Below are 144,179 nucleotides of genomic sequence, written 5' to 3'. Positions count from 1 at the left end.
AAGCTTTTAAATAACGCTAATAATAAAGTAATTAAACAAAACGCACTATCCGAACACATTAATTGAAAAATTATTTTATCCTTTTTAGCTAATAATAAAGGATTATTTAGCATATATTACTATACATTATGTGGTTTAAGCCAATATGAGTAGAATCACGTAATTTTTTTTTCGATATCTTTTATGGTTACGCCAAAAATTGAGTTTGAAAAAGGGGCCTTTTTGGCATATTTTCAATGATATCTCGGCCATAATGTGAGATACAAAGTTGAAGTTTGGTATATCGGATGTTTTTAAAATGACCTTCAATATGGCGTATAAATTATTCAAATACATTGGTATTAGTCAATTATGTATGGCAATGCGCCCACACCCTTGCGCGTAGTGACTTTTATGTACTCGTCTGGCAGACCCTTGCAACCGTCAGAATGGGCTGGCTTTTTACATATGCTTTCTGAACAGTTAAAAGAAGACACCCTCAAAATTTGAGCCTTGTGCAAGCAAGTTATAAAAAAATTTTTTTACATTTTCACAAATTGAAGGGATGATGACGCAACCGCGGAATGACTGCCAGAATTGTACTTTCTTAATGGGCCGATAATAAAATATCATTAAAAAAATTTCTGGCTCTGTAAAAACAGGTTAGTCAAATAGTTCACTGGCTCTTAGACTATTAGACAATATAATAGAAAAAATAAACCATTATGGCAGCAAAAAATTACCAAATATACTGACTAATCAGTGGCATATTCTAAATTCTAAAAGAAAAAGGGATTGTATTGTCTGTTCGGACAGAAAAGCACCAGGAGGAAGGCGGCGAACAACATTTTATTGAAAAACATGTCAAAATCAACCAGCTATGCATTTTGGAAATTGTTTTGTACGTCACTATTCTTTATAAAATGATCAAAAATAAATTAATATTAAAATGAATGTCTTTCAATGACCACCAATTTTTATCAAACAAATTGCATAACATACACAATGAAATCAAGTTTACAGCCGGTAAAGTAGATTGTTTTGAAAAAGTTTTTTTTTTTTTTTTTATTTTATTTTTATTCTGCAATCTATAAAAATAATTATATTTAGCAGAGAATGCTGACAAGTGTTACAATTGGTTGTTTACAAATTAGCACATACGCCCAGTGGTGTATCTACTATAGTTAATATATAAAAAGAAAAAACTAAAGACAAATATAGAGAAAAAAAATATATAAATATAAAAATAAACTATAATAAATCTCGAGGTATTTTCCTTTTGAGCCTGGTCGGCTGGCCTTCCTGGTATAAGTTGCATGCTAGTTGGTTTGGATGTGCGTCAATTCTATTCTTATAATTACAGGCAAACATTGATATATATTCTTGAATTGTAGGTATACCCGTGTCTTTGTGGAGAATCCATGTTGGCGTGTAGTGAGGAGCGTTTAATATTTGCCGCAGGAATTTGTTTTGTGCTCGTTGTATTATGTTTAAATTGCTCTTTTTAGCAGTACCCCAAAGTTTTGAAAAAGTGCCGTGCCGAAAGTATTAACCTTGACATTTTAGAATTGTCTGAAAATTTGTTTACAGATACTATTCATAAAATCATTTGACACGTATTTCAGGATTTTGCTGAAAAAAAATTTCTTACGTAAATATTTACGATTGAAATATGGATTTTAGGCTCAATTTCTATGAACATCATCTGCGGTAAATTAATTATCTCCAGATGTGCTGATCGGATCAGTATTTTTTTTATTACACTCATTTCGAAGTGAACTTTGTAATGATTAAATTTTTTTTTTGTTGTTGCAATTTTTTTAACAATAACAACCCTTAAATATTTACAAAGGATTTACTCAGCCTTACCCCAACTTGAATCGATCCAAAAAAACATATTTTTTCTTTTTTTCTCTGCAACAAAATTCTTTTTACAATTTGTTGGAGACTTTGTTACATCGAAAGGTATTAAATATTTTCAAGCGCGAGCCGCGCTTTTCACGACGGGGACCTCAAAGACTTGTACTCATTTGTCACTTTCAACTGACAATCTTATTGTTTTTCGATTGAAACATATTTTATAATTTCGCTTCTGGCGAAAAATGAATATATAGTCGAAAAAAAAACAATAGGGGAGAGCGGAGCTTAAAAGTTCGTGGGTAAAAAGATCCACTGCCAATATCTCAAAAACAAGTAAAATTAGAAATTTTGAAAACGGCTTGAATTCTCGACGTTTCAAGCCATTCTGAATCAAATGAGACCAAATTTGGAAAAAGTATGTGTGTGTGTGTGTGAACAGATTTTTTGCCGTAAATCGACGTTTTCTCGAAAACGGCTGGACTGATTTCAAAAATTTAAAATCCACTCGATGTATCTCGATGAGGACTATTGTTTGTCAGTTTTGTGTGACGATTGGCCAAGCAGTTTTTTTTATAAATCGCAGAAAAGTCAGTTGGGAATGATACTGATCAGTTTTAGGTAAAAATCTACCGAGCCGTTTTCTTGTAATTAACTGTCGAAAAAAAAAAAATCAAGCCGATTTTCATGGAACTTTTTTTTGCGATATATATCATGGTCTTATAGAACTTACTGAAATATTACAGCCTTACGACAAGTAGTTTAATTTTAAAAATTCATCAAAATTTGAGATAATGAGTAGTTTTTTTGACGTGTGTTAAAAATAAAATTAGATGATTTAGTTGGTATAACGATAGTGTACTTGATCTTAATGAACATACTAAACCATTAAAGTCCTACGGAAACTGGTTCAATTATAAAAATTATTGATTTTTGAAAATTTGCTTTTAGAAAATACTCCGTGTCCGTTCGTTCGTTTGCCATGATGTGTAGTAAATCCACTGGGAATACTTATAATCACTCATAAATTAATTTATTTTTATTGAATAATTCGATTATTTATACATGTCGGGAAGTTCATGTGACTTGCCTCAAGGCAAAGTACCAATACCAACTAGTTTTTTTTTTCAAATTACTGCAATGTTGACGATCCTATTTTATTTTCTAAAAGCTCATATGAATAATAATCAAATCGGCGACTACAATTTACATAACATTTTTTCGGTTGGATACAAATCATACAATATTTCGTTATGTCTGTTTGGTGATTTAAAATAATTGATGTTAAATCAGGGTAATAGCTAATTAGCTGGCCTGCTGTTTTCGACTAGACCTTCATACTATGCGAATGGTTGCATTATTATGCCAGTTATGCATGGAATTACTATGTAATTAACTTACATTAATTTTGTGATACCCATATGGTAAATCAAATTTAATTGTGCATAGTTCGTTCAGTAGGAGTACTTGATACACTAAATATTATTTGTATTTAAAATAAAATATTTGCACGAGCACTGGGCTAATATATATTTATTAATATTATAATATATATATATATATATATATATATATATATATAAAATTTTCACGGGAATACATCAAATTATTTTTTTTATATTTATTTAAATCTTCACTTTTACTTCAGGCGATGCTATATATTGATTTAGAAGGTCTTCAAGTGCTTTTTTTACTAAGGTAAAAATAGAAACAGAATAAGGGTCAAGATCAAGAGCTAGATAACTTAATGGCAATAACAATTAAAAAAGATGTCGAAAAGACTTGCATGGTTGTTTCAAATAATCCAAAAACAGTTTTTCATAAACTTTGCACATCACAAAAATATTACAAATTTCTATCTTGTCATTCAAATTGATATACATTCAAAAATATTTTGGTATTTAGTGTAAAAGATCAGAAACTAATAACGTTTTGATTGGAAATAATATTTTAACTTGTTTAATGGTTAATATGACTTGCTGATATTAAGGCGGCTTGATAAGTTCACAGAGTGAAGATGTATCAAGCCGCCTATTTATAGTCTTTTTGTACAACTAGAATAGGCAAGATTCTGCGAAACGTCTTTAAGGCGCATTCAAAAATTCTAAATTGAAATTGTGATTATAGTTTTTTATATGATCAGTAATCATAGATTGAATCTGATTCTTATTTAGAAGTTGGTTTAGTGTTGTTTCAGGCGTTTTTTTCAAATACTGTTTTGTTTCACCCATATAAATTTTATTGCAATCTTTGCAATCAATTTTGTATACTATGGTACGGTTGAATGTCATCCATGATATTTTGTCCACTTTTCTTTATAACATATTAACATGTTCTATGATTAGGTACATATGAATGGTTTTATTGGTCAAATATCAATGGACATTTGCTCGTAGCTTTTAAAACCATATACCTTCACAATTAACAGATAGATCTGATTTTCGGTGAGGATCGATATTTAAATTCAAATAGTTATTGTGTTTCTTTTTAATTTGAATGGCAAATTGTTACTGAAATGTATTCTGGTAATACATATTTCTATATTATTTCTATCCGTGAGTGAATGTTTTTAATTCACTAGAAAATTTTTAACATTTCAGAATATGCTTTGCGTCATTATGATACAAATATTTTTATATAGAAAGTAATAATAAGTAGTGATTTTTTACCTCCAACTGTTTCGCAGACCAATTCTAGTTGCGCTCCTTCATCATAAGACGGAAGGCCAATCCGTCCTCTGGCATGAGGGTCATATATTATGGGTCGCTCAGAGGGCACTAAAACAATAAAATATCATAATGTAAATTTTGTTTTTAGCCACGATATTATTTCTATAAATGATCTTAATAAATTTATTATCAATAAGTAACGTTGATATTACAACTATAACTACGATTATATAATACATAGTTTTTTTTTTTTTTATTTATTTATGGCTTTTAATCTTTCGATCATTTCGCCAGTTACATAGATATATACATTTACAATTCCAAATTTATAAATCCATCTTAATACTAGTTATATACTTATACATAATTTTGTGTATGTTAACAATATTGTGGAATATCAACACTTGTGAAATTATTGGGAACACGATTCCTTTGTCCTGTAACATTTTATACATGGATTTCTTTTATTTCATATATTTTTAACATTTACAAAAAAAATATGATCAGTATTATATGAATCTTATAATTTAAAGATTTTGAAAACTCTCCTTGCCAAGTTTTTAAACTCTGCTCTTTAACCAGATAATTTAATTCTATTGCCGGCAGCCTCGTGTATTCTTCTCCATTTTGACAAGCTTCTCTCGCCAGAAAATCAGCAGTTTCATTTCCCATGATATCCGCATGTGCTTTAATCCATATTAATGTCATAGAGTTTTCACTATAATTTATTGTTTTCATTGTATTTATTATTCCAAAAATTAATTTGCTTGATCTTCTATTTTGCTTTTGTAAAATGCTCGCCTTGCTGTCACTTAAGATTATACATTTTGGTATTTTCCTTTTTTTTTTTTTTTTTTTTTTTTTTTTTAACTTCAATATTACTAATACAATTATACAACTAACTCATATTCAATAACATACAAAATGTTATTTTATAACAGTATTTTCTTTACCCTTATCTGTTTCAGTAATTTCTGAATGTGTTGTTTTTCCAATACATAAAGAATCAATTTCCTCTTCTAAAGCTGTCCATAATTTTTCTGTTTTTTCATTTGTTTTATGTCTTAGTCTTGTTTGTACCTTATTAAATATTTCTCTGAAGTATCGGTTCATCATCTTTTTATTCTCTTCATTATCGCTATCGTTATCCTCCTGATTATTCTGAGTTTTCGCTTCAGTATCGTCTTTGTTTATTTCCCTCCTTCTATCGTAGTATTCTTTTACATTTCTTCTTCTGTGTCTTTCTTCAATTTTTAATATCGTTTGCTTATCACGTGGTATTTCGTTTTTCTCACTCCTGTCGTGTATTATGGGTTTTTGTGTTGTGTTATGATAATTATTTTTGTATCTATTTCGCTCCTGTGCGCTGGGTGGGTCTCCCGTTATTTTGTTGACATTACTATGATTTGTACTGCTTATGTTATTGTTGTTTTTATATGTCGATTTAGGTACCGTTGTTGTTGGTCTTATGATTTCTGGCTGTTGATATAGTTTTGTATATTTTTCTATCTGTACGTCAGGCAGATCGGGAAAATTGATTTTGTTTTTAATTTCTACATCTGGTCTCATGACATCAGCATATGTTTTATTGTTTAATATCGCCTTGGCTTCCCTAAAACTTATATTATAGTCGGTCATTATATTTTTTACTTTGATGTGATATAAGTATTTACCACATTTTTTGTCTTTTGCCTGATGCTCTTCCTTGCATAATGCGCATGTCGGAGAAGTTTCTTTGTTTTCACAATCCTTATACTTGTGTTCGCCTGAACAATGACTACACCTGGTTTTACCCTTACACTGATTAGTCACGTGGCCGTAATTTTGGCAATTAAAACATTGTGTAATGTTATTGTATTGTTCGACCCTGAATTTGACTGCATATATCGACACACGATCAGGTAATTGCTGTCCCCTGAAGGTTATTACACAAGTTTTTGTAGGCACTAATTTATTATTTTCTTTTTTATTTATTCTTTTTAAATCTAAAATTTCAACATCTGATTTTATATCTTCTCTTATCTCTTGATCTGTCATATCAGTGTCTATGCCGTGTATGACACCCTTCCTAATTAGTAAGAACGTGGGTATATATGCTCGCAATTTGTTTTTAACGAACACCTCGTCCTTAATAATATTATTTGCTATATTATAGTTATTAAATATAATTTTGATTCTGTTTTTTCCTATAGATTTTATTTCAATTATATCATGTTTGTATTGTGGAAAATTTTTAAACATAAGCTTGCCTATTGCCATTTGGTGTACCACTCCATTGTTTATATTTTCGGATTCCACGTAGATAATGAATGGTGCTATATCACTGTTTGAGTAGGTCAAATTTTTATATTTATTATTATATGAATTTTTGTTTATATCATTATTTTGGCTAATTTCTTTTATGGGTTCATTAATTTCTAAATTATCCTGATCTTCTAATTCTAAATCCATATTTTTGTTGCTATCTGTTTCTGTACTAATATTTTCTTCTTCCATACTTTCATCCCAATTTGTTTGCGACTCTTCCGAGATATCTTCACTAGTCTTGATAGAAGTTTTAACATTTTCTAGTTTTTTAGAAGTATTTTTTAATCTTTCCGTCACTTTTTTAATTTTATCAGTTTTAACACTTTTAATTGATTTATTTAATAAATTAATACTAACACTTTTTTTTCCACTATGTAATTTATTGCCTAAATCACTTAATTTTTTAGAATATTCACTTTTCTTGTTAATTAAACTATTATAGCATTGTTGTGTTGAATTTAAATCTTCATTATAATATGTTTTCATTGCATCAGCAATGCTTGTTCCTAAATTACTGATTCTATTGACATTGTACTGAGACGGTGATGACTCACCGTTCTCGCCGTACTCACCACTCTCCATATCTTATCGATGTGCACGCTTCGAATGCTCGAATTGAACTGAATACATAGTTAATAAAGCAAAACTCATACTGTTCACATTATTGTAAATATGGCAATATGTACTAAAGTATTATTGAAAACATCAATTATTTCCGAAAACATTCCATTCAGTTTGATAAGGAGACGTGCTGATTAGTTTTTGGCTATGGCAGGTCTAGCCGTTCCAAAGTGATGGGGCAAAAAGTACCAAAAACGGTAACTCAGTTTTTAAGAGAACGGAGCGTCCGATTCTGATCATTCAAAAAACATTTTACTTGTATTGACGAAATGACGAAACTGGTGAAATTTTTGGGAAGGCATGTCTGGCGGTTTTGGGCTCTCAATGAAAATAAGTTAAAAAAGTGTTAATTGGCGGGCAAAAACGTTTATTGGACATATGGACATCAAATTATGAGATATTTTATAGAGATTTTAATATTGTGTTCACATTTTGTGTAATTTTGTTTATTTATATGGTTCAAACAAATGTCCACGACATTTTCGACAGTATGGAATAACCGACTTATAAAATTGAAAAATAATTCACTTCGTACTCGATCGCTAGACGTTTCTGCAAAAGACGTACAAGAAGTTCTAGCAATTTGCCTTAAGGCACGATGCCATGCGTCCCACTAGTTTTCAATGATATTTAATTAGATTTTTATATCTATGTTTGAACAGAATTTTCTTTTGTTGAAACATCTCTATTTTAGTTTATTAGAAACATAGTTATAACGCACGAATGAACGATTATATTAATGGAAGTGCTACAGATTGCTTTAAACACATCAGATTTAATAAGAACGTCTGAAAAAAAGAATTAAAATTTCATCTTTAAAATATCGAATCATTTGGAGAACTATCACTCTATTTAAATTATTATATTCTAATAAAAAAACAAAACTGCATATGCTACATGTAGATTGAAGGAACTCACTTTTTTCTCATATATGCGTGCAATTTAAAAATATGAAATTATAAAATATATGATATTATCTTTTGCAGTAGCCTTCTAGAAAAGTGTCAACAATGGATCGATTAACAAAAAACTAATCAGCCTAGACTTGTTTCTCATAATCTTAAAATTTAACTACTATTAAATTCAGTGATATTTCAATTAAATACTTATCAGACAATATTCTTTATATTTATTTTCTAGTTTTATTCATTTCTCTTGTATAATTATTCACTGTTACATCTCTTCGAACAATTACGCTTCTATTTAAAGTTTTTAAAAACCGTAATGAGTTCTTTAAGTTCTTTGCAGTTATAACTATAAAATTATAATTGTGAAGAAATATGCGAATATTATTTCGCAATTAAAAAACTTTAAATAGTCTATGTTATATCATATTTTGTGATAGAGGCTCGTGTTGGTTATTTTTACATTATTGATTAATATTCACAGTTTTATAATAACTGTGTTATAAATAATTTAAACTTCAGTTTGAGTATTTTTTGCGCATTGATTACAGCAATCTATATAAATTATAATAAGCTAAAAAATTACACAAATATTAGCGAGAAGAATAATTGGGTTTTATCCTCCAGTTTTTTATGATTGAGTTTATATGCATATATGAATGTTAGGAAGTCACATGATTTAAAAAAGCATTTTGTCATATTCACTAGCGTTAAGTCACCTAAACTTCTATTAATCAGAATCTATGCCTTATTCATACGATATATTTTACTTTTTTATATTAATTTAAAGTAAGGTATTATTATTGAAGTCAAAACCTTAGTTTTCTGTTTTGCCACATAATTATTTTTTATAGAATTTTGTATGATTTTTAGAGATATTTTTTCAAATTTTATAAATTTTATGAATTTATTTTTTAAATTATAGAGTATAGTATAGTATAGAGTATATATAGTAATAGAGTACATTTATTAAAGCATCAAAAATTTAAAACAGTGTCAATTTTCTGATTTTTACATTTCAAGATGTCCTAATTGTTAATTAAATGCATATGTTCAAGGCATGCAATGTGTTTCCATCTGCAAAATCATTAGTTTTATATTATTCACTAATACACAAATTGTTGAGCCATATAAATTTATATAAAGACCCAGTTTTTGACTCATGTTTTTTTGCTCTGTTTCATACATAACACATATAAAAACGTAATATGGTTTCTAAAAATAATCATAAACTCCTTATTGTGTTATAGATAATTCCAGACTCGTTCAGCTCCTCAACTCCTCAGGGCACTTTGAATAAAACAATTACGTCACAGGAAATAACACATATCAAACGAACAACTATATGACTATGTTTAGTGAAACTTTCAGATAATTCGTCATTGTAGATATATGTTCTTCTTTTTATTAATCAAAAATTTGTCACTTTGTTCTTTTTACCCCATGAGCGGGATTAAAATGAGGCAATCAGGTGGCAAACAGATTCAAAATCTTATTTCTAATTCTAGAGAGATCGTACAAAATAATAGCTAATTATTCAACTAATGCAAAATATAAATTTTATGGGCGTATTTCTTACAAAGATAACACTGTACATTACCCTATCTGGTATTTCATCAGAAATATTCATCAGCAGAGTAAGAATCAACAGTTGTAAAATGGCTTTTTTGGCTTAATTTTCATTTCTATGTACTATATTTTATTGTTTACACATTTGCTAGTGCATATATTCAGTTAGTCCTATTTACTTCACATACATTAGCTCTTATTAAAAACATTTGTTGAATCTAACTTGAAAATTATTATTAATTAAACTTAAATTAACAATACATTCTCTAAATTAATTATATAACGTACACTTAAAAATTATATCAAGGTCTCGTAAACTAAACAACAGTACTCACAACCAAAATAACTAACAACGAAAGAAAATAATTTTGTTATGGAATTTCAAACATTGTGGTTTAGTGACGTCGTAAGAATCAAGGTGATGGCTGGATACACATATTTTTCCTCTACTTTGAAATAATGTTGTAGAAAAATTACTAACTTCATCTGTTTCCAAGATATTGGTGATTGGTGATCTTCACCCGAAGATTTTTAAACCTCCGGCAACTCTATATATACCCTTGAAAATTCTGTTATATTATATTTAATGAAAAGCTAAAAAAAGCTTTTTCATATGCATTCGATATTATACACTTGTATTCTTGACGCCCAGTTTGTGATACTCGTTTATGAACGTGTAGAGTAGATGATGTTTTATTTGAGTTTAATACGCTTTAAATTCCTAATATAAAAATCTTAGATTCTAAAACTTCACAGTTTTATAGAGTTTTCATCCCGGCCTTGTTACCTTACAGGAATACCTTGAACATTATACTGTAAAATCTCATATAACATTAAGTTTAAGATGCGCATAAATGTTTTCTGATTTCTTCAACGGCGGCGTAGCTCTGCGGCGCAAATGCGCCTCTTGTCAGGGTGCGCTCGAGACCGCATGCACGTACGCCTGGGGTTGTAAATGCAAACATTTTTGACGGTAAAGAAAACTGAGATTAGTTTAAAACATGATATTTAATGCAGATAATTTTTGCGAGATTTAGCCGTGTGGGTAGGTAAAACGAATAATCTATATATATACATATATATATATATATATATATATATATATATATATATTAGGGCGGGTCGAAATAAAGGTCACTTAGGCACATATGATTTTCGTATTCTAGGGATTTTAGAAACTTATGCTTCCTACGTTTTTCAAATTTGCAACAATAGCATTTGTTACATGCATTATAAGTCAAAAGTTTTGTGCAGGTTTGCAACACCTGTTAATCTCTCTACATATACCGAACCTATTAATGCACCAATTCTTTACTCCGCCGTTGAAGTTTTAAAGTAGTTGTGTTGTGGCACGGAGTTAGCGTGCATGTTTAAGCATACAAACGTCTGCGGTGGAAACGGGATCAAAAAATAAAAAATACACTCGTTTGAGTTTGTAAATCTGAGTCCGTTGGCATTTTAATTAACTCTGACATCTTTAAAATCGCTTAAGAAGAAGGATTTTACGTAAAACGTGACCAAAAGTTTACTTGGAGATTGATTTTTGTGCCGATATCAACAGCAGTATTTTTCATGCAACATATAATATTTTGTCACTGAAAATATGCTTGATTTTTTGTAATGTATTATGATGCAAGTAAATCACTCATATCGTAATAGTACATCTCATTATTTTTTTTTGCTCTGTTTCACAGGGGAGACTGGGTATGGTTGTGGCAGGGTACGGTAGTGACAGTCGTCATTAGCTAAACTGTACTGATTTTGAGATAGAGTTGATCATTGTCCGAACAAGTTCCCATTATTGCTTTTAGTCAATGCCTCACATTAACAGGATTTGTAGATTGCATTGCATTTAAAAAGTCACAGTTACTCCTACGAGATGAAACATAATGTATATCCACTGCTCTCGAAGTAACAATTTAAATTATTCTACAGTTTCTCTTTGATATTAAACGTACATTAGGAAAATAGAGAAAAATTAAGTTTTTTTTTAAAGGCAAATGTCGAGTTAGTCGAGTCATAATGCAAAAAACTAACTGATAAATTTATACTTAATATTTTCATTTATGAAAATACATAAACAGAAATTTTATTAATTAGTGATGGTATGAACTTATCTACCATTTAGCTGTTTACGATAGGGAAATATTATAATAGGCGTACTTATTTTAAACTTTAAATATTTTTTTACAGTCTAATAAGTTTTAAATATTATTATAAATGTCATTTTCGATGCTCTATTATAATTCTTGTTAAAATTGTAATGTGAAGATATTTGGATCATAACGAGTAAAACAACTACTAATTTAATTTGAAACACATGTGTTTATAGAAATAAAGTAATAAAATAAAATTCACGAATTTAACAAATAAAATTTCGACTTCTGACAGGTTACGATAAACGTAACTTTTTAATTTATAATTTAATTTAGCAATAGTAATAATGTTGTTTTATATAATTTAATAATTATAATTTTGTCTTTTATGTTATGAATATTATTATGGATTGTTTTTTTGATGCTACGTTTAGAAGATTTTATTTAAATATGAAATTATCAAAAATTTTTTATTAAACCCAATTTTTACAATTATTTTTATGTGAACTTACATCAAATTAGCGTTGGTTGCTGAGATAAGTTGAGAAATAATTAATTTGGCTCAAAGAAAAATGAAAAAACATTTAGTTTTTTTTTTTTAAAGTCGAATGTAAATTCTTTGGGTCATACGAAGTAAATTTAAAACAAGACAGTATAAAACAATATGCCCCTAGTATTTTTGTTGTACGTTTTAATATTACGAATACTATTAGAAAAAAGAATAATAAATCAGAAAAATACTTGCATTTTTATTATTATGCTTGCATACGTATCTTTCTTAATTATCGAGATATTATGAAAAATAAAGCTGACAATGAGAAACTTCGAAAAGACATCAAACCCGTTATATAAAAGTTAATTCTAGACAAAAACGATTAATTTAATGTAATTGATTTATTTTAATTAAATTATTTAACATTAATAAAATCTATAACATTTAACTAGCACTTAATATCATAACTAACAAATTTTAGCAATTGGATAAACATTATACTATAATTTGTAAAAAATTTTGTTACTAAATCTCTAATTTATCAAAACTAATCAAGTCAATTTACAAATATACATTTGTATATGGAAAATTTGCCATCGGATTTATAATGCTTCTATATATCTCATATACTTACAAATGTATTTATAACATATAAAGGTTATTTTGAATAGACTTTTATTAGTTTTTAGCTGTTCAATAATAATTTTTTCTTTACCGTGAATAGTTTGGAATGTAACATTAACATTTATTCGAAAATTATACACAAAAACAACTATGTATAAAATTATGGCTGATTGAAACTAAAATAAAGTCAATATATTTTTAATTTTATGGATATTTTTATTTCGATTAAATTAAGTTTATTACCTAATAAATTAATTATTTATTACAAGTTTATTTAATTCGATTGAATTGTATCTTTGTGGAATTTTTATGATGCTTTCAGATTATATAAGGATATGCAGCATTTTTTTGTTATAGTTTTATTAATTGATTGTTGAATTATTTATTGATTGTTGGTCTTGCATTTTCAAACTACTACTTGTGATGGTTTTATTTTGAAATATCTATTCCCGATTTATAGTAATACAGAAAACTTTTTCATTTACAAAACATGATATTATATTATACTTAATTTTTTTTAAAAAAGCGTTCTACTTTTTAACATAAAATGAATTGAAGATTATAGCAATATATCATATTATTATATGAATTGAAGATTAACATAATATATATTATTGAATTATTAAACTTACATATATACAAGATAATATGAGCATTCAAGTTATAATGCAATTTGAAAATACGATTACGATCATATTTATGTGCGCTTTTCATATTTGCACATTAAACGTATATTTATTATTTTATATGCATCTGGCAAGTTGAAAACCTTTCTCAATAAAATCATTGCAGATAGATTTTTTACTTTTATTACAAACAAAATTATTATCACTCCATCTCGAATACATTTGTTAGTTTATCCATTTTCACAAATCCGCGATTCGACAATAATTCGTTGTTTGCATAAATGCGCATTATTTATGCGCAAATATGAAATAAATATTGCATCGTTACCATCGGATGACATAAAAATATCATACGCAAAGAATTAACACAACAATACACAACAAAGTACAATGATTTATACACGGTATATCACTAACGGATATTTTCTACTATCCAAATGCATCCCGTTTGAAGTGCATAAGATGTTGTGCACGTACTCGTATATCTGCATTTAGATGGCGAGGACAAGGAGTACATGCATTTGATCCGCAGAATGTGAAATTTTGATATATATATATATATATATATATATATATACTAGCATATCCGGCCACGCGTTCCTGCGCTTTTATTAAAATCCACCTGATTAAAATTTGAATCCGTTTGACTGCCAACATCTCAAACCTTATGTTATAAAAATTTATATAGATTCAAAAATAAATAAAACCGGATTGAAAAATTTAATCTGATAGTCCAATACTTTTGATAGAAATGTTTTTTAAAACATAATCAGTGAATAAAAATGAAATTTTTAAATATTTGAATAAAGTAGCACCTTACAAAATTTATAATAGATTAAAAAAAGACTTTTAAATGTGTTATATCCTTTTTGGCATAACGTCCTATTACTTTTATACTATTGTTTTTCAAAGTTGTGATTGTAAAATTAAATAAAATTACTTTGAATCCCTTATAATATAAATTCCCGACTATAAATTGATATTCATACTATCGCTGGGACTAACACGGGTATAATCCGAGTCCAAGTCATTCAAGTGTGAGATTTTTGGCACTTTTTTCATTTTTTGTACTGTAGTATTATTGACTAAATCTCCTTGAATTTTTGAATGTATATTCTAATATGTATATCCAATTTATATTATAGGAAACGTTACGCACACGTCTTCCAACTACATATATATGCAAATAGCATTATTATAAAAACTAATAACGTATTGTATATATCAAGAACATTAACAAAATTGCAAGAAAACAGCATAAGCTTTTGCTGCAGTATAATAATTTGCAGTCAGCAATATGATATTACAACCTCAAGTTTTTTTTATTGTATCAAAGAAATAATCGTATGCGATTCTGAACCTTTTGAGCTAAAGTGATGCTCATTTAAGTATTTTTAAAATCGTTACATTCTTCACAAGTTCCACTTTAATTAGAGAATGGTATAAAAATTTATAACAAAAGAGTATCAAATTCATTAAATTATAGTGGAAGAAATTTTTATCTTCAGCTTTAACTAATTTTTTGAATTTTTTTACGAAGAAAACTGTTTGTATTTTGATGCTCTATTTTACTTAATTTTATCGGTATCAATATTAAAGTTTTGCATACGCAATCTCGCTCTTTACATAGATATTATTATCCTATTCACAAGTACGAGACATTTCTGACAGCAAAATATAACCAAAGTTATGACGTAAAGGAAAAAAATATGTTAACACAAAATTAATGAAGATGTAGTTACTGTATATAAATAAGGCAGTTAAATCTTAACTTGAAGGAGTACGAATGAAAATGATTCAAAAATTTCCTAAGTATTAATTACAGTCTAAAACATTATTAGTCTTAATCGAGGTTTATGTTTGTAATTTAGAATAGATTTGTAATAAGAAACTAAGTTAACAGCAAATCTATGTAATTTTTTTTCTTGTATTAAATTTTCCTTTCTCCTCTCTTTTGAATTTTGTCTGAGTTAAGTTAGATTTTTTTGTCTGTTCAATCCTCACCCTCAATCACCACAGTTCAGCTGTTATGGCGACTGTGACTACCGTACCCTGGCACAACCGTACCCAGCATTCTCTATGTTTTATGTTATCATAAACTTTATTGTAGGGTATTTTGATATGAATTGATTTTTTATAAAAGCGACCGGGTAAAGTATTTATTGTGAATTTTTCACAATCCCCGGTCTGATGCCTTCTCTAACCAGTTCGTGCAGTTTATTCTGCATTGACGTGAGACCGGTAGACGCATTTCAGGTTCTACGTCATTATATCCCCAATACAACACCGGGTATTATGCGCTATAGGAAACGAGAATCGTCCGGTTTGCTAGGGAAAATATTCAATGGCTGTTTACCGAAGCTCTCGAGAGAATTACGTATGTACGAGCACTTCCCATCGCGTTCCGTTTTTCAAATGAAGCTTCTAGACCCTCCTTTCGACTTGTTCATTATTCTCTACAGTACAAACACATTCATAACAACTATTGATTTATTTTATTTTCCTCATATACACCCATTTGTATTCATAAACTCATTGACCTTACGCTCCTCTGTGCCTTTTCCCTGAATGCCTTAATCGGCATTCCACGAAAGAAACAACTGGCACAATCAGATATTCACGCCTCTTTGGTAAATAGCACGAAAATATATGTTTTTCTTTATTCTAGATACCATTAACTAATACACGAAGGATTTACATGAAAATTTACGTTTATATATATATATATATATATATATATATATATATATATATTATATGCCAATATTCTTTCCACCTTTTATGAACTATTTTCTTCTTGAATATTTTTTAATTTGCAAAAACTGTAAATATTTCAAACTTAGCCATAATTTTTAATATCTAACAAAATAATATTTTTTGATTGCAATATATTTTTGTCTATTTTAGTTAATTCCAATTTTTTTTAAAATATGTATAAGTATTGTTTCTTAAATTTATAAGTGTTTTCACATTATAAGTGTTTATTAAAATAAAATTTATTTTTATAATTTTTTACCATATTATATTATATGAACATTTTGGCAAACCTTAGAAAAAAAATATGTGTGCGTGTATGAATGTGTATTTGATAGTTCTATTGTTGGTGTAACGTTAATAAAACTCTATGAATTTTAATAATCGTTTATTCTTATCACACAAATATCACAAAAATTAATATGTTTTTGAACTGAACTTTTTCGACTAAGTTTTGTTTTCCTGTTGGATGTGTACAATTGATATATACAATTTCTATGTAATCGAAAATTTATTATATACTAAATTTTAAATTAATAATTTATTTATATTTTGTCATGTGCAACATTTTACACATATGTTCGTATAAGTACATATTTATATATCTATTTTACGTTTCAAGAGCTGAATATTTTGGCACACTATAGAAAATAAATAATAATTTAATTTACTACAATTTTTCTTCCACAAATTTAATGATTCAAAAAACATTCGTTACGTATTATCGGGGAAGACATGCTAAAGAAAGTTATTGGCAAAGAAATGAAATTTGTTTAATTCGAAATTCGGAAAAAGTGCAAGAAATGACAGTTTTTGAAAAAACAAAGCATCTGAGTATTACCCACTAGTCCAAAGTTTTTTAAGCATTCCTAAATTTAAATAAATATTATTCTTCCAACATTTTCAAAAAACTATTTTTTTTTAAATTTTAAAAATCAATTAAATATTTTAGTTCAAAGTATTGAAAAATATTCAAAGTTTAGTATACAAAGTTTTACTAGAGTCCGAGAATGATAGAAATTTGATCATTTAAATTAATTTTCAAGATTTTGTAGACCGTAGTGTATCATAGGTATAGTAATTGCAAAATCATGTTTTATATATCTTAAACTTGAATATTTTTGCATACCTTAGAAAAAAAATTGTTTGTGGTGTACGTATATTTGGTATGTATGTGTGTATATTTGGATTAAATTTATCGTCCACGATTATAATTATTCAAGAACATTCTATTCATACTGACGAGTAAATCCGATCCGAATGTTACAAATATCTAGCCGATTCAAAATATCTAAAACATTATAAAATATTCAATAAAGTATATTACATAAGTATCTTAAAATATACTTATATAATTCTTAGAAATATGAGATAAGGTTTTCTAATGCTTGAATAAATATAAGTTTTTTTGCAAGCAAACATAAACGTCGTCGTTTAATTCATAACATTTCATATTTTGTCTATAAAAATATGGAAATATTTAAAAGAGTTATTATTAACTGTTCTTAAATTGTTGTTAAATTTTGTTTTTTTAGCTGAAGCTAAATTATATACATACAACATTCGACAAAAAACGTACCTATTTAGTATGTTATTTATCCCAAGAATCTATTAAAACTAATATTTATTAATTAAAATCGGGTTATGACGCTAATAAAACGACTTAAATTAGAAAGTAAATTACACATTTTTTCATTTAACTTAATTTATATTTTATAGAGATGTCGGTGCAGTTTATGCATTTTTTTGCCTTACTCTTACACTCCCTTGTGTTATGATCATTCAATATATACAAACTTAGTATAGTTTTGTAATATTAGTATTATAATTGTTGGCCTGATATTATAATTTTCGTTAGTATTTTTTGATACGTGTTCTTCTATTGTTAACCGCACTTTCAAACTTCAAAAAAGAGCTTTGAGAATAATTTTTTCTATTAGTTCTTTATCTTCTTGTAAAAACATTTTTCGTGAACATAGTATCCTTACCGTTCCCAGTATATTTTTGCTCATTACTTTATCGTTTATAAAAAATAATCCCGAATGTTTCAATTTGTCTTCAATGTCAAACTCTCATTACAAGACAAGAAAGTTAACTATTAAAGCATCAGTATTTAAACTTGCAACGTCTTTTAACGGATTAGGAATTCAACTTTTTAACTTACTACCACTTCACATACGAAAAATAAATAATAATAAATTCCACAATAATATAGTAAAATTCTTAGAAGCTCAATATTTCTATGATATTTCAGAATTTGTTAATTTTGATATTAAACAATACTTTGCTAACCAATGATAATTTAGTAATCATCTGCCTCTCATTCATGTCATCTTTTTCCTTAATTTTATTATTCAATAAATTTTACTAACCCTTTCTATATAAAATATTCTTTATTCAAATTCATGTATTAGTATATTTCTTTTTTGATACTGCGCTTCTTCCTTTTTGCAGATCCACATTAGAATTTGACGCACATTGACGGACAGGATTGATTCAAGTCTATTTTCTATCAGCAACTGTCGACATTGTATTTATTATTCTTGATCTTCTAACGGTGCCCAAAACGAAGATATTAAATTGTGCATCATATTCTGAAAGCATGCATTGATTATCTAAAATGTTTCAGTTGGTCTCAAATGACATATCTAACTTTTCTTTTCATTCCAGACCTGGGATGAACTCGGATCGCATCACTAGCGGTTTCATGATCTCCGATATATATATTTAATTTTTTGTTTTGTTTGTTCATATTTTAGCTTAAATACGCGTTACCCATATTCAAAGTCACTCAGAAGTTGAGTGGTAATGTTCATGATTATGTAACGTACAATAAAGCGTTTAGAGGTAAAATTTCTTTATGTCTGAGACTTTTCACCAAACTATAAACTATAAACTATAAGCTATTTATATTCACATGTTTTACTTGGCGTAAACATAGTATCAAGTTTCCTATCTCTCTGTGATCAATTTTGTGATGGTGATTTATTATTATTATATAGCAATGCCGGTTAAGAGCTGTTTTTACTTGAAAACATATTGCTATCTATATTTTCAAGTAAAAATCGATTTCACTACTGCTTGACATCATGTTGCTCGAAACATGATATTAGGACTACAGTTATCAATTTTTTATTGAATTTTATTGAGTACTGAATAATATAAAACAGACTATTGTCAGTTGGATAGATCCATGCAAGTATTTTAACTTTCATTAAGTCATAAAAATATCTATACCAAGTTTTTTCATTCGAATGAAAAAATTACTGCAATATTTATTTCCTTAGTTCTTTTCACTCACTTTGGAAAGAATATAGTAACTTTAGATCTAGACCCTAGATATTTAAAATCTGTTGCATTGTAAACAAATATTGGCGGTAGTCTTTGTTTTTTTTTTTAAGAGTTGTTGAGATATTAGTTGTTGATTTTAATATATCGAATATTTTTATCACTTTAGTCGCATTTTTACAAGAATTCATTAAAGATGTACGCCTTGAAAATTTTTCTGATTTTACAGCCTACCCTAAAACAGTTGATATAGATACGACTTTAATTCTATTTTCATCACTATTAATTGTAAGATATTTTCTTGCATTTGTTGATTATTGATGGGTTTTGCTTTCATTGAATGATATGGCTGTTTCTACTATTTTTATTGGCAGTTATTGTTTTCTCAGCCCTGGAGACACGCAAAATTTTGTTTAAATTGTCACTGTCAATTTTTTTACCACTGAATACCAATTCTATTCAATACTTTATACCTAGAAATGTAATTGAATTTGGTTATATGTCCATCTCAACGGGGTCCTGGGTTTGAACTTCGCTCTGGAAAACCTGACATCATACAGCAGCGATGTTTATTTTCACATTAAAGTTTTGATCAAAAATATGTATTCAATTAAAAATTTAAGCACTGTGAAATGACAATAAAAAATTTCTTACAATATTCTTCCCTTAATTGAGTTGTAGTTTGTCATCTCACGGACCTGCCCTAGGGCAGTTTTACCCATTATTTTATATGTTAAACAATTAAAATCAGACAAGTTAATAATATATTTTCAATTATAATAATAATAAGATAATATTTTTTTAATTCTTAGATGGCTATATAATATATATCAACTTAATATTATTAAGAATTATAATAACATAAACGTTTCTTATCTATTCATAATATGATACTCCCTTCGTATACTTAATCTAAATACCTGTACTTGAAAAAATACATATTTTGCATAAATCGAATATTTTATATGCTCAAAGTGAACGACGCTCTTATTTCAAAGGTAAAATAAAAATAGTTCAGTAATATGTTGTTTATAGATTCTTGACTATGTTTATGCGTTTATCTGCAATTTGAATAAAGAACAATTATTTAAAAAAAATGTAATCTTTTTTTTAATAACAATCTGACATTGCTTATATTTTATGAGCTATATTGATTGACATTATTGAAATATAATTAGAGATAGTAGTTACCCTAGTGGATAATTACTATTAAATGCAATTTTACTGGTTCAAGTTAATTGTCTAAATAAATTAATGAACTCGATTTTTTTTCCTTGATAATTTTTTACTTAATTAAAAAAATATCATTACAAGAGTTTAATCAATACATAAGTGAATATTTCAAATTTATAAACAATTGCAATGATAAATTATTAGTATAACGATTCTTCGTCATTTACGAAGTATTTATTTTGAAAATAGTTTGAGATTATCATAATAACCAGCTCTATAAATTGTCGAGAAGTTCATAGTTTTTGTTCACTAAATATATTTATTTTAACTTATAATTAAAACACACTAGTGTGCACATAAAACATTTTGCTACAAGATAACTAGTTATATTTTATGAATAAAATATTACTACTTTATATAGATAATTTCACGTTGTATTTATTTTTCAGTAATTATTCTATTTGCTTTTTATACTTGGTATTTAATGTCATTTTATTTCCGCACAAATTTTAAATATTCAATTTACTTCATTAATTTCAATATGATATATTTATGTCAAGTATTCTAAAAACTATATCCACATTTGAGTACTAAATGACGTCCGTATTTAATTTATAATTTATTATAGATTCTCGAACGCTGCTTTTTCAATCTATATGGATATGTTTGGAAATACCATCGCATTTGGGTTGATTTTGCGTACAATGCACATTAATTTTATATATGATTTATTCACTTTTTTGCGAAACGTGTCACATCAGACACATTTGTGTCCAATCAATTACAAAATTCCGCGCGTGAAAAATGTTCAACGCGTCCGAATATAAATCTCGCAATGATTGAGTTCGCGCGTCGTGCGTCGCGCTTTTACCGACACTTTTCATTGTCGGTGAAAAACGCCATAGGGCACAACGGGGGAATAAATGATAAATTATATTATGTCAAAAAATTATGTGTGTTTGCAAGTGTGTGTGTATGTGTGTGAGTGAATGACATAAGCCAAATAGCTCATAGAATAGTCATGTATTCTGATTGCTATTGAAAATAAAAAATTAAAAAAAAAAAAAAAAAAAAAAACACATTTATAAAAACTCGCGTTAATTGGGAGCAAGTTTTATTCTAAAACTTTTCTATTTAGCAAAACTTATTTTTAGAGTATAATTATACCTTCTGTATTACCTGTAGTAAAACAGGTGTTAACGCGTTGTTAAATTGTCTCAATTATGTCTCTTCCGTTTGATCTTCTTTAACTTTACTATATTTTAAAGACAAACTGGAAGTGCAATACTGATAAAATATTTCAATACCCGTATTTCGGTATTTTCTTTTTTAAAAACCGGTAATACCCGTAAAATACCGGTATTTTCATCATCTTAAACAAATGTAAACAATATTGATAGTTACTTCTACAAATATAAAAAATAAAACAACTAAATACAACTAAATAATAACAAAAAACATAACTTTATTTTTTTATTAATAATTTAACAAAATTATATCCAATTTAATTAACTCATCATCAGTATCGAATATATAATGAGTATTTTTCACTAAAATGAAGATCATATTAAATTTTTATAATAAATTGTATGCGATGTGTTAAATCAGCATAATTTCCAAGATTTTAAAACAGTAATTTTTCTGTACTGATTTAAGATTCGATACTATATCAAGACAAATAATAACATACTCTAATTGTTTAGTATTTTTGAATAATATATTTTGACACAGATGTCACTTTAAAAAAACCGTTAAACTTTTACTTGAGATGAAATAAACATCATTATCCATCAGTCCGGTTTTTTAGGAAAGCAATAAATATTCAGCATAATGACGAGTTGAGATAATATTTTGACATTTGTTTATACTATAGAACCACGTAAAGATTTATCGGTTATAAAATTTAAAGATAAATTTGTTTCGGGAAATTTGAACTCGGGTGTAATAGGTGTCACCCGAGCACTTATGTAAAAATACCGAAAATAACGGTATTTTTTAGGTAAATACCAGTATTAATACCACCCAAAATTTGGAAGGTATATCGGTATTTCAGTATTTATTTATAATATCCTAAAAATTATCAAATCTAGTTACCTAGTTATCCAGTTTACAAAGATATAAATGTAGTAGTCTGCTCTACTATATAAGAGTACTTTAAGATTATATTTCTTGTTCCACCGATGCGTTAAATAATTATTTAATATTGCTTGGGGCTTTATAAACCACCAATTCAAAATTCCATAATGAACATACAAAAAGGAGATTTTGTAAACAATTATACCGCCTAATGCAATGGATAATAATTTTTCTTTTTTTATAAATAATTAATAATTACATAATTAGTGATATTTCAAATATTATAATATTTAACAATTTTACCTAAACTAAGTGTTTGAATAATTGATATAGCCTTCGAATTATGTCCTCAAATTGTAATTTGTTAGAAATTATTAGCAACTATTAAAGTAATAGATGGACATTTTTTTAATATAATAGTATAATTGCACAGTAAATAAATAGCAAAACTTCTTGGATAATCATATTATACCATCTTTACCATCTATAGTAAATCTGGCCTGTACATGGTTAAAGAAATCAGCGCCACTTTTTGTTCATAATATCTGATAATTTATATAAATATATTAGTAATAATTGCAAAAATCAACATTTTAGTATTTATAGCTCAAAAGTCTAAAGCCTCAGTTTTTCTATATAACTGTAGTTTAAGATTGAATTCGCTTTTTCTTAAACTGTTTTATACCCAATATTTATAACTACAATTGTAACAATCCATTTTTAGAATAATAATTATTGATATTCCAAATATTATAAAAGTTAATCATTTTATTTTATTCAAACGTTGTCGGTAAAAATCATAGTGGGGGCACATCAGGGGAATTTACCATATATTTTATTATGTCAAAAACTATTTAAATATTATATTTATAAAAAAATCACAATAATTGAGAATAGTTTTCATTTTAAAGCTTTGCTATTTAGAAAAACTTTTCATAGTAATAATTATGCAATCTCTATTATCTGTAGTGAAGCTGGCCTGTAGTTTTCGCCAAACATATCACCGTCAGTTTTTATTTATATATAATATTTTGAAATCATCAAAATTCTTGTAATTAAAGCTCAAAATGCATCAGCCTTTTCTGAACTAAATGACAGTATCTCAAGGACAAAAACGTTGGACAATTCGTTGAACGAAATATTTTTCTGTGAACAAAATTTCTTTCACCAATTTCCTTAAATAATAAATATAACAAGTGATTTTCCAAATATTATAATATTTAATAGCTTTAATTTATTTGAACTTATGTTTATGTAGCCTTTGAATTATAGATTTCTTAGAACAAAAATATTTTGTACGACACATTTACTTTTTAAATCTGTACGTTAATTACAAGTACAGAATAAAGTTTTTTTATCTCAACCAACAAAGAGTATGTACATTATGCGCATCGTTCTCAAATTGCAATAATAAAATATTATAGTGAATAATTAGCAAATCTTTTTGGAGAGTATAATTATACCATTTGTACAATCTTCATTAGAGCTGGCCTGTAAATTTCTGTTGAATAAATTACCGACAATGTTCATTTATAACATCTGTTAATTTATATAAATATATGAATCGTGTTTGTAATTATCAAAATTTAGTATTGAAAGCTTAAAAACCTGAAGTCTTAATTCTACTGTTTAACAAAAGTTTAAGATAGAACACCTTTTTTCCTATATTTTTAAACGCAATGTTTATATCTATTTTGAAGGTAATAATCCAAATAGTTTAAAATTTAATAATTTTATTTTATTTAAACGGTGTCGGTGAAAAACTTCATAAGGGTACCCCATATAAAGAGATATAAATCAATATATTAAATTTTGTTAAAAAATGTTTAAATATCACATTTATTAAAACTCAAGTTTAATGTAAATTAATTTTTATCTTGAAACTTTAGCAAAGCATTTTGCAGAGTATAATTATATATCTATAATAAGTCTGACCTGCAAATATAATATTTTAAAATTATCAAAATTCAAGAATTTAAAGCTCATAATGTAGAAGTATCTGCTTTACTATAAAACAATAGTATAAGATTGAATTTATTGTGTAATTGTCTCCGAATGTTACGTGTTAAATGATAATGTGATTTTCATTGAATTACAGATTTTTTAGAACAAAAATCTTATATAAGATATAATTAATTTTTAAATATATTATTTATGCATTACGCTTATGCATCTCAAAATTAATCCCAAGCACCAAATAAAGTAATTTTCATAGCAATCAATAAAATATTTGCATTGTGCATATTATCCTCAAATTGTAATTTGTTAGAAAATATTTGCTTCTATTCAAGTAATGGATAGAGAGAATTTATATTAAATATCATAATAAATTAGCATAGTAGTCCAGAAGCTGATTTTCGTATATTGATTATTTTAAATATACAAATAGACAAATAGAGCATTGCAATTTATCATTTTCACGATCGTACTCTAACAAAATCGTCTTCTTCAGAACTTTTCACCTTAAATCAGTCATATAAAACCTATGTCAAAAAACACAATATTACAAGTATTTTTACTATTTGCAAATAGAATAATTTTGAATAATTAATTTTTCAAATTAATTTCAAATAATTTTTCTCTGATTTTTTTTTTTAGATTTTCACTTCATTTTTAATTTTCTAATGAAGTTTGTTATATATTAAAACTATACTATATACCTTAAAAAAATTATTTTTTTAAACTGATTTGCTTAAATTAGTCTAAAGATAAATCAATGTTCAGTATTGTAATTCTCGAAGTTATTTTTTATAACTTTTAATTTTGAATGTATCAGTGTTTTTCAATGCATATGGTTGAAATTTTAGACAAAATTTTAAATATTTTAGTACGCTTTCGGTTGGACTTTATAGTTTTAAATTTGAGAAATAATTTCTTCTTTGAGTTTGTTCGGAAAATAATCGAATATTTGAATGTATAGAAAAGAACTAACATCACTAACAAGTTGTAAGTATTTTATCCTAATCTGAAATTTTAACTCCTCTTTTTATTCTTTTCCCTGTAAAAAAATAAATTAATATCATATTATACAAATAATTTATTTGCAGGTTTTTGTGATATAAGTGCAATCTGCATAATAGAAGTGACAGCAAAAATACAACTTTGAGAAACGCATGAACTGCTGAGTTTAATATTTGTGTCCATAAACAATATTTTTCTTTCAAAATATGCGAATGATAAATAGGAACTGCATTGAATAAAACTGGCAGAATATCGATTCCAAATTATGCATCGTTGTTTTAAATTTGATCTCTTCAATTCGTGTGGCATTATATAATATACATCTATATTATTTATTAGTAATGTTCTATAACAATAATGAAACCTAATATAGCAAATTTTTAATAACAAACATGATATCTGTAGTTAAGCTTCATTTAAAGGCTCTATGTTACATTTTTACTGAACGTCTCGTGTTGTTCTAGCTAGTTAATTTTCGAAATAAATGGTACAATTAGTTACATATTTATCATTATATAATTATCATAATTTTTACCAAAACCGTGCGTTTTGTGATTAATTAAATGTTAAAACTTACATACAAGGTTTATCAAGTTGAAAAAAATATGCCGAAAGGTTTTTGGATGAATACTCCTTAATCATTTTATAAACTCTCAAATATACAATAACTAGCAATCAATCACTTTTTCTACAGCCTTTATTTTTTAATATAACTTTTATCACAATTTAAATAAAAGAATGTGATACTATTGCTATATTTTGATATAAAACGTTTATGATTTTTTACAGCTTATTTGCTGTAAAATGATAGCAAATCAATCCAACCAACCAATATGCTATTCAATGTAAAATAACTAGCACTCAACCACCTCTTCCTTGTTGCAACTTTTTTACTAATAATTTCTACTAATCATATTTATAAGATGATTTATTATTTTAATATAAAATTATTTCACTGCATACAATTAACTGCAACATTATAGCAAATCAATCCATGAGCTATTCGATGTAACACCTAGCTATCAACCACTACTGAATCCCTGTCTCAACTTCCTTAAAAGAAGATTCTTTAACTATCCTGTTTCTGAATGAAGAATGTGATATTATTATTTATCATTTTAATATGAAACTTTTATGAACATATATAAGTCTCTGCAAAATGATAGCAAATTCATCCGTATCATTCGATTTATATATTTTATTTTTAACAGTAATCAGAATACAGCTATTTGGCTTATATCATTCACTAACACTCATACAAACACACTTTCAAACACACCTATAAGTTATTGTGATAAATTTTACTATAATAATAGTTGGAGAATCGCTCCAGTGAGAGATTCGCCAATTGTGTTCATTTCTGTGACGTGGTAGTGCTAAAGGTTTCAATATTATCTTTGAGTCACATTATGTTGTTTTAATTATTGCGTCAAGAGGTGAAACCCCATAAATGTTTCGTAAAATCATTCAATATTAAAACACCTTACCTTTCTCAAAGAAAAGTCAGTCATTGAGAAATCATTACCCAGTAACCGCTTCTTCCAATCCGTTTCACATGGGATTACCCTAGCCTACGCACCGATACATTCACGCCGAGTTTCGCAAATGTAAGCGAAATGTGTCGGCGCGGATCGCTGGGGTGTCGTTATTTATTTCCGAACTATAAAACGGGCGAAATTTAAATGGAGTAACGACTCTTTCTCCAATCTCACCTGCCTCACCTGCTCGAATCGTGTGGAATGTGTAATACCGTGACGCCGACGTGCAGCGCTGCGCCGCTCTGTTCGGAAGGCTCAGAGCGCAGTTTGTTGCAAAAATTGGTTACAATCTCTCTTCGATGTTTTATGTAGATAAATTAGAAATATAGTTTAGTTTTCAACTATTTTGTATTAGATGCATTCCTAATGCTCATAAATTACTAAACAAAATTTGATAAAAACTGGACAAAACTCCATTGCAGTTATCATACTATATTTTAAGAGGGTATTCTGGCCTAGAGGTATAAATTTTGTTATTTTTCAAAGGTTGTAACAAAGACCAATAATACTTACAAAGAAGCCTCGCACAAATACGACGACCAGTCAGAATCGCTCCGATTAGAAATGATATCATCGAGACCGAATGAAAAGTCATTGGCACTCGACCTTGCCGTAACGCACTTCTGTTGCATTTGTGAAGATTTACATCCTAGGCGCGCCTAAAGAAGTTTTACTTCAAAATATATTTTTATGTTATTTCTTGACATTTCTTGATTGACATGCTTGATACGCATGCGCAAACACTTAATAAACATAAACTTGTGCCGTCTGTGGGCACTGTCAAAATGCGCTTGGTTGCGCATTCATTCAGTTGCACATGTATATAGTTACGTCTGTGGCCGGCTTAAGTTTTTAAAAATTACATTAAAAATTTTATTTAAGAACATGAGAAATATTTATACAAACTATTGAAAAATTTTAAGCAACTTGTTTCCAATAATGTCAATGAGTATATGATTTATGGTTTTTAAAACATTTTAATATTAAATATATGTACTAAGAGAAACTTTTGAACCGTAGACCAACTCTGAGTGACAGAACTTGTGAAAATAAGATTTTTGTAAGTAACCTAGTTTCAAAACCCATTAAAAATTTTTTTTGCATTAGATGAAATTTGTTTTTTCTATTTTATTCATCATTGAATTATAAAAAGATGCCGACGTACATTGCTATTAAAGATGGTAAAAATGTTTTTTCATACTAAACTGAATTTTTAATGAATTGTATTCACCAGTGATTTATTTACTAATAAAATTTTAAGATGAGGTGAAAATATAGACTTATTTTGCGTATTTTTTCAACATACATAGTAATTATGCATCTTCATATTTTTTTATGAATCGGGTTCAACAAAAGTTGTAGTGATAGTAGCTTGTAATTTCTTTAGTATCATATGCAGTTGAAATTTTATTGAAAGATTTTTTAGAACAAAATGATGAAAGAAAAATTGCAATAAATTCCTCGCATACATAGCGAATAAATATTATTGTTATATTCGACAGAAAAATTGTTTCTTACTTGGGTATTCTTCTGAAAATGGTAATCCATTGAACTTTTTCAAATGTAATTTTATTTGAAAAATTTATATTCACTTTTTATATAACTTCAAATTTTTTACAAACACTTTTATTCGATTTTTAAAGTATTTTTCTAGTCCTTTGGCTAAATCGCCAATAGTGTCGGAAGCTATAAGTTTGTTCTTGACTAGGGTTTGTCGGTTTTTAAAAACCGTTTTTTTGCCAAAAATTATGGAATTCGGAAACCGGTTTTTAGTAGAAAAAGTCGGTTTTTACTGTAGAAATCGAAAATGACAAATGTAGCCAAATATAAAGGCTAGAAATAAGCGTTTTGTGTCTTGGAATCAAATCGGTTCAATAGCTTATCACACTGCTATGGTTCCCAGAAAGGTTTTGTGTTATCTTTTTGTCTAATGTTTATATTAATTTAGATTTTAATACCAGTGTATATACTAATTTAAGAAGTAACTTTCTCTACTCAACCTTAAAAAAAAAAGGTTTTGGCTCTAGAAGGCACAAATAAAAGTACAAAAAACTTAGATCAGGCTTTAAAAATAATTCAGCCTAGTTCGGTAGCAAGTGTAAGAGTATTTTTTATTTTAGGAAATTTGGTGAGTAAACAAAGGACACTTATAAACAACAAATCTATAGCCGTTCTGAGTTTCTTGAAATCACATTTTACTGCACAAAATTAATCAGAATTTTCAAAATCAATTAACTAAAATTGCTCGAAATAGAAAAAACTCGGGATTCAGATTAATTGTTTTTAAAACTAAAATTGATATTGTATGTATCAACATATGTACTTTTCTAGGTTTCAAGCCATTCTGAATCGAGACCAAATTTGGAAAAAGTATGTGTGTGTGTATATGTTAACAGATTTTTGCCGTAAATCAACATTTTCTCCAAAACGGCTGGACCGATTTCAAAAATTTAAAAGCCAATCGATGTATTTCGATGTGGATTATCTGTTCTCAGTTTTATCAGCGATCGTCTAATCCGTTTCTTTGAAATTTGGAAAAAAGTGTTAAACTTTTCGTCCACATTCAAGCTCATATTACCGAATCTATATTAGTTGAGAACGATACTGATTAGTTTTAGGTTAGAATCTAACGAGCCGTTTTCTTGTATTTAACTGTTGAAAAAAATATTAAACCGATTTTTATGGAACTTGTTTTTGCGATATATATCATGGTTCTTATAGAACTTACTAAAATATTACAGGCTCACGACAAGTAGTTTAATTTTAAAAATTCATCAAAGTTTGTAAAAATGAGTAGTTTTTTTGACGTTTGTTGGATTTTTTTTAATTTTATTTTCAATAGAAATCAGAATACATGACAATTCTATAAGCTATTTGGATTATGCCATTTACTCGCACACATACACACACACTTCTAAACACACATATAAATTTAACGGATAAATATTACAATCATATTTAGAGAATCACTTCAATAGGGGATTCTACAATTCTGTTCAGATAAGGTTGTGGTAGTTCTAAGGTTCCTCCATATTATCTTCGGGCAGCTTTTTCTTTAATCTTCTTGAAGTTGGTGTCTCAAGAAGCTGAGTGACTATATAGTTTGTATTATGTTCTAGTTTTTGAAAATGTTTGACACTGTTGATTTGTATAATTCTGTTTATAAATTTAATATAAAGATCGTTGTGTAAGGTTTTATTGCTAACGGAGAATCTGTGATCTGCCTCAATATTTCCGATGGGGACGTTGCATTAGCAATATGTTGGATTTACTTGGTATAACGATAGAGTACTTGGTCTTGATAAACATACTAAATCATTAAAGTCCATCGGAAACCGGTTCAATTATAAAAATTATTAATTTTTGAAAATTTGTGTTCGTTCGTTTTAAATGATTTGTAATAAATCCACTCGGAATACTTTCAATAACTCGTAACTTAATTTATATTTTATTGATTACACATACTAGGAAGTTCATGTAACTTGCCTCAAGGCAAAATACCAATACCAACTAGTTTATATTTGTAATATAGATGTCTACTCATATTTTTGGTTTTACTCGATCATTTTGTCACACACGTTATTATACTTACTTGTATTATAGGTACATTGAAGTGAATTTTAAAATATTAACTATTCAACTTTCAATTCTTTTTTGACTTGTTCATTATTGTTTATGATATTCCTCTAATAACTTTTTTTGCTATTGGCAAGCAAATAGAAAAACATACTCTGATAGCCTCTCGTAGTTCATGTTTAGTCTGGCGCTGCAGTAACACCCGGAGAGAATATATATCATAGTAATTGTTTATGCTTTCAAATATTACTATATAAATATTAAACTTAACTATATTAGACATTAAACATATTCCACTGAATAATCATAATGTTTTATGTTGTTTTCAAGGAAGAAGTTGTGAACTACATAGAAATTGATACATTTTTCATCTAAACTTTTTATGCCCAATATTTGCTAACAGACTTATTTCAACATATCAGTTTGACTATCGGTACTTCAAACAAACTATACTGAATCCCATACATAAACTGTACAATACAAAAAATTTCGACTTCGATAAAGTGTACTGAAATGAAATTGACTATTTTCAATCTTTGCACAACAAATTTTGTTTACTCACCAATGATGGTCAGATTGACTTTATAGTTCCTGGTAGGCGAATCTCTGAAATCTACGCGGCACCTGTACATGCCCTCGTCCTGGGCTTGTACATTGTCGATCAACAGTTGAGCCGGATTACTGGCCGTGCGGAAGTAGGCGCGTGACCCGAATGCGGTGTCCGCTGACCAAAGCTTTGCGTCGCTGAAGACGCGACCTCTGGCATCCAAACTGGAAAGGAAAACAGTGATAAATATCTTGTTTTGTCTAAACTATAAATACAACTATAACGGTAATTTCCAATGGTTTTATAAAAAGGTTTTGGGTGATTGCCACCTGATGTTATGAGATGTAGTAAAAATAAAATACAGGGGAGACTGGGTACGGTTGTGCCACTTTTTTCGATCAACCATAATTTTGGTACTTTACAAGTCAACTCAGAGAATAGTAAATCAAATGGTGAGTTTTTTTTTATTTATTTTACATGGCTGTGGGTCTTGCGATCATTACGTCAGTTATTATCTATAAAAAGATATATAAAATTTTATATAAATCCACATTATTACTAGATATTAAGATTTGTATTTTTACTGGAAATATAATTTTTTTTTGCAGTGCCTGATACATAATTCTTCTTGGATTCTTATACATTCTGCATTCCCAGAATATATGACCTATTGTCTCCGGTTCGTCACCACATTGGCATATATAATCTTGAATTATTCCCAACCTCCAGAGATGAATCTTGCACATTGTATGCCCCAACCTTAATCTTGTTGATACGAAATTCCTACTGCTTGTATCATTTTTGTACCAGGTTGTTTGAGATACCTTTTCTATTGTCAGAGCTTAAATTATACCCTTGCTCTTTGTTGACATTAAGAAGTCTTTTTGTCACACATCTATGCTCCGCTCTTTGATTAAGTTTTTCAGCTGCAAAGCAGGTATTTTTTTACGTTCTACTCCAATTTGACCAGCTTCTTTTGCAAGGATATCAGCAATCTCATTTTCTGTGATACCTGAATGTCCCCTAATCCAAGTCAATATTAAGTAATTTATGCCATTACTTATTGCATTCATTTTATTCATGATTTCTATCATCATGTCATTTGGTCTTCTATTTGGATTCGCTATCGCTGATAGACATACTTTGCAGTCACTAAATATAATTGTTTTCGTAATGTTTTTTTCCCCACGCATTATTTACAGCACAGTATATAGCCACCATTTCTGCTGTGAAATTAGACGCATAATTTGGTAGCTTAATTCTCTTGCTTAAATTGTGATATGGCACAAATATAGCGCAACCACAACTGTATCCTACTTTAGATCCGTCTGTGTAAATGTGTATACTCGTATATCATGACCATCTTCTAGCCACATTATTTTGAAATTCTTTATTTTTTGCGGTATCATTTAGATGTATCATCAATTTTATTGATGTGTATTCATTAGCAAGATGATAAATTGGCATCTTTTTATTCAAAATTACCTACTATTCGTATGGTTTCAGCTCATAAAAACTATTTATCAAAGGCGGTATTGGTCTATTTCTCCAATATATATTGGTAAAATGTAGCCTCGCTAATGCTTCTAATTGTTTGGGTATATCATCACATGCTCCATTATATTTTTAACTTCTCGAAGGAGAAGTTTATGTTTTCATCAAAAAGTCCGATTCTCTAATTTTATGTTTTCTCGACGTTTCAAGCCATTCTGAATCAAATGAGACCAAATTTGGAAAAAGTATGTGTGTGTGTGTATGTGTGTGTGTGCGAGTATGTGAACAGATTTTTTGCCGTAAATCGACGTTTTCTCGAAAACGGCTGGGCCGATTTCAAAAATTTAAAAAGCCATTAGATGTATCTCGACGAGAACTATTGTTTGTCAGTTTTGTGCGACGATCGGCCAAGCCGTTTCTTTATAAATCGCAGAAAAGTGAAAAATTTTTCGTCTACGTTTTAGCCCGCAATTCTGAATCGATTTTGAAAATTCAAAAACCGTTCGAAAGATATTGGTTGGGAATCGTGCTGATTAGTTTTTGGTAGAGATCGGCCGGGCCGTTTTCTTGTAATGAAGTTTTTTAAAAAAAAATCGACGATTTTTATGATTATTTTTTTGACGGTAGATACCATAGTCTTCTAGATCATACTAAAATATTACGGCCCTACGACAACTGGTTCAGCTTTAAAAATTCGTCAAAGTTTGCAAAAATTGGTATCATTTTTTTAGCATTTGTCAAAATTAGACTTTTGATCGACGTTTTCTCAAAAACGCCTGAACCGATTTCAGAAATTTAAAAGCCATTTGATGTATTTCGGTGAAGACTATCGTTTGTCAGTTTTGTGCGACGATCTGCCAAGCCGTTTCTTTGCAATTTGAAAAAAAGTGTTAAACTTTTCGTCCACATTTAAGCTCATCCTACCGAACCGATTTTAAAAGATCAAAAACTGTTTAAAAGATATTAGTTGGAAATGGTACTGATTAATTTTAGGTGAAAAACTACCGAGCCATTTTCTTGTAATTAACTGTTGAAAAAAAGTGTTAAATTTTTCGTGCACATTTAAATGCTCATCCTACCGAACCGATTTTAAAAAATCAAAAACTGTTCAAAAGATATTAGTTGGGAATGGTACTGATTAATTTTAGGTGAAAATTTTATATAATACTACTTAGATGGTCATCCGTCAATTTTGATGATTGTTTGACACAATTTTGAAAATAATAATCACAATTATAATACTGGAAAAAACTTTTGGTAATTTCAGTAGTGCTTATCACAAAAATTTTGGCATTAATAATTTTGTTTGCTCATTTTGCAACTTAAATAACACTTATGCGGTGCAGTTTAGTTATTCATATAGTTATTTATCATAATGTACTAATAATTACTGTGAAATAATTAGTTCAAAAAATGATCTTTATATGGTGTTTCAAAATTGATTATTTAGTAGGTCTTTGTATAAAGAGTGAATCACCCATCACTCTATTTTTATACAATAGTAGAGTAATAAATTAATAAAGTAATTGTTATAGAAAAAAGTTTGAAAATTTACTGGTAAATTCATTTATTATTCGTTCTGTAATCGCTAAGTGCATAACGAATAGATTGTTAAATCAAATTATATATAAGCTATTGTTTTTTTTTCTCGATATTATTTTTCTATTTTCTGAACAAAAAATGATCTCTTTAAAAGGAGACTTTATTTCAATAATACCCTAGTGACATACATCGAAATCAAGGCTGATATAATTTTCCATGTTCATTTGTGAAGTAGTATTCTCCTCATAATCTGGACTGCTGCTACGATTTTCAGCTTTTTTTTTAAATCACCATCAGTACTTAGCATGTACTACAAACCAATATTTTAAGTAGATGGCGTCGGTAGATACATTGTTTGACAGCTACTTTGATTAGTTACTCTTACCAACGACTTTTGCCGATTTGTAGGCTCGCAATTAGCTCTTATTGAAAATGTTGTTCCAAACATTCGTGGGAATTATCAGAATTATGCTTGGTTAAGTCAGCGAGCAATTCTTGCCGCAAAGAATAATGATGTGCACGCACTAAATTTCACCATTCAATCAAAAATTGCTGGCAATTTGGTGACATACAATTCCATTGATTTCATAACAAATCGCGATGATGTAGTAGTACATTATCCTACGAAGTTTTTGAACTCTCTGGAGTTACCAGGATTTGCACCACATAACTTGCAACTCAGAGATGGTACAGTTATTATGATATTGTTCGTTGTTAGTTTTTGTAGTCGCAAGCACTATTGCTTAGTTTACAAGAACTTAATATACTTTTTAAATATACGTTATTTATTAGTTTTCTAAAATGTATTGTTGATTTAAAGTTACGTTGCACCTGGGTGCGGTAAAAAGAACCAACTGAACCTTTATCATAGGTGTAAAAAATAAATAAATATCTCAATAAAATGAGCAAATAAAAAATTGGCTTAAGTTAAAAAAGCAATTTTACAAGAGATGAGTTAAATATATAGTTATTCCAACTTTTTTGTTAATATTAACTAACTGCTAGATCAAGGTTATTTACAGTGTTATCTCTGTAAAAACTGATTCCATGTAATTTATATTTTGTATTGGTTAAATATTGTAGAAAATATTTTGCAAAATTCTTTTAAAATTGAAATAAGACATTGAATCTGATAGTACTTCCTGGCCGTTCCAATTTATCCAGATAAAAAAACATTTAAAAACCAGATAAAACACATTTCTACAATGATAAATTAGCTGGCAGTTATACGACAATATAATATAATATCTACGATCTGCACATTGGTTTAATAATAAATATTTATTATTATTTTATAGATATATATTTTGCAATTGAAACCGTTTCAGCAAATACAAACTTAATCTAATTTATGTTCAAGTCGTTACAATTTCTCATATAGCTTCGACTTACTACTGTTGCAATCTACTTTAGCCGTCGCGGAGATTGTATTACCCACTAGCGCATCGAACAGAAGGTTTTCTCATGAAAATGTTAAAAATTCAATCATTTTTAAGCTTGCTCTTGTTCCGCAAAATCCATTAATAGAAAGAGAGCTTAAAATGTTGTTTGGAATATTTTGGTTTATTGTTGAAGAGCAGGTGACAGAACTTTTCTCTTGCTTTGATGTAAATGTGCTTTTTTGTTTATATTTGAACTTTCCTAAGTGAAATTTTTTATTTATATTTGTGAAAATGTGTTACTATTAGATGATTCTTCCCAAATGATATAAACATATTATACAAAATATCTATTTGACGTGACATAATGTACTGTTATCCCTGGATGTCAAGGCTGACTCAATCGCCACATCACTCCGCGCGCAGTATTGACGTCAATCTTGTTTTTAAAGTGACCGGAAACACGTTGTATTTGATTGTGTAAAGACCGAATGTAAGAGAGTTGTATATATACCGTTATTCTCTTTGTTTCGCACTATTGCTGACTAGCTCGCTATGATTCGAGGTCTTGAAATACTGCATAGATAAGCCGGTGAAATTTGAAATTTTATTGGCGTTAATGATCCAACAGTTGTATCACCGTTTATCTTCTGCAATTCTTGATCCGCGCTTATTTGCAATCTTTAATTATTATGTGTGGTCACCAATGTGGATAAATAATTACTCATAAAATTTTGATATAAAAATGATATAAAAATATATCACAAAAATATTTTCAAAAACATTTTGTTATTCCCAGATGTCACTGACTTGGTCGCTACATATTCGTCTGAAAACAGAATTGCTAGTTATATTTTATTCCGTGTTTGTCATTCTGAAACGTTTGACAACAAAATTGGAAAGAAGTTTGAATGTATATGCGAGACCATACTTAGATTAGTTTTTGGTAAAAATCGGAGAAGCAATTTCAGCTTGAAAGTTCTATTTTTGTTTGGTACAATGTTTCAATTCACATTTATATAATAATCTAATTCAATTCTTCACAATATTTAGACAATCTTACAATTTGTCTTCACTATTTTAAAGATATCAGTTGGCTAATCCACCCTGATCAGTCTTAGATAAAGATCGGAAGAGCAGTTTTAATTTAGAAGTTTTAATCCTGTTTCGTACGATTGTTACATTTATCCTAAACTAGAATTCGGATTTTCATGAATCTTCCTGAAGTTTGTTCGGGAAATTTTCTAGAATGTTTTGATTCATAGAAATATACTTAGATTGTAGAAATAAATGGAAAAAATTACAAAAAACCGCTTATCTTTGTTTGACCTTTGAAATATTTAAGGCATGATTTGACATTAAAAACAAATGACAACTGTCATTTGCCAAACATTTCTATTCACTTATAGGCTAAGGCAATATTAAAATATAATAAATTCATGATTAAAAATAAAGAAAATGTAATGTCTACATTATTATTGTCGAAAAGCAGCTGAGATGTGCCATAATTAAAATAATATAAGATGCAAATAATACAACATGCGTCTGACAGTCTGCGCATGCGACTGACGCGCACGGCGAATCGTGTTCTCAACGTACGCGTGGTTTGCTTTTGCTTGCAATAATTTTGTTTGCGCACTTTGCGAACAGATTCGCCGTACGAATTCGTGCAAAGGAGACGAGCCATAAGTGATTGCGCTCAAAAATATTCAATTTGCGGTCGTTTTGCCAAGAAGTTTTATTGTGTCAAAAATTCATATGTTTGTCATTGGGTACGGAATATTTACTCAATGGAGCGCTTTCGGTCTGAACTTTTTTTATTGTTTTCCATTTTGTTTGGAATTTTGGAACTAGGTTCATCTTACTCTTCAGAAGTGAAAACAATTTAGACTCCTTTACCACTTCTCGGGTGGGTGACATTTCTTTTCAGTGGTATAATTTTACTTTTTTCAAAATAACGTTGGGTATCGATAAAAGAACTAATTATAAGAGAAAAATGTTTAATAATGTTTTTCAAAAAAGCAAATACTTTTCAAGTTACTGGCTACTGAAAATTTGTTTCTTTTTGCGTTTTTCATCATTTTTTGCTAATATCTTCAAAAATATACATTTCAACGAAAATCATGTAATGAACAAAATTATATCAATAAAAATCCTAATAAAATAATAAATTTTACAGTGTTCTAGGAACAATATTAAGTTTATTATAAAAATGGGTTTTTATAGTTCTCAAAATAAGCTTTAAAAGAAGTACTTCTGCGTGTAAATTGAGTGAGCTATCATGCAATTAAAAGACGCATACAATGTTTTTTTTTTCATTTAAATCAAATAGTTTATGAGTGCCATTTCCACCAAACTTAAAAATAATCGTTTTTCATCTAGAATTAACTAGGTTTGAGAGATCTTGATGAATTCTAGAAAATACCATAAAATTAGTACAAACGATTTTCAAAAAACTCATGATTTCATAAAAAAATCCATTTAAAAAAACAACGAATTTCTCATTATAATATCTCTGAAAGAATACGTATAAAAGCATATATATGAAAATTCAAGATATTTTTCAGACTAATTATTGCTTTTTATTTTTTGTTTTGTTACACAAATATTGATAGAGTTCTAATTGTTTAAAGAGTGCGCGGCTGTCCAACGGTAGTGTCTTTCGAGCCCTTTAACCCTTCGCCGTTTCAAAATTAGAGAAGTTACGGTAAAATTTATGATAGAGAAAGTTGTAGCTCATTTAATCACCTATAAAATAGTATATTACAAGTTATGATAAAATCAGAATTAAAAGTGTTATAATCCAATTAATGCGGAGGGTGGTGACGAAATGCAAATTGTTTTCACTTCTGAACTTTAGATTAAGATTAGCCCAGCTTTACGCTTTTTTCCTCTCCATTTACTGCAATAATTTTGTTGATAGTAGGTTGAATAGAGCACATGTGAACAAAATTTGACAAATTAATTCTTTTAAAATATGAACTTAAGTAATAATGTATATTGAATTATTAGTGTGAAAAATGCAATTTAGATATTAAAATACTAAAAACCAGTTAAAATATGGTACGAAATTATAAAAATTGTAAGCAACATTATTAAAGCAATTATTTTGGGTAGAAAAATCCAAGGTGATATTGTACCTTGACCGCATGCTATATATTAATGCTTTCTGAATTTGTTATACTTTTTAAAAGATTTCAACTTTCAACACGTGTATCTATGCTATGACAATAAATACATGGTGATAAATGTGAAAAATCAATGTTTTAGCCGTGACTAAACAAAAAATCATTCATTTAAACATCCACATCTACAGGTATGTCTAAAAATATTGTATAACCCTTAAATTCAATAAAATAAATTGAGCTATTGGAAATAAATTTGTTCTATAAATCGCAGTGTATAATTTTTAATATATAATTTTATTGAATATATTTTAATATTTGTTAAAGGGATAATTAGTGTTAACTGTGGGAATTGAGATTAATCATTTTATTTGAAACAGTACTACATTTAACATCACTCATATTTTGGTGTAAATAGTAACTCGAAAAACAATAATGATTATTTTTAACTGAACGGTATAAATATTAGTATAGGATATTGAAAAACGTAGAGGTGAGTACAGGACAACGTCTGTCGGGTCATCTAGTACCTATATAAAAATCTAACTAAAATCTGTACAATCCTTAGACAATATTGCAATTTCTTTATATTATTCGAGAGATACAGTTAGATAATCTACTCGAATTAGTCTTTGGTAAAGATCGGAGTAGCAGCTTAAGCTTAGAACATCTATTTCTGTTTGGTACTGATCAATATATATCTTTACTTTCATATCATCGTATGTAGTTTTGGCTCACTACTAATATTATCAAACTTTTGTTTTCAAAATAATAAATATAACAATTGATTTTCTCACCAGTATGAAACATTGAGTTTATTAAATAGTAGTATGTATGCATATCAATTTCAAAATAAATTATCTATAATAATTTACATTAAATTACAATAAGTTACCAAACAAATTGGAAAAAAGTTTATTTGAAGGAATGCGAAATATAACTATTGAAGACTATAACTATTGATGGTGGTTACTAAAATGCTACTAAAATAAGTATTATTTGTTTCGTTATTTTTGAATGACCCACCTATTTTAAATTTGGTTGTCGTTGATGATACAACCGTTGCATTATTGTTTATATATTGTTGTTTTTGTTTGCTAATTCTTATCAATGTAGAATAAATTAAATTTATAGAAAACTCTTTCCAACTAATAAATATTTTAAAAATTACATTTTGTTCAAAAATATAAGAATGACATTGTTTTATTATCCTCTGACGCCAGAGCCTACTTGATCGCGACACTGTGAATCAAGAGCTACGGTTTTAAAATATTAAAGCGCCTCTTTGTGAATTATAATTAATACAATTACGAATATCATAGATTTATTTGGAGATAGTGAAAGCAAAACCTTACTTTCCGAAATAAACTGTTTAAATAGATAAATTTCAATTATTATTGATTAAGTTCATACACACGTATTGAGAAGTTCAAGCAATAACTTGCTAATAATACGTTCACACCTAATTACAATGTTGTTTAGAAAAAAAACAGATCATTTCCAACATTACAGTTTAGAATGAACAGATTACTTTTCAGCTGTTACATTATTCCGGTGGAGACGTCATGTATGTTTGTCATACATTTCAGATAATAACTATAGTGATTTTTGCGAATTTTGAAGTTTTTGAAAACATATATATATATATCTTTACTTACGTATCATCATAGGTAGTTTTGGCTCACTACTAATATTTTCAAACTTTTTTTTTTAAAAAAATAATAAATATAACAATTGATTTTCTCACCAGTATGAAACATTGAGTTTATTAAAAAGTAATATGAGTGCATATCAGACTCAAAATAAATTATCTATAATAATATAGTTCATTATTACAATAATTTACAAAATAAATTGGAAAAAAGTCTATTCGAAGGAATGCGAAATATAACTATTGGAGACTATAACTATTGATGGTGGTTACTGAAATGCTACTAAAATAAGTATTAATTGTTTCTTTATTTTTGAATGATTCAACTAGAAATGATAAAATAAAATCTTTTTTTACTGATTTTTGATAGACTTTACCTACTAAGTATTATATATCATACAGCATACTTTGAACTTCTGTTAGTAAAATTTAAATACAATTTGAAGCCAAAGTAACAAAGTACTGTCTCATTCGGCGAGGGAAAATAAACGGTTGTGATAAAGTGAGCAAAACGACGAAGTGCCATTTTGCTCACTTTTAAACATAAAACAAGTGACTAAAATAATTGTTTGTACTTTCACATAGTGCAAAGATAAAAATTCTGAAAAATACTGTTTAAGACACCTTTTAATTTGTACATTGTTCAGTCTTATGTAGCTACTGTCTATATAATTATTTAAAGTCTTTTAGGAGTAAATTTGACGACCTTCCTAGTAATTTTTTTATAAAAAAAACTGTAAAATATAAATCCAATAATTTGCTACGAATACTCGAGTACAATTAATGAAAATCTTTTTGTGTTAACACACCACTTTGTGTTACTTTCGTATATTTATTTTTATTACCATTTTTGGTGTATATAAAATTTATATCACAAGCATTAATAGATTTGTATATATTGTCATGACATGCTTTATTAATGTTGAATCTTTTTATTTATTTGTACTAAAAATAGAAGATGCTATTATATATATATATATATATATATATATATATATATATACCCATACAGCATGAGACAATCCTGGGAGTATCCCGCTTGTCCGCTACACCGTTGCGATATCGCGCATATCCCACGGAACTTCCTAGCGTTGTTCGCATCGGGACTCCCAAATCGGGATAAGCAAGATGGTCCCATGGACCAACTTGCTTATCCGCAAGACGGGACAGTGCCTAAAGATGAATGTCCCCTCTCACTTTAGCGCGTTCTCTTTTTATCACACGTAGTTACCAACGCCATGTTGAATGCATAGCATATTCGGTTGTGATTTTTGTGATGAAGTTGTTAATCTTTTATTTGTTATAATATTTCAGTAATATATATATATATATATATATACACAATATTATTATAATACTATACAATATTATAATATATAATCTGTTATTTTGAATTCTTAAAATAATAAGTTTTCATATTGACTGGAGTAAATAACCTAAAAAAAACTTATTATGGCTCCAAGAAAAGTTCTTAAAAGTGTTTTACTTATTTCAAAGAGACAATTGCGAAGGCGAGTGAATAAAGAAGTAATGGCTATTACCGCTGCGTTTAGTACGTCGCCGAAAAAATCTGTGATGTTTAATATATGTCCACCAGAACAATCAATTATAAACAATAGTGATGATAATAACTTGGCACCATTAACTGCTTCTCCAGAAAAAAAGGAAGAACAAAAATCAGATTGTCTTGCGGATTTTCTTAAAAAATGGGCTGTGTTGTACCACGTTAAACATAATGCTCTATTAGCTCTCTTAAAGCAATTGAGAGAGCATGAATGCTATTCTGATTTACCTCAGGATAGTAGAACATTATTGAAGACTGTAAAATTAGCAGAAACTAGTATTGTATCACCTGGTGAATATATTCATTTTGGTTTGTTCAATGGAATCAAAGAAAGTTTGAATAAAAAATTGCCAGGAGATAATAACATAAACTTAGCAGTCGCAGTTGATGGTTTGCCTATATCGAGGTCATCTAGAACAGTGTTATGGCCGATATTAGGTTCTGTAATACCATCTACGCAGGTATTTGTTATTGGTATATATTGTGGTTTAGAAAAACCTAAGAATGCGGATAATTATTTAAAAGACTTTATTGAAGAAGCAGTGGTTTTGTGCAGAGAAGGACTCACATATAAGGAAAATCATTATAATTGCTTCATCAAATACTTTGTGTGTGATGCACCAGCAAAGTCTTTTATTTTTCAAATAAAAGGTCATACCGGATATAATAGCTGTACGAAATGCACGACTGACGGTGATTACATTCAAAATAGAGTTTGTTTTCCAAGACTTGATGCTCCTCAAAGAACTGATGAACTTTTTAGAGATGGAAGATATGAAGATTTTCAAGTCAATTCTTCAAGATTGATGGAAATTCCCAATATAGGTTTTGTTTCTAATGTTCCTTTAGATTATATGCATCTCGTATGCATAGGTGTTATGGGCAAGTTGCTTGATATATGGATCAGTGGTGATTTAATGTGTAGACTAGGTACTTCACAAATTAAAAAAATATCTGATAAATTAAGAGGAATGAGGAATAATATTCCTGTTGAATTTTGTAGGCGCCCACGATCTCTGAGATTCCTCAATTCGTGGAAAGCTACAGAATATAGACAGTTTCTTCTATATACAGGCCCAATTGTTCTTAAATCCATAATATCAAAAGATTTTTATAATAATTTTCTAACTCTGCATGTTGCTATAAGAATTTTAAGTTCTCGTGACTTTTCTGATGAATCTTTATTGAATTATAGTAAATCTTTATTAACATATTTTGTTAATGGATTTAAACTTCTTTATGGAGAGCATCTTGTTTCACACAATGTGCATAGTTTAATCCACTTAACAGATGATGTTCGAAGATTTGGTTCATTAGAGAGTTTCAGTGCCTTCAAATTTGAAAATTATATGCAGACGTTAAAGAAATACTTACGAAAACCAGAAAGGCCTCTGCAACAAATTGCTCGTAGATATCACGAGTTTCAAGAATACCATACGCAAAAAGTGTATGAAGATAATTGTGATAATTTTGATAATGATATCGAGTTCTCTCCATGCTTATCAACTGTACATTTTGATGGACCACTTTTCACTTCCTGCGGAAATCCACAATTTGAAAAACTAAAATGTGGAAGTGCCATAATCAACATCAGGAAGAGAAGCTGATCGATACTGCTCTCTAATTGATGGCTCCATAATTTATATCTGCAATATTGCATCTTTAAATGGAGAAGCAGTTATCATTGGTCAACGATTTAAAATTATGGAAGATGTTTATACAATACCCTGCCGGTCATCATTTATTGGGATATATAGGGTGTATGATCTAGCAAGTGTACAAGTTTGGCCTGTGAAAAATATAAAAAGTAAAATATTCATTATATCTGACACTTCAAGTGATACAAAGATCGCACTTCCTTTGCTTCATTTATGCTAATAGTGATTTTAAACTTGCTGTTTTTTATATTCATTAGTTTTAAGTATTTTTGTTTTTAATATTTAAATTTGTATATACCAAATATTGTAAATAATTGTTATTGTTTCAATAGTTTTGATAACTTTTTGTGAAGTTCGGTGTTGTTGCTGTTTTTAAACAGTGCGCCAACATTTGTTTTCATCGTATTGCTTAGTGTTCATCGGAGCCGCTTAGTGAACGTCAGCGCTAGTGATTCAAAACAGTGGCACATGTTTTTTTTCCAAATAGATTTGTTGGTTAAGATCATTATTGTTTTTTCTTCGAACTAGTCAAGAAGTAATTTTTATACGGGAAAAATGGCATGTAAGTATAAATTTAACTATAAAAACCTGAATCGTTAAGCGTGAAGTTTTATACATTCTACTAATTTCTATATTTTGTTTTAGCAAATAAGATGAGTAGAAATTATCATGTGGTGGAATTTTCCGATAGCGGCATCCGTGTTTTTCCACGGAATTGGATTTTATTTGATGAAAAGATAGCTCTCTGGCCCCATTTTCGGTCGGATAAAGCATTTGACAAGGCTGCAGAGAAAATGGACCCGCCTGAGAGCTCTTCTCGTAAATATCCTTTCAAGAAAATTTTGGCTTCTTGTGGTGAGTTTGTATCATATCAAATAATCATATTCAAAAATGTTTATGTGTATGTGAGTATGTATATAAATTTATCTGTGAAACTCATACATTTTCTTTTGTGAGAATTTTGGCTTCTTGTGGTGAGTTTGTAAACATATCAGTTAATCATATCCATAAAATTGTATGTGTAGCGAGTATGTGTATATTATTTATATGTGAAACTCATAAATTTTCTTTTGTGAGAATTCTGGCTTCTTGTGGTGTGAGTTTGTATACATATCAATTAATCATATCCAAAAAATTGTATGTGTATGTGAGTATGTATATATTATTTATATGTGAAACTGTATGAATATGTGAGTATGTATATAATGTAATATGAGGAGGTATGTATATATTATTTATATGTATATAATGAAAATGTATTCCATATTTAGATGATTATAGCACAGCCAGAGAAAGGCTGAGAGAAGCAGAAATGTACTCCGATGTAGCATCTGAGTCAGAAAGATATAGAAATAATAAAAGAAAAAAGTCAAGAATTATGAATTCATCAGATGATGAGAGCAGTGATCAAGGGCTAAGCTTGCCTCCTCCACCAACTGTGCCTGCTATATTGTCTGAAAATTCCTTGCAGAGACAAAGAACTGAGAAAGAGAGAGTAGAAAGTGGAGCAGAAAATTCAACTGGTATTTATTAAAACTTTTGTCTAATAAATTGTATGTATGATACCAATTATTTTTTTTAAATGCTCGTTTAAATGTAGTAATCAAGGAACTCGCCAAAATGAGAATATTCATGGAAGGGTTCCAAGAAAAAATTACGGAATTGATTTTGGCAAAGCAGACAATGCCACATGTGGAAGATGCCGATCAATTTGGGTCAATAAGAGATGTGCTTAAATATTTTCCGATGAAGACCATGGAGGAAGTGGAAATGGTGCAACAATATATAATTAATAATAATTTGAAAAGTCAAATGGTATGAGAATGATACAAACTTCAGATAATATTTTGATATTTTATTTTTTAATCGCTGATTAACTATTTTTAGGTACTGTTTTTAGGCAGAACAGGCGGCAAAAGTGCGAAAGCTGTTACAGTTCATTTGATGAGAACTATGTTCAGAGATTGTCTAGCTAAAGAAATTAGCTGGGCAGGAGGAAGAGGCAAGCATAAATTTTGCGAGATGGTGTTATGTGAAATTATCACTGGTATTTCATAAATACTTTTTTATTGCTATTAATAAGATCTATTTTATTAATTTACTAATTTTATTCATTACAGAAACAGTTCTCAAGAACATACCAACTGAGACAAAATTTGCAGTCTCAGAAGCTGCGAACAGTTGGCTAAGACATGCCAATGAGCGATACACGAGAAATTATTTGTAAGATTATATTATATACATATATATATATATATATATATATATATATATATATTTGTGTGTGTCTGTTTACATTCATTATTTTTAATTATTTGTTCAATGTTTCAGAAGAGAAATGCGAGCAGAAGACGTTCCACAAATGTTTTAACTCATTTTCAATATTAGAGAAATATATATTTTGAACTAATTGGCTTTTTTCTTTCTCAATATATTACCAACATGAATATTATTTTCAGCTAGAAAATACAATTTAAATATACCATAATTAATTACAATTACAATTACAATTATTTTGAACTAAATGGCTTTTTTCTTTCTCAATATATTATCAACATGAATATTATTTTCAGCTAGAAAATACAATTTAAATATACCATAATTAATTACAATGCATGTCCGATCCCTATCCTATTCCTATCCTACTTACGGACGAAGTATCCCGCGCGGGATAGCCTACGGCTATCGCCTAGGAGCGGACATAGTTACAGTTCAGGGATAAGGCTTGGACAAGCGGGACGTACCGTTGGATGGTCCTGCGGACGAAGAATGTCCGCATGCGGATAGTCTAGGGATGATCCATAGATCATCTCGTGCTGTCTGGATATATATATATATATATATATATATATATATATATATATATATTAATATAGAAATATGAACAAACAACACTATTTTTTGCACTTATTTATTAAATAATAATTTCACAAACGTTTCGAGACTAGGTTTGTCTCATCATCAGTGTAGCATAATTTAAAATTTTTAAAATATGGAAACTTAAATTAGCCTTATATGTGTTATCCTTTACAAGTCATTCAATATACTATCTTCTGTCCCACCAATGATAGTCGGAGTCCGAATTTTCTATTCGTTCTCAAGTACCTCGCTCCAGTGGTAAAAGTCACGCGATATCAAATAGGACAGGAAGGATTGGGATAAAATAGTAAATTGATTAACAAATTGATAGATAATTTCGTAGACAAATTGTTGAGCAGATAGTAGTAACGTTAAACTAAATGTAACAAATACACATCTTTGTTCAACTTTTTAATTTAAACCAAATCACGGCAAAGCGTAAACGTGTGCAGCTAGTATATATATATATATATATATATATATATATATATATATATATTATTATTACAGTAGATAGATCAAGGACATTATTTTGTCTAAATTCTGCGAGTATATTTGAAGTCTGACAATTCAGACATATATTTTCAATAATTTACGTTGTTTACACCTCGCAACAAAAATGTTTTTAGTGTGATATATAGTGCATTGACAATGACAAGAATCATTGTGAATTTAACAAGTCGTTTGATCCCTGTTTTTGTTAGACTTATCGTCTTATGTCTCATTTTCTCGTATTTTTTAATATTGGCATTATTTCTGTATAGATGCCCCGCAGGATAAATATATCATGAATAATAATATTAATTGAATGTAATTTTCAATATTACTGTTTAACAATAATTCCAATATAAATTTTCAATAGCTATCGTATGCTGTCTTCAATGATGTGACTTTCTTGACATTTCCTTATGTATAAGGATGGCCAATATTTGATGCTATGGTCAATAATGAAATAGTTGACGAGTAATGAAACATAAGACCAGTCTAATATTATGTCAGATACTTGTCATCTGACAATACACGTGCTAACTATACAGAATATTGCTTCTTGCAATTCCTTTTGATGCTTCTACATGAAATTCGACCCGGCGCATTAGATTCTTTAATCTCGATTTCTATCTATCTCATATTGTTGCTGCGGACTACTTCCAGGTAATAGTAAAAATTCTTTTATTTTCTTGTCTTGGATTAAATTGCTTTGAACTGCTTTTCTACGTTATATCAGATTACTTTAAACTTGATCGGATGTCTTAAGAATATAGCTGACCTGCGCTTCTGCACCAGTTATATAAATTCTATCTATCGTCAATCATTTCATATGAATGTGCTTTTATATGAAGGTGCTTGACCATAACGAAATGATTTGAAATTTAGAATTAATGTCAGTGTATGCCATGTTATATATAAAAGGATTACACAAAAAACATCAAAGAAAGTTAATTAATTTTGCACAAAGTACTCAATGAAATCAGTTTGAATCAAGACCCACTTATATAGATTATTAAAGCGCCTTTTTGTGAATTATAATTAATACTATTACAAATATCATCGATTTATTTGGAGATAGTCAAAGCAAAACCTAACATTTCGAAATAAACTGTTTAAATAGATAAATTTCAATTATTATTGATTAAGTTTATATACACGTATTGAGAAAATAAAGCAATAACTTGCTAATATTTCGCTCACACCTAATTACAATGTTCTTTAGAAAAAAAAAACAGATCTCTCTAACATCACAGTTTCGAATGAACAGATTACTTTGCAGCTGTCACATTATTCCGGTGGAGACGCCATGTATGTTTGTCATACATTTCAGATATTAACTATAGTGATTTTTGCGAATTTTGAAGTTTTTGAAAACTTAGATTTTTTTTTATATTTCAAACAATTTTTTATACTTAATTTTTTTCATATATTGTTTTTTTTATTCTTTGAATTTTTCTGAAAATTTTTAATTTTTTTTTTAAATCAATCGTGCTGCGTTGCTTCTTTAGAGAAGTAATATCGAGATGCGTGAGCGCCGCATTACAGTCTAATAAATTAACATTAGTTCGAAACTCATACACAAGTAAACAAAATTCATAATTATTAAATTATCTTAATAATTCGACGTGCATATGTCTAATGATCATATTTGACTGCTAAAGGGCGTTTTTTTTACTTTATTCACTCGATCTCTGAAACCGCTAGACGACCTACTTTCGCAAAAATTTAAACGGTACTTTATTTTGTCAATACAAACTAGTAGAGCGCATGGCATCGTGCCTTAAGGCAAATTGTTGGAACTTCCCGTACCAAAAATTATTTTTTTTTAAAAATTAACATTTTTGAATAAATTTTACTTTGAAAAAAATTTGATTTTTAAGAATTATTATTTTTTTTTGAAATATTTTAGAATATATGAACTTTTTTGAACTATTCGAATCGGACGCTTCATTCTAAAAATTGAATCACCATTTTTGTTTTTTTTGTCCCGTTTCTTTCAGCAGGTTTCTTCATTAATATGAATTAAATGTTTTTTGAATTATTCAAATAGGTTGATCCATGTTCCCGAAATCGTCGACACACACATACATCCATTATTTCTAAGGTATCCCAAATGTTTAGAAATTTCTAAAACGTAAAGGTATATGAAAATTTTCATTCTCGTTTTTTATTACTATAATTTACCCAATATATGACAATTAAATATTTAGCATAGTTGTCTGACTATACATTTAATTCTAAATTTCAACATCCAAGTATCATGTGTTTTGGCAATATCAAGCGCCTAATTTCAATGCGCGACCAACCAATTAATAATTCAAATTTCGACTATGTGTTTTTAAGCCTTTAGATCTCAGTTATTACAGATAGAATTATAAACACAATTACAAGACATACATAACACTCGTCGTAGTTTCCATGGCGTTATGCTATTCCTCTACAATGGTTATGAATTACGTTTGGAGATATTAGTTGGATTCTAGTCCACCCGCGCGTCGTAATTTTCCTGTGTGTTACAAAACTTTATACCATGTCGTTACATCTGTTATAACAATTACATAACGTCCATCCGAATATGCCGAGAAGTTTTACTGGCAACCGAGCTGTGAACGTCACAATGTTGCTATCATTAAAATATCACGAGCGTAATCCAACAAAATCACCTGGAGTACAAAATAGGATTTACCATGCTTTTATTATGCGCATTGATGTTCTTTTGTGCATGGTACACTGTTCTTTGTAAGGCGAACAATTTGCGCATTTCTGAATTGTGAACATTGCAGCATGTGTCACGGTCATATAAGTGTTTTATAATAAAACAAATTGTAGATATATTGAGGACAAAATTGATTTGAATTATATATTGCGCAGCATATTTTGCATAAAATGTAAAAACGGGCTCCGTTGTAATACATAATGTTATATGCCATATATTTTATTTACCAAGAAGAAAATGAACTTAAGCGTTTGTAGAGTTTATTTTTCTATATATATATATATATATATATATATATATATATATATATATATATATATAATTGGATTTTTTGAATAAGAATATATATTTTTTTTGATATGATATATTGATATTTATAGTTCCAAATGATTTTTATTATAATATTAATTTATAATAACAGAAACGAGTTAAATTAAAAATAATAAATAGATAACGGATAATTATAACATTCTTAAAAATTACAAACTTCAATTTTTTTTATTTATTGTTTTTTTATTCATATTAAGGCCAGATGCCATTCATACAATTGTTTACTACAAATTGTTATTGAATAATTAACTTATAAATTAATTTTAGTATTAATAAACTTAAATATATATTTATAAATTTTTAAATTATTACTAGCTACGTTTGATTTCTTTTTTTTTTACTACAAGTACAAAATTTTTATTTTTATATTATATTTATTTTCCATTTGAAAACTTGATTCAATTTGCCTTAAGTCACAAGGCGATGCAATACTAGATAAGATTTGAATAAGCAGAATTGCAAGATATGGTGGAAAATTATTAAGTAAAAGTAACATATATGTATCAATTGTGATTAAAAACAATGAATACACTAGGCGTAAGGGGCATTTTTCTTAAGAAACGTGCTAGAACTTTTCGATAAGTACATAACCAATGAATAATTTGATTTGCATATGCGGAATTAATTTGTTTAATCTTCAAGAGCTTTTTTGGAATCTTTTTTGCCGTATCTCCGGAACCGCTTGATCTGTCTTATGAAAAAACTAGTCTACTCTTCATATTGTCAACAAAATTAATCGTTGTTTGATAACAATGCTGATTTCCAAATCTCAAATGCTCAAATGATTGAATGTTTAGGGAAGACTGGGGTAGACGTAGGGAATGCTATGTACGGTTGTGCCAGGGTACAGTAGCAGCAGTCATCGTAACTGCTTAACTATACTTATTTTGAGATAGGGTTCAAAAAGGAAGAAAGATAAAATATGTCTGTCTGAAATAGATTCCATTATTGTTCTAACTGTTAGAATCTAACACGATATCTGCAGACTTCATTTATTTTACATAGTTGGTTTTTTCTTGTTCGATTTTTTTAAATAATAACAGTTGCTTGTACACATGTAGATCACTTTATTTGTAATTTTGGTGTAAGTACAATACTACTAGTTAATTATTTGCAATTAGTTTTGAAGATGAAGAAACATTTAACAAAATAAACTAAAATAAGACAAAATGCGAAAGAGAAAAAGATAGAAAAATACAATACAAAAAAAACTTTACAAAGATTTCTTGTTTAATAAATTATATGTTCTTATATATTATTAAATTATATTCATAAGCTTTGGTTAAATGACTATGATTCGTTGTGTTATGTATTTCTGGCAATATAAGACATTCACAACAACATAAGACTGTCACGACCGTTCTGGGAGTGTGAACGGATGTCCCACTCGCCCTTATATGATTTGATTTTATTACTAATCTGTTATAATTAAGGGCAGTAATTCTGTATTTAGTAAACTAACAAATATTTGCTGATAAAAAAAGTGGCACAACCGTACCCAATCTCTCCTGCAGAATTTTCATTTTCATATAGCTATCATGTGTTTGGCTTGTTTCTGCAATTTGTTATAGACATAAAGCTTACACAACTTGATTTGTATGCAAAAATAAAATTAGAATAGAGCATACGAATAGAATAACAAAGTAACCAGAAAATTACATATAATATATCTGTCAAATTTATGCAAAAATGACTCGTATATGCATCTAATCGTAAAAGCGGAAAAACGGAGCGTTTTACGCAGATCGTACGCGTTGTATTCTTTTTTTTTAAATTTGACTTGATCACATAGAGATATGTATCGTTTATATTCTATGGTCACGCTATGCAGATTCGTACTGGTGAGGTCTACATATTTTTGCGCAGGATGCTCTGTACACAGGCACAGTTATTGTTAGCTCTCGGGCGTTCGTAGCAATATTATACGTTATATATACATTGCGTCCTTGTCGCATGCGATGCGCAGTGGAAGCCAAAATAAGGGAATTTTGTGAAGGAGGATACGAAGCGGCGGCGGCGGCATTCATTGTGCTATTGGTTTTAAACGGAATAAATTTAATAAATACAGAGTACCCGGAAAAGTAATGATGCACGACCAAAAATATATTAGATTGTTATTTTCGGTGAAGCAAAACATTATATATGAATTCAAAGTAGAATTGCTTTATTATTTTCACTTTAATATATTGTTAAAGTACCTACTGTTATCAGATTCGATAAAGAATACTTTATGTAAAATATTATTTTTAAAAACACCTTTTTAAAGTAAAACTTCTTTAGGCGCGACTAGGGTGTAAAACCGTACAAATGATACAACGGAAGTGCGGTACGGTAGATAAGATAAAAGTCGAGTGCCAATGATTCGTCATTCGCTCTCGATGATATCATTTCTATACGGGTCGATTGTGAATGGTCGTCGCGTATGTGAATATATATCTGTCGTTGTATGCGTACCGGCATCAACGTTGTACGTGTACCGATATCGAAAATGAAATCAGGATAGATAAGTAAACATTTCAAAGTTACATCGTAGTACAAATTTTGATTTAATGAAAAATGCCTGAATCAAAAGAATATTTTACCCTGTTCCTTGATAATAATAAAATAAATCAGACATTTGTGTTTTTAACGTATGTTTATTGATTAGATTAAACACAATTATTACATAATGAGTGAAGTTGCGTAAACAATTTTTGTTTAAGCGTTGTTTAACATAGCCCATTGTGTGAACAAATATTATAAAAGTTATTAATCAGCAATTACTTTATTTCTCTAATAAAGGTTCTTTTCTAAATGCTAATTACAATGACAAACCGATCATGCCATATTTGAAGTATGACTTTAAATACATTATTGTTTTTAAATATTATACTTTTTAATGCTATTATAAATATATAATTTATAATTTATCATTACATAAATGTATATAATCATAAATGTATATTATAAATCACATAAAGTGTAGTATCATAAATGACACTAATAAAGATGTATTATATGATGTATTTATTTTCATTTAAATTCTATATTATACAGTAGCAAATAAGTTTTACTTCAATCGTATGTGAACCTTACGCGCCCTCTTTTTTTTAAATTCAGGTCTAATGTTAACAACTATTTTTGAAAACTACTTTTATATATTTTTATATAACTGATTACATTTTTGAAGTGAATCTTTTTAAGCACGACTAAACGTTTACTTGGCCAAAATTTATCGAAAATGCGTTACGCCAGAAACACTGATTCGTCAAAGTCCATCGTTGTGATCGGTCTAATCTTCAGAACTATTTTTGAAGACAACTTTTATTTATCTTTATACAACTGTTTATATAATCAATTACAAAGTAAAACATATAGGGAATAACCCGTTATGCCACAAATACTGATTTGACATTGACAATCGATGTGATCATTCGAAACGAGTTGATGTGGTTGGTCGAGATCATCTTGTCACTTGTATGTAGATGTCTACAGTCGGGATTAACTGCCAATACCACAACCATGCGAATTATTAAATGTCACGTGTCAACCTAACTTATTATTTTCGGCGAAGCAAAACATTATGTATATGATTTCAACGTAAAATTTCATTATTATTTTAGCTTTAATATATTGTTAAGACCTACTGTTATTATTTTCGATGCAAAATACTTACGTCAACATAATTTTAGAAAAAAATAGTTTTTTCATATACATTTATGTGTAATCTGCAGGAACATTTTTGAAACATACTTTAATATATTTTTGTTTAAGTAATATTTACATTTTTCTAAGTAAATCTTTTTGACCGCATCCAGAAAGTATTTCAACAAATATGCAACGGAAATGCGTTACGCCACAAATACTTACTCGACATTGTCCTTCGTTGTGATTGGTTGAAATCTTCTTGTCATGTGTATATTAATATCTATATTTACAGTCAACTATTAACATGACAACCATGTGGATTACGAAACGTCAAGTGTCAATATTAGAGGTTATGTCGTCGAAATCTAGATTCTATAAAAATCAGAAGCATAATACATCCTTACTCTCAAACAATTATAATAAAAAACAATCATCTAAACATGATTTGCAGTTTGTGAAATGTAACTTTCCATTTTATTTTTCATGGTTGCTATATTTTAATTGGCAAAAGAGATTTCACTGAGTTATTGATTAATATAGATACATACATCGGTCGCCATTCAGATGATCAAGAAGAACGTGGTCAGGCCTATCTGTTTGAAATGATAAAATCGACACACATATAATAATGAAAATTGTCAAACAACAGAATAAAAATCAATAAAATGTAAGTAAACAGAAGTATTTAACTCGACTAAATGAGGCCTTGTGGCAATTTGCTTTTCTCCCTGATGTGATGGATTTCCAGTTATACTCTACTTCAAGGATGAGCAACCCGCGGCCCGCGGGCCGCATGCGGCCCGCCGGAGGTTTTTCTGCGGCTTGCCAAGCATTTCTCAATTACAGATTATTTTTCTAGATATTTTATCAAATACCGCTGTAAAGGTTAATTTTGTTGTCAGTTAAACACTGGTAAAAACTATTGTTCGCTTAAATAGCATTTCCTGATAAAATAAATATTAATTTAAATATTAGTTTAACAATATTGCAAGAAAAATCGAGAACTTGTCGCTAGGTTTAAATCATTGTGAATTTAAAGACTTCCTGACAATTATGGCCTGCCGTGAATATGGCAATGTGCTTTTCAATACCAAAGTACGTTGGCTCAATAGTGATGCAATGCTTAAAGGAGTATATGACCCAAATGGCGAACTACAATTTATTTTGGATATGACAGAACAATTGTAGTACTTTCGTCATTTTGGTAATAAAAAATAATATCTTTTGCAGTATCTTGTATTTCACATTTCATTGTCAGAAAAAGAAAAAGAAAAAAAATTTAATTGCGATTCCAAATGTTCAAAGCTAACAAAACAGCTGTTTTCATGTAAATGTTTTCTTCGTCATTTACCATGCAAAATTTAGAAAATGTATTTTTTAAGTAAACATCCTAATTTTTTATAAATCTCATATCAAATTATGTCAAATTATTTTTTTGGAAGTACGTATGTGTGCGAACAATTACACAGGATCACAAAAGAAAAGTCGCTGGATAATAATTCATTCATTCAAAAAAATGCTAGATTGAAGATTGCCCAATTTTTACTATTGAATTATCTTCAGCGGTAAAAGTACATTGGAAATATATCGGAAAACATATGTCACACACACAATCAGGACAACTTTTTTTTGTAGACCTGTGTTAATTTCAACCATGAAATTCACAAAAAATTACCACCTATCAAAACTGAGTAAAACATATCAAAGCTGCATACGTGTTGCTACTTTCCGCATTAAAAAAATAATAATAACGATCAAAATTAAAAAAATGGCTCATATTAATCAGCTTATATAAAAAAGCAGTGCCAAATTTCTTATTAAAGTTTTCAAGTAAATTTGTTTTTCTGTTTAACTATTATTTGTTTTCATTTTGTATTAATATTTAACACTTATCCACTCCTAAATATATAAAATATATACTTTTTTCAATTTTGTAATTTTGTTGCAATTACATTATTTCCGCGCTCAGTCAACAAATCTTTTGCCTTAATTTTAGTTTAGACTTTTAGAGTCTATGAAAAAGCTTCAGTTTTATCTTAAAAAAAAACAATTTATTTTTATCATGGATTGCACGGACGTAACATTTTTTTTAAATTTTGTTCTTTATTTTATTTTTTTAATACAGAATGGAAAACTACATACAACTTCAAATTTTCATTATTTTATAATAATCATTTTAGTAGTCCAATCATTTTTTATTTAGAGTGGTCATCGATCAATTAACTATTATCGCTTTTTTTGTGAACGTTTTTAATTAAAATTCGATCAAAAAAGCTTAAATCTATCCGCTCTATTCGCTGCAACATTTTAAAAACAATTTTTAGATATTGGCAACGAAATGGTTACCTCCGATAAAACTAACTGATTTGCAGGCTTATCCTACTGTACAAATATTTTCCAATGTGCATTATAAATACATAGTTTTTGAATGTCTTGCAGAAGGAGCAATTCTAGCAAAAAAAATTAGAAATTTAAAATTAAAATCTGAAGATAAAACTGTTTTTGAGAAAAAACTCAACTTTCGCTAAGCATAGCTTAACCTAATTCAAATAAGTATTTTAGCGTTATGGTGGGTAAATTATCAATGTAATTTGTGTTAGCTGCCTCTTTCATTTATATACATCATATTTATGCATTCAGAATTAGTTAGTCATTTCTTATACTAATGATTTTCTAAAAATATTTCCTGTGGCTAAACGTTTACCGGGTCAGCTAGTGTATATATATAAATAACGTGCGGCCCGCCATGAAATTTTGAAAACCAAATTGGCCCGTGGGTTAAAAAGGTTGCTCGCCCTTGATCTACTTACTGGCCAAAATAATGATGCACGTAAATTTTATCTTTGTATTAACCTATCCCTGGATATTTTCTTAATCACATTGTCATTATATTTAGAGAAGGAGACCACAAGATGTTTTTTCAACATATTGATAGAATATGAGCTAATAATAATACGTAAAGCTAATAATAATAGCAATTTTATTGTTGTTTATGAAATACTTTCATTTCCTGCGTTTTATACGAGAAATGTATGAAAATAGAGTTATGTATAAAAATTAACTTGCTCTGAATATTTTAATAATTTAATTGCCATCACGTCACGAGAAAAGATGACATCTTTTTGGGCTAGATTTTCTAATTAACATTTATAAAGCATAATTCCATGAAACACTTTTATCAAGACCTACGTTTTATACGGGCAGTGTATAAAAATAATTTCATATATGAAAATTAACCTGTTCCTGAATATTTTCATAATCTCATTGTCATCATATTACGAGAAGACGACATCATGTTTTTATTACGCATTTTTTCCGAGGGTTTTCTTTTGGAGCGTGTAAGATTCGAGCGGGGAAACGGATGAACAAATATTCCGGTTTAAATTCATTACGCTTCAGTTGATATAGAATGTAAAAGTGGAATGCTAAACTGAATATTTTTTCAACCTTTTCCGGTTGCTTTGCATTATAATATTACTCCGTATAAGTAAAGAACAGCTTTTATTAGAGTTTATTGCGTGCAGCATATCAAGTTATGTGCGTAAGCATTTCAGCAATTTACCAACTCCGGCTTCAAATAATAACTGCATCTCTCATCACCAAAATATTGTCGGGTGTAAACGTTTTATGATACCGCAGTTTTAATTTATGATTTCGAGTAAATTTTTTCATAACGCTGGTTCAGAAGTGGGCCGAATAATCATGGTCTCTGGTTATTTGAAACAAAAGCCATTACAGGACGTTTTATGGTTGACGGTGTCGTAATAAAAATATTAACATCAAATGGGTTCTTGCATGACTATCTGTTCACATTACATACAGTAGATCAAAAACAATATAATTTAATTTATCTGTTTTTTTTTTAAGATCTAGAAAGAAAAATTACATTTTGTTACTTTTCTACAAGATTTGGAAATTATTAATATAAATGACAATTCATATAAATAAATAAATAAAAATAATTCATAAAAATAATAAATGATTATTTAGTAGGAAATGAAACAGCATGCGTATTAGCCAACGATGCTGCTTTAAACAATATAATGAAGTTTTAGTTTGAAGATATAATAAAAATCATAAACTAGTGGTGTATGGCATCATGCCTTAAAACAAATTGCTGAAACATACCGTACTGCTATTTAAATGTTTTTAAAACTTGAAAAAAAAATTGATAACTGAAATAAATTGATTTTTGAGAACTGTGCAATTTTTGAAAAAAAATTAACTAAATTAATGATTATTTTAGTCATATTTTCATTTTTTTGAAAATTTTGAATTTATTAGCAGCGCTGTGTAGCTATTTTGCAGTCAAACGGTTAAACATTATTTATCTTGGTCATTTTTGACTGCCAAATAGCATATTTTATTATTACCTCTTTATTGAATCTCCAAAACCATCCCAAATTAAATCAACTCTCTACTTCGATAACATAAGTAAATTTATTTTTAATTTTTAAAAATGGACGATTCATTCTCTTCAAAACTGAATTACCATTTTTGGCACTTTTTGTTTCGTATCTATGAAACGGCTGGACCGGCCCCTGCCAAAAACTAATCAGCATGTCTGCCCATCAATACGAATTAAACTTTTTATTTGTGTTCAAGAAAAAATCGAACACACTCATAAACACATGCCACATACACACTGTGTCAATATGTTCAGAATACTTTGAAACGTAAAAATGTAAGAAAATCATTGAATTAAATTATTCGAATTTTTTGTATTGGATTTTTTTGCGAAAATTTTAATTTCTTTCAACACATACACCAATATTTTCTAATGTATGCCTGTGATGTTCAGAAGGCTTTAAAACGCAAAAATGTATAAAATATTTTATGATCGATTTTTTTCGATTACTACAACTTACCCTACGGGCAGTTAATAATACTTTTAAAAATCTCGTTTGTCTTGAACTGAATTTACCACAAATTATAAGAATTGTTTCTCAATTTATTAATATATCGAACTCATATAGTCTTCGGGACTTATATGTAATAAAAGTCGGGATACGGTTGCAAAGGTAATTGACTGAAATAATACGCGGCAAAAAGCCTCCCGGCTGGATCGCTTCGTTGGTTGTCATTGTACATTGACGAAAAAAGGCATTTTAAAAAAGTTCAATCTAATCTCATTTGAATATAAAATGTATAGCACTTAAATGGGTATATATGACTTAAATTGTAACTATTGAATTTTAATAAAGTTCTATAATATGAATAGACTTTAGGATCTCGCTATACAAATTTAATGTTTTATAATTCTAATAACATGAGTACTTAAACTTTCTCGCTTCTCGCCCAGAATTTTGCGGCATGTTACATATTATATACCCATGTAAGTATATATAAATATATATATATATATATATATATATATATATATATATATATATGATACAGGAAAAAAATTTAAACAACTATATTTGAAAGATCATCACCTTGATTCTTGCAATCTTGCTATCGGGAGAAATACGGCAATGTGTAAAATTCCGCAGTAAAAGTTTTTTTTTTGGTTGTTAGTTTCTTTGGTTGTGGGCACTGTCATTTAGTTTACGAGACATTAATATAGTTTTTAAGTATTTGTTAATTTTAAGTTAGATTCATCAGTTCTTTCATATAACCTTTAAAAAGGCTTACACCTGCTTAGAGCTAACTGAATTTTTACTCCAAAGTTAAATTTTGCTTCGACGACTTCTACTGTTTGTTTTTTCTTTTAACCGGTCAAATGCATTTTTATAACTTAGCAAATTTATTTATTTAATAATTACTCAACTACTTTTTTATTACCTAATAGGGAGTTTCTCAAAGAAAAATCACTAATTTATTATTTTGAAAAAAAAAATGTCGGTGTACTTTTGTACAGCAATGATCAATCTTTTGTCGATTAAAATGAAGAACAAACCTCATGTGTTGAATTTTATAAAAATATTAATTTTACATTTTTATCGCTATTTATCATATTACTATGATAACTGTGCGTTTTAGAAAGGAAATTAAAAAGTTATCATTTTTATTTCCTAAATCCTGATCGATACACAAAAACCAATTTGAATAAAGATTGATTAAGTTATTACCTGAATTTATATTTCGCAATAAAAAAATATTCCAGAAAGTATGGAATTTGGAAACTAACTAAAATGCAAATGGATGAATATTGTTAGATTGATTTTTTTAATTTAAATTCGATGTATGGAATATGGAAACTAACTTGAAATGCAAATGAATGGATATTGTTAGATTGATTTTTTAAATTTAGATTCAAAGTCAACAGTAGTTGAGATAAACAGTTTTACAAAAAAATTGATATTTTCTACTGGTAGTTTACATGAACTTTCCGAATGAGAAGTTTGATTTCGCACAAAAATCCTATTTGCTAAATCTGTATTCTTAAATATTTTTAATTATTTGTAAATATATATATATATATATATATATATATATATATATATGTTTTCTCGATGTCATTCTGCATTGGATGAAACCAAATTTGTGTATCCGTGTACAAATATGTGAGTATGTGGGCTGACTATTCACTTTTCTCAAAACTGATGTACTGATTTCAAAAATGTAAAAACATCTTTACGGACAATTGTTGGTCAGTTTGCACTACTATCGGTCAAGCCGTTTATTTTGTAATTAACAACAAAGTTCAAAATTTTCAGTCCACGTTTAAGCCCACAATCTTGAATTTATTTTGAAAATTCTAAAACCATTAGAAAAATGTTGATTCCCAGCAATCGCGTTGATTAGTTTCAGTAAAAAAAAATTGTCTTTTGTTTTAGTAAATCATAAAAAACTAGTGGGGCGCATGGCATCGTGCCTTAAGACAAATTGCTAGAACTTCCCGTACCAAAAATTATTATTTTTTTAAAAACGATTAACATTTTTGAAAAAAATTTACTTCGAAAAAATTAGATTTTTGAGAAACTATAAATTTGACAAAAAAATACTTTTTTTTGAAAAAAAAACTTGAATAAACAAAACCGCTGCCTTCATGAAAATTTGATCGATTTATCATCTTGTCAATACAAGTAAAATGTTTTTTAAATTATTAAAATCGAACGGTCAGTTCTCTTAAAAACTGAGCTACCAATTTTGGCACTTTTTGCCCGGTATCTTCGGAACGGCTAGACCTGCCTTCGCCAAAAACTAATCAGCACGTCTCCTTATCAATAAAATCGCTTCATCCGTGTTCCCGAAATCGACCACGAAAAATTGTATCCGCACACACACACGCACACACACGCACACACACATACACACACATACATCCATCTTTTCTAAGGTATGCCAAAATATTCAGAAACCTTTGAAACGTAAAGATATATAAAAAATTTCACTTTGGATTTTTTTGCGATTAATATAACTTGCCCTACGGGAAGTTAAAAATTGTTTGACAAGTTTGATAACACTTTGTACATAGATAGATTTTGATTGTAGCCTGATATAATATACTAAAAAATTATAGGCCTGCGATAGGCCGTTGAATTATGAAAATTCATCAAAATTATATTTGATATTCGCCGAGCAATTCTAATTAGAAACTATGCGGAAGCAACTCTACGTTCTGCAGTGCATTGTAAATAGCTGAGAACAGCTATAGTTTACATCAAAAAATATATTTTTAGAACACAAAATATAAACAAAATGTTTAGATAATTTGATCAGTTACATCAATTTTGTGGCACAATTAGACTGAAGATTAATTTTCTACGGCAATGTTTTTTTTAGTACTTCCATATAAAAATTGAAGTATTTCATACTTACCTTCATTGCCACCTTTGAATTAAGCATAACAATAATATTTTATCACAAATGTGCCGGATAAAAAATCTCCTATCTAACTTTCCATATTATTGAAAAGCAGAATCCAACTTCAACAATTACAATAATAAATTTACACAAAAAAAATGTTATTTTCCCAATCAATGTACAAACACTAGTAGCTAGTAATAACTTAAAAATTTATAAATATATATTTAAGTTTATTATTAGTACTAAAATTATTTTATAAGTTAATTATTTAATAAGAATTTGTAGTAAACAATTGTATGAATGGCATCTGGCCTTATGATGTATGTCAAAATCCAATAAATAAAAAAATAAAAAAATCTTCAACAATTAACTTTCAAGTTTTATTAATTATTTCATGTTTCAATATTTTACCATTTATTTGCAGTTAATAGAATTATTTTGGTTACTTCGTGCATTCTAAGATCAAAAGTATTCTTTACTTTAGTGCAATTTTTATAATCTTGAAATATGTTCTATATATTAACTTTAATTTTTCTGTTTGATTTTGCCGCCTTGATAGTTTAATTGAATGTATCTAACTTTAGTATGATGTAGAAGACAAAGCCATTATTTGTCATCTGACAACACTGTAAACAAATTAGATAGACGTATCGATATTTTTAGCTTAGTTCATATGTCGGTAGCGTCTAAGTGTGAATGGCAGCACGTTTCTTTGCTGTCTGTCATGTTTTGTGCCTATAGATTGTGAATTTCGTGTTAAAGTGCGAGTGATATTATTAACACCTTATAAAGTATTTCAGTTTTATTTTACAATAATATTTATTTTTGTTTAGTCTTTCAAATAACTTTGTGTTAAGTGACTTAGTGATTTTCTTACAATTTAATGAGTGGTCTGCCGATTGCAGGTCCGCGAGTTCTTGTAATCCAAGGTAAGCCTTAGCAGCGACCATTTATAAAATACTTTTGTGAATATGCGTTTTGTTTGAGCTTTAGGTGATGATTTTCTAAATTAGCAAAATAAGACAAATTACAGCAATCTGCAATTTATGTGATTGATCATAATGAGTTATTGAACCAAAATATTTTATGTGCATGATGTGTTGATAGTTTGCATCCTTTTCTCACGATATTATTAATTACAAGATAGAATTATGGCTTGGTTATTAGTTAAATACAAAACATTATTCTGTTTCAACTGACTCCTTTTTGATAATGCAATTAATACTGCTGTCTGTAGATAAGTTACTGCAATAATGTAGTATTAAAGATAATAACACAATAAAATTTTCTGTATTTATATTAATTTTATCTCATAAGCACAGATACGTGCCTATGTATCCTAAAATCGTAGCTTATTATTCCAAATTTTAATGAATTGACAATGTTTGATTTCTCACATCAGAAAAGCAAATTTTGACACAATTTTTGACTATAATATTTTTTCAAACTTTGATATTTTTTTAAAATTAAACTACTTGCCAAAGGGCCGTAAAATAGTAGTATGTTCTTCAGAACCGTGATATGTATCTATCATAATGAAGTTTCATCGATTTTTTAACTCCCCGTAGGGTAGTTATAGTAATGGGTCAAAAATCAAAAATGAAAATGTTTGCATTGCTCGACGAAGGTTTGGCATACCTCAGAAGAAAATGGATGTTTGTGTGTGTGTTTGTGTTTTTCAACTGATTTGAATGGTTCAAAAAACATTCGATTCCTATTGATAAGGAGAAATAGCTATTAGTTTTTGGCAAAGGCAGGCCCAGCAATTTGAAGATACAGAGCTAAATATACAAAAAATTGCAGTGTTTGAGTGAAATACGCATCCTAACTGAATGATTCAAAAAACGTTTTGTTTGTGTTTACAAAACATTTGCTTTTGGGAAAAAAAACATTTAATTTTTTTTTGTATATCGAAAATAATGATTTCAATTTTAATTCTGGCTAAAGTTTGAAAACTCACTTATGTACTTTAAATAAATATTTTTGACTTTGTGATGCGGGTTATATAATTCAAATAAATATTATACAATGTTACAGTATTTATAATACAGTATCTATATGAAAACATTTAATATTCCTCGAACATTTCGTTACGGCACGGGAGAAGTTCCAGCTATTTGCCCGATGCCATACACCGCTAGTTTTTTTATAGTTAATTACGAAGAAACGAAAATTTGTCGAAAATTAAGGACAAAAGGTTTTTTACTTTCTTGCTATTTTCAAAGAAACAGCTTGGCTGATCGTCGCGCAAAACTACAAACACAAATTGTTAAAGAGTTACATCGAACGGCTTTTAAATTTTTTAAATCGGCCCTGCAGTTTTTGAGGAAACGTCGACAATTGGTCAAAAATCTGTTCACATACTTACACACATACATACATTTTTTCAAATTTAGTCTCCAGTCATATCAGAATGACTTGAATCGCCGAGAAAACAAAATTAGCAAATCGGATTTTTTTGATGAAAACTTCCCCCGAGAACCTACGTGACCTTAATATAATTTTTAAGTATACGGTATTGAATTATAATATGTATTGTTAATTTTTAGTAAGATTCAACGATTATTTATTATATAACCTCTATAGAAGCTTACACGTGGGAGGGGTAAAAAGAACCAATTAAAGGCAAAAGATGTAGATAATAAGAAATAGCAAACAGAAAAGTAAATTAATTAAAAAAAAAACAATTATATAATAAATTCCAACTCTGCTGCTGAATATGTCTATCAAATTATCAGATCATGCTTATACACAGTTTTATCACTGTAAATAAATGTATTCATGAAATTTATATTTTGCATTGGTTGAATGATACAGCTATTATTTTGTAAAATTCCTTTAAAATTAAAATAAGACATTGGACCTGTTCGCCCATTGGCCGTCTCAATATACCCCGCCTATTGGATAAAAAGAACTAGCTTACATTTAAAAAAAAAAACGTAAAAACACATTTATACATTTGGAGTTTTTTATCATTGCTCGAAGCCAAATTGTACGTTTGTGCCCCGCCCTTACCCTATAATTGCAATATGCTAATTAATAAAATGTGTAATATATCAAAATTTCTCTGTAGCTATCAAGAACATTCCAGTAGAATAAACATGATATTAACATTTCCATTTTTACATGTTACGATCCGAACGTACAATACAAAGCTTTGTGCTTTGCATAGGGTTTGTTTTGCGATCATAATAAGCTCTCAACGGTTCATGCGCATATTACTTAAAATTACTTAACATGTTCTAGGGCATATTGCGCTTTAATTACATAATAAGTTCGTTTTAATACGAACTCTGCTGCGGGTCGCGTGAGTATTTGTATACGATGTTGACGTACATATATTTGACTAATTAGCGTCAGGCTTCACAGTTTGTTCACAAGTTGCAAGTTGGTAGTAAAGAAACTTGGCCTAGATTGACATGTCGTTATTTTCTACCAGGAAATCTAGTCCCTTATCTATTCTGCCGGAAATAATACATACGACACACCTGAAGATTCAGCATGATCAATCTCAATTCGTACAAGGAATAATGTGATTATTTGATGTTTTTTTCAACTTGTTTGTTGTTCTGTCTAGCTCGAATGAAATTTTTCATAGTCTAACTTGCGACAATAATTATTTATTTAAAATATTTAAGTGAGTTTTAGAACTTTAGCAAAAATTAATATTAAAATCTGATTTATTTTCAATATACAAAAAACGTAAGTTTGAAAAAAAATCCAAAAGCAATTGTTTCGTCAACACCAGCAGAAAGTTTTTTGAATCATTCAAATAGGATGCTTTCTCACAAACTGCCATTTTTGTACATTCAGCTCCGTATCTTCAAAACGGCTGCACCTACCTTTGCCAAAAATTAATCACCACTTCTTTCTATCATAAGTAATTGAATGTTTTTTAGATCATTCAAATCGGGTGCTCCGTTCTCTCAAAATCTCGATTTATATTTTTTTCACTTTTTGCTCTGTATCTCCGTAACGGCTTGACCTGCCTTTGCCAAAAACTAATCAGCACTTCTTTCTATCAATCGAAATCGAATGTTTATTGAACCATTCAAATCGGATGATCCGTGCGCCCGAAAACGTGAACGAAAAAATGCGGACATACAAAACAAACACACACACACTCACCCATTTTTTCTGAGGTATGCCAAAATGTTTAGAAACCCTCAAAACGTGAAGATATTCAAAAAATTTCATTTTCTATTTTTGGCTCATTGCTATAACTACCCTACGGAAAGTTAAAAAATAATGCCACTTGGCGGTCAAACATAATCATTAGGCATATGCACATCATATTTTCTTTTATAGAAATTATAACAATAAATACACATTTTATGTACATTTATATGGGTTCCGTACCAATGTTCACACGTTAATTACGACGCGGCGATTACGCGCTTCGATATTTCGACTCTAAAACAGCTATGCAGCCGGATTGCTTAAAAAAATGTTCAAAATTTATAAAAAATTCAAAATATAAAATATATATATATATATATTTTTTTTTAAAAGTATTTTTTCGGAAGTTTCAATATTAACAAAAATCTATTTTTTTGAAAAAAAATAGTTTTTGTACGGAAAGTTCCAGCCTTAAGACGCGATGCCATGCACCACAAGTTTCATTTTCATTAAGTATTGAAGTTTAATGTAAGGCCCTGCAAACATTTGTATACTTAGACATGTCTTTATGACGGCAAATATGAACTTATACGTATAATCTGCAGTATGTGCGCCTCGGAGCTCGATCAACATCCATACGTGTTCGAGCGAAACTTGGCACATTGCTTGTGCAAACATTACCTGAGCTTTGCTCCGGTAAATCTCTAATATAGCAATATTGCGTAATAGTGTGTAGTAATTTTGGCGAATTTACGCCATCTTCCTCGTCTCCTAGCTCGAGGCGCCACGTCGCCTATAACGAATGTGTGATTTGGCCCGCGCCTAGGAGCGTGTGACGTCGCAGAACTACCCCATGAGTTATGATGGGGTTATAATTCACCCTCGTAGGTGAACATAGAGATCAGATCTTGATTCACGATCCGTAACGAGGGTTGCCGCATTTCGGAAAATCACTTGAATGTTTTAGATAACGCTCGTGTATGAGTTTTGACCTTATATTATACCTATATAAGATATTACGCCCGCCATGCCTACGCAATCTTGATATATTTATTTTTTGTTTATCTTCAGCAGACTTTACCAGAGATTTTTTTTCATGAAACAAAAATCGTTTGCGATCAAAATGAATTATGTAATGCTATGAAAAGTGGATATAATCATTTACGGGGTTTACGGGGTTTGTCTACTAAGTATCATTGTAATTTGTGTATATATGTATATATATATATATATATATATATATATAGTGAAATCTCATTAAATACATTAAATTTTTTTTTAAGTTTATATATCAAATCGTTATTTCTTTACTCCATACGTACCGATATAGTTATATATCATCTTCAGGTGGTTTTTATTGATTGTTTGCAATAAATACTAAGAACAATTAATCACAAATCTTGTACATTATAAAAAATATTATAATTTCCGATTTTGTCAATTGATTGTAATACACTTTCAAAAATATTTTGAATAGACATTCATTGCTGAATTGTAGACATTGCTGATGATAACAAAATTGCTGATAACAATATTAATTTGTTTCTATGGCAAAGCTGTACAATTTTCTACAATCTCATTTTCAATCTTTCATAACAATATAATTCGAAAATGAATAATTTTGATTCCAAATTGTAAATTACTGAATTCAAAAAAGTACGATAAATATATATAAAAATCTTTAAATATCTAATGTGCCAATTCAATTTAAATAGAATCAGTTTCAGATTTGGTTGGCTCTTACAAAGGTGCATTATACATAATTTAATATATATCTTCTTAAGAATTTGTAGTAAACAATTGCAAGAACGACATCTGGCCTTATGATGTATATCAAAAGCCAATGAATAAAAAAAAATACAAATTTTATTTATACAATGTGTTATTCCTACATAATTACTATATTTCTTGATTCATTCAGCAGTAGTAGACCACCCGGTTATCAAAGTTTTTGTGTTCGTGATATTAATAGAAACATCTACTAAAATTGCTAAAGTAATTTTTTGTATATTTCACATATCATAATACCCAAATAATCCATATCTTTTAATTTTGTCAATATATGCCCACGATTCTCTTCATTCCGCTTCATTAGATATGCAAGCACTGTATGATTGTATTAAATAATAAAAATGTATATAAATATATATATATATATATATATATATATAATTTTTTTTCTCTGACTTCATACTCATTTTTTCTTTAACCTAAGTCTGTACTTCATTTGCTGTTTTGTTCAAGAAATGATTTTTAACATGCGACAATGGAACAAGGTTGCCTTTCTGTCGTGCATGTCTGGGGACAATTATGTTTAACATTTACCATAAGTGTTAGGAAGACGCCATTTATTATTTGAACACATAGAAATGCATGCTGTTTTTCATTTCCTAGCAAGATGTTGAAGTATTCGCTATTATTTTAATCTTAATTATAATAATGATTTGAACAGCGTATTCATGTTTTTTTTTTATAATAATATACTCACTAATGGGTGCTTTAATTTATTATTATAAACCGGATCTTTTGAATATGGTAAATTAATAATAAATTGGACATAAATAAAATTTGGTAATAAATTGTAATTTGGTAATTCGGGATGTATCGAGGAAAGTAGTAGAATGTTATTATAAATGAATTTTCTAGATAAACAATTATGTCAAGGTTTCACACAAATTCCACATTTACCTGATTCGAATATTTGATCATATTAAATTACTAGTTAAATATTTATATTAATTTTTGTATAAATTGATGTTTTGATATTTATATTTTTTTTTGATTGGTTGAAATAACTGCAATATATTACATTAAACTATATATATATATATATATATATATATATATATATATATATATATATATAATATCTAAGAATTATAATAATTTTATTAAAAAAACGTGCTTTGTTATTCGCATTTCTTCTCTACTCCACACTTGTTTTTTCAGATTGCTTTATTGTCTCTAGCAATTTATTGCAATTGTTAAATATACGTGCACTATAGCTTGTTTCTGAATAGCTATTTGTATACTAGAATTTCTGGGCGTCTTGATCACTTTCTGGGTTATTTTGCGCGTATGCAAGCAATAAAAAAGTATAATGAAATGATAGGTTCAATGTTGATTAGTGATGAAATAAAATATGTTTTTAATAACCAGTTCTATATTTATAGTCTTTATTGACAGAGAAAACAAAACTTATAGTAATTATCTTTGAATAATTAACCAAAAGTAGAATCAACAAAACAATATCGTATCTTAGGAATTATTTAACCATATTCAGTATTTTTGTTCAAAATCATTATTTCTTCATAATATTACTCATAGAGTTGTCTTAAATCTTAAAAATAAAATTTAATTTCTGGAAGTTAATGGTAATTGTCTTAGTAACAGAACAAGTTTAGCAACTACGCTCAACTAACCCCAACTCGGAATTTCAAACCAAAAGTGAGTTTATAAAAAAAGCGTGAGAATTATACCCAGTATCTCTGTGCACATTTAAAGTACTATAATCATATGGAAGAATAAAATTTACCTGATTAAAAATAAATAACATTTGACTAAACCAGACGATAACTCGTGATGAATTATTTTTATACTTTTTGGTCTCAAAATAAACAAAACGCCCGTGAGCCTCACTCATTTGTCCAGCGGCCACTAGCGATCGGGGGATGTTTATTTCTCCCAAACCTCTATCTTTCCGCCATATAATGCCTAAACGAACGGCGAATAGTTTTCGAGATATTTCGATTGATCAACTTGCCCCTATGCTCAACTATCCCTGCCCTACTCTAATAATGTTTTAGTAAATAATATTTATATAGTTCTTTTGGTGTAAAATCAATATTTTTTCTTGCTTTTTTCATAATTTTGATATTAGTTCCATTTGCATTAAATTTGTAATCTTTTTTTTCTAAGAATTTTGAAAGACATAAGATTTTTTTTCAGTTTCATTTCTACTATGATTTTTTTCTATACGTCTCGTGCTTCATTTGTCCTGTATTTGTAATTCATAATTATGAATAGTTCTGATTTCGAGATAAACTTTTATTTCGCATTGTTTTTTGGTTATTTTAGTTAATTTTGTACTTACAGCACCTAATAAATTTCATTCAAAATTTTATTTCTTTTTCGTTTTCGTAATAGGTTTTATTCGATATATTTCATCATCACTATTAGGTGCAGTTAGAAATTGATAGCTCTCTTCATTTTTTCTTATTCAGGGTCAATGCATTCTTAATTCGGCCGTTTTGTTTATTACACTTACAATCAGTAAATCAGTATAAATAAAATGACAATACATCATCAGTTATTTATTCCATTTTTGACTGCAACGTTCGCGTTATTTTGCAATTAAATGATGATATGATATGTTTTAAATTTTACAATTTTTCGTCATCATAATATATCATACTGTTCATATTTATTTTAAATAACAATCACTGTTGACTATCTTCCATTCTAGATAGATTAGGTACTGTGCAATTTATCTTTTGTGTGCTTTTCATATAATGATGCTAAATTGCAAACAGCGTGAAATTTGGAATACATTAAAATCAGTTGGAATAAATATTCATAGCATGATACAATAATAATTGAATATATTTTAAATTTTAAAAATAAATTACATTATTTGGTTTGGTAAGCTAGTGGAGCTTGCTCAAAAGATAGTTTCGGTGCAAAAACTTGTATACTAATTTTTAATTTATAGAAGTAGACAAAACTGGTTACGGGAGTGACAGCCTTCATGAAAGCTAAACTTTACTGACTAGAGATAAGAACCAAAAGGAGAAAGATGGAGTATGTTTGATCAAACAAGTTTCCATTGTGGTATTTAACATGATCTGTATACCGATTCCAAAGAGTCAAAATGGAGTTTGTTTGCTCAATTTCCTTCAATAAGAACTATTTTGTTCACACCCTCAGGACGGTTGTGACACTTACTCTTTTTATATGATTAGATTTTATGACTTTTATATGATTAGATTTTTTTATTAGCAATGTTATTGCTAATTAAAGAAGAATGGCACAACCGTACCCAGTCTTCCCTATTATGAACTTGAATTAATTTTTCAAAACCACGCAGTTTTCCGACAAAACTGTTTTGTTTTGTGCATTTTAAATGTGAGTTGCATAAATGTTGGTATTTGTAAATAAGTTTTACACCAATTTTTGTTTTATCGATTTTAATATTTTTTAAATTTTGAACAAATCAGTATTTAGTGTTCAATGTTTTTCCTGTGATACCTTATATTTACTCTCAGGTGAAATAATCAAAAGGCAACTTATTCGTTGTTCTTTCTAGTTTTCGATTATATTTTACATATATTCATTAGCATTTTGTATCACGGTATCATATAACTTTTTTTTAGCAAGATGAGATCAAATGATTTGAATATTCTTGATAATCGTGTATTTTTTAAAATATTTATTAACTAGACATTTTTAGTTAATAATTATAATTATGTGATGAAATCCATATACAATTCGAAATTTTGAAATTTTCAAAATTTAATAAAACAAATTATATTTTATTCTAATTCTATCGAACATATATTTTATTTTTTCCTATTCTAATAAAATTACTATATTTTAATACGCTCAGTTTTCATAATATTCATAAACGATTGTAGTTTTTAGTACCTCACTTTCTAAACGTGGCTGAAATTTTGCGATTGCTTATAAATTATCAAAATATTAAGAGCGCAACATAAAATATTATTATTCAAAAAATCTAGATCCCAAAACAAATATTATCATTTCCTGATACATAATAAATTACTAAAATGTTTTTTTTTTCTACAATATTTTACATTTACAGTTCCTAGTATCAAACTATTTAAAAATTAAGAAGTTAAAATTTAACTATTGTCTACAAATTTTTCGAAATACCTATATAGTTCAATTTTGAATACTATTGTAATATTACCTGTGTGCATCTTGACAAATCTATAACGTTAATAGTTACAATCTGGTACGACATTGATTCGATTTTTCAATAATGTGTACTAATTAAATAATTTGTCGAAAATAGCTAACGTGGTTTGAAAATTTATACAAAATTTAATAATCTGCAATATGACACTGCAGAAGAGACTCGGTACCGTACATGTCACTTTTTTTGATCAGCAATAATTTTGTTAATTTTCCAATTAGATGAAGAAAAGAATATTAAATTGTAATCTGAATGTTCACGTTTGTGGAAATCTTGAAATACTGTCTTTGAATACGATGAGATAGTCATAAAATCAACTTACATAAGAAATAGTTAAAAAAAAAAATAGTTGGAAACACCAAAATAGTTCACAACAACTTTTTTTGTCTATAAAAACAATAGTTTGTAACATAACATAATAGCATCATTTAAAGTATGCTTATGAATTATAATATAAAAATCTATAACAAAACATCATTTTTTAAACAAAGAGTCATCAAAAACTTTGTAAAATCGTTGTGATCTTTGTGAATTTTTTTGAAATCCATGCAACTTGTCTTAATTTGCCTCTTACATCTAGTTTTTGTTCTAATTAGTGATATCAAAATGCTAAGTTTTCACTCATATTAAACATGCGTGATTTTTCAATGTCCAAATTTACATATTCACTTCAACGAGCTTCCAAAAACTAAATCTGTTCTAGAGCCAAATCAGGCTAATCGGTGTTTGACTACCATATCTATCTATCAATCACACAAGATTTCTTCAGAGATATTTCCTTATAGCCAGAGGCCCTCAAGTTTTGCCGCCGAGCATATGGCACATCGAATAATAGATCTTATATTCTATTCCGGATGCAAAACTTTTCCGAACAAGCTGCTAATAAAATCCTCACATTCATGAGATATAGAGTCTTTGTGCGGAATTTTTGTTGCTCGACTTATCTAAACTAAGCCGGGATTCTTTGTAGGGTATTGAGAATAAAAAATATTTCGTAAATTATTGCCTATAATAATTGATTATACTTTTTGATGCTGTGAAAACAAATCATTGACAATATTCTAATGTGATCAAGTTTATGTAGTAATTAGTGGTGCATTAAGGCAAATTGCTGAATCTTTCCGTATCTTAACTAAACATTATAGTAATAGAAGTAATCAACAATTTAATAAAAAAAAGACCAACGCATATTAACAATTGTTTTAAATATGTTCATATAGATTATAACAATTTGTGATAAGAGAATGCAATACCGGTATATAGGTATACTGGTGTATAGGTATACCGGTGTGATTAGGTAAAGCAATGCCGGTGTATATACAGATATACCGTCTAATTTTTTGGCATTATTAATACCGCTATTTACAAATATCGGTATTTTTAACTTCCCGAAGGAGAAGTTTATGTTTTAGTCAAAAAATTCGAATTGCTAATTTTATGTTCTCTCGACGTTTCAAGCCATTCTGAATCGAATGAGACCAAATTTGGAAAAAGTATGTGTGTGTGTGTGTGCGAACAGATTTTTTGCCGTAAATCGACGTTTTCTCAAAAACGGCAGGACCGATTTCAAAAATTTAGAAGCCATTAGATGCATCTCGATGAGGACTAGTGTTTCTAAATTTTGTGCGACGATCGGCCGAGCCGTTTCTTTGTAAATCGCAGAAAAGTGAAAAATTTTTCATCCACGTTTTAGCCCGCAATTCTGAATCGATTATGAAAATTCAAAAACTATTCGAAAAATATTGGTTGGGAATCGACCTGATTAGTTTTTGGTAAAGATCGGCCGGGCCGTTTTCTTGTAATAAGGTGTTAAAAAAATTTTTTTTGACGATTTTCACAAAATTTTTTTTTGACGGTAGATACCATAGTCTTTTTGATTATACTAAAATATTACGGTCCTACGACAAGTCGCTTAATTTTAAAAAATCGTCAAAGTTTGCAAAAATTAGTGTAGTTTTTTTGTCGTTTGTCAAAATTATAACTTTCATCGACGATTGCTCAAAAACGCCTGAATCGATTTCAAAAATTTAAAAGCCAATCGATGTATTTTGATGTGGATTATTTTTTGACAGTTTTGTGCAGCGATCGGCTGAGCCATTTCTTTGTAATTTGGAAAAAAGTGTCAAACTTTTCGTCCACGTTTGTAAGCTCATACTACCATATCGATTTTAAAAAATCAAAAACTGTTCGAAAGATATTAGTTGGGAATACTTATTGGTTTTAGGAGAAAATCCATCGAGCCGTTTTTTTGTAATTAAAAGTTGAAAAAAAAATTAAGTCCATTTTTATGGAACTTTTTTAGCGATATATATTCTGGTCTTATAAAACTTGCTGAAATATTACGGGCTTACGACAAGTAGTTTAATTCTAAAAATTCATCAAAGTTTGGGAAAATGAGTAGTTTTTTGACGTTTGTTAAAATTAAAATTAGACGATTTACTTGGTGTAACGATAGAGTGTTCGTTCGTTTTCAATTATGTGTAATGAATCCACTCGGAATACACTCATAAAGTAATTTATTTTTTAGTTATTGAGTCGATTATTTGCACATATCGGGAAGTTCATGTAACTTGCCTCAAGGCAAAATAGCCATACTAACTAGTTTGGTATTGAAACATAAGCGCTAGTTGCTACATGTCATACTTAAATTTGAGTTACTCGGAACTATCTAAACTCCAAATCTTATAGCTTAAAACAGAATTCTAGATAGTTCTATTGTATAAACAAGTGTCAAAATATTATCTGGACTCGTCTCTAAACTGATTACTTTTTCTTTCCAAACAGTTTTATGTGAGAGTCTTAATGATTAAAATTGGACTAATAGATAAACGTATTTAATATGAGATGATTTATTATTTGATAAAAAAAATATATATTAATGAACTTAAACTAATTATGTTGACCAGAAATTTGGCTTAAAGCTGATGCAATCATCACTAGGTGTCAATTTTCTTGGAACGTCACAAAATATTGACATTGCTTCTTGACTTTTTTTGTTGTCGCAAATATTATATTTGCATTTGAGAAAATTCTTTCTATATGCTATACAAGTTCTAATTAGTTCTTCTCATTTGTTATCAAAAACAGTTATACTTGTATATTCTATATATATATATATATATATATATATATATATATATATATATATATATATATATATATATATATATAATAACTAATATAGCTAATATATATATATATATATATATATATATATATATATATATATAGCTATATTAGTAACGTTTGTAGTACAAACGCCTGAGAGCTTTCGAACTGTTCCGGTTATTATTCATGGCGTTCGATACTGGAAGCTCCGTTGGCGGTTTCAATTTGTTTGCGATGCCATGATCGATATTATAGGTCTGTGCTATATTTATGAAAACTCAGAATTTGAAATAGTTCTAAAATATTAAAATGGTTCATAAGCGGATCGCAATAGTGCAATGTCTATCAGAATAATTAATAACATGAAACATTTCACTAAATACTTAAAATATATTAGGTTGGGAAAAATCTATTATTTTTGGTTTAAAATCTTGGTTTATTGATTTAAAACTGTTTTATGTTCGATATAGGCTCCTAGGCATGTTACGACTTCCGACATGTCAGTCAAATTCGATCATTTTATTTCTGATTTTTTCGACATTTTCAACGACCGGCCTACCTGTGCGAGGTGCATTTTTAACATAAAAAAATTCCTGAACGGAATCTACCAACCAAAATTGCACATAAGTGGCTGTGACAGTAACTAAACCATAAACACCATTCACAATTTTAGCCGCCTGGCTTGCATATTCACTTTTGTCAAAGAAAAAGCATAAAATGTACCAAATGTAAGTTAGATTCTTCTTTCTGTTCAAATTTCACCCAAAAAGGAAAAGAACTATATATCACATAAAACAAAACTAATTTCTGGTAATTATCTATTAATGTTCAACTCACGCCATAATAACAAAGTGATCAATCTGTATACAAGTAATTAAAAAAAATCGAACAAAAAAACTTACTTTTGGCTTTTTAAAAGTAATTCGATCCGTAAATCATGTTAATGTAGGACGCTGAATGAAAGCAATAATGGAAACTTGTTCAAACAAGCATACTTCATCTTTCTCCCTTTGGACCCTATTACAAAATCAGTATAGTTCAGCTGTAAAGACGACTGTCAGTACCGTAAACTGGCACCATCAAACCCAGTCTCCGAGATTTGTAAAACTTTTTGGATGTAAAAGTAATGAAACTAAAATCAGTATTTTTAACTTCCCGTAGGGTAAGTTATAGTAATCGCAAAAAAATCGAAAACGAAAATTTTTATATATGGTTACGTTTCAAAGGTTTCTGAACATTTTGGCACACCTTAGAAAAAATGGAAGTATGTGTGTGTGTGCGGATACAAATTTTCGTCGACGATTTCGGGAACACCGATCAACCGATTTGAATAATTTAAAAAACATTCGATTCGTATTGATAAGGAGACGTGCTGGTTAGTTCTTGGCGGAGGCGGGCCTAGCTGTTCCGAAGATACGGGGCAAAAAGTGCCAAAAAAGGTAACTCAGTTTTTAAGAGAACGGGATGTTCCAGCAATTTGCCTTAAGGCACGATGCCATGCGTCCCACTAGTTCTTCACAAATTTGTCTCTTCTTCGCTCGACATAGAACGAACTGCAAAATCTAAGTTGTGGTTTGGAGTAGATCAAACGTCCTTGCACACCTTTACCGCTTACCACCTTTTACACGATTCCAAAGTGTACATCATTATTAACAGCTTCATCGCACGATTCCTAACACGCCATCCTTGTAGTAAAAGCAGGCAGAGGCACTAGTATGATGTGTTTATGTGTAATGAGTTCTTTGATAAACTCACAGCTGACATGGAGGTCGCGCGTTTGTACGGTGATAAGTTTTGAACACGCCCGAGAACTTTGAGCGGTGGAGCCGCCGGTACATTCGTAAAATATCTGTTGCTGATACCTGGTTTGAGTTTCGAGAACGGAGAAATCTGGTGACGAGTTTATCCACTTCGAATAGTGTTTTAGGAAATAAATGTATTTCAAAATATACTATATAATAGCAAAATCGTATTCCAAATCCGAATATGTGTGGTAAGGTGATTCTAACACAAGTAAGATATTCTATAATAAATCCAAAATACAACTTTCACTGTTTTTGTTTTCTATAACTAACTAGTTGGTATTGGTATTTTGCCTTGAGGCAAATTACATGAACTTCCCGATTTGTATAAATAATCGACTTAATCCATGATAGATAAAACAATTTGAGTAGTTAAAATTATTCGAAGTGGATTTATTACACATTATTGAAAATCGAACACGTCAACCCGGTCGAAGTATTTTTTAGAAGCAAATTTTTAAAAATCAATAAATTTGTTTAGTATGTTCATTAAGACCAAGTACTTCATCGTTATACCAAGTAAATCGTCTAATTTTAGTTTTATCAAATGTCAAAAGAACTACTCATTTTCTCAAACTTTGATGAATTTTTAAAATTAAAATGTGGCCGAAAAGTTTAACTCTTTTTTCCAAATTACAAAGAAACGGCTCGGCCGATCGTCGCATAAAACTGTGGAACGATAATCCTCATTGAGATACTTCAAATGGTTTTTAAATTTCTGAAATCGGTTCAGGCGTTTTTGAGCAAACATCGATGAAAGTTCTAATTTTGACAAATGCCAAAAAGACCATACTAATTTTTGAAATCTTTGACAAATTTTTAAAGTTAAACGAGTTGTCGTAGGGCCGTAATAATTTAGTATGATCTAGAAGACGACCGACAAAAAAAATAATAATGATGGACAAAAAAAAAATTAACACCTTATTACAAAAAAACGGCCCGGCCGATCTCTACCAAAAACTAATCAGTACGATTTCCAACCAATATCTATCGAACAGTTTTTGAATTTTCAAAATCGATTCAGAATTGCGGGCTAAAACGTAGACGAAACATTTTTCACTTTTCTGCAATTCACAAAGTAAATTCTGCGTATTGGACGATCGTCGCACAAATACATCGAATGGCTTTTAAATTTTTGAAATCGGTCGAACCGTTTTTGAAAAAATGTCGATTTACGGCAAAAAATCTGTTCACATACACGCACACACACACATACTTTTACCAAATTTCGGCTTAGGGACGTTAAGTATTACGTAAGCAGATTTATTACAATTATTTACCCCCCCCCATCCCCTTTGTCAGCAAAAGTAAGTAAAGTTTTTACCCAAAATAAGCAATATAAGCAAATCAATAACCCCGCCGCCCCCCTACAGTGCCTACGTAATACTTGAATGCCCCCTTATTCGATTCAGAATGGCTTGAAACGTTGAGAAAACATAAAATTAGCAAATCGGATTTTTTTATGTAATATTTAACTTCCCGAAGGTGAGGTTTATGTTTTCATCTTCCATCAATAATTTGTTTTCAACTTCTCGTAGGATTAGTTATAGTAATAGTCCAAAAATCGAAAATGAATTTTTTGCACATATTCACATTTCAGGAGTTTCTGAACATTTTGGCATACCTTATGAAAATGGATGTATGTATGCACTTCGTGAGGATATAATTTTTCTTCCCCGCACGGTTCAACCGATTTGAAATATTCAAAAAACATTAAATGGGGAAATATGCTCATTAGTTTTTGGCATGACGTGCCCAGCCGTTTTACAGATACGGAGCAAAGAGTGCAGAAAATAAAAGGAAAAATTTTGGTAGAAACAGCCCATCCGATTTACATTATTCTAAAATCATTCAATTCGTAATGATGTGAAGAGGTGGTGATTATATATGGGCAAAGACAGGTCCAAGACGTGTCGTAGATTAAATGAGTTAAATGTACTAAAAATGACAGTTTTTTTGAGAACGAAGCAACCGATTGAAATGATTCAAAAAATATTTTGCTTGTGTTGACAGTGTGAAGAAACGATTAGTTTTTGCGTAAGACATTTTTTTATTTCAAAATTTCGAAAAAAATAATTAATTTTTTTTAATATAAAAAAAAATATTCGGATTTTAATTTTTCTTTTAAACAAAATTTCAAAGTTCACTTGTATTCTCGAGATAAATAATTCAAACTTGGCAATTTAATTTATATAATCCTCAAAAAGATGAGACAAGGTCCTTCATTCCAACTCAACTTTTTGTTAATATTTAGTTTTGTTTATTTACTTTTCATGTAGAAAATATAAAAACGTCGTCGAATTCATAAAATTTCATATAAAGTTGTATATAAAATTACAGTATTTATAATAATCTATTTCAAAACCTCAAATATTTCATTACGGTACGGGATGTTTTACAGATGGCAATCCAAATAGTGGTCTCATATCATCGTAATAAATTTTATTATTACAATTTCGGTAATAGAACGAATATTTTATTGATGCAGCAATGCCGGATAAGAATTCTTTTTACCTGAAAACATATTGGTATCTACAATTCTAAATAAAAACCTATGTCACTTCTGCTTGAGACTTCTCGAAGAGGGACCGTATGCAGGTCCAGTCGCTCTAGCCACGAATATTAATTTTGAAGCACAAATATTAATTTATATTTTTGAAGCGAGCACAAATATTAATTTTGAAGTTCTAAAATATGAATAAGATCTATATTTGCACATATTTCTAAAGTACAAACTTTCATAGAGCTTTTTGACTAGTAGTTTTTAGTTTTTTGTTATTAATATATATTTTAATGTATTTTTATAATATTCAAATTTAAAACGATTGTTTAATTGAGAACACTATTTTTTCATAGAGAATTTAGTTAGTTTTTTTTTATTTTGTTCCAAATGTCATTCTTACAATTCTTAATGACCTTTTTATGTAATCTGTTTATGTAATTTGTAGAATAGTAGTGTCTAGTTACTAGGTCTCTCGGTTTGTTTAGTACTAGTCTCATTGCCTTTTTCTGTATAGTCTGTAAAATCTGAAAGTTTTTTTTTAGATATCGCATGCAACAAGGAAACAGTGTACAACGGGCGAATAAGTGTGGAGTATATCGTCCGTTTGATTTTCACGATCAGCAGGCTTTTGTGGTTCAAAAGTGATCATAATATTTTTATTATCTATTATCACTCACTGATCTTGATAAATATTGATGCCTTAGTCAACACACAGAATGTTGTCTATAAGCGGCACCCGTAAAATAATAAAAATATTAAAAAATTAACATTATTCAATTTATATTTTTGCATCGATCGACAGTTATGGCTATTATTGAAGATATAAGTTACAGCTGAATAGGAGGATGGGGTCATGCCAATTTTTAACGAGCATCGAACTGTTCGCTAACTAAATTATCAATAACGATATGAATGAGAGAAAAACAATGTTAAAAGTTCAAGCAACAAGAAAATAAATAAAAGAGCTTTTAAAGAGCTTTAAAAGAGTACTCAAAAACAGTATAATGAACTCTCAATTAAATATACATTGAATCTCTAGAATTGTCTTCAATTTCTTGATAGGGGTGAGTTACAGTGCGGGATGTTTGCCTCGCAAAGATTGATTCCATTATAATAAGTGCTTCATTAGTAGAAATGAAGTATAACAATGCATTATTAAATAGTACAATCGATTAAATATTCGTGTATGCAGTTGTATAGGAATTGTAACTCTTGCTATGAAAAATCTTGTGAATAAATATTAGTGTTCTAGTTGCGGTTTATTTGCATAAGTATCATAAATTCTCAAACGCGTTGTATTCCCTATATTGGAATGCAAAAGATTTCATATAGAATAAAGTATGAAGGGGTAAATGCAAGCCATGATATGCAATATGTTATTTTTAATATCAGAACTTTTTATCATAAATAATTTTCGTGATATGAAAATAAATATTTATGTAAATTTGAAGTAGGAAGTTAAATCTATGATTTAAAACTATTGTTTTTGCTAATATACCTATTGATTTATCAAGTTGCACCATAATGTCTGACCATCAAGTATCATATTTTATCTATTTATTTCAATGTATTTAAAATTATTTATCTTTCTGAATGAGAAGTTTGTTTCAGTTAAATGTTAAAAGTTAAATTTTGTAATTAAATGTAGAAAAAAAATGTACCAAAATTTTGTTGGTTTCTTATGATGATAGTGAATCATGGTTATACTAAATATACTAAAATTTTACGGTCCGACGACAAATGAATTAATTTTAAGAATTTATCAAAATTTAAAAAAATATGTCATTTTTCTGATGTTACAAGTCAAAATTTGAGGTTCGTCAACGTTTTCATAAAAACGTCCAGATATAATATTAAGTTTTTTTTTTAAATGTTCTGGTGTGTTTTACGAAATTTTACGTGTACAATTAAATTAAGTTCATGCACTACGAGAATTGATTGAATTGAAAGAAATTTTACAAATCAATTAAAATTTTAAATGTTAGGATGCTCTTTTGGGATATACAATCACGTGTTTGTTCACTATAAATTAATATAATTACATTATTTGTAAACGTGTTCGAGAGATATCTAATGGAAATAGCTATTTTTAGCTTTAAGTGGATGTGAACACTTTATTTTCAAAATAAACAGTTGAAACTTTTATCTAAACATCTCAATCTCTATTTCGGTAACAACTACGTCAATTATTATACCTATCGGAAAGTTTTTGCAATTTGCAAAATACCACCTCCAAATTGTTTTAATATATAATTCTAGTTTTGATTCACAGTATCGTTCGAATAATTGCACTGTCGCTTTTATGAAAACATTATGATTCCCATAATTTTTTTGGTTGACTATTTTTTATTATTGTTTACTAGAGAGAAACCAATAATTCTTTAAATAAATATTCTTAATTTTTCAACGATATCTATTCATAGAAGCTGAGAAGATTCTACATTATTTTGTTTCATTACAAAGTTTACTAATTGCATAACTCATGACAAAACGATATTGACTATGAGTAATACCAGTCATTGTTATTACATTTTGATAAAACCATATTATGCATTAAAATATGTTTATATTTATTATATTATATTTTATATATTTCATGTTCATATTTATTAATTGATAATGGTTTGAGTTTTTAGTTTGTACAATTGTGCTGAACGAGTCGATATAATTATTAGTGAAAGTAAATTTAGTAAAGATGCCTCTGAACATTTTTTTACTACCACGGTGTCATAGAATATACAATTTATTTATTATTCTTCATATTTAAATGTATAGTTTAGATAGATAAATACTAAATTTTCATAAAAATTTGATAGACAATTTAAATTAAATACTATACTATATTTTTAAAATAAGATTCTTTGACACATTTTTTAAGAAAACCATGACGTTACTGTATAGTATTAATTTATTTATAATATTTATTACGATTATCGCTTAGATAATATAAAATTATTAATCAGTAATAAATTAAATATTAATTATTAATGCATAAATATTCATATTAAAAGTTGTTATTAAATTATACAAACAATTTTGCTTTTTAGTTTCCAAATTTTGGCATGACAGCATTCTTATTATTATATGTTTCGGCAAATTGAGTTCAGCTTAATTAAAGTGTTATTAGTTACATTGCTAAATTAAAGTATTACCAATGAAGTGAAACATTAATATTTAAACAAACAAAAATAATTGACTCTATTGACTAACTGATTAAATAGGCAATATTATTTTTCATCAAACGCATTGTTGAAACTTCAACTTTTCAACTTTTACTACATTTTTCTATGAATAATTGTCTGTTTTACTCTAATTAAACTGCTGATGTGAAATTCATCACATAAAATGTATATATTCTAGATACTGGCATAAATCCTTCATAATGTTTGTTCGTCAGACCGACTTTAATTAATTTCCAATAAGTTGCATAACTTCGTTAACATTTATGTTTATTTTCACACTGTTTACGTTAATGTGAGTACATGTTGATCAATAACTAACAAACAACTATTGAAGTGCGTAAGTTTAATAAACTATTTTAATTTAGCTTGCATATTATGCTTTCCTTGTAAAATGTAATTAAACCGTTTATTTTAAAAGCTTCTTAAGATGCCCGAGCTATTGCCTAAGACGCAACTAGTCTGTATGTAATGAAAAATATCATTTTCTCGATTGTGCTAGAAAAATTCTAAAAATGATTTTCTGAGTTGAAATTTATTTGCAAATGCATCATGATTATGTAAAATAGATAATGAAAGTTTTTGCAAACGGTGAAATAAAACAAGGCTTGCTAACGAAATTGATATCAATGCAATCAGAATAATTTTTATAATTTACTTTGTTGTTAGTCACAATATTTATTACGTCAGATATGAAAAATATACTTATTATTAAAATTCAGGTTACTTGCAAATTATTATAAGGTAGAGCAAAGATTCGCTCGTAAAAATCCACCACAGATATCTCATAAACAAGTAAATCTAAGAATTTTTTAACAACAATATTTGAAAGAATGGGTAAAGAATGTATTATCTCTTTGATTCTTACGGCGTCGTCATCGGGTGATAAACGGAAATTTTTGAAAATCCAAAACAAAAGTATTTTTTTTTGTTGTTCGTTTTTTTTTGGGTAATGAGCTCTGTTGTTTAGTGTACGAGACCGTAATATAGTTCTTAAGTCTGTGTTATCTAAAAGTTTTATAAAATGTAATGTCATTTTTAAGGTCAGATTCATCAGTGCTTTTTATTTAAACTCTAGGAAACCTTCTATGCGCATGATGTGAAAGAGACCATATGAGCCTTTACCCTGGCAAAGGTGCAAACAATAAAATATAGTTAATAAAGATATACAGCAAGTTAAAAAAATTACAAAAGACGAGTTAAATATATATTGATTCCAACTCTGCTAATGGATGTTTCCGACTTAATACCACAGAGTCAGAGTTATAAGGTACATGTTATGTCTGTAAAAAATGTACCCATGAAATTCATATTTTGCATTGGTTAAATGATATAGCTTGTTAACGCGTCATTCCCAACCCTGGTATAATTATTATATTTTATTATCTCCATGCAGGATAGCGACAATAAACCGTCATCCCTTTCATTGTTACGCATCCTGTCCCAAAATCGGTAATCATATCAGTAATCCATTTTTCCTAGAATTTTTATCACCTGTCCCTAACTATATCATCCTATCATCCTTATATTTCCAAGAAATTCGCACTACCTGTATTCAGTTTAAATTCTCCGTATCATGCAATTTTTCAACCAATACCTGATCGGTTGATAAATGTAATAACCACTGATTGGTTCCAAAATTGTAATGGGGTGTCCTTAATTCCACAAAATGGGCCAATCAGAAAAATATATAAAATTATAAAATCTATATAATTTAGTATCAACTTAAATTTCACATAGCTAAGATCAGTCGTAAATGAACATTCAATAACATATCATCTATAAGTCTTAATATTACAAATACACAATAATTAAACAGATATTCATCATATTTTATTTTTATTATTCAAACGGTCTGATATAGCCAACAACTAAATATATCTGGTCCTTCGACAAAGTGCAAGTGTTCAATAGAGTTCGGCAGCATCCAGATAGATCACGAACTTCTAAAACACTTTAAACCTATCTTAACAAATACTTTTTTTTGGCCATTCAAACCAAATGGTCATTTTATTAAACATTTTTTGGTCCCCATCGAACCGGACCAACCAGTGAAAGTGAAGGAAATAATCTAAATCTAAAACCTAAAACTTATAGTGCACAGTGTAATTATTTAAATCATCATCTTTTAACATAATACATTGCATCCCATAAACATTAATCTAAAATCAAATTTAATCAACTATTATATCAACAACAATTCAAACAATTAAATCACACTAACATCAACATTAACAATAAATCTCAGTGTAAGTGCGTTGTGTTATTATCGTGAAACAACAAGAAGCATAATTATAGCACAATAAAGCTGCTGCACATTATCAAGAAAACAACAGCTGAATCCAAATCAGCTCATGAGGAACTATTGCGGACACGGGACGCCGACAACATAAAGGTCAGACTAATTTTAAGCACTCCTTTGCATTATAGCCTTATATCCATTATCAATACCTAACTTTTTTTAATTATTGTAGTTGATCTGTGTTAATATGGATTCTTTAAAATTTTTAAAAATCAAAAAGAGAGTAATAAAATCTCGTTTAACTCGAATCGATAATTTTTGTAAAAAGTTAGGAGAAAATGCGAGTGAATTAGATATGCCAGAACCTGAAGTGATTTTAACGGAGTTAAAGCCATTGTTAGACATATTTCAAGAATTAATAATCGAAATAGCAAACAATATTGATGACGACGCGCAAACAGACTTATTAATAAATACTGAATTTGGTGATTTCAATAACACTTATAGTAAATGTATCTCTATCTTAGAAAGACATATTAGAACATTCAAAACAATATCTAGTTTAAGTAATAGCATCGGTGACAATTTCAATCGAACAAACAATATTAAATCACCAGTAATTAATTTACCTCATTTCGACGGTACTTATCTAAATTGGTTACAATTCCATGATTCATTCAATTCGATTATTCACAACGACCAAAATATTAGCAATTCCCAAAAGTTCCATTATCTAAAATCCTGCCTAAAGGGCGAAGCAGGTAAAACCTGCTACCGCGGACAATTACATCATTGCTTGGGAATTGTTAAAATCGCGGTATGAGAATAAGAAACTTATCGTAAATAATCATATCAAATCACTATTCAATTATCCGTCGATTCCATCTGAATCTGGCAAAAGTCTTCGCGATCTAATAAAAACATTCAATAAGCATATAAGGTGTCTAAAAGCGTTAGAACAACCTACCCAATATTGGGATCCATTAATTAATTATTTACTTTTATCAAAAATTGATAACAAAACCCGTCAAGAATGGGAAATATCATTAAACAAAGGCTCTGAGCTTGTAACGTTTTCCGAGCTCATAACATTTTTAAATCAAAGATGTCAAGTTTTTGAATCAATTAATATTAACGAATCTAACAACAACAAACATAAAAACTTGACATATCTGAAAAATGAAACTAAATCATATGCGGCAACAAACAACATTAACTGTTTATTTTGTAATCGTAGCCATCATTCGCCATTTTATTGCGAAGAATTGAAAACATTATCTCCCGAAGTTAGGCTATCTAAAGTAAAAAATTTAAATTTATGCGTGAATTGCTTACGAAACAATCATTCCACTCAAAACTGCTTTTCTTCAAATCGATGCAATATATGCAACGAAAATCATCACAGTTTATTACATATAGAAAACAAAAATTCATCAACAAATCCAACCCAAAATACTATACAAAATGTTTCATGTTATAGTGAAAATAATTCAAATCAAATACTTTTACCTACAGCTTTAATTAACGTTCTTGGACTAATAACAAATGGAGAGTTTGCAGAGTTCTACTTGACTCTGGATCAACGTCTAATTTCATTACTAAAAAATTTGCCGATAAACTCGGATTAGACAAACAAAACATAAACATGCTAGTCAGCGGTATTAACCAAAATTCTTCAAAAATAAAAGAAAAAGCAACTGTAACATTAAAATCACGCGTCTCGAATTTTGCATCAAAACTATCATGTTTGATTCTGGAAAACATAACCTCGAATATTCCAGCGGCATCATTCAAATCAAACAATTTTAAAACTCCCAAACACTTAAAATTAGCAGATCCCGCATTTAACATAAGCGATAAGATAGATCTCTTAATAGTTTCTGAATTATTTTGGAAAATCTATTGCAATGGAAGCATAAATCTCGGCAACAATAAACCGATTCTTCATAATACAAGATTAGGTTGGGTTGTAGTAGGCAAAGTACCATCAAGTGAACCAACATCTTTCACTATGTGTAATTATTCAACAAAATTAGAATTACCGGTGCAAAGGTTTTCGGAAGTTAAAGCTCAACATATAATCAAAAACAAAAATCAATACAAATATTCCATTTCTAATATATTCAAAACAAACGACACTCGATTTATCGTAAAAAACTCGCTTAAAAACAACGATAATTTTAAAACTCGAAAATATTACTCAATACCCAGAAAGCGATGTTATTAAAAACGTCTTTTCCCTAGTAGCAATGAATCTGATCTGAATATGATTTTTATGTAAGCTAAATATGATTTTCAAATATTGAGCCCATATGATTTTGTTAACATTCTGTCATATTCCGCTCAGATTCGTAATGAGGGACGAATGCGGGAATATGATATTTAGCTTATACGATTTGCTTAACATTTTTCCATATTACGCTCATATTCCGAATGAAAGGAGAATATGTGGAAATAATATTTATACCATATTGAAAAATTTATATAAACCATATTCAAAATTATTGACTCTATATTCTGAAATATTAAATATTATTTAATTAATATTGAACAAACACCATTAATAAAATTTTTTTTATGTATTCTGAGTAAATATGTACATTTTTTAAATAGTCAATATATTGAATTTTATCATTATTACAATTTTTAAATCATTTTTCATGATTATAGGATATATAATATTTAAAATATATTTAGTATCTATAATATAACATTACATACTAAATATATTTTAAATATTATATATATTTAAAATATATTTAGTATCTATAATATAACATTTTGCGCCATAATTAATTGTATTACAGTCTACATATTATTTTTCATTATTATAGGATATAAAATATTAAAAATATATTTAATATTTATGATACAACTTTTCGTGCCATAATTAATGTTTGTTTGTGTATAAATACTAATCATTTCAGATATTAAGAGTCCACTTGTCTGTTCACTTGATTTTCCATGTTAGTGAGGTTATAACAAATTATTATTTCATATTATACACCATTGATTCTATTAATCACTACAATTTCACACAACAAGTTTCGTTTTTAATTTCACAAAATAATATTTTATCCACACATTAACTTTTATTAATTTATCACAGTTTACACACTATTATTATTGTTTATTACTTGAAGATTTAACAAATTTTTCGAACAACGCTTCGAGAACTTTCTCCTGCAGTACCATGTGCAGTGAAGACGCGTTTCTATGAGTGTGTGTTTGTCGAATTTCGCACACTGATGATTAACGTGCGGTTCCATCAAATATTTATATTTAATACAATAAAAATATGAGTTAGTGAGCGTATATATATAAATATATGTATATATATATTATTTATTTATTTAATTATTTATTTATGCGGAAATAGATATCAGACAGTACATCTTTCAAGACATTTTTCCAGCGTTTTTAATGACAGCCAGTTTTCACGTTCTTTCAAAAACGTAATCTATAAATTATTAGTGTTATATATATATATATATATATATATATATCTTCATTGTTTATATATTATATACTATATAATAAGCGGCGACGTTTTTATGCTAGGCTAGTGAGTCAAAAATCAGAGTCGCAATCTGTCGAACTTTACGATATGAAATAGTTTAAAAAATTTATAAATTTAATAATTTTGGTTAATAAATCGTTACCGAATTTGTATATATAACTGATGTACACATAACGGTATATATTTGGCCATAACTGATCGCAGCTGGGCAGAAAGAGAGTAGTTGAAAGGGACAGAACATGCGTTGCAACTTGCAAGACGGATTCGCAGCCCCTTGGGCACGCATACATGGACAAATATATTGTATATAATAGGCAAAGGAGACTTGTGTGGATATAGGCGACCCAATATAAACATTCAAAAGTTTATTATCGACAATATTTTGTCAAGCCCAAATTTATTTTTATATAATTATTTTCGATAATAATAATTTAAATATAACTGCAGCTAATATTGTATTTAATAATAATATTTGTATTATATTGTTACTGTTTTAATTTTTATCAATGGCAAAACATATTTTATAAGATTGCATTTGAACATAACTTTATATATATATATATATATATATATATATATATATATATATATATATATATATAGAGAGAGAGAGAGAGAGAGAGAGAGAGCAATACAAAAAAACATATTCCACATTCGTTCTTTATTAGCAAAATCTTAAATGATTTGTATGTGAATAATTCTATATTCTAAATCTTACAATATTTAGTAATCTCATACACAGCTTACATTTAGCAATATGAATTAACCATGTAAAACTCATATTCAGCGTTTCATATATCGCTCACATTCAGCAATATGGAAAAATCATATGTAAAACATATCATATATCGCTCATATTCATTCCACATTTAGCAATATGGAAAATTCTTGTAAATCTAATATTTGCCGTCTCATATACCGCTCCCATTAATCGTACGTTGTGAACGTGGGCTCAACACAGCTACACGCGTAAATATTTAGCTTGCATTAAAAACATCTCCAGCTCAGATGTATTTCTACTGGGGTTATGTCAATGACTTATCAATTATAGCCATATGACTGAAGAATCAAATTCAAATAAACAAAATTCAATATCTAACCTAAATCAAGCAAAATATAAAAAATATGAAATAAATTCAATTCTAACTATCAATCTATCTTTCTTTATCTATCAATCTATTCTTTTTGAACAATCAGAGTTCTTGCCTTATTATCGGCGGTAAAACAATTAAAACATTAGCCAGGGCATTGAATTCAATATCTGATTGCTTTGAATTTAATACTAAAAATATAACTATAATTCAAAAAATCAATCTTGGCCGCAACGGCGCAAATATTCAATTCTATAATTCTAAAAGATCGCCGAAGCATTGTCTACAAAAGGTATAAGGCATATAATGTTGGTTTGTGTGTTTTGAAGTTATCACGTTGAACTAGTATCTGATTTGACCGCGGAATGTTTTTTTTTTTGACAGCTTTGAAACAATTTATCGCATGCTCCAGTAAATCTCGCAAATTATTAGCACAGATTGAAACAATATTAAATTATGTCATTATCTTTACATAGCTCCAATCCAAATAATTACAATCCTTCAAACCTCTATCATCTCCTAATTGACAAACCACCAACATCAATTCTAAATCCTTGCGTGCTTGAAATCTCTGATATCAACTATCAAATCAGCTATCAACTTCATCAGAGACTAAGGCAACATCTTCGGAAGCGGTTGTGCAACAATTGGCACAAAAATCTATCAAACTTAGCGAAGGTCGGTAGTATGGTTCTACTACTCGATAAAACTTTAAAACTTTAAAACTCGATAAAACCACTACGATTATGGAAAACTACACATTTACATCCCATTGACGACGGCATCATTCAAGTGGTAAAAATAAAATTAAACAAAACTATAGTGAAGTGTGTAAACAGTGAAAATAACCAATATCAGAAAACAAACAATAATTTAGTGAAACGTGCAGTATCAAGAATATGTGTCTTACCAATTGACGATAAATAATTTGAAACAATAAAACAAACAAAGTGTTGTGAAGTGTAAATAATCAACAATCATTTTGAACATTTGGACAATTTTAAAGACTCTAGTAAAGTGTCCGTGAATAATCTAACATTATATTCATAATCATTATCATTATCATTAATCAATCTATTATCAATATTATCATCATATGTCATGTGCTATCTATAAACTTTCAAAACATTAACATTATTATAAGCAATGGCATAAAACTATGATTAAGCAACGTTAAAAAATATTCATAATTAATTCCTCATAATTTTTTAAGTCCGGGGACATGTTAACGCGTCATTCCCAACCCTGGTATAATTATTATATTTTATTATCTCCATGCAGGATGGCGATAATAAACCGTCATCCCTTTCATTGTTACGCATCCTGTCCCAAAATCGGTAATCATATCAGTAATCCATTTTTCCTAGAATTTTTATCACCTGTCCCTAACTGTATCATCCTATCATCCTTATATTTCCAAGAAATTCGCACTACCTGTATCCAGTTTAAATTCTCCGTATCATGCAATTTATCAACCAATACCTGATCGGTTGATAAATGTAATAACCACTGATTGGTTCCAAAATTGTAATGGGGTGTCCTTAATTCCACAAAATGGGCCAATCAGAAAAATATATAAAATTATAAAATCTATATAATTTAGTATCAACTTAAATTTCACATAGCTAAGATCAGTCGTAAATGAACATTCAATAACATATCATCTATAAGTCTTAATATTACAAATACACAATAATTAAACAGATATTCATCATATTTTATTTTTATTATTCAAACGGTCTGATATAGCCAACAACTAAATATATCTGGTCCTTCGACAAAGTGCAAGTGTTCAATAGAGTTCGGCAGCATCCAGATAGATCACGAACTTCTTAAACACTTTGAACCTATCTTAACAAATACTTTTTTTGGCCATTCAAACCGAATGGTCATTTTATTAAACATAGCTTAATTGCGTAAAATACCGTTGAAATTAAAAATAAGACATTCAGACCTGTTTACTACCTAGTTGCCCAAGTTTATCCCGCCTATGGCGTAAAACAGGACCAGGTGACAATTTTTTTAAAAATAGAAATTTTAGAAAAAATATTACTCAAAGTCAAATATACATTTTTGCTTCGCCCTATTCTATATATAAAAAATCAGTCTTTATTCATGCAGCACCTTTTATATTATAATTATAATCAGACGAAGGTTATTTTAGGTAACTTGTTAAAATTCGTTTTTAAAACATTTTTTGAAAGAAAGAAAAAAAGAGAAAGAATTTTTTATTTCCTATATTCTTCATATATTACACATTTCAACTTCATAACTATTTATGTTTTTTAAAATTACTTTTGAAGCATTTATTTGAGAACCGTATAAAATATTTTCTTATTATTTTTTGTTTGAAGTTACTTTTTGTAAATATGCTTTTAATTATCGTCTATTGATTTATTAATTATTATGTTATGAAAATCATGTAATATATTTTTGTTGCAATATGTAATTTGAGTTTGGTATACTGTATGAAACCATTCTTCAATTCGCGTAATATGATTGGGTTGGCATTGGATTTAAATTTTTATATAATTTTGTTTTTGATACTTCTAACTTCAATTTTAGATTTTATTTTTAAATTATTTAATTACTGCATATATGAGGAATTGCTTCACAAAACTAATTATTCCTATATTTGTACATTGATTTGAATATATGGAATTAAACCATCATTTGAGGATTAAGTAGTGTACTATTCTGTAATCATAAATATTATTTATTAGTTATTGTTTTTATTGAAGCACTACGTGCTATTTGAAGGTTATACGAAGTTATTTTGTCCTTGCTGTTGGTTTTCGGAATCACGTTTTCTGTACAATTATTTAGTATATAAGCAGAAGTTAAGATTTAGATCGGGAGTCAGTAAGAGTGTCAAGTCAGGAGTCAGACTTGTTCAGACTTGCAGTCTGACTTAGTCAGGCTTAGTGTTCAGTTAATCAGTAAAATGTAATCTTTACATATCGATAACCAAATGGTTATCAAACTGATTATTCAATTATAAATCAAGTCAACGTGTTTCTATATTATCAACCGCTCTGCTTCAGCAACCAATCACATCCAGAATCACAGGAGTGATACAACAACAACCCTCAATTTCATTTCAAAACGTTCTAGTATAGTTATGAATATGAAATGCAATAAATTAATGTTCTGCAATAAATTTATTGTAATGCAGAATTAATTGTTTAATAAATAACTTTGTATACTAAATAAATGAATATTATAATTGAAGAGAACTATTTGTTTTTGGTCGTCAGAGTTTTCATTACATTCATTGTACCATTGGTGGTACCATTGGTACTAGTGAATCCAATACCGGTGTACCAGTATACCGAAACACCGGTAAACTGTCCGATTTTTTGGCGGTATTAATACCGGTATTTACCCTAAAAATACCGGTATTTTCGGTATTTTTACACAAGCGCTTTTTGATACATATTACACTCAAGTTTGAATTTCTCGGAACAAATTTATATTTAAATTCCATAATTGCATAGACAGCTATATCCTTGAGCGATTCTATAGGATAAACAAATTTCATAATATTATCTCAACCAGTCGTTAAACTAAATATTTATTGCTCTTCAAAGTGCCTCATATCGTGTTACAATAAATAGAATCGAACTGATAGATAATGATGTTTATTTCATCTTATGTAAATGATGTAACGGTTTTTAAAGTATCATCTGCGCCAAAATATTACAGATTATCACTGCGTAATCTTTATTATTACAGATTATTTTTTTTACTTTAATCATAATAATTACTAAATATTTTTGCTTTTTATTACAATTATAAAATATTATTTTACTTAAAACGTATCGCAGTTTGAAATTAATATAGGACTATTATATTGTTTTAAATAAAAATACATTTACGTTTATATTTGTTTAAGATAATCCGATATTTTACCGGTATTCCGGTTTTAAAATGAAAAATTACCGAAATACCGGTATTGAAATTTTTAAATGCGATTTTTACACTCATCTATGTATAATCTAATAAATAGTTTCATACTATACAAATGTTGCTTCAAGTGATAAATTTAATATAAAGATATATTTATTCAATAAAAGTGGAAAAAAATTAAAAATCAGGAACTGTGCCATCATTTGTGTCCTGCATAAGTGAAACAATGTAATGATTATGTGGGAAAAACACCAGCAAGGATAATTAACCTGTATATTTTTCTCATTTACATCCACATTCTGCATTTTTATAATATAATAATAATTATTTTAAAACTCAATTAACCATTTTTTTATTTGTAATTTATTTATCATTTTAGTAATTTTATTTGTCATTTAATTAATATTTTATATTGTTTTGTTTCAGGCGAGAAACTACTTTAATCATAGGATTTCTCCACATGCGCTATGTAAGTTTCTCTACATGCATGGATATATTTTTAATGTAATGTAAGCTGGATAAGTGAATTATTCATATCAAAATTGTTATTTAAAATTTTACTTCTTTGATATGTGTACATGTGCATACATACATTTATTGAGTATTTGTATTCGACGTAATCTCAGCATCCAAGAAGTTTAAAATAAAATACTGAAAGAATTTTATTATGTATGTTTTGAAGCTGCATGTCAAAGTAGTATGTAGTTTGTCACTACATACAAAAAAAACGATCATTTGATAAATAATGATCCTTTTTACACCACCTATATGTAACTATCAAAAAAGTCATATATAATAATAATCGTTAAATATATCATAAAATTAATAATGTATATAATATAATTAATAAAATAATTAAATAATGCGTTCTTAAGGTCTTGTAGGCAAACAGTGCTCTCAACCAAAAACGCTAACAACGAGAGAAAATATTTTTTAAAAAAATTAATCATGGCTGTTTATCTGCTGATGTTGAAAAAATCGAAACTTTTTACTGGCAGACCTTTGAGCCCCGCTTTACACTATCCTTGCATTTTTATATTTGTGTTGTTTTCAGTTACTTATCTAACATTCAAATTATTAATTTTGAAAACATTTTGAAATTTCTATCAAAACTATTTTCTCAATTAACATAATATGTACAACTCACTCTCGATTGAGATTTTCATTCAGTATCGACTTATTAAATTTTTATAATTGTGACATCAAATTGTCATTAATTAACTTCACTCAATTTGTAATCGCAGTCTTTCGAATGCACATTTATATTCAATAGACTTAAAAGCTTCTTCGCTTTCGATTGAATTTAATCTCAATTATAAAATTAGGTTCTCGTGGATTTCATAATTGAGATCTAATTCACAGCGGCGGCAGATTATCTGGAATGCGCAAAATAATTTCTGCTATTTCAGAACTTTCGCCTCTCTTTGAAAACGAAACTTTGCGAGTTCGCTGGCGCATACCTTGATATAATGCAGAAGCATGCCAATGACTAAGTATTTCGTGTTACCTGGAAAACACTGTAAACATAAACTTATTCTACAGAAGACAAAAGTTTATAAAACAGTTCGTGTTACTGGGTAGTTGAGACACAATTAAAATAAACAAGTCTGATGCTCGTATTGTTATGGGTAATATGTAAATGGTGAATGTTTTAGCAATTGCGGTCAGGTTGTCTTTGTGTCGATTAGTGAATATAATAATATGTCATTAATAGTTGCTGCTTACAGACCGTGGAAAATCCATATTTTAAACATAACTCGCCTCCTATTTTAATCAACTTTTTTCTGCTATTTAGAAATATATTTTTTTGCTATTTTTAACTTCCCGTAGGGCAAGTTAATGAAAACGAAAATGAAAATTTGTATATATCTTTACGTTTCAAAGGTTTCTGAACCTTTTGGCATACCTTAAAAAAAATGGATGTATGTGTGTGTGTGTGCGTGTGTGTATGTATGTGCGTATGTATGTGCGGATACAAATTTTCCTCGACGATTTCGGGAGCACGGATAAGCCGATTTGAATAAATTAAAAAGCATTCGATTCGTATTGATGAGGAGACATGCTGATTAGTTTTTGGCAAAGGCAGGTCTAGCCGTTCCGAAGATACGAGGCAAAAAGTGCTAAAAACGGTAACTCAGTTTTTAAGATAACAGAGCGTCCGATTTGAATAATTCAAAAAACATTTCACTTGTATTGACAAGATGAAGAATTGATCGGTTTCAGTTCAAGCTGTACGATTGCTTTGAAAAAAAGTTCAGGATTTCCAAAAATATGTCAAAATGAAGAAAACATTTTTCTTTTCAAATAAAAAATTTTTGTTTCAAAAAAAGTAATTTTTTGTCAAATTTATAGTTTCTCCAAAATCTAATTTTTTCGAAGTAAAATATTTTCAAAAATGTTAATCGTTTTTAAAAAAATTATAATTTTTTATACAGGAAGTTCCAGCAATTTGCCTTAAGGCACGATGCCTTAATTGCCTTAAGACAGAATTTCACTTACAGCTAGTTCAATTATTAGCCACTTGGTTTTTCTTATCCCATACGCGTAGTGAAAAGGTACAGCAAGTGGTCAAAAACATCCACTATTTTGTTTTTGATTTTAAAAATGTTTTATAGAATAATAACTGAATTATTCAATCAATGCGAAGCGGTTTAATTATTAGGGTAAACAGCAAAATTAAAAGTATTAATCTAATATATATTTTGAAGCATAATAAACAAAACATTTTATACAACTATATCTACTTCATAAATCTGCTTTAGGTAGTTATTTCTGTTCTGTTTGTTTGATTGTTTGTTTGTCCCCCCGAAATATGATTAGATAGTCTTGAAACTTCTAATAAAAAAATCACCTTAATTTTCGTGTTTTTTACATTATTCATTCCCCATTCCCTAGCGGAAATTATAAATCTAACAAAACAGAAAATACTGCACATTTTTTTGCTGATAAAATATAAATAGAAATATTTGGAGAATGTATCGTTATTTATCACTTACAGGCTTTGGAAGGTTGTGTATTTTTATAGGAATAAAACAGTCTATGTACCATCCATGAAAACAATTATCTATTTTCTAAGAATTTTATGCTCATGACATTTTGTTTTTGGTATTATATTTTATTAACAGCTTTTATCTTAATTTTTAGCTTGAAATATTTTCCCACAGCAACCCTAAAGTCACTGAAAGCAAATTTTGAATAGGATTTTTCATTCATTCACTGTTGCATTTAATTCAAAATTATTAAAACAATAATTCAAGTACACAATTCAGAATATCCTGTTAAAACAACTGTTTTTTTACAAAACAATCATCTAGAAATCGTTCTCTGATGTGGAAAAATTGGTGAAGCATACTAGATAGTCTTCGATTTTCATTAGCATAATTCATTATTAATAATTATTCAGTTTTTTTCTAAATATCTATTTACATATACTGAATTATTTACATTTTATATTTTTATAATTTCAATGTAATAGATAATATTCCACTATATTAGTGCAATTTTTCAAAAATGGTTTGCGATTATTTATGGAACAAATCGAAATAGCTAACAAATATTTGAATCTGTCCTCATTAATTAATTATAAAATATCATAATTCAATTTAAACATGCCGATATATAATTGAATTGGGGTATGTATTGACAGGTATTGGAAAATTGCCAATATCATATGATAAATAATAAGTAGTTTTATATTTTATCTGTTCATCACTGAATTAGGTATTCTAGAAGCCCGCATTCCAATTCAAACAACTCTACAAATTTGTTATATGTGGTTATAAGATGATCATTGCTTGGGAAAATATCAGGCATTTTATTTTTATTTTTTTTACTAAATTTTATTTTAGAAGGCAACTCCATATTTGATATTTATAAGAGTTTTTCTAATACTGATGATATATTTTTATTTTGATACTGAGAAGTCGGCAAAATAGTTAATTTAATTTTTGAAAATATTTTATAAAATATAATCTAAAATTATATCTCTAACTATCAATCTCTACAGAGTAAATATTATACATGATACAATGTCGGTTATAAGGTCAAGGCATTTGTCATAGAGCCATGAAAAAGCCCTCATACAAATTAATGATTATATATATATATATATATATATATATATATATTGTTGGACACCGCGTTGATGAACAGAAAAGGGGTGTTGGCGCCACTATATGCAAATCGGTGTTGTTGCTCTGGACCTTCCGACTTTCCTGAAAACTCACTTGCTGAAAATACTTGAAATTGATAAATGAAAAGACTATTTCAAAAACTTCACTTTATTTCACTTTAAGTACAAGGAACTCGGAGGTATTGGAAGAGAAGTGTTTGCCCGGCGACCGACAGATTAAGACTGATTTATTTCATAATTATTAAAACTAAAATCCTTTGAAACGTAGTGGGGATTTGTCTCGAATGTTCTATACAACGAAAAGGATAAAGTAATGAATTTAGCTGATTAAACAAAATGTTATTCATGCGAACTTGGTGAGAATTGTTAACTAGGCGGAATGTCGATAATAAGATCTTCCTGAGATTTGTCGACGTAGATTTATGATTTCGTGAGAGAATGTTAATGTCAGCTACTACGCAGTAGTCTGAGAAAAGTTAATATGAACCGTTAATATCAGCTAAAGCTCAGAGGTTCTAAGATTTCAGTCTGGACTTGTTAGAAATCTAATATTATGACAGTGGTTAGCAACTTATAATATCAGGGGTGTACAACACCTCCCTCGCCAATGTAGCGACTCCCGGCGCTACCGTAAAAAAAAACTGACACCAAAAGACAAAAAAAAACATTATTCAATTCAAGAAAAATGAATAGCAAAAATCGCAACAATTCATTAGATTTGACTAAAAAGTATTAAATATCACGAAAAGGAAAAAAAAAATTTTCAATCCCCAATACGTTTGAACAGTAATCTTGGATATTCTTAAATTAGCTTTTAGATTTAAATTAAAAATAAAAAAATGTGGAAGTTCAATTTTCTTTAACTAATAATTCTATAAAATTATAAATTTATTCAAGATATTTTCTAAATTTACCTAAAACTTGAGATAATTACTCATTAAACATTAACTAAATCATTGACTTTTGCAATAAAATCTAAATTAATACTTGAATTTGTTTAGGTAAATTTAAAATTACAATTATTATTTAATTCAAGGAATCATTATCAAAATTATGTTTACTATTTGTATACTACATTAAAAAAAATCAATAAAATCAATTGATAATCAATAATCAATAATTAATATTCAATAATCAATAGTCAATAATTAATAATTAATAATCAATATTCAATCAATCAATAATCGATAACTAATAATCAATAAGTCAACAATGGATTTTTTTTTGAAAATCAATAATTAATGATTGATTATCAATAATCTATTATGCTATATTTAATAATCATAAATCACTATTTAAAATTAATAAGAATGTAATAAATTCAAAATTAAAAATTGATAATGATTGAACGTTAGAACATCTGTATTCATTTTCACCAAATAATATGTTGGCAGTAAAACACCGCTGTCACAACGACCAAATAATATGTTGAAAAGAAAAAAAAAATGAAAAAAATTGGTAATGATTGAACATTAGAACATCTGTATCATTTGTCTCACAAACTATGTATGCATCTTTAAATAAAGGCATTGACTTTTTGGATTTGCTTGCATAAGGGTTTTTTTCCGTTAATAATTCTAAATCGTCGTTTTTAAATCTTCCGTATTTTGCGTTATTGTCATAGGATTCCTTTGCGTTGGTTTGTTGATAACGATGTTTGTTTGTAGTTGTGATTACCTCTGGTTCATTAACTGTTTTGATTGTTTTCTTTGTTTGTAATTCTGAACGTTTGTTTGTAAAATCTGTGTATGAGTGCATTTTGTGCGTTTGTGAAATTTGTGGGTCGTTTAAAATTTTGTCTTTCTGTTCTTTTTCGTTATTTGATGTTAAAATTGAAGCATTTCTGTCATGCGTTTCTTTGAATTCGTCTTTGTCTTTTACTTGCTGTTTGTCGTTTCTTGGATCTTGTTCTTTGATTGATTTTGTGCAAAAATTTTTGTTTTCAATTTGTAACGAAACATTTTCATTTTTGAAATTTAATTCCTCATGGTCGGTTTTATTTATTAAAAAAGAATTGCAAATTTGTGATTGATCTTTGATTGATTTTGTGCAAAAATTTTTGTTTTCAATTTGTAATGGAACATTTTCATTTTTGAAATTTAATTCCTTTTGGTCGGTTTTATTTATTGAAAAAGAATTGCAAATTTGTGATTGTAATTCACGTACTGTAACAGTATCGTTGTCTGATGTTGTTGAAGGTTTTGAGTCTTGGGTTTGGGAATTTGTGGTTTCGTCACAGTTTGACTTACTCTTAATATGTGTGTTGGAGGTTTTTGTTGCATTTTCTGAATGTGTGTACGAATAGTTACATTTTTGTCTGTGTTCGTTGGTAGGAGTAATAAAAGTTTTTGATGCGTTATAATAGTTTCGATTTGTATTGAAATTTCTTCGATTGGGATTTTTACAATCATAAATTAAATGTCCCGGTTTTTTACAATAATTACAAAATGTTTGGTTATCATTATTTGAATTAGCGATATTCCTTTTATTTAAGAAACATTGCGAAGCAATATGCCCACGTTTTTTACAATTGTGACATGTTATATTATTATTTTGATCATTTCTAATATTTGATGGATTTTGACAAGCTTCTTCTCGCAAAGCGAAGTCAATAGCATCTTTGATATCAGAAAATCGGCAACATTTGACTAAAGTTCTTAGAGGTTCTGTTAAGCCATTTTCAAAAACTTTTATACCTACTTGTTCGAATGTAATTTGTGTTGTTGTTGCATAGTCATGTCCTACTCTAATTATGTTCGAATAATGAATTTGTCGTAATATTTCGTCAATTCTGTCTCCAAAACTTTTTACTGTTTCTTTGTATTTTCGTTTTAAATTGTTTAATTCAATTATTAAACTAGCAATTGGTCGTTTAGCAACATATTCTTTAATCAAATAACATTTTAAATCTTCCCACTTATCAAAATTAATAAATTGGATTTTTGCAACAATTTGTGGGTCTAATTTCAATTTTATTACTGTAAGCAATTTTTCCGCTTCTGATGGACTCAAATCCACCGACAATGCATCAAAAGCAGTAATGAATGAAGGAAGATTTGAAGGTTCCCCATTGAAATTCGGGATTAAAGCAATGGCGGTTTGAATATTTAATTTTCTTTCGCGTGAAATATCAGTTGGTTCATTCATTTTTTGAAAAGATGTGAAAAACTATTAAAACAGAAGCGCAAAAATTTACAAAAATATATTAAAAATAAGCTTACTGACAATGAGTTGTAATCCTTTTTCAATTGAATATCCTTTTGGTTCACTTAAATTGCACAATATGCACTTAAACTTTTATAACTTTTATAACACATGAACAATGATTTTGTATCACTTTTTGATTACACCTTGATTTGATTTTTCACTTTTAATTTTTCACTTAAAAAAATAATACTTGAACTTATCGATTCTTGTTCCTTGATATGAAATATCTCCTTTTCTCCTGGTCTCTCGCTGAAAAATTCTTGATTCTTGATTCTTGTTTCTCCTTGATACGATCCATGGAAATTTTACTTCGGGTCTTGATTTATTTTATCACTTCAGGTCTTGATTTATTTTATCACCCTGGGTCTTGATTTATTTTTTTACTTCGGGTCTTGATTCATTTTATTACATCGGGTCTTGATTTATTTTATTACTTCGGGTCTTGAATTATTTTATTACTTCGGGTCTTGAATTATTTTATACTTCGGGTCTTGAATTATTTAATATTTTGAGTCTTCGGTTTCTGATCATCAACTACGTCCACTTTTGGCAAGGCTATCCTCGGAGGCAAAGTTTTCCACGATGTACTGCCTAGTTTGAAGTAGCACCCTTATATTTTTTTGTCACTCTTGGCAATTATTTTTCAAACGCCGTTCTTTCAAGCTCACAAAAAATTTTGAATGTTACTTCATCAGTCAAACACCGCTGTCACCAAATAATATGGTGGGAGTCAAACACCGCTGTCACCAAATAATATGTTGGACACCGCGTTGATGAACAGAAAAGGGGTGTTGGCGCCACTATATGCAAATCGGTGTTGTTGCTCTGGACCTTCCGACTTTCCTGAAAACTCACTTGCTGAAAATACTTGAAATTGATAAATGAAAAGACTATTTCAAAAACTTCACTTTATTTCACTTTAAGTACAAGGAACTCGGAGGTATTGGAAGAGAAGTGTTTGCCCGGCGACCGACAGATTAAGACTGATGTATTTCATAATTATTAAAACTAAAATCCTTTGAAACGTAGTGGGGATTTGTCTCGAATGTTCTATACAACGAAAAGGACAAAGTAATGAATTTAGCTGATTAAACAAAATGTTATTCATGCGAACTTGGTGAGAATTGTTAACTAGGCGGAATGTCGATAATAAGATCTTCCTGAGATTTGTCGACGTAGATTTATGATTTCGTGAGAGAATGTTAATGTCAGCTACTACGCAGTAGTCTGAGAAAAGTTAATATGAACCGTTAATATCAGCTAAAGCTCAGAGGTTCTAAGATTTCAGTCTGGACTTGTTAGAAATCTAATATTATGACAGTGGTTAGCAACTTATAATATCAGGGGTGTACAACAATATATATATATATATCTTTCAATGATTATATATCATTATATATCTCTCAAATCATTTTAATATTAAACGAAAAAGAAAATTTATTTTGAATGTATAAGTAAAAATATCGAAACCTTATTAGCTAATGAAAATCTGCTTTATGAATTATTAATTTATATACTCTACTGTACTCAATATTAATTAGATAATGGTACTCACTTAATTATTTACTCCTGTCGAAACGTATAATTATCTTTCGCTATATCTAATGACATTCATCAGATCTGAAGAAAAAAAATCGACAAATTCCGTACTGTAATTATATGTATAGAGTCTAATGTACTAATGAAAGTTAATGATATAGATGAATAAATATATTCATGATAATTTCTAACGAACATTATTAATAGTAATTCATTTATAGTAAAATTATAAGTAATATTTTCAAACGAATTTTTGTATGAACTCGTTTGATTCAGTATTTGGATTCTCTTTTAAATATCAATAGTACCTTTATATCTGGATCAGACAATCCACATCTTTCAATTTATATACAGTTTATACTTCATTAATGTAAACATATTTTTCTTTCAAACAGCAAAGCTAGATACGTCCGGATAAAGAAAATATTTTTTTCCGGCTTCATGTTAAATTCATTTTATATTACAACTAATGTTATTACTGGCGCAGCTATTTCAAAAGAATTAAACTTTTTGTCAGTACCAGAAAGCAAAGATTGTCTTTGATGAAATGAAAATGAAAAACAAATAATAATCGATCCACTGGATTTGGAAATAGTAATCAGTAGAACAGTGATGTCAAACTGAAACATTATTAAAAATTGACACAATAAATTAATAATATTATATATCCAGATAAATTTCATACAGTAAATATTGAATAAGCAGGCAAAAAATATTATTTGTTTAATAATCAGACTTATAATACAATCTGATCTGATGTGAAAGGTGACTTGATTGTCACACACTCCCTCCGTTAAGTGTTGTGGTCAAACCTATTCGAAAGTGATCGGAAACACGTTGCATTCAACTGTGGAAACTGAACCTGTAGGTTTCGGAGAGTTGTAGAAGATATGTTGTGGTTGTAGGTATGCCGTCTAGCTCAGCCGACGGAAGACCAGTGGTCAAGGCCAATAAAGGTGTTAGTAATTACCATCAATTTTTTGAGCCGCAATGAGCCATCTATTTCAAATTGGGTTGGTGGTAACAATCCAACCGCTGCACTACCGTTTATAAATTGTAATTCTTGATCAGCGCTTATTTGCAATTTGCTTTTCTTAATTGGTGGATGCCAATATGAAAATGTTTTAATTTACGATGTACTATTTCCAAATGAATAAAAATGTATAAAAAATTTGCTCGTTTACAAATTTCTTAGTATTATTACATTGCATACGTATTAAACTAAAAACTAAATGAATTCAATGAAATATTGTACACATAATAGTAAGAATTCAAATTCTTGCTTTGAAGTAATACAAACATTTTAAAATATTATAGGTTCACGAAGAGAAGTTCAATTGTGAAAATGCATTAGAATTAGATAAAACCGTGCACTTAGTATATGCATACCTATAGATATATTTCGTTCCTTTATATACTGATGACCGTTCATAAAAAAAATACATTTTTAGAACACGAGTTACAAGAAAGTAGTGTCATAAGTGATTGTTTTATAAGTTCGTTTCAATTATATCATTGGAAATCGAATTGATCAAATTATGGTGAAATGCAAACATTTTATTTTCGAAATAGATAGTTTAAAATGTATTCTAAATCTCGATTCTCATTTACTTATCATAAGTCAACGATTTACAGATTTTACATTCAATTGCAATTTAAATTAAAATTTAATTTAAGGCAAATTGCATCAATTCATACAATTCGCGTCACAGTGAAATGTCACTTGCAACTAGTTACTTAATGCCGGAGTTATCTCAGAATTTTTTAAATATCTTGAAATATACAAATACGTTTTATTATTCTCAATAATCGCAATTTGGTCATGGGTTACTAATTTATACACATGTCGTGTATTCTCGTCAATACACAAAATACTCTCATCATTCCATGACGTGTATACTCGTCAATCCCAGTTTACTCTTTAATATAAACGTGGAATTATATTTTGTTATTTATATCTCGAACATATTTCACGGGTCATTAATTTGGCGCCATTGCTCTTACGTTTATAAACGGCTTTAAATGTCTAACCTGTATATTGGTTCGGCACCTCCCTCTTGGAACCACAACACCATATGTACGGTGTCGTGTTTTCCGCGCGGTGTGACGTCACAAGGTAGAGCTGCTTTACGACTCTGCACCGCTTGTACGTGCGATACCAGTACTGTGGAAAGATGAAGACAGTTTAGTAGATGCATTGCATTAGCAAGTCAAGTTTATATATATATATATATCTCCCATCAAATATCTCCCATCCGCTTTTTTGCTCTTGGTTTATAATACAAAAAGGCGGAAGGGAGATATTTGACAACCCATTATATATATATATATATATATATATATATATATATATATATATATATATATAAGTTCGCGTCTTGATGTTGGTTCACGATGGACGCATAAACTACTGATGAACCTCTTTCAATTTTATTGAATCATCGTGTGCATATATATCCAACTAAGGTGATAGGCTATATTCAAAATCTCATTTAATATTACAAAAATATATTTTGTTTAGAAATTTAGATACATTCACACAGTTTTGAACTAAAAAAAAACAAAACACTGAAATTGCAGTTGTCACTGTTTAAGAAAAATTCGAGATAAATCGATTTCAGATTTAGATTTGATTTGCTTACCATATTAGTTTGAATACTAAAGCGTCATCAAATATAAATCACAATGTAAAAATGACATATCAAATTCAACATTAATAATTTTTAATCATACTGTGAAAACCAAATGAGCCATATGAAAACATATAACATATATATCAAGACATATATTCAACAAATATCGAGACATGTTCATTATTATTAATTTACACTATAATTTTAAAACGATTTTAATTACAATATTTCAGTTTATTTCAATGCCAAAGAATAAACAATATATTTGTCATACCTGTAAATTCAAAAATATTTTTTTTGTGCTTTTAGCATACAACATGCAATTAAAACATTGATTTTGCAAATTTATTCCAGAAAAATGCGTCGTCTGCCTTTGTGATTTATTTATGATCATCACATATGCTATACATATTTTAAATTGCTGTTTTTCAAACTGTATAACAAATTCAGAAAGAGTCAATCCGCTGTAAAAAAAAATTATCCCTTCACTTCTACCCTATAAGACACAGCTAATTTTCTATTAATATTTTATGTATATTTATCAAAAACGATATATTTGTTAAATTATTTATGAAAAAAGAGTATTTAAAAAAAATCCACTCAAAATAATTGCTTCAATAAAATTGTCTTTAATTTTTGATATGGTAACAATATGTCTTAGTTCCTTTAGGCAATAATAATTACTAATTTTTTTTTACTGACAATTTAATATATATTATTATTTAAGTTCAAATTTTAAGTGAAATAATTTGTAAAATCTTGTTATATGTGCAGTGTTCAAGCCTAGGTAGGCCATGAAGTTACTAAATATACCATATCCAATGCCAAAAAAATTAATTTTTGACACTATCAGACAAAAATTCCTTTCATTTTGTTTGAATTTATTCAAAGCTATTTGTCTATGATAATACATTATAATTTTTTTAATCATTTTTCAACTTATAATAGTAGTTAAATACAAAATGTTATTATACAAATTATATTTTCGAGGCCATAGTCATACATACTTAGGGCATAAATGTGGATATAAAATTACATAAAATTTGAAGAAAGAAGTAGAATTTGGAAACAGTTAATTTGAAATTAACTCGAATTTGAAGTATGAGTTAAAGTTGTATCTTATTGGAAATAACGAGAAAAGCTAGATTAGAATATGAGAAGATTAGATTTTTAAAAGAAAAAAGAAGAGCAAAAAGACAATATATAGGATATATGTGAAACAGTTTGTATAGAAAATATATAAAGATACTTTTTTAACGAATATAATATATTTATATATGTTTTAATTTAAATGTGAAATCGATGAAAATTTAGACAACTGCTTTAACGATCAACAGAATAACGATCTACATTCAATATATTTCATAATCAGAATTATGCTTAAAAATCTATTAATTATTTATGTTTTAATAGTACTTATATTATAACGTATGTTTGAGACGATCTAAAGATTTGTTTATGCTCACAATATTTCCTGAAGAGCTAAAACAATTTTTTTATTATATTATTAATGCTAATTTTATATGGTAAATTAAATTAAAGTAATTAAACTAATAATTATTGATTTTCTAAAATTATATTTTGCATAATTTTAAATCCATCTATCTTAATACAAAATTCCATAAAATATTTATAGTTTTATCATAACAGTCCACGTGAATATTGAACCTGCTTTTAGCACAATTCTTTTTAGAAGATCTCCGAAATAATTTTTATTTCACAGTAAAAAATATTTTCCAACTTTTATAAAGTTTTTCTAGTTATGGCATTTTTCAAAAGTTGCTATGTACCTACTACGGAGTAGTATTCATAATATTTTGCGATAAAATTATTCAACATTAGATAATAATAAGTTTCGCTAATTAGGATTCATCACTGAATTTCGTACTTTTATTGCTAATTCTGATCTATGGGAATTATATATTTTGTTTAAAATTCACTTTTAAAACAGATTACTAAATAAAATTCAGTTGAAAAGTTTTTACATTTTATATCAAAAAGATACATCATGTCTAAAACACTGAATTTTGGAAACTACCTTATCAAATTCTCTAATTCAGTTATGTCAAAATAGATTATTAACTAGTTGGTTTAGTATTTTGCCTTGAGTCAAGTTACATGAAATTCCCGATATGTGTAATTAATCGACTTAATCGATAAAAACTGAATTAATTTATGAGTGATTGAAAGGATTCCGAGTGGATTTATTACACATACTTTAAATCAAAGGAACACTTTGACTCTAAAAGCAAATTTTCGAAAATTAACAATTTTTATATTTGAACCAGTTTCCATAGGACTTTAATGGCTTAGAATGTTCATTGAAACCAAGTACTCTATCGTTATACCAAGTAAATCGTCTAATTTTATTTTTAATAAACGTCAAATAATCTACTCCTTTTATTAAACTTTGATGAATTTTTAAAATTAAACTACTTGTCGTAAGGCCGTAATATGTCAATAAGTTGTATAAGACCATGATATATATCATCAAAAAAAGTTTCATAAAAATCGGCTCATTTTTTTTTCAACAACGAATTACAAGAAAACGGCTCGGTAGATTTTTACCTAAAACTAATCAGTATCATTCCCAACTAATATCTTTCGAACAGTTTTTGATTTTTTATAATCGATTCAGTAGTATGAGCATAAAGATAAGCGAAAAGTTTAACACTTTTTTCGAAATTTCAAAGAAACGGCTCGGCCGATCGTTGCACAAAATTCTCATTGAGACACACCAAATGGTTTTTAAATTTATGAAGTCGGTTCAGACGTTTTTGAGCAATTGTCGCTGAAAGGTCCAATTTTGACAAATGCCAAAAAAACGATACTAATTTTTGCAAATGATCTAGAAGACTCTGGTATCTACCGCCAAAATAATAATAATAAAAATGGTCGAAAAAAAATTCTTAAAACTTTATTACAGGAAACGCCCCGACTCATCTCTACCAAAAACTCATCAACACGATTCCCAACCAATATCTTTCGAACGATTCAGAACTGCGGGCTAAATCGTGGACGATAAATTTTTTACTTTTCGCGCAAAGTTGATAAACGCTAGTCCTCATCGAGATACATCGAATGGCTTTTAAATTTTTGAAATCGATCTAGCCGTTTTTGAGAAAACGTCGATTTACGGCAAAAAATTAGTTTACACACAAACACACACATACATACTTTTTACAAATTTGGTCTCATTCGATTCAAAATGGCTTGAAACGTCGAGAAAACATAAAATCTGCGAATCGGATTTTTTGATGAAAACAAACTTCTCTTTCGGGAAGTTAATAAAGCATCAGTGATTAGTATTTGAATAAGGATTAACAGTAATTATTGTATGATGTTGTCTTGAGTTCTTGAGTGTTTGGATAATTGGTTGATAATGTTATTTTAGGGATGCTTATATGTATTTTGTGCAAATAGCAGCACTACCGGCAATACTTGTAGTATCAACCATATTAATTTTATATTAATCAACCAGTTCACTACAACATTATGTAATGACAACCATAATCGAGAATTTTCTATGGTAGATTATCTCTGCTAGGGAATGCAATACCGGTATACCGGTATACCGAATTACCGGTAAACCGCCCGATTTTTTGGCGGTATTTTTACCGGTATTTACCACAAAAATACCGGTATTTTCGGTATTTTTACATAAGCGCTATTTGATACATAATACACTAAAGTTTAAATTGCCCGGAACAAATTTATCTTTAAATTGCATAACCGCATAAACAGCTATATCTTCAAGTGATTCTATAGGATAAACAAATGTCAAATATTATCTCAACTCGCCATTAAACTGAATATTTATTGCTTTACTAAGGGCTTCATATCGTGTTACAATAAATAGAATTGGATTGAAAAATAATAATGTTTGTTTCATCTGATGTAAAATAATGTAACGGTTTTTTAAGTGATATTTGCACCAAAATATTTTATATCATACAGATTACCCTTGCGTAATCTTTATTTTTTTCTAACTTTATACATAATAATTATGAAAATTACTAAATATTTTTGCTTCTTATTACAATTATAAAATATTATTTTTCGAAAACGTTTCGAAGTTTGAAAGTACTATAGAAGCATCACATTGTTTTAAATAACAATACTCATCAATTATAGTAACTTATTATTTATCTTGTCAAAGTATACGATTTTAAATTAGTGTAGAAAAATTATTTTTTTTAAATATTGGAGATTATGCTAATTTAACACATCGGATACAGACAATACAGTTTATTATAATAATGTAATATAATCTTTTATGAGTTTTTGGTCTTTCTTACTCATAAGTTTGTTTTTGGTGAAAAGTACTCAATATTCTAGATAATAAATTAATTAAATTGAATATTATTTTGTTAAATTATTATTTAAAGAAATAAACTTATTGTTTTATTTTATTGTTTTTATTGTTTAGTTGAATATAGTTGTAGTTGTATATACATTTTTTTATATTTGTACTGTTAACTTTCAATTTTGTTTACGTTTGTTTAAGATAATAAAAATACCGGTAATTTACCGGTATTCCGATTTTAAAATGAAAATTTACCGAAATACCGGTATTGAAATTTTCCATCGGTATTGCATTCCCTAATCTCTGCTGACGAGAACATTAACCTGATTAAATGCCTACTCACAAGTATTATAAACGAGTAATATTTTTTTATTGCTCATAATGTAATTATTTGATGCTTTTAGCAAATATATATAAAAAATTCTATATGTATTCGTGTATATAGATATATCTGTTGGCAGATGCTATATATGCATATAAAATTATTAATGTCAGTAATGGACTTGGCACAAAAATCTGTCAGGGTCTCTCAACTGTATGCGAAGCTCATAGATTATTCAATCCTAGAAAAAGTTTGCGTTATTTGCTTGAAACTTTGGTAATATAGCAAAACTCGCTTTTTTGACAGCATAATTTTCCTATAATAGTTAGAAACTAGTATGATGTTTTCATTTAGAACAAATATTCCTTTCATTCTTTATACATGACAATTTCCGACAGTTGGGAGAATTGTTTGTCGTGACTGATTGGTAATAGATTTTCATTGTTTAGTTTTAAAATTGAAACATAAAGTAGGTATAAAGAATTATATGTTATATATATATATATATATATATATATATATATATATATATATATATGATTTCTCACAGATTCATACACTTACACTTATAAAATTATTGCATTGCATGTTTAGAGCATTGGTGATTAGTCTCAAAATCTTAGACATTTTAATAAAATGTTCGATTTGGTCGTACAGCCTCACAGTTAGGTACCATGAGTTCAGATAGATTTTATTACAACATTGTAAATTAATAGCTTATTATCAATATATAGAATTGACTTGCGTTCCAAAAGCCAGTATGGGAGACATGGTACGGTTGTGCAATTTTTTTTTATCAACAATAATTTTGTTATATTACCAGTTAGCTAGGAGAATATAAATTAAATGATTGTTTGAACATTTGTCTGCCAGAAAATACTGCAATACTGTCATATATTATGGACATATAAATAGCAATAACTATAAATACCAAACTGGTTTTATAATGACTTTTATTGTCAGAAATATATTTTTTAAACATATATTTTAAACTAAATAAATCTTTGTTAAATCATTTGCTTTCTTGTATTGAATTTACCTTTCCCTTTCTTTCTTATATTTTTGTCTTAGTTAAGTTAGAAGTTTTTGTTTGTTTAAATTTCACCCAAAAAGGACAAGAGTAACAACTTGTATCTTATGTCACATAAAACTGGTAATTAACTACTAATGTTTAAGTCCTTCAGCAAAATAACAAACAAATTGATTTATCTGTATACAAGCAATAGTTATTATTGAATGAAATCTAACAAAAAAAAACTTACTTTTGGATCTTTAATTGGTTTACAGATCATGTTAATGAGGGCGCTGATTTTATGCAATAATGGAAACTTTTTCGAAATAACATACTTAATCTCTCTTCCTTTCTTCGGACCCTATCTCGAAATCAATATAGTTTAGCTGCCATTTTTACTACCGTAACCTGGCACAACCGTCCCCAGTCTCCCTTATTGTTTAGCAATTCGAATTTGTATAGTTTTTAATTTTGCGCGAATATAATTTTTCTATATAATATTGAGATAAAAATAGTTATCATATGGTGACCATATAATATCCGCAAAATATAAAACAATTGACTAGTCTACTTGTGAAACTTTGTATCGTAACATAAATACTGTATACAAATATATTTTTCTGAAATAAGCTATTTACATAACAAATATCAATAAAAGTACATTTTCCTCGAAGTGTATCAATATCCCAACCGCTTATTTACCATTGACTATATTATCTAATACCCCGAATCTCCCTCTGTTTACGAAAGGAATAATCATTAATCTGTAATCACATTTGTCGACACGATCACACGATTTGTCGCTTTGCCTCAACAAGAAGAAAACATCATTCCGAAATAAGTTCGTCAAATTCTTCACGTTTTTACAATAAATTGATTTTAATATTTATCATGCATGACAAAACTCGCGGAAAAGTTCAATCAAACAGTATTATCCTTTTACAGGGGAGCTCGAACGTAATAAGATAACGAACCGGCTCTCGAAATGGAATACAATTCGAGCCCCTGGACTATTACACCGTTTTTCACTCGTGGTGTTTTATATAATATAAAAGACGATGAAGAGGAGAAAGAGCGCGGCACAGGAATGGCAAATTGTAATGAAATCAACCGGCAGTTACGTGGACCGGGGCACTCTATAAGAATATAGATGGGCTCTTGTAGTACAGATGTAGAATGTAATTTATTGTTGTGAAACCTAATAATGATTTCTGTATAAGCAAACTTATTAAAAAATATATTAATTTACGATGAAAATTATTTTTTTTGGTCAGATGTTTAATTTGGACTTTTCATTTTCTTGGGAGCAACTATTCACTCCTAGCATTTTTCTACCAAATATTCTACTAAATTAAGGTATTCTAGGAACATTTCTCAACCAGTTAAGCGTGGCGCTTGCATTTGTGAATATATATATATATATATATATATATATTGTTTGTTTTTTTTTCGAACAGTAAATCCAATAATAAAAAACAATTTGTTTTTTGAAGATGTTTAATACGACGTTTCGGAACTAGGTACGTTCCATCATCAGGTTTATTCTGTCAAATACAATGTTTTTTTAAAAATATTGATTAACATTAATTAATGATGGTCAATACAGATTAATTAGAAAAAAAAAATTATAAAGGAATGCATTATGTACCGGGGTAAAGAGTAATAAGAATTAACTATAAAAGTTTTTATATAAAATTGAGAAGCAAAAATTATTTACCTGTAATAATTTATATATCCATATCACTAATATTTTTTTGTTAAAAACACTCGATTTTTTTGGAGGATATTTGTAGATGTTACGACTACACAAGACTTAAACACACTGATATGGAGTTCTGTCGGCCAGATGTAAAGGACAACGTACGGAATTCCTGGCAAAAATGATTTTTTATGGCCTCTAGACTACGAACACCCGGTATACTATATATATATATACACGATTAAAAAATTCATTTATAGAACAAAAGATAAGATCAGCAGAAACTCGGGAGCGTTTCAGAATTCTACAAATCGGTCTGTGTCAACGCGAAGTAGGTAAGCGGGCGTGGCTTACACACTTAAAATTCTGGATGAGCGCTCTTGCTACGGGATCATGCGAGCTACGTGGAACAGGTCGCATCTCCGATCAGCTCGATGGCGATGGAAACTGAGGACATGAAATTTATTTCTTTTGTACACGAAACACGCGATATGCACCGATATTTGCTATGCAAAACCATCATTCTTCCCATCCGACTTTTTTTTTTTTTTTTTTTTTTTATACTTTATTTAATAGCAATCAGAATTTACAAAATTCTATGAGCTATTATGCTTATGTTTAAACACACTCACACAGTAAACATACTCACACACAGTCATACACACACATAATAAATTGGCTGAATTTTAAAAGTTTCAATAGCTGCCACTCCATCGAGTGGTCAGCTAATCTGGCTGAGGTAAATAATGGCTAAGTCTGGTCTTTATTGCTCAATCTTCAAATCAATTGGGACTTTTCTTTTGAGCCTCCTAGATCGGGGTTCTTGAAGAAGCTGTTTAACTATGTCATTGGGATGGGATTCCAACTTCTCAAAATGGCGATGACTGGTACTGGTAATAACATCTTTCACAAATGGTATGTTCAAGTCATCATGAATGGTTTTATTACTGACATACCATGGAGCGTTCACGATCTGCCTCAGAATTTTTGATTGTGCTCGTTGGATTGAATCAATGTGGGATTTTCTTGCACATCCCCATAATTCCACACCATAGGTCCATATCGGCTTTATTATTGTTTTATATATTAGTAGTTTGTTTTCAATAGGCAATTTTGATTTGTTACCTATGAGCCAATAGAGTTCCTTAGCTCTATTTTTCACTAGAGCTATTTTTGATAGTATGTGTTGCTTCCAGGTTAGTTTGCTATCTAATATCATCCCGAGATATTTTGTTGAGTGTTTAACTGGAATTGTCTTATCATGAAATTGAACTGCTGGGCAAGAAGATTTGTTGAGTGTGAATATTACATGAGTTGATTTATTATCATTAATTTTTATACGCCATTTGCTAGTCCATTTTTCAATGACTCTTAGATGACTCTGGAGCCTTCTCGATGCAACAACTGGATCAGGATCGGAAGATAGAATAGCAATATCATCGGCAAATGTTGCAGTTGTTAAATTTTCATCTGTAGGAAAATCGCTAGTATAGAGCAGGTATAGATATGGACCCAGTACACTTCCTTGAGGGACTCCTGCTTCAACCAAGCAGGCTGATGAAGTTTCCATATTCACTTTAACTTTAAACCGTCTATTTTGAAGATACGATTCCAGCAATTTATGATACTCAATTGGGAGAGATGATTTTATCTTATACACTAATCCTTTGTGCCATACTTTATCAAAAGCTTGATTTACATCAAGGAAAACTGATGAGCAGAATTGTTTTGTTTCTAGGGTGTTGTGGATGATGTTCACAATTCTATGGCATTGTTGAATCGTCGAGTGTTGTCTTCGAAAGCCAAACTGATGGTCTGGAATTACATTAGTATTGTTTTGTATATGTTTAAGCAAAAGTTTTTCAAATACTTTTGATGCCACTGGTAGGAGACTAATAGGTCGGTAGGATGATACATTATATGGGTCTTTACCGTTTTTGTGGATCATTTTAACTATTGAAGTTTTATAATGTACTGGCCAATAATTTAGCCTAATTATAGCGTTGAATAGGTATGTTAGTAGGATAAATCCCTTTTTTGGGCATTTCTTTCAACAGTTTCGGTGTAATTGAGTCAAAACCAGCGGATTTATTAGTTTTTAGTTTAGCTATTTCTTTGAATACCATATTCAATGAAAAGAATTTAAGACAGCTGCTGCCCTTATTCACTGGTGCAAACGGGTTTAAATCCAGATCATTTGAAGAGATACGAACAGGATTTGGTTTAAAAACTGAGGATAGATGTTGGGCGAATAATTCAGCTTTTTCTCCATCGCTCCTTGCCCATGATAGATCATCACCTACTGCTCCTGTTATATCGTTACGGCGTAAAGGCGGATTCCTGAGAGCCGGTTTTAGCCTGTTCCTAATCGGTTTCCAGATAGAGTTATCATATCGATTTAAGCTTTGTACATAATTATTAAAATTTTCCTCATTTAGTTCTTTAAGCCGAGATTTAAGCTTATTAGTCAAGTTGTTAAGAATGTTTTTGTCAGACGGTAAATGTGTATGTTGCCATTTGCGCCTAGCTTTACGTTTTTCACTTAAAAGTTTTTTTATTTCAAGTGGAATAGAATGTTTTTGATTTTGTTGATCTATAGGTGTAGCAGCCTTAACAGCTTCCAGCAGAGTTTTGTTGAATGTTGCAATACCATCTTCTATTTCCCGACATGTTTTGAGTTTCATTTTTAAATTAGTATTTTTCTCAGTAATTTGGCGATATAGTTCCCAATTAGTTTTAGCAGAATGAGGTTTTAGAGTTCTTTGCAGGTTCACAGCCGTAGAGAATATGGTTGCTATCACGGGGGAATGGTCTGATGAGAGGTCGTAACTAGGTTGTATTTCAACACATTTGAAACTTAGACCATTAGCGACAAAGAAGTCTAACAGATCGGGTTTCTTCTTAGGATCGGCTGGCCAGTAGGTAGGTGTGCCCGTTGAAAAGGTGGAGAAACCATGTCGAAGGATCATCTCATACAGTTGTTTACCTTTTGGATTTGATATCCTTGAGCCCCAGAGAGAATGCTTACTGTTAAAGTCACCGCCAGCTATGAACTTTGATCCAAGCATTGAGAAATATTCGTAAAATTGGGAACTGTTAATCCGACTTTTTGAAGTAAAATTTCTTTAGGCGCGATTAATGGGTAACTCAGCGAACATGCAACGGAAATGCGTTACGCCATAAATACTGATTAGATCGTCATTGGCCAACGATATCGTCACTCGAAACGATTGGCGTCATTTGTAGAGTTGTTTTATTGCGACTATATTTAGAAAAAAAATCACAATAATCGAAACATCAGTTATATTCTATGAATAATTTTAACATAGATATATAATTTTAGATAGTTAACCCCAATGGGTATGTTCTATATTACTGGATCAAGTTACTTGGCCATAGTTATTTTAGTCTTCACAATTCTGGTATATGGAGCAGCGGAGCAACGAGAGAATTAAGATGATTTTCTAATTTTTGATGAAGATTAGTTGATCTTGTTTTCATGAAGTTCTTAATATATAGCACCTTCAGATCATCGTGTAGATCAGGGTGTATCTTCATTCTAAGTAATATTGATTAAGTCCTTTATACCAATGCCACATAATATATAAGATTTAATAGAATAGTCCCAAAGCTATTCTTGTAGAATATTTAAAATTATGGAATTCTTATTGTTTCATAAGTCAAGATTTTGTTTTCAAATGCTAATTTTAAATTAGCCGATCAACCAATAAAGTTCCTTCACTCTGGATTTGATAGTTTTGCTGTTTGTTGAGATGTAATGTTTCCAGCATGTGTCGAATGTTGATGTTCTGGTTGATTGAAAATTTGGAAAATTGAAAAGCAAATCGATACTGAGTATGAAATGTCAAACGTCAAAAATGCTGAGGTTATGTCGTAGGTCCTTAATGAAAATATAGTAGAATTTTAATGATAACATACGTCATAATAAGAATCGCATTGACAAAGGAAATTGTGTGAACTTTAAGAGCATATACACAGTCACCCGTGAATAATTATAATAAAAAGTAAATCAAACATCTGAAGATGTCGCTGGAAAAATGTAAGTTTCTATTTTATTTTATTATGTTATTTTATGTTATTATTTATAGTTGCTATATTTCTTCGAGATTAATTTAAATTTCGAGATAATTAATTAATCCATATTTTTTAATTAATTAAGCGCCAGAAAATAAAGAGTTTCACAGTATTTAATATAAATTGTATCCAAAAAATTCTCTATCAATAAAAAAACTATTTGTTCCTCTTAGCAGCCCGTTCATTTGCCATATAAATTTAAATTCTTATGATATGTTTTATGATATGTTTTTTGCGTTTTAATTTGAGATTCTACATATTTGCTTAAAGTTTTTCATTTTGTTTTTGAGGTTATTGTTAACCATTTTTATTTCATAGACATGTGAAGGTAAACATTGACGATTGATTTAATCTACACATGATAATTATGAACTTTTTAGATTTATTTTTTAGCTGTCCATAGTTACCTTTACTCTGGCAATAAGCGCTGTATATTTTTGTTAAATAGTTTAAATAAATATTATTATGAATAAAAGATATAAGGCTAAAGTTACTAAATTAAATCTCGATTAATGAACCCAATTTCTTTTTATGAATTCATATTTCAAAGTCAAATGAAGATTTTGTATAAGATGAGTGATGACCTAGATGCAAAATAATTACGTTTCTAAGCGATGGAGTAATTTTTGCTTAAAATTACAAATTTTTTTTGTTATTGGTAATTTTTTTTAATAAAATCTTATCTAATCCAATTTCAATATGATCAGTGATCAATGCTAGGTTCCAAATATACTCAATGTTTATTTTAAAATTTTACAAGGTTTATTTTATTCATATTTTCAATTATATCTTCAAACTTTTTATACATTTTTAATTTTTTTTAGAAGTATGTTAGACAAATTAAACATAATTGTTTGTATATAGAAATCGTTTGTTCAAAATTGAACCAATTGAAGTTAATAACTTTAAGCAATCGTTAATTTATTGTTAGTTGTTTATTCATTTTTTGTTTGATGATATTTTTGTAAGATATTGATTTACAATTGATTTTTTTGTTTTATGTAATTTGCAATTCTCAGTGAGCTGATAAATACTTTCTTTCCTCTATATAGGACAGAATTTTGTAATTATTTAACGCAGTATAAATTTTGAAACTCAATAATTTTTCTTCAATCCGAATTACAAACTATAGTAACCATGTTATAAAAATAAATGTACTCATAATATATAAATAAAGCATTTTCCATAATACTTTGAACACCTGATTAAGTATATATTAATTGAAAACCGCATTCGTTGTCAAACACCAGAAAAGTTGCCTGCATAAACATTATTTATGGATTTTTTGCGGGGAATAAAATACGAACATAAGCTGGTTATTTTTTTTATGAATTAGTACTGCGGGATTAAATTTATGCTCGACAGTTGAAATTTATTATTTATGCTTAACAATTTAGTGTACTATCTATAAAATTTCCGGTGCGTCAAATTTGTAGTAAATGTACTGCAATGAAAAACTGATATTTCCATAAGTATGTATATAAAAAATATTTAATATGATTTTGTAGTTACATTCTGATGTCACTGTGACAGATTGATATTAAGTCAATCTTTTGATAGTTTTGGTGCATAGCCACTTACTAATTCATTTAACTTATTTTTACACTTTCTTGTTTATATAGGCTTCAAATAAATTTTATTAAATGTATGATTTTATCTTATCAATTACAATTGGTATATCGTAGATGTATATTTTTAAATATTATATGAGTTTGTTTATATACAAGTATATCTTTATACATGGTAAATAAACTGTATTATCTTTATACTTACTGAATTTAATTTTTAATAATATTTAGTAAAGAGTCAATAAATTTTTGTAGGTCTATCATTTAAGTATCGATATAGTGTTTTAATGAAACACAGATATTTCAAAATCCTTATGCAACAAGATTGAATTCTTGATATCGTTATGTTGGTAACATTCTTTAGCTAATGTTCCGTCAATTTAATTTTTTTTGTCACAATTTTTCATCTTTTCAACATTTTATATATTTCGTTGTATCACGAAGGTTTTTTTCGCAAACCTCAAAAACTATTTTAGTTAATGATTTTTTCCTAAATGGATGTTTCATCAACAAAAATGCAAAAGAAATGGATATAATTTTATGTTACTTTAATATTTCCCGATGTTCCCCATTTTTTTATCGAATGCCACTTATTTTTATTTTGAATATTATATGTTTCATATTTAGCTTTATTAGTTAATAATAAAATATTGTAAGATTAACTTCTTAAATTCTGAATATTTATTTTTTGTAAATATATAGTTCAATAAAAATCATTACAACGATTTTCATAAATATTACCTCTTTTCTTATAGACAAAGAAGTGTATTTGGTGCTTACATTAAGAGATACAAATATTCGTTTTATACTAAGGTCCGTGGGTAAAAAGATCCTACACCAACATCGCAAAAACAAATAAAACTTTTAACAATATTTCAAAGTAGAGGAAAAGTGCAATCAGACATAGGATAAAATCAATTAGCAATTGAAAATCTATAACATTTTTTTTTCGTTGTTTGTTTTTTTCATTTGTGAGCAGCACTGTTGGTCCTAATATAATTTTTAAGTATAAGTTTTTTAATTGTTTCATAAGATACATTGGTAATTTATATTAAACTGAACTAATGTTTATATATATAACTTTCATAATAGCATTTGGGTGTGCTAAAAAGACCAACTAAACCTTTACTCTGGTAAATGAGTAATTAATAAGAATAGAGTTGAATTAACTGGGAATTTTACTGAAGATAGTAGGATAATTGATTCTTTTATACGTGTGTTTAATTCTTCGATGTGTTTATGAAAATCTGATAAATATATAGCATAAAATATAACGCGTTTGGCAAAAAATAATAAATAATAAGTATTAAACCCTCAACTGCAATAAATATAACGTATAAGTCCAATCTAAAAAATGTAGAGGGCATATTTCAAGGAATTTTACTGAACAAAGTACGATAACGTATTTTTTAGTTTGATACGTACAAAGTGTGCTGAGGTTTAAATAGTATAATTACTTAAAATCAAATTGGACTTTAGTGCCTCGCACCTACACTATTCCAAATAGGTTGCAGATGTACCGAGACTCCGAGAACAAAGTATTACATTTGTTGACACGCTTATAGAAATCCGGTAAATATACATATGGGATAAAATAATGCGCTTTTAGCGAAAGATATTAAAATAATAAGAAGATTAACAAAACCTCACCTGCAATAAATATAACGTATAAGTCCAATGTCAAAAATGTAGATGACATATTTCAAGGAAGTGACTGAGGATTAACTACTTAGCTTTATGCGATATTCGCTTGGAGAAGGTTAGATTATTATTGTCTTGAAGACGACTCATCGTCCCTTAACATTTCTTATTGTAGTGGCAGGACATGACCTCTACTAACCGATTTGTCATTATACATCACCTTGGGATCTCTACGCTCGGAATTTGATCCCTTAAGGCTGATCCATGGCTATTATTTTTTGCGCCACTTCATCTTATTCGCCAACATTGAATTATTGCTTGGAATTATTTTTCAGATGCCGGATTATAATTAATTACCAGCCGTAAACGTAATTATATTCAGTGCCAGCGACGGATGTGAAATAAAATGATAATTAGAACATGAAAGGTTGTCATTAATAAGATTGTATGACGTTTCGTTTTGTTCTGTTGTTGATGATTTTATTTGACACGCTCTTGGACAATTTTTTTAATTTACGATTTGACATTTTTGAGTATCGAATAATCTTGATAAAATAGTAATTTATGTTTTTAATATTAACTAATAACAATAATAATTACAATATTACTTGCTGATACTAGATGCTAAATATTACTTATTATTGTTCACGGGAGATCGTCCAGTGTAACTTTAAGAATTAGGAAAGATTGGTGCTTGTTGTAAAATTGTTTTTAATTAATTGATCTTGACATCAACTGAATATATTTCAATGAAATAAAGATAAGGGTCAGATGCTGTTACTATTCCTCCACCAAATCAAGTTAAAATAATATAACTGTTGTTTACTATTTCACCATTAGTCATTTTCTAGAAACAAACTCCTACCGGGACAAGTAGTAACGACTAACAAAAGGCAATAATACATCTGATATTAATTCTTCACTAACAAACAGCAATGATACATCTGATAAATAATTCTTCACTTATTAAAAATGACTGGTTTCAAAGTCTAAATAAATCAACGTAACCTATATTTAATACAAATCAATCATACAGTGTCTCTTATAAAATAATTTACGTGTGCCATCGCCTTCTTACACTCAACTAATTTCACCTAATCAATCATATTTACTTAAATTCTATTTAATTCTTGCATGCCACAACTAGCCCCAAGATATTGCTTCAACTAACCTCAGGTGTTATGCTTCACATTATTGAACATAAATATTTCACAAAATTCTTTAACTTCATTTTGTAGATCTGAACAACAAGGCCATTATACTTAATCTTTTATAGAACTTTTTTGATATTTCTGTATCTAAAAAATAGGTTTTTTGTTGTTAATTTACGTTAAAGATAAACGTGAAACTTTGAATATAATAATTAAAAGGCATATTTTTTTAATTGTCTTGTGTATATTCAAATTCTAAATTTTAATTATTAAATTTGTAGAGCTTTTTAACACTGATTGTGCAATTGATAAGATATTTATAAAAATGGGTTAAATAAGATGTACATAGTAAAATCTTTGGCATGATGATTTTAGACACTAAAGTGTGTTAGTTATAAATTATTATTTTGAATTTTATTTAAGTATTATTTTGAAGTAAGTTTTTTTGAAACATGTTACTTAAAACATAAAAAGTATTATTGAATACAATAAAATATATAGCATATTTTATCACGCTTTGTAACATATGAAAAAGATTATATTTTATTGAAATAATTAGTTTATTAACTTATTTTTTAACCTACAATTTAAAACACCACAGAACTTACAAATTTGCAATAACCTTTTACGGAATAACTTAGATAAAAATTATATTGAAAGTTAAGTATGATTCTTGATTATTTGGGTAGCTTTTATTTTGTAATCAATGATTATAACAATAATTATAAGTACTAGCAATCTCTTGTAATAGATTAAAGCTTTTAAAGGCTCTTTGATATGAATGTTAAAAATAAACAAATAATCGTTTTCTATTATATTCTAAATATGATGCCAAGACTCCGAGAACAAAGCTTCTCATTTTTGGGAGGAGAAAATCCAATAAAAATGACAACCACTTTTGCAGAAGATGCATTTTTAATAATTATTTTAATCACCTGTTTGTCACCGCGTACCACGGTCTTTATACTTAAGAAATTATTAATACTCTATTAGATTTTTTTAACTTAATATTTTTCAATAACTACCTTCATCATCGTCATACATAAAGTATTACTCAGTGAAAATTTTTATGCTCTGTAAGTATTTACCTAATTTTTTTAATTGCTTGACAGGCAGTCTGCAATTATCCAAAACATTTTCAGTTAATTAGATATTTAAGTGTGTCAATTACACACTTCTAAATATTTATTAAAACTTTTTAAACACCTCGCATGATGTCATTAATGAACACGACGTAGGATTACGCTGATCCGGGATTTGATTTTCAAACTTCATGTAATTTCATATATATACCCAGTAAACACTACATGTTGCCGTAATGAAACTTGTTAGTTACAAAGTTATATAACAAATGTTAACTAAATGTAATATAAGCGCAATGTAACTTTTAGTTGCAAAGTTATATAACAAATGTTAACTAAGTGTAATGTACGCGCAATGTAACTTTTAGTTGCAAAGTTATATAACAAATGTTAACTAAGTGTAATGTACGTGCAATGTATATCGATAGTTGCAAAGTTATATAACAAATGTTAACTAAGTGTAATGTACGCGCAATGTTTTTCGATAGTTGCAAAGTTACATAACAAATGTTAACTAAGTGCAATATACGCGCAATGTATATCGGGAGTTACAAAGTTATATACATTTGTTACCTAATGTAATAAATGTGCAATGTTTTGTTAGAAAATATTTTTCACAACTTTTTTAATGAAAAATCGATTGATCTAATTTTTAAATTCTGTAGTATCAGTTATAGAGCACGGATATATATATATATATATATATATATATATATATATATATATATATCAATATTCATCAAAACTTTTGAAGAAAAATGTTTTTGATGAGATGATTTTACGGAACCCATAAAAACGTTACGCAAACGTAAACAAAATTGATACATATTATTGAAATCTCCATAGCCGATTGGCGTATAATAAATAAATAAATAAATAAATAAATAAAATATCTGATAATAATCATGCACGACCGCCTAATGGAATTTTTTTTTTATTTTTTTTACTAGATCTCTGTAACCGCTAGAGCTGCCTTCCCAAAAATTTAATAATGGTTTTTGAATTATTAAATTCGGACGCTCCGTTCTCTTAAAAACTGGGTTACCGATTTTGGAACTTTTTGCCCCGTATCTTCGGAACGGCTAGACCTGCCTCTGCCAAACACTAATCAGCACGCCTCTTTATCAATACGAATCGAATGTTGTTCCCGAAATCGTCGATAAAATTTTCATTCTCGATTTTTTTGCGACTACTATAACTTACTACGGGAAGTTACAGTAAAAATTTTAAAATTTTAAATGAAATAAATTGCATTTCTTTTACAAAAACAGAATTTTAACTTATTCAATTTCTTAAAACAAACTAATTTTTTCAAAAAATTTAAAAACTTAGAAGTTTTTACAAAAATTTCAAAAAGTATATTAAAATTTTTGAATTCGATTAAACGTTTTAAACGTTTAACGGTTGTCTTCCTTTTTCGGCAGAGGGACTCAGACTCAGGCGTCAGGTTTCCCAGAGTGCATTGCATTGCAGCCTGTCGCCTGAACGCCATTTTATACTGTGTCATATGCGGGGTTGTTTTGTTGAGTTGTTTTGTCTTGTTTTATTTTAAATATTTTGTAATATTGAGTTCTACGTGTATAAATAAAAATGCAAAAATATATAGTATATATGGCGTAAACTTTACATATCTGCTTATGTGTTATTTGTTCAGCTACGTCGAAATCGAAAGAGTATAAGAAATAACCTCAAAATGAATTTTAAGAAGTGCTGTTTGATATATAATATTATGAAGGGTAAGTATAATTTATTTGTTGGTTACTGTGCTAAAAGCCTAATTATTATTATAAGGCCCGCGTTTGGAGATGTCTCAAAAAAACTAGAGCTTATTATTTGGATATGAAAATTTAGTTTTCGACAATGCTACAAGATACTAAAGGTAAATAACTGTTTAAATTTCTAATGGCTTTTGAGGTTTATATTTTATTATTGTAATAATTTATTTTTAGGATTGGATTCTAAGTCTCGGTTTGAATCCTAAATTGCCTCGAATAACATATGTGATTAATATGAAAGAATATCGAGAGGCTTTTAACAGCAAAACAAGGAATAAATGAAAGGTATATATCATAGTTCTTGTTAACTAATTACTATTATACATTCTGTTTTAACCTTTCTTATTTGTTTTTAAGGTGGAATAATACATACTGAATGGGCTACAATGGAATTAAGACAAATTGTGAATATTGAGAATGAAGATGTTGGAAGTATCTCGATAAAAAAAATTATCAAAGCTTAATAATGCTCAACTATAATTCTATTAGTTGTATTGTTTGTCTGCAAAAAAATATAATTGTATTTGAAAATTGTCATCCTAATTTGGAATTATGTGATAAAGTTTCTGTATATTGGTGTGTCGAGATAGCTTGATTAGCTTTAATAGTTGGACCAAAACTAGATATTTTTATTTCCATCTTTTATTAATTAATATCATTTAAAAATAGTTTTATATTTAATTTGTGTTTCATTTGAAAATATGAAATTAATAATTGTAATGAATATAAATTTTATATTTTTGTTATTGTTTTCGAAAAATATTTGTTACTGTTTATTATAACATATTTAATACTGTTATTTTTAACATTTAAAATATTCTAGTTTATTATGTTATTTTTTTCGTTTAATAGGTTACTATTTTGTTTTTCATTGTGTATATAACGAAAAATAAATGTAATTGATATAAATTTTATGTATCGTCTAAAATATTTGTTGCTGTATTGTTTATTATATTGTTTTTTTTATTACTGTCTTGTAATGAGGTTTGTTATTGCTTTATAAATATTTGTTACTGTTCTGTTTAGTATAAAATATTTGTTGCTATTTGTTTGTTATAAAATATTTGTTACTGTTTTGTTTAGTTCAAAATATTTGTTGCTATTTGTTTGTTATAAAATATTTGTTACTGTTTTGTTTAGTACAAAATATTTTATAACAAGCAATAGCAACAAATATTTGTTGCTATTTGTTTGTTATAAAATACTTATTACTGTTTTGTTTAGTTCAAAATATTTGTTTGTTATAAAAACTGTTTTGTTTAGTACAAAATATTTTATAACAAACAATAGCAACAGATATTTGTTGCTATTTGTTTGTTATAAAATACTTATTACTGTTTTGTTTAGTTAAAAATATTTGTTGCTATTTGTTTGTTATAAAATATTTGTTACTGTTTTGTTTAGTACAAAATATTTTATAACAAACAATAGCAACAAATATTTGTTGCTATTTGTTTGTTATATAATACTTATTACTGTTTTGTTTAGTTCAAAATATTTGTTGCTATTTGTTTGTTATAAAAACTGTTTTGTTTAGTACAAAATATTTTATAACAAACAATAGCAACAAATATTTGTTGCTATTGGTTTGTTATAAAATACTTATTACTGTTTTGTTTAGTTCAAAATATTTGTTGCTATTTGTTTGTTATAAAATATTTGTTGCTATTTTGTTTACTTTGAAATATTTGTTACTGTTCTATTTAGTATAAAATATTTGTTGCTACTTTGTTTATTGTAAAATATTAATTTTAAATAATAAATACAATGAAATATGAGTAAATCTTTTTTTTTATAGAAAATCACTTAGTTTCGCATAAATTAAAAGCATTGCAAAAAGTGCTGATTCATATCGCATAGGTACATTACCGTAAGTTACCGCAACTTCACAATGTAACGCATATCTATATTGCATTTGTATGTTACCGTAAGTTACCGCAACTTCACAATGTAACGCACTTGATGCGGAAATAGTTACCTTCAGGCAATGCATTTGATAAGGTTGCCGCAATGTAACAGGTAACAGATGTTATATAACTGCAATCTAACGGCAATGTAAAATTGTTTAGGGGGTATATATATATATATATATATGTTTATAACGCACTTGTATATCTATCGTGCTGATCCTGGCAATTATTTTTAAACTTTATGTGTAATCAAATAAGAGTATTGGATTCGACTCATAACGATCCATTCATGTGTGTGTGTTTTTTTTAATACGTTTCTTTGTGCTGTTTAACACCCCAACATTTACATTGCACGAATTTAATATCTAATAGGTTTTCCATGGATTTAAATTTAAAAAACATGTTTATTTAAATATATATAATACTTATATTAATTCAAAACATTGCATATGCAATATGTTTTTTACGAAGAATATTTGTATTATCGTCATTGATGTTTACGTTTTATTTTTATTATACTTTTTATACCTATTGGATAAGGTAAAATACGAACCATACAAAGTAGTAGTAACATAAGAGTGATTTAATTGGTTGTAAACGTTGTGAGTGCTGTACTTTTATTGATGCTACTATGAAAGGTAGGTTATGTACATAATAATAAATGCTACATTTCTTGACAACGTACTTACAATTATTTAAAATTGCAGAACTAAGTTTACCCATATTGCAATATTTTATTCATAATATCTTTAGGAAAACGTTAATAACAACACGCTTTGTTTAACACAATTTAACAAAAAAAAATGTATGTATTGGGTGTGCAAAATATGTTTTTCAATGTATTTTTTTTTCTTCAGAACCATGAATCTAAATTGGAGCAAACTGCAAAAAACGGAGCAAAATAAAACACTACAGAATTATCTATTCTGCGTGAATAATAAAAGAATTCGTTTTTCTGCGTGATAATAAAATCTTATATTGTCGTTTCCTGGCCGTTTTCTCCTTAAATTACCAGTGCAACGGATTTCTATTTTTTTTCATTCTATTGGATGATTGAAACTATTTTATTTGATAATTATTATTTTGTCTTATAAATATTTAAAATTAAATAAGTTTTACGAAAAATGTCAGTCATACATTTTTGTGCAAAAAATATATAACATTGTGTGTAATTTATTTATTGCAACGCTAAAGATAACGCTGGTCAACAAAAAAGTTGTTTATGCTGCGTGTTTTCTCATACCTGTGCAACAAATTTCATAGTATAATATAATATTATCTTTCTCTATAAATATTTACAATTCAATATATTTTAGGAGTTTCAATTATACCATTTCATAGTATAATATAACATCATTTTGTCTTATTTTTATTTAAAATTAACAAAATAAATCTCGTAAAAAATAGAGGGTAAGGCGGGGCACCAAAGTCGATGTCACAATAATAACAATTATATCACAACAAATAACACATATCAAACACACAACAATCTCACTATGTTCAGTAAAACTGTTTTTCAAAAATAGGTGGAGTAGAATGGCACAGCCAGGAAGCAAACAGATCGAATGTCTTATTCTTAATTTAAAGAGATTTTACAAAATAATAGCTACATTATTAAACCAATGCAAAATATAAATTTCAAGGGTACATTTTACACTGAGATGGCACTGTATAAATCTTGACCTGCTATCTCGTCGGAAGTAATCGTCTGCATAGTTGGAATAACTTCATTCATTTAACTCGTCTCTTGTAAACTGAACTTTCACTTCTTTATTTGCTAATTTTATTGTGTACACCTTTGTCAGAATAAAGACTGAAATTCTCCTTTTTTCCCAACCACATGTTGTAAGCTTTTATAGAGGATATATAAAAAGAACTGTTGAACCTAACTAAAAATTTATAATACATCTTATAAAATAATTAAATAACGTATAATTCAAAACTATATTAAGTTTTCGTAAACTAAACAATAGTGCTCACAACCAAAAACTCACAACGAAAGAAAATACTTTCGCTATATGGATATTCAAACATTTCCATTTATCTCCTGATACACTTTTATTTAGTTACACTTATTGCCCTCTACTTTCAAATATTGTTGTTAAAAAAATCGTAACTCTACTTGTTTTTTATATATCGTGGACCTTCTCAATAATTTTTTAACAAACTTGTTTTTGAATTCATCTCGTTTTAGTTTTTGATTCGAACATTGTTGTTGAAAATTGGCAAATATACTTTTGGCAGCTCTCACTATTAAAAGAGTGAATATTAAAGTATTTTGCGTTTGGTTATAACTATAGTTTAAAAATAAAGTATGCCAAGCAAATACGAGAATATTCAGCAAATCTTTGGTGTTTTCTGTCGCAGCAAAATCGTTTAGTGTGCAGAAAATAATGAAAAACGAAAATCTGGCTGAGAAACTGAGCTGCGCGCCTGAGGCATATCATGTTAATGCTAAATAGAACGATATCACTATCACTATTTTCCATCGGGAAAATTGCGCGTTTATGAAGCGAAACGAGAACGATATTGAAGCGTGAGTTCAATAAGATATTTTGGAAAACTTCTTTGAAAATTTATGCTGATACCAGCTGTTTCATTTTCTAGCAGATGAATTGTATCAACTGCGCTATTTGTTGACTATTAAACGGATAGCGTGGATCGTAATACGCTTATCATCATTGTAAAATATTTTATTCAAATCTGACTGGAATGACCAATGATATAATCTGATTCGGTGATAGAATTTAGATAAAACCATGGTAAAATAGTAATTGCTCTGCGAGGTATTATTAAGGTCATAGGAAACGTTCATCGTTAATCCAGATTTATGTTAATTAGATACCCATTATGTAGTTCATGCGCCAGATAATTATGCATTATGCACTCAATTCAATTATAATTATATTATCTAAAATATGATTATGTTCAATATTACATAAAAAATTAATTGTAGTTAATTTTTTATATTGACGAGTATTATCGTAAAAAACATTAGAGATTGCCACCGTGCTTTAAAGCAAGTTACTGAAACTTCCTGTAGCAAAAACTAAAATTTTTAGAAAAGCTTCAAAATTTTTAGAAAACTCAGAAAAAATTAGATTACTGAGAAACGTGAAATTTTTAAAAGAATTTGAAATATTTTGAAATTGCTGAAATTGTTTAAAGTAATTGTGCTGATATCGAAGCGCGTAAGCGCCCTATCGTTGTTTAATGTCTGAACAAGGCCCATATAATTGTATTCAAAATTTGTACTTATTATTGAAATATCTATAAAATATCTGGTAATTTGATGTGCATATGTCTAATGATCCCATAAAGTTCTTCAAACACAATTACATGGTGAGTGAAGTTGCAAAAACAATATTTGTTTAGGCTTTGTTCAACATAATCCACTGTGTGAACGATTATTATAGAATTTACTAATCAGCATTTACTTCATTTCTCTAATGAAGGTTCATTTCTAAATGCTAATTACAATGACAAACCGATCATGTCATATTTGAAGTATGACTTTAATTACATTATTGTTTTTAAATAATATACATATTTTAATGCTATTATAAATACATAAATTATAATTTATGATTATATAAATATGTATAATGGTTGACACTAATAAATGTGTGCATCACGAGTGTTACCATATTACTAATAAACATTATTCAAACATGTTATATAAAATATTTATTTTCATTCAACTTAAAATTTCTACTTTTATAGTTGCAAAAAAGTTTTACTTCAATCGCGTGTGATCCTTACGCGCACTCTTTTTATTAACTTCCCGTAGGGCAAGCCAAATATATGAATATATTGAAATATGCCAAATATAAAAGTATAGAAGAACTGTATGTAGTAAATGAAATAGAGCATCTAAATGAAAGCATAAAAAATATCTTGTTATAATATTTAGACTAAACATTTATTTTAGAAATTACTTCAAACTGCATCGGTACAACACAATTTCTATTACATCAACTCGAACTATATTTTGCTTTATGTTCAGAGACAGTTCGTTACTCTCTCAAAGTACCAGAAGTTCAAAGGGGTTACTTAATAGAATATTTAATACTGGAAATGATTCCAATGAACATATAGCTAGTTATAGTAATCGCAAAAAAATCGAAAATGAAAATTTTTATATATCTTTACGTTTCAGAGGTTTCTGAACATTTTGGCATACCTTAGAAAAAATGGACCGATGTATGTGTGTGTGTGTGTGTGTGTATGTGTGTATGTGTATGTGTGTGTATGTACGTGTGTGTATGTATGTGCGGATACACATTTTCGTCGACGATTTCGGGAACACGGATCACCCGATTTGAATAATTCAAAAAGCATTCAATTCGTATTGATAAGGAGACGTGCTGATTAGTTTTTGGCGAAGGCAGGTCCAGCCGTTCCAAAGATACGGGGCAAAAAGTGCCGAAAACGGTAACTCAGTTTTTAAGAGAACGGAGCGTCCGATCTTAACATTTGACTTGTATTGACAAGATAAAGAGCTGATCAAATTTTCATGAGAGCAGGTTTAGCGGCTTCGGAGATTTAACGAAAAAAGTAAAAAAAAATGCCATTTGGAGGTCAAAAATTCTCATTAGACATATGCACATCAAATTATCAATTTTATAGAGATTTTAACAATAAGTATAAATTTTGTTTGCATTCCTATGGGTTCCGTACCAATGTTTATTCGTTAGACGGCGACGCGGCGCTTACGCGCTTTGACATTTTGTTCAAGTTCAAGCAGTACGATTGAGTTGAAAAAAAGTTCAGACCTTCCCAAATATGCCAAAATAAAGAAAACATTATTTTTTCCAAAAAAAAATAAAAAAAAAATAAAAAATTAAATTTTGTTTTGAAAAAAAAATTTTTTTCAAAAAAAAGTAATTTTTTGTCCAATTTATAGTTTCTCAAAAATCTTATTTTTTTGAAGTAATTTTTTTTAAAAATGTAAAGTGTAGTAAAAATGTCAATCGTTTTTAAAAAAATAATAATTTTTGGTACGGGAAGTTTCAGCAATTTGCCTTAAGGCACGATGCCTTAATTGCCTTAAGACAGAATTTCACTTACAGCTAGTTTTTTATATTAATCAGAATTACGGACTTGTATTGAGATCTTTATTATTCGATTATATGTTATGCTCTTCTTTTACTTGTGATGTTATATTATGTCTCATGTTTTTCAATTTGTTTTTTTTTGTCATAATTAAATCTTCTTCTATTAATTTTTAGCACTCCTTCGTTTGTTTTCATAATTATCGTGAAATTCGAATTTATTATTGTCAGAAGCGAATGTATACTTTCATTGAAATTGTTATTAGGATTTATGTATAGCAGACTCGTGTTTTTGTAACATTTTTTTTTATATTTTCAATAATTATTACAACTGCTAAATTATTAACATCAAGTAATATTATATAATATATCATTTTCAGATATTTTATGGGTAGTTGTAATTTTATTATGAGGAAGATTTGAATCCCGATTCAATTTAAACTTGCGATTTTTAAAACCCGAGACAATCCGGAACGAAAGATTCGAGACAAATATTACTTTTAAAAAAACTAGAGACACAAGGTGGAAATCTACTCTACTCTACTCGTATGTTCTCCACGTATGCAACTAATATTCTAAAATTAATCCAAATATAATTGACTTACATATTACATAAATTCTTGTTCAGATTCAATGAATATATTTTTTGTATCGGGGAATCCATGGAATAGATGTGCAGACTGAATGACAAACAACTAAACAACCCTAGAGTTACTGTAAATAGAATTCAGTAAGTATGCAGTTCTGCCATATATTTCTGCATATCTTTTCTGTTTATACCAACGATGTTTGTGTAGCCATTATAAAACTAATGAGGTCTACGTACTGCGGCTTTGAAAAAGCGTTGCAAGGGATAATATCCAATCAGATCGATCGATACGATGAGAAAAAGTGCACGTAATAAGTACATATAGAATACAAATTTTAGCTAGGCATATGAATGCTTTTATTATACTTAACATAGCTATAATTATGTTATAGTATTGCTTCAATCATACAATTGACGCTATAATATAGGGGAGCTTTTTAAGATATTTTTCTTATGTACACTATATTTTGAAATCCACTGATTATATTTCTAGAAAATAAAGATATATGGTTGACTTGTTTCTCAGAAATTCTTTTCGTGCATCACCACAATCTAGAATTCAAAAACAAATAAAATAAATATTGACTCCTGCAATATAAATTTTTATCATAAATCAACGTAAACTACAATTTAAATGATAATGCTAATAAAAAATTCAATGTATCCTGTAACACAATTTACATGTACTCGTATCTCACAAATTACATACTGCATTCAATTGTCTTCACTTACATAGAAGTGTATATTATTTTTGTATGACATATTGTATTACATATATGGCATTTGTATTACATACTGCATTCAATTGTCTTCACTTAGTTAGAAGTGTATATTATTTTTGTATGGCACAACTATCCCCAAGGTGGTTTTGTTTCAAATAACCTTAGGTGTGATTTATTTTACATTAATCAAGATCATTTTTACATAGCTAAATTTACACAATTTAGTTATTTTTTGTCTACTGTATTGAAAAATTTATATTTATCTCCAATTGTAAAAGTGTCACTTATTTTTAAAATTTTAGAAAATACTAATTATATACTTAATATCATTTTATTATTTATAATATATAAACTTTTTTTGATTAATCTAGAACGATGATCTTTTATTAAAATCTCGATTACTAGTCTTTTATTTTATGTCGCCTACAGTATTATTATATCAATTCTCCAGAACAACTGATGACGTGACATTTTTTGCTTTTTAGACATTCTAGTTCATCAATATGGAATAATTTTAATGTTTTTCCTATATAAGCAACCAGCTTTAACCAATAAACGTTTGTTGATAACATTAATTGTATTAGCAGTTGGATATTCAAAGTTGCCCAAACTATATAAACCGCATATCATTTTCACTCTACTTGGAGTAAAACAGAGCATAGATTTATTGTATTTATTATCCTTGTATATATTTATCTTTATAAAACTAGTCATAGTTTCTGCTGGTACTATGGAAAATTAATTTTGGATTAATTTCGAAAAATTTAAATATTGCAAATATAATACTGCTTCTCAACCTGAAATAATTGCTTATAATATTATACAATTTTTGCAAAGACCATTTATCTTACTAATTATCACAATTATATCCACAACCACCACCGATATCTCAAAAACAAGCAAAGTTAAGAATTTTTTAACAATATTTGAAAGTAGAGGGTAGAAGATGTATAAATCGCCATCATTTCAATATTTACGACTTCGCTATCAGGATATAAACGGCAGTGTTTGAAATTCCATAACAAAAGTATTTTCTTTCGCTGTTAGTTTCTTTGGTTGTGAGCACTGTTGTTTAGTTTTAAGCGTTTTTTTGTGAAACGTTTATAAAAACTTGGCTGGGATGAAAAAATTTTCATAAAAACTAAAAGTGGGTGGGGTAAAACGGACCAACTAAACGTTTACCATGGCAAAGGTGTAAACAATGAACAGTAGTAAATTAAGTTAACAAAAAATAATTATACGAAAGATTAATTAAATAAGTAGTTATTACAACTCTACCAGATCAATGTTATATGCAGTATTATCTCTGTAAAAAATGTACTTATAAAATTTATATTTTGCAATGGTAATAATGTAGCCTAGCCTATCATCTTGTAAGATTCCTTTAAATTTAGAAATAAGGCAATGGACTTGTTTGCTTCCTGACCGTCTCATTTGACTCCGCCTACGGGATAAAAAGGACCTTGTTACAAATTTGTGAAAAACATTATCAAAGAAACCACATATATACAATGATGAATTAGCTGGGAGTTTTGCTGTGTTATTTGTTGTGATGTAATTGGTTATAGTTGAGTTTTTTCCATATGCTTGCTCAAAGTCAAATTGATTCTTTGTGTCCCGCATTACTATATAGGTTTTCTATTTAAAACTGTACTGTAATAGAACATTTTAATTGATCTTCATATATGATTAATTTTAAATATCAAAAAATTAGGTAAATTCTAAATAATATTTTTTGTTCATTTCATGTGGTTTAAGTTTCTGAACTTCCTAAGCGTTAGAATCATCTTATGATTAAGCTCAAGTAAAGAAGCGTTGAAGTATGTATATTAGGGCAGGTATACTTAAAAGTCGCTTAGGCACATATAATTTTCGGAGACTTGGGATCGAAATAAGATACTTTGCTAAAGAAACTATACGTCTAAAATAAATTCTGATATCCCGTGCATTGACCCAAAGATAGGGATTGAATTTTGAAAAATTCCGTTTTAATTCATCTAGAGTGCTGCAATCGCGTCCAAATATATAACATGACTTGAGTGGGTGACCTCTAAAGAAAGGTACCAGGGGGTGAACCATGGGCATGGGTAGATCGGCCTTCCAAAGTTACAGGTGGTCGGTCATACATTTGGACATTATTGAGGCGCTCTAAATGAGCCAAAACAGGATTTTTTGAAGTTTGACCGATCTTTCTTCGGCAAATTATCTTATTTTGATCCCTAGTACACCAAAATCATATGTGCCTATGTGACTTTTTCTTACCCATACAAATCGATCCGCCCTATTATTGCACTTTTATATACGTTAGATAAATGTAACACTAAGAATTGCAATTAATATTATGTCTGTAACGGTGATTACAGCAGTTAAAATCACGAATTCTCTAAAGATTTTTCTTCTATTATTATCTAGATCTAGATTTCTGTTGCACCCGTACGTGAAATACTAAGCATTTAGGTGTTTTTATCCACGGCAATCATCGCTCAATAGCTCATTATCTATTTCTTTGGATTGATTGTAAACTCGTGCCAGTTCAGCAGAGCTTTCGCCGCACATGGTTCAATGGGATATCGATATCTATCCTACACATTGCTGCATCGTCTAGCTTCATGCTTTCACAAGTTCAGACTCGAATTAGAAACAGGGAAAATACGGGCAAAATGGTATATATGGAAAAAATGACACAGTGGCCTTATTTTAAGATTTACTAGTTTTATAAACATTTTCGCGACTGTATAACACGAAGAAAGCCATCTAATAACAATCCTGTCAGATGTTAAGCGTCATTGTCACAGTCTTGCGGCAGTAAACTGTTCCAGCGTATTTCGCGCATTGAAAATTTAATTTTGAAGTTGTTTTTCTCATGTTTTCAGAGACATATTTATTGATATGAGAAACTACACCTAATAATATTAGGAACTAGACTTATTGATATTAGTAACTAGACCTAATTATTATATTCCAGTACTAATGATTTCGATTAATTTTATTGCAATAATCAGGAGCTTTGTAGAATTTAGCTTAATTAAACACTTTTCTTCCATTTCGCACAAAACAGTAAAAAAAAGACTTTGTAGAGTAGACTGGTTACGGTTGTACCTGGTTACGGTAGTGACAGTCGTTATGACAGCTGAACTATACTGATTTTGAGGAGTACAAAAGGAGAACGATGAAGTATGATTGTTCAAACAAGTTCCCATTATTTCTTGCACAGTGTCAAAAGTAAGTTTATATGCTTGAATTCTTTTAATAAAAACTGTTAATTGTATACAGATACATCTCTGCCTTTATTATTTTGTTGTAAGTTGAATATTATTAGGCATTTACTAACAATTACTATTTGCTTAGGTAATTTAGCTCACTCAGTCATAATAATGATTTATTTTGACTTTATAAAAGTTGGGTACGGTTGTGACAAATTCTGGGGTACGGTTTTGACATGTATTTCTTGTTCTTTTCGGGTAAAGATTAAACAAAAAAAACAGAAATAAAATCTAAATAAATTTCAATATAAGAAAAAAAACATTTCATAAAAAACATTGTTAACTGAGTTTAAAAGTTATGTTTTGTTATATATTTTCTAATTTCTAATTTAGAGAAATTTTCTAATTAAGGCATAGACTTTTATCTGGTACATAGAGAAAAAACTGGCCATAGTTCACTCATTTGGATGATCTACATTTTTTTATATATGAGTACTGATTCAGTATTTACTTAATTTGTCTTCGTAAGGTATTTTCAAGCCATTATGAATTGAAAAATTCGAGACGTACGAGAATGCATATTCAATATTACCAGAGGACTTTCTAGAATTGGATTGATTATAAATTTATTTTAATGAAAACTAAAATGAGTCAAAAATAAAATCGCAATTTATTTCTTAATTTGTATTCCAAATTCAATTTGTACAATAGATAATACGCAAACTTCATAATAAGTATTTCTTCTTTAGTGCTAAGCAAAATTATTTATACCAAAATTCCTATATCGTAATGAGCATGCCTATACCGTAAGTACCATTTTATGAAAATATCTTTTGTGTAATATAATAATGTCAATGATTGAACGTTCTTCGTAAAGTTTGTGAGAAGAACTGAAACTGAACTTCTAAACTTGCGTGATGTATATGAAGCGCTGCAGTCACTTGATATTACCTTTATAAATCAATATTACTACGATCATATTTCGTTTCTAAACTTTGATATATAAAATAAAGTGCGAAGATCAAATTAATGTAATATGATCATTTTTCAATAAAAATATTTGTATATATAAATGTATGAAAATGATATACGAATACTTCTGTACACATGATGAATTTTTAACTGAGAAATTAATATTACTTATTGAACTTTTCTTGTACAATTTGTCCTTCTATAGGTATAGCGCAAATTATTCAGCCCAGCTTAACATTACTCTGTGTCGTGTTGTTGCTTTCATTAGAATATAATCCTGTGTGTAATCCAGAAAAATACAATTATTTTTTTTATAATAGTTGTTATACTTAAATTTTATATTATGTTTTTTTGTGTATTATATATTAAATATTACTTCAATTTCTGCTTATAATTTTCTTTAGTAATTAAAGACAACTAACATTTTTGTATTTACGGTTTTATTATATGAAATATTTTGCATTAGTAATACTAACTCTTGATGAAAGGGTATGGGCGGGTTTCCATACATAATTGGTATTTAAATTATTTTGATGCCATTTTATAGGTATTTTTGAGAAAATTCGATATACCAAATTTCAAATCCGTAGCTCATCATTTGGCCGAGATATCAGTGAAAACATGTGAAAGTGGCCCCTTTTTTCAAACTCACTTTTTGTCGGAAATATGAGAGACATCGAAAAACTGTATACGTCATTCTATTTGTACTGATCTCGTCTATATTATTTATAATGAATAATGTTAAAAAATTGTCATTTATTGGATAAAAAGTTGAAAATAAGTTTTTATTTGAAATTTTCGACCAGTACGGTTAATTTGACTACTTTCTAAATAGCATCATTTTAAAGCCTGTATGTTTTACTTTTATTATCCAAAATTATATTTAAATCGAAGTGGAACTTTTTATAAAAAGTTGAAAAAACCGAAGGTAGTACACGCGGATCCCGTAGAATATCCGTGTAAGTAGCGTCTCTCAATAGCAAACCAGTGCACATTGCGTTTGGCGCGCATCGGAACATATTCTATATAAAGGTAATACTTATTTAAAAAATAAAACTAGATATATACATTTATGTCTTTTATATTCATATATTTATGTATATAATTATTGTGGTTATAGATTTATATACAATGTTTTTTAACTTCCCGTAGGGTAAGTTATTGTAATGGGCCGAAAATCGGAATTGAAAATTTTTACATTTCTCGACGTTTTGAAGGTTTCTGAACGTTTTGGCATACCTCAGAAAAAATGGATGTGTGTGTGTGTGTGTGTGTATGTATGTATGGATACAAATTTTCGCCCACGTTTTCGGGCGTACGAATCAACCGATTTGAATGGTTTAAAAAACATTCGATTCCTATTAATAAGGAGGAGAGCTGATTAGTTTTTGGCAAAGACAGGTCCAGCAGTTACGGAGATAAGGAGCAAAGAGTGCAGAAAATAGAAATCGAGTTTTTGAGAGAACGGAGCATCCGATTTGAATGATCTAAAAAACATTCAATTAGTAATGATTGGGAGAAGGGGTTATTAGTTTTCCGCAAAGGCAGGCCCAGCCATTACAAAGATACAGAGCTAAATGTACAAAAAATGGCAGTTTTTGAGAGAACTAAGCGTCCGATTCAATTGATTCAAAGAACTTTCTGCTTGTCTTAACAAAATAATTGATTTTGGTAAAAAAATTTTTGTACAATTTTTTTTTTTTTTTTTTTTTTAATTTTTTGTATGTCGAAAATAATTCAGATTTTATTTTTAATTCTGACTATAGTTCTAATATACTTTAAACAAATAATTTCAACTCTGCAATTCAGTTTATATAATTCTTATAAATATTAGACAATGTTACAATATTTATAATAATCTATTTGAAAACATTCAATATTCCTCGAACATTTCGTTACGGTAAGGGAAGTTCCAGCAATTTGCCTTAAGGCACGATGCCACCCACCCCACTAGTTTGTTTTGAAATTATACCTAAAACTTTATTTGCTTTTTATATTTTATATTTTATATTGTTTCTGTATATTATTTTATAACGATAGAAATACATAAATAAATAGTCACTATATTTACCTTAGTAATATGGAACTTAAGTTACAAAGTTATTAAGACACTTCTAATCGTAGTCGCTATCATTGTTAATAGAAACTGTAGTTCTTTCTGTTATAAATATTATGTCTCGCTTACAATGTTTACTATCCTCGCTTACAATGTTTTTTTTTTTTACTACGATTTTTAAACACTTGTTTATTGCAGATTTTGCAATTTTCCGGCATTATTGTTTCTATTAAGTTTTTAATTATGAAATTACAAATATATAAGTTATATATAAGTTACAAATATTCAAGTTCATACATTATAGATATAATTTGAACATCATTTAGATTATTCTGTTAGTAATGAACACATTTTTACACTATTCAGCACCAAAATATAAAATTTATAAAAATAAACAGCATTTTTTGTCACATATCTATAAAATATGAAAATATACTGTTCCATTCAAAAAAAATCGACCAAGAGGAACGGAAAAATTGTGTTGACAGTACGTTGTGTTTTTATAAAGGCAAATATACAATAATAGGACATCAGTTGGTATAAACACGGGAATAACAACCTGTAATATCGATGGAAATGCTATAAATTTTCAATGTTTATAAAGAAGACCACACGACGTTTAATAGATGTTTTGCTCTTAAAGTTATGAGTTAAAAAAATACACTGAATTAAAGTATTCTGAATTATGTGCCACGTACTTAAAAATGTATTATCACAATATTTCACAGGTCACTTAAACACTAGATTTACGTAGCCCATCAGCATGACGAAATTCAAACTTTGAAATGAAATGCTGAAAAACTTGTAACTCTAATGTTAACTAATTTGTATCCTAAATTTATAATTGTAGTAATTGATATTATACATGCAATTATAATGTATATAGTATTTGTAGTTTGATAACTTTGATAACGATATGTGGCAAACCGAGTGTTAAGAAGGTCTTATCACAATGATTTATAGGACCCTTAATTTCTTATTGCTCTACATACACCGTATTAGTTTTAATTAGATCTAATGAAATCTAAATCTGACAGGATAACAAAGTCAAATATTCATCTGCAGTGGTGGAGTTGAAGGAAGCATAGAGATCAAAAATTAGTCAATATAGATAGGGCCAACTCTTAGGGTTGCCTTCTAAATAATATGTTCACTTAAGAAAGTAGCATCACAACAGTCATAGGACTCCTGAGTTGTAATTGCTATGAAAAATGCTTTCCATATTTTCAACAAAGCGGCAAAATATTAGATGATGCTAACTTAGAAAAAGTCGGTTAATTGTGAATATCAAGCAAAATTTATTTAAATCTAAATCGTTCTTGTGCGAAAATGTCAATGATGCTTAACCACTTCGGTACGGCGTTACTGTCCATGAAATGTCTACCACAGCCGGCTGGCATTGTCTGTATACTGCCTTGTTCATAGACGGACCTTGTGGTAACTTAGATATACTGCCACAAGTAACAAGTAACTGACGCCCGGCCATCACGTCCGTCATGTAATGGTGACCCTCGGCAATGTGGGGCCATCCGCGGCCGTCAAGTAAACTTGCCGCTCGTACCGAAGTGATTAAGGAAGTATCATCACCACTGTTCATAGGTCATCAAAGTTCTAATTGCTGTATAAAAAGCATATCCGACTTTTAACAAAATATTATATCATGTTAGCTTAAGTTGAATTAGTTCCTGTATCCAATGTAGTTAAATATCTGGGAATACATTTGGATAGGAGACTAACCTGGCATGAACATATATACTAAAGAAGCGCCAGCAGGTCGAACTAAGACGTTGACAATTTAATTGGTTAATGGACTGGAAATCACAAGTCCATAGAAATTAAACTCCTAAGATACAAGACAAATATTAAACCAATATGGTCCCATGGTCTACAACTATGGGGTGCGGCCGGTAAATCAAACATAACTATTCTACAGAGGTTCTAGAACAAAGTTTTGAAAGAAATCGAGAACGCTCCAAAATATGTCCCAAACTGGTTAATACATGAAGATTTCAGAATTCAACTATAAAAGAAGAAATTAATCATTATTGCTCCAGATACGAAGCTCGTCTAAGTCGTCATCCAACCCAATTAGCGTGTGAGCTGCTCAAGCCTTTACCGTCAAAGCGTCTCAAAAAAAGAATGCGCTGATTTACTATATTAAAACATATAATACCTTGAGAAAAATCAATTAAATATGAATATCAACTATGTCTAATAGAATCTAAATCGGTCCTGTGCGCATCATAGTCAGTGATTCGGTTGGAGTGGTGGAGCTGAATGCAACATAGTTCTATTCTGCACGTTCGCTGGTACACACATAGTTAGAACACGAATCAGCGGCGGTGGCAGCGTATTGTATGAAAGCTATCTAAGGACCTGGCCCAGTCGCACGTCTTGATAATTGACCCTATGCGGAACAGCTTCCGAACCACTGATGGCTAAAATGAACCCGATATGAGCGGTTGTAAAATTTTGTGAGCTCATGCCATACTACCGATAAGATTATCCAAGCTTTGACTACTTAACGTCTTTATCAAGAGATAAACTCGTATTTTTAAATAAAAACTAAAACTTATAGGCGCGACTTAGCGAAAATGCGTTACGCCACAAATACTTGTTGGTCATTGGCTTTTGATGAGTTGATTCGATACTAGTTGATGGATTGGTGGAGAACGTCTTGCCATGTGCATATATTGATATATTTGCTTACATACTATCATATGGATTACAAAACGTAAAATCATTTTACTTAAAACTGTTAAAAAAATTTAACATTGTTGTTTGATATACTGTTTGTATTTTATGATTTAACTAATTTTTATTGGACGTTCTCAATATTGTAAGAATTATACATATATATGCACGAAATGGCTTTTGTAATGATATTTGTTCCTTTCATTTTTGAACCAAACCGGAACAAATATGACAAACGGTTTTGGAACCAATTTTTTCAATTTATCGTTCCACTGGTAAAATGTCAACCAACCAATGTTTCTAGTAGATCCGCCAGCGTGTGTATCTACTAATTTGTATTCAATATGATTGTGTCAAATATATATATATATATATATATATATATATATATATATATATATTAGTGTAATAATTATATAACCGTTTAATGGATTAGAATAAACTGAATGCAGAATAACTCAACAATTTAACTTTTATTTCATTTAAACTCGGGCCGGCGGTGGCGATATTGGTTAGAGCGTGGGCTAGCAGCAACTAGTTCCAGGTTCGCTGGATCGATTCCCGGTACCGCCGTAGCCCGACATCAGGCAGCTTTGATGTCAAATTTTTCCTTGGGGTTATAGATCACAATATAATTCCAAGTGGAAATCGTCCTTCGTGGACATAGCTGCAACATCCAATCATGTTAACTATTAGACGTAAGAGCTAATATCGCAAATATTCCACACACAAGAGAATGGTTAATCGATGGATTGCCTCTCATAAAATAAATAGTCTTAAGTCGTTAACCAACAGCTTATAGAACACATAGGAGTTCTGATTGCTGTTCAAACAATAAAAAAAAATTAAACTCAATATTTCATATTTTATCTCATTGCCAAGAATCGATCCGAGACTCTGACAGAAATATTTCTGACACAATTTATATTTTTATCCTGTGTGTATATACATGATTCTAATCTAAATTTAAACTAATGTCTTTTTTTTTGTGATAGTTTTATTTAGCAATCAGAAAAATTACATTTTTCTATAAGCTAAATTGCAAACTAGTTGGTTTGGTATTTAGCCTTGAGGCAAGTTACATGAACTTCCCGATATGTGTGAATAATCGACTTCTTTTTAAAATCGGTTCGGTAGGATGAGCTTAAATGTGGACGAAAAGTTCAACACTTTTTTTCAAATTACGAAGAAACGGCTTGGCAGATCGTTGCACAAAACTGACAAACGATAGTCCTTACCGAAATACATCAAATGGCTTTTAAATTTCTAAAATCGGTTCAGGCGTTTTTGAGAAAACGTCGATCAAAAGTCTAATTTTGACAAATGCCAAAAAGACCATACTGATTTTTGCAAACTTTGACGAATTTTTAAAGCTGAACCAGTTGTCGTAGGGCCGTAATATTTTAGTATGACCTAGAAGACTGTGGTATCTATCGTCAAAAAAATAATCATAAAAATTGTCAAAATTTTTTTTTTTAAACTTTATTACAAGAAAACGGCCCGGCCGATCTTTACCAAAAACTAATCAGCACGATTCCCAACCAATATCTATCGAACGGTTTTTGAATTTTCAGAATCGATTCAGAATTGCGGGCTAAAACGTGGACGAAAATTTTTTCACTTTTCTGCAATTTACAAAGAAACGGCCCGGCCGATCGCCGCACAAAACTCAGAGACGATAGTCCTCATCGAGATACATCAAATGGCTTTTAAATTTTTGAAATCGGTCCAACCGTTTTGGAGAAAACGTCGATTTACGGCAAAAAATCTGTTCACACACACACACACACACACATACACACACACACACACACACACATACTTTTTCCAAATTTGGTCTCATTCGATTCAGAATGGCTCGAAACGTCGAGAAAACATAAAATTAGCGATTCGGATTTTTTGATGAAAACATAAACTTCTCCTTCGGGAAGTTAATATAGTCCATGCTCATAATTTTCTAATTTTTAATATTATTTTCAATAGCAATGAGAATACATGACAGTTCTATGAGTTAGTCTAATTTAGTTTCATTGGAATTGACATTTCTGGCAAATGACAATTCTAATTTTTCAAATTGTTTTCAATATCAAACAATGATATGTTGTTTCAATTTATTTCTACAATATTACTATAGTTTTATAGTTCATCGCATCTTAAAGACTTCCCTTAATGAATTTAGAGATTTATCAACATAACCCTGTAGGGGAAGTTTGAATTCATACATTCGTACTGCAGAATTTTATATACGATATATTAAAATATATATATAATATATATACATATTCGTATGTATCAAAAATGCGACTAAACACACATAGGATAAAGAAATAAAGGAGAATTTTATATCCGCACTATAAAATCTTCCGGTAGCTTTAGTGCTATTATGCTCTAGGATATTTTTGCATGTGTGTTTTCGTATCACAGCATCGATATTTTTACTATAATCTAACCTGCAATTTCGTTTGAATGTTTTATTTAATATTCGTGACCTCTTTGCAACCACGATGGTCCCTAGCACGATTACGTGAGTTACATTACATCGAGAGCTTTTCGTTGTACGGCATTCTGAAGACTAATATACATAAGGTTTTATTACTTTAGATCTTGGGTTACATGAAATTTAATTTATATTCAAATCTTTTTTAATATATTTATTACATTATCAAGCTATGAATAATCTTTCAGCACAATTTTTTTGAAATTGGGGTTAAATTATTGATTAAATATGCAAACATTATAGAGAAACAAAGTTCAAAGACTGCTGGGACTTTTATAAATAGGAATAATTTATTAGAATAGGTGAATGAATTAGTACAGCACTATTTATTATTGACTTCCCGCAGGGTTAGTCATGGCATTCGTCCTAAAAATCAAAAATAAACATTCTTGCATAATATCCTCACGTTTCAGAGGTTTCTGAACATTTTGGCATATTTTAGAAAAATGGATATATTTATGTGTAGTATGTATGTATGCATGGATACTATTTTAGTCGATATTTAGTCGACGTTTTCGAGCACCGCTCAACCGACTAGAATTATTCAGAAAGCATTCGATTTCTATCGATAAGGAGACGTGCTGGTTGATTTTTGGCAGAAGTTGGTCTAGCCGTTTCGGAGATATGGTGTAAAGAATGCAGAGGATAGAAACTAAGTTTGTGAGAGAACGATCAACCCGATTTTAATGATTCAAAAACATTCCACTTGCATTGACCTAACCCCCTGCATCTGACAGATACAGAGGTAACATTTTGGTATATTTTCCATGAAGTGATGTCATTGAGACCACTAGATCTCAGTAGCCTCGTTATTTTATGTCTACTATTTATCCGTCCAGACTACATTGCCTTTGAACCTCGCATATTTTACCAGTAGCAATTTTGTTCCAAAAAACGCACTGATTGTGATCTAAATTCTATTTGACGAACGCAATGACGAAGAACGCTAAGTTTTTCTTTTATCATTGTTTATTATATACTTTTTGTATGAACATTCCAACGAAATCTGTTAATTTTTTTGTATAATTAAATGAATTATTCCTTTCAGAAAAAGTAAGGTTTGT

At 28.8% G+C, this 144,179-nt stretch overlaps 2 long non-coding RNA genes across 2 annotated transcripts; both read left to right on the top strand.

The window, feature by feature from the left end:
• The first annotated feature begins 62,566 nt into the window (after positions 1-62,566).
• Positions 62,567-111,626, top strand: LOC113388006. Its single transcript, XR_003368181.1, has 3 exons — positions 62,567-62,777; positions 93,683-93,725; positions 111,353-111,626. It is a non-coding gene; the product is annotated as an uncharacterized LOC113388006 (long non-coding RNA).
• An 11,585-nt stretch (positions 111,627-123,211) lies between these two features.
• On the top strand, positions 123,212-123,848 carry LOC113388008. The gene is made up of 4 exons (XR_003368183.1): positions 123,212-123,379; positions 123,435-123,522; positions 123,593-123,703; positions 123,776-123,848. It is a non-coding gene; the product is annotated as an uncharacterized LOC113388008 (long non-coding RNA).
• The last annotated feature ends 20,331 nt before the right edge of the window (positions 123,849-144,179 follow it).

This window comes from Ctenocephalides felis, unplaced genomic scaffold, assembly GCF_003426905.1.
Source record: "Ctenocephalides felis isolate EL2017-DRISC unplaced genomic scaffold, ASM342690v1 CF-g0.4_SCAFFOLD_03572, whole genome shotgun sequence".
Classification (NCBI taxonomy): domain Eukaryota; kingdom Metazoa; phylum Arthropoda; class Insecta; order Siphonaptera; family Pulicidae; genus Ctenocephalides; species Ctenocephalides felis.
The sequence above is the reverse complement of the archived record's forward strand: the minus strand, read 5'-3'. Positions and strand labels throughout refer to the sequence as shown.